Below are 136,094 nucleotides of genomic sequence, written 5' to 3' on the forward strand. Positions count from 1 at the left end.
AACTCTTTAAAAATGCAATTTGGAACCACATTTTAAAATGTCGTTTTTTTTATAAAAGATAACATAACACTGTCTCATACCACCGTATCCGTGACCATTCTGGTCATTGAACGGTTTGGTGAGTATCTTACGGGAATTTTATTTAAATTCCAAAATATTTGCAGTAGAAAAAAACTATGTACAGAATTTAGAAGCATATAAAAAATGATATTGAGATGAAACCGTATACAAAGATTTATTTTCAACTTCGAAAAATTATTTAGAATAATAATATGCATAAAGAGAAAATTGTGAAAATATACATGAATTCTGTGTTTATTTAAGATAAAAAGAAATTTTGAGATTCTGCATTAATTAATTTTAATTGATTAATCTGACATCTTAAATACTGCGAAATTAGGTTTTACAATATAAGTAGTCAGTCCTGCAACTTATCGAATGAGTTCAGTTTTACATTAAAAATCTACCTGATAAAATGTTCCGTTTAAAATAATAAAATTAAAGTCTACAAATTAATGATTATTTCTTAAATGCATAACTATGCCTATTTAAGATCAACATAAAGAACTCATTGCATTTATTTAAAAAATTTCATAATAAAAAATTAGCAATATCGCTGTACAAGTTTGTGTAGATTTTTCAAGATTCACGGTAAGAAAATATCGATGCTTGGTCACACTCACAAAGTAACAGGTTTCAACAGGATAAGTTTATGTGCTCACTGTTTTGGAAAGCTCAGCAATTATCTGTCATTATTCAAAGTCCAGTGTGCAAATCACTACTCTCGAAGGAAAAGCAGTTTCAATGCAACAGACGTGGTACATCCTTCCCAAGTTCCCTAAGGAATGATTTTCGCTTTCCTGGTCCATTTCACAAATTATCCGTGACATTGATTGATTTCAAACACAAAAGGACGAATAAATCAATGAGTAACTCCTGACTTAACACCATGCTTCGCAGACAGTTGAGGAATGTAGGCGAGGATAGTTCAATCTGACCTAAAACAAGACACACATTTTGTTACAAAATATTCTACTTATTCTACTTATTACTAGAAATTTCTTATTATTCTAAAGAATTCTACTTATTACTAGAATTGTATCCTATTTGGTATAATAAAGCCAAAAGTGAAATGAGAATTTCCATCAGCAAGATATGTTTTTGTGATTCATATTTTTTCATGTCTTTTCACTAAATACCTTCATTTCCAATAAATCTAACCGATTTCGAAAACTCAATGGTAGTTATTTCGTCAAAAAAAAGGGTTTTTAAATTGTTTTTAGAACAAATTATTTTGAAAATACATTCTGAGATTTTAATACCCCTCATTATTTTGTAGAGAAATAAAATGTTTAATTCAATTTTCAAAATGAATAAGGCACTATACTTCTTACAAATAGATCTTGCACAACTACTTCTCTCCTCCCACCCCACCTCCCCCAAAACAAGATTAACAAGAAAGTTACTAAAATATTTTATTAACATTATTTAGTTTAAAAATAAGAATTTTGATATTTTTTTCGTTTTCCATGATGGTTTAAATGCGAGTTTAGTTTAGTTATATTAACTTCTCATTTTCAAGCAACACAAGTGCTAGTGTGGGATGGACCTCGTAATTTGAACCATGGTCAGATGACGAGGATGCTAACTGGAGGGACACGCACCCTCTCCAAACTTCCACATCACACCAACGGAATGACGTTTTGGCTCTGATGGATTTAAAGTGCACCAAATCCTCTTACACGACGGTTCTTCGGTCCGTCCAAAGCCAGGACCTTATCGCCAGGCCTCCGCAGCCTCAGGTTTAAATGGGATTAAAATGAATTAGCTATAGTTAAATACATGAAAATTACATTCACAGATTTAATGGTTCTTAAAAAATAAAATGTTACATTCCATCTAAATATCTTTCATAATTTCTATTTTATGCTGGAAGTATCAAAAAATTGTGAAAAGTTTTAGAACAATTTTCAAAAATACTTTCCAAAATTGCTCAAAAAAAATTTCAAACTTTCAAAAAAGTTTGCTGTAACTTTTCAACCTAACACTAAGCAATTATGCTTATTACCACGACTTCCTTTTTTTTTTTTCATTAATATAGAATAATTCTTGAATCCTAAATTAATTTTATTAATTATGTAATTTTCAATTAGAAATACATTTATTTATAAACTTTCTGCATTTATGTTTCCATAAAAGAATTTCCATAACTGCATTTAAACGATAGAAAAGAAATGTGTTATGAAGCTATTTTTCTTTTTATTTCGCACAGAGAATATTATGATATTCAGGGAACTAAAATTTATATAATAAAATATTGACAAATATTATCGAATATTGCTAAAAGCTATATTTATCTTTTGTATTTTTTTTCCAAAGATCAAAAACTTATTGAAGAGTATTTTATCTAATAAAATCGTGTTTGGTGGATTTAATCTCCATTTCATCTAGTATATCTAACAAATTTCAGGGTAATGGTCTTATAATAAAACTGAAATGTGATATTTTCTATCAGCCAAAGTAATCTTGGATAAGTGGAACTATAAACTTTTCCTCCTTTTCATATTTTTTATTAATTCCACATTTTGACTCATTTAACCACTTGCGAGCTAAACTGAAATCATCCCAAATGCTTTCAAACTATCCTACTTTACAGCGCAACTGACTAATACACTTTTTCTGCTGTTGTAAAGTACAATTCAGACTTTGATGTGGTAAGAAAATTCCTAAGATTAAAAAACGATTCCGACATTTTATTATATCTATTTACAGATATTAAGCTATTTTTTAATTATTTTCCATAGAAATTGAGGTAATTTAATCTAAAATTTGATATTGAGTTTTTATGTTCCTAAACAATGGAAAGAGATTCTATTTAAGATCCTACAGGAAAATACTGGAATCCAAAATGTTCTTACAGCAGCTTTTAAAATTTGTAAGTAAGAATTATTGAAAAAGTCATTACAAAATGTTCATTTGAAAGTTATTATAACAAAAATAAATTCTTAAGTATTTATTGCTTATCAATAATTAATTATTCATTAATAATTAATCGTTTGCTTATCAATAATTAATCATTTGCTTATCAATAATTAATCATTTTGATCTTGGAAAACTGGAAAAATGTTCTCAAGCAAAAATAAAAACTCTCTGAACTGAGATCTCTGAAATTCAAACAAGAAGTAACCATTACTTATTATTTGAATCCATGTCATGCGTGCAAGCTGTGCTTAATGCATGACATGAATTGAATTAAGAACATCATGTGTTCAATTTCGTGCCATACGTTGCAACGCATGTTAGCATGAAAGGAAGAATACTACAGTGCCAACTGTTCTATTTCTTTTTTTTTCCCTTCGGCAATGAAAAGAGCGATTTTTATTTATTATTTTCAGTTAAAAGCAATAGAAAGAAAATTGCATTACAAAACGGAGGTCAGAAATTCAAAATATGATTTTAAAAAAAAAAGAGTAAGTATCGCATTGTGATAATTGAAGCAGAATCATTTTGTGCAATTTCAAGTATGAAATACAATTCGAATTATGTATCTTTATTCCGGAAATGAAAAAATTTTCTGCCAATGAATGCTTGTCATTTGAATACTGAATGTTTTCGATGCCAATTGTAAAATATTGGCAAAAAAAATTGTTCCGATGTTTTTTTAGGATAACCTGTAGCAGAAGCAAAAAATTTGTGCAATTTCTAATAATCTCTTTTCAAATTTATGGGAAGGAATTAAGATAGTTTCCAGCTTTCCGTAATTTGTCAAGGATATCACCTTTTTCAATTCTAGTTTCCTGGCCTACTTATTGAAAACTAGCATCTACATTATTTGAGAATCTACTACTGATACGTATCTATTGATCTACTGATTAAAATGTGTCTTAACTTAAATTAAAATGTATCTGAATCTTAAAATGTCTTAAAATGTGTCTGAATATGTCTGATTAACTTAAATTAGAAATGTGTCAGAATGTTGTGTTTGAATTAGAAATGTGTCTGTGTGAAAATGTGTCTGCGAAGAATATTAGAAATGTGTTATATAGAATATTAGAATATTAGTTAATTATATGTTATTAGAATATTAGAATATTAGTTAGTTATATGTTATTAGAATATTAGAAATGTGTCTGTGTATAAATCTGCCGAAATGTGAATTAGAAATTGTGCCTGAATGTTGTGTCTGAATTAGAATGTTGTGACTGAATTAGAAGGTTGTGTCTGAATTAGAATGTTGTGAATGAATTAGAAGGTTGTGTCTGAATTAGAAGGTTGTGTCTGAATTAGAAATGTGTCTGAATGTGTCTGATTAACTTAAATTAGAAATGTGTCTGAATGTGTCTGATTCACATAAATTAGAAATGTGTCTGAATATGTCTGATTAACTTAAATTAGAAATGTATCTGAATGTTGTGTTTGAATTAGAAATGTGTCTGTGTGAAAATGTGTCTGCGAAGAATATTAGAAATGTGTTATATAGAATATTAGAAATGTGCCTGTGTAGAAATCTGCCGAAATGTGAATTAGAAATTGTGCCTGAATGTTGTGTCTGAATTAGAATGTTGTGACTGAATTAGAAGATTGTGTCTGAATTAGAAATGTGTCTGAATGTGTCTGATTAACTTAAATTAGAAATGTGTCTGAATGTGTCTGATTAACTTAAATTAGAAATGTGTCTGATTCACATAAATTAGAAATGTGTCTGAATGTGTCTGATTAACTTAAATTAGAAATGTGTCTGAATGTGTCTGATTAACTTAAATTAGAAATGTGTCTGATTCACATAAATTAGAAATGTGTCTCAATGTGTCTGATTAACTTAAATTAGAAATGTGTCTGAATGTGTCTGATTAACTTAAATTAGAAATGTGTCTGAATGTGTCGGATTAACATAAATTAGAAATGTGTCTGAATGTGTCTGATTAACTTAAATTAGAAATGTTTCTGAAATCTTAAAATGTGTCTGATTAACTTAAATTAAAATGTGTCTAAATCTACTGATCTACTAATTAAAAACTATCATCTGAGATTATTTGAGAATCTACTATATTATTTGCTAAAATAAATGATTTGATCATTAAATATATAAACTGAGAAATATAATGTTAAAGGTAAATGTACCTGGTTGATAATATTTATTTACAACTTACCAGAATAATTCTTTTGTTATAAGGACTCGAATCTTGTTTCAAATTATTTCCTCTGAGTAGTTTAAATATTCGTTGCCGGGATTCATACTTGATTGGTACCACTATCTAGCTAACTACTTCTTTGCTATCTCTTAATTGTAGCAAAGAAGATAATATTTGATTAGATAGTGGTTTGATTCACAGAAGATTCACATGGTGAACAATGTGTCAAAACAAAGAGATATAAACTAAATATAAGCGTGTTCTACTGGCATTAAATTATACACTGAATGAAAATTTTTGCTGTCCCCTGAACTAGGTGATCCAACATTCAACTTATTAATCCAACAATAGAAATCTCCACTATTATGACAGGTGATATCGCAAACTAAAGAAGACCCGCTCTGCTTTCAGTATCTAGGAGTCACGTATCTTTCCTTCTCTTCCTACCCTCGGCCTTTTTCGCTGACAGCAACAATTTATAGGGCAGAAAAATATTTTTTTTCACCTTTCTCATAAACAATTTCTTACAGTAAATACGAACTGTAGCACATAATTATAATCGCACAATTGAGTATTTGATGTCTACATTTTCGTAACTCCATTTTTCATTTGTGCACCTAATTAATTATGTCGAATATAGGAAACATTTCCCTAATGAGGTATTTCTGCACTGTTCGTGCGCACATACCCCGTGCTTCCTGTTTGCAAACATTAGAAACAATAGATTCTACGCAAGAAAAATCAGGAAACAGTTTTCTTGACTTGTAATCCATTTATTCACATCGAGCCGCTCCTTATTTTCATACAATTTCAGATAAACAATTCCATGTCTCGGTTACGAATATTTCTTCAAGACAATGAAAATTATTTTCTTCATAAACTACTTGTTTCACAAGAAACACGCTCGGTTTCCGCTTGATCGTTACAATAAATTTGCTCTACTTTTCCTCGCGAGCTACTCATCGCTCACACTCCACGTGAGCGTTTACTTTTCTTGACTGCTAAGCAAAGAAGAATTTTTTTGCATAACTTTCAAGACAACGGGAATGCGCTGTCGTCTGGGATTAGGAATGGGAACTAATCCCAGCAAGTTAAAAGGTTCAACTTTATAAGTCTCATACAATAAGATTTATAGATGGTACGTTGGCTATGCATCTACTACATTTTTTCCCCACAGATTTAAGACGTTGATCAGTGATTTTTAACACTTTAATGGCTACACTTTTATGAAGCCAAACATCGCCAGAAACCAAGAATGTTTTTGAAGAATTAATTTTTAAAAAACTTGATTAAGGTCCTTTTTCCTCACATAGAGAGTGTGGTACCTGCGAATAACCTTCGACAGTAGCAGCATAAATATACTGTGTGAGCGGACACTGAGAGTTGTTCTGGATATGTGTTGTATGAAGTGTTAATGACTAATGTTTTTAATTTGAAGCACTGATGAGCATTTGATAACCAACCTAGGATATCTTATCGATTTTTATAAAGAGAAAACATATATTATTCTCTCTGAATTGTTTGTGAAAACAAGAAAGTATTTCAAATTAAATCTCTTGCAACGTTAATACCCAGCATCTGCAGTTTCTAAGGGTTAGGTAGAAAGAAATAAGATATAAACTGTTGTTGTCCAAATGACATTAAAGATAACAGTCTTCGAAACTTCTTTGTCTTCTGAGAAACACACAGTTGTAAGGCTCTGGAGATTTGCTGATCCGATATAATTTTCAACATAAACAGGAAGGAATGGAAACGGCTCGTGGCTGGAAATCTCTTTCATGAAAATGTTTTTGTTTTTTTTTTAATAAAGGAAAATAAAAGCATTTCTTCAAATAATATGTTTAAATCGATATTTATTGTCATTTCTTTATGTTCAGGGGAAAAGCAATATTTATTGGCAAGAATTTTTTTCTCATGGGGTAATGAAAATCGGGAAAGAAATTTGGGAATTATGATGGAATTTTCTATTTTCAATTTTCAAATTTTCTTTTCATGAGAAGAATCAAGAAGATACTTGATTTTCTGAAAGTGAAAGATTTAAAGAAGCTAAAACCATTAACAAATCGAACGTAATATTGCAATATTAATTTATTTGTTTAAATGATAAATTAAATCTACACATTATTTTTAAATGATGACTCAGTTATAAAGATTACGAAAACCTGATTTAATCAGACGAAACAAAGATCAGAGCACCAAACTGAAAAAAGGCATTGTTATCAATATTTTTAAATCTAAATTTTCTTTACAATCCCTTATCCAACTGTTAGAGAGTTGTCAAATTATGAAAATATTTTTTTTTTAAATATTCTATTTAAATTCATTAGTCAAATGTACACCTCCTTCAAATATGTACAAAAGCCAAAAGATGGATCTTTCAATGACAGCAATTCTTTCTCATTTGGCAACGATTTCAATCTAACAATTGTTAACAGGGGAATCCGTTAACAGAGAAAGGGGCACTATATCATAGTTCAGAGAAAGAAAACACTAAGATGTATGTTACATTTGTCATGAAGCTGCTGTACATTTTAAAACTTGATGGTACGACAAAGATGGTGTTATGAATTGAAACTAGTGCTCTGCACTTCGAAGATCGTTCTGTTTTATAAATGTTGAGTTTCAGGAGAATAGAAAAAGCAGAATTTTTCCAACTAACTTAAATTTTGTTTCGAGTAGAATTTCTAAAAGAATTAACTTTGACTATGATTGTTTAAACATAAGTATGAACTGTGATTTTGCTCCGATCAACATAAAATAATTGAAAGAAATATTGTAAAATCTGATCATTACAATTTACAGTTTTCTAATCACATAATAACTGATATTTTAAAGTAAAAAAATGACTGCCTATTTAAGTATGTTATGAAGAAATTGAAAAGTGATACCTAAAAAGAATGAATAATTTATTGGCTCAATCAAATTAAATGAATTCACAAAAAAAAATGTTCAGTTAAAAAATAACACTCAGTCATAAGCACAAACATTATTTTATTTCATTCACAAAAATACTCTGATAATGCATACGCGTCAATTCTAATGAGAGAACAAAAGATTTCTTCTCTTTGAATTCGAAGGTTTTTAAAAGCCCTTGGTTATCTACAACTGTTGTTCTTTTTTCTACAACTGTTGTTCTTTTTTCTACAACTGTTGTTTTCTTACTCTATTCATCATCTTCATTTTTTTAATCACTAGTTTATTTAGATTTAAAATCCGATCATCTAAATAAATACTCGTCAATATTTTTTGTTACATTTTAGGAAATAATCTCTCAGTTTACTTAGTATAATAATGAAATATCATAGGTTTAGATAATAAAAGAGAAAAAAAAGAAATATTTCTTATTATACATTTAGTGATCTTTTCAGGTAAATTATATTGACTTTTGATACTTCTTTTTCCAAAATATATTTCAAAAAACTGAAACGGATTATTTAAATAGCGGAAATAATAGCATTTTTAGAAAATCCGTCTTATTGCCTGTTTACAGTTTTTCAAAATAGCTTCTGACTCCAAAACATCGTGTTGATTGAGCAGAAAAATTATTAAATAATGAATAACTCAGATAACGATAAATAGTTTCTAATATGAAAGAAATAATTCTATCTCTTTGATTTAATCCTTTTATTATTCCAGATATTTTTACTACTTCTGTTGAAGAATAGATTCATCATGTGATTTTCATTGCATTTATTTCGCCATTGCTCAAAAATTGTTGTTGTTGTTATTCGTCATTGCATTGAGGTCATAGCAATTTTTTTAAAAATAAATTTTTAATTCTATGACCAACAATTCATTTTCATTTCATATTAATACAGCAACACATGCAACAAATATAAATTTATAACTCTTTGAAAATCGAAAATTTGTTGAAAGGGCATCACGATTAAAGTGATGTATTGTTTTCCAACGGATTCTAAAACCCTCTGCGCTTTTACGAATGCGTTAGAATGAGTTTAATTCGACAAAATAGGGGTGAGAGGAAAGATAAAAGAAGGGATGTTTACAATTAAACAATAAAATAAATTCCGAAATGCCCATATCCTTCGGTATCTCAACCTTTGGGGAGGCAGAATCGTCAAAATGTGGTTGGCTCAAGATACTGAAGCAAATAGTATGGATTTAGATTCTAAGTAATTAGAATATTTTTTTATTTGAAGTTTCAAATCAGTTTAAATTGACATTTATTTACAATAAAAAATAAGACTATATATATATTCTATTATATATTCAAATTTAGATTTAATGTATCATCACTGCGGCAAATATCAAAATAAGTGCAAGTTTGTTCCATCGACATGTCCAAATTATTTAAAAGTCTGAAACTTTGTTGAAAGTCAAAATGAAATTCGTTTTAGATAATCTATGGTTAAATAGTAAAATTTTCATTTTATCTTCCTGGATTTGAGACACAATTTCATTAAGAATTTCGCCGTGCGCATGAGACAACTGTCGGAGTCAAATGTCCCCCAGGAGATGCATTTTGGAAGAAATTTAAAGAGAGCGAGGCTTATTCAGATATCTCTCTTTGTAATCTCATTCAGTTTCAAAATTATGAGGTCGGTAATCAAATAATTGGCGCAATTTCGAAATGCAGCTTTAATTTAACCCATCAGTTCAGTAATTACCTTGCAGTTATAAGGTAACGAGGGCCGACAATCAGCGTGTTAAACCGGGTGTCAAACTTGGCATATAGAGACAAGAAATTCACAAAAAATTATTCAGAAGAAAAATATTGTTACAAACTTGTAATGTTGCTTCCCAGCATGGTTAGTTCAATCACTGAAAAGACAGTTTTATAATCGGCTCTGTTGGATGCTGATTGGATGTCATGCCAGGGTTTGGCGACACAATTTGCTACCATTTGGCGACTTGGCGAAGTATTTGGTGACAAAATAGATAATTCTGGAATCTTTCTGAATTTTGGTGATAGAGCCAATATTAATCGAGATATGCTTGACTATTCGAGAACCTTCTCTGCCGTGTCTCGAAAACTATTAAAGGGCGTGCGACCGAACTGGAGGTAGCGTGTTTTGAGTTCAACTCTGGTTAATACTCGAACGAGTTCTCACCCTGAGCGCTTCAAGTAACTTATAATTGTTTTGCTATTTGCGTACTACTGTTTGCGAGAAATGCTGCTGCGTATTGCTTGTGTGCCTCTCAGCTGTGAATTTGTTGTCTGCGTATCCGTGATTTCGTGTTAATAAAGTCGTCGTTTGTTTCAAAGGCCTGTTGACTGTGAGTCTCCATACACCCACTACAAGCAAACCCGTTAACTTTACCGACTTACAAGAGAACGTTCCATAACAATATAGAATGAAAAATGAAATTTTCATACATATCGTGTATCGTATATTAGTATCTCTACTACGAATAAAGGTGAGTGTATATTTTGATCCATTACAGACAGATCACTTGACTTACAGTTGTCAAATTTGGAACATATATACCTTGGAGGATGCGAATGTGTACTGCAAAAAATTTGAGGGGGGGGGGGATTTTAATTAGAATTTTAAGTAATATATAAGCAAAATTTTGAAGTTATTCTACCATAACCTCCAAAAATATTACAAACCAAAAAAAAAAAGATTTTTGCATCGTAAAAAAATTTAAAGAATGGTACTAATTTAATATTCTAACAATTTTTTTCTGATTGTTGGTGACTTGTTAAAAAATATTTTCTGCCTAATTTTGACATTATTTTCCTGTGATTCATGTCATTTTCATGTTTTGCTCAAATATCTAATCGCACAATTTTTTTCCATTGTTGAAAGTTAAGGAATGAGAATTTTGTTTCAGATCATGCAGTGCATATGAATTTTTAAAAAAAAGTTAAATGAACTGAACAATTACATAATCAATTTCGTCTTTAACCATGCTTATATTAATTATAATCTGTTCATTACTAATTAATACAGCATTAACCATGCTATCGTAGAACTGTTTTCAGTTGTAAATGCTCATATGCATAGTGAATGTATCGTAATTTATAGCACTATGCTGTCATGGGACTATTTTCAGTTTGTAAGATTCATGTATAGTGAATGAAGAGTAATTCATAGCACCATGGTGTCATAGAACTGATATCAGTTAGAAAGGTCCATATGAATAGTGAACAGAACACATATAAATGTATTAAAATAACACGACTTTGATGTCTACAATACAGTAATACTTAAAAACAGTCATTGGACTGTTTTCAGTTAGAATGATCCCTGTGTAATGAATGCATAGTAATTAAGAGCATCATGCTGTCATAGGACTGGCTTCAGTTAGAAAAGTTCATATGCATACTGAACAGAGCATATATAAGTGTATTAAATTAACACAACTTTGATGTCTACGATAATCTAATACTTAAAAAGAATTTGTTGATAGAATCATGTCTTTTGAAGTTAATTGAAGAAGAGCTAAACCCTTTATTAACTGAATTATTTTACCATCAATTTTTCATATTTATTTTTAAACCATTAGTTAAGTTTAGGTTCAGAATATATCCAGGAAGAAGAAACAAAACTTTTTTAATTAATTAAATTAATAATAAAAAAAATTTATTGTTATTTTTATTTGGTATCTACTGCCTTCTAATGGAAATACGTTCTTCGTTTCTTTCAAATACTGTTAAAAAAAATAGTCATATTGTGAAGATATCAGCAGGATTTAAAAGATACTTTTAAGTACCGTCGGTAAACAAAGGGTTAAACTGATAATAAATGCAACCTCGGTGATACAAAAGCAGTTTATACCAGGTCAAGAGGTCTTTTAGAAATTAATAAATTCATAAAATCTGAAAATTTGTCTGAAAAATAGAACGATTTTTTTTTTTCGCTTATATAATTTGTTCATTGCAAGTTTAAAAAAATTTATGTAATGCGTAGAATATACATAGAGTACTAGTAGAAAATGTTGAATATTCTACTGTCTATCCTAGGGTTTTTTTTAATCTAAGATCTGTTATTTCGACTTCTATTGTCTTCCATATTTGCTATTTTGATAGAAACGAAACAGTCTGACAAATTTGTAACTGTCATTCGCTTTTTCTGGTGGATATGTGACTGCCGTGCCAGTATTTTTACGAGCAGTGTTGTTTCTTAACTTATTATCTAGGCCTTCGGTGGCTTAGTTGGTAAGGTCTCGGCTTCGGAAGCGAATTGGGTTCGAGACCCAATTCCACAGAAGAACCGTTGTGAAAGCGGGTCTGATGCACGCCAAATCCACCGGGGCCAGACGTCCTCCCACGTTGTGTGGAAGCTTAGTGAGGGTTGCTAACTCAGGTGTCGTTCTCGTCATCTGACAGTGATTCAAAACTATGAGGTCGGTTCCGAAAAAACCCTAATGTTGCTTTAAAACGGGACTTTAATATAAATAATCGCCATAGCCAACCAAATTCAACAGTACGATGATGTCAGTTTTCGTTTCCAGCTGCCTTTCAGTTTGATAATTCCTTCTTCAGTTGGGTGACTAGAGTGCATACATTTGAAAAATCGATTTTATTTCTGAATTTCCTTTTTGTGTCACATTTTAAAACGAGTAATATTCGGAGAAAGATGGAAAAAATGAAAAAAAATACGTTGAACTGTCACAAAATACGTACAAAAAATACATCACCAAAAAACTTAATGGAAATATTTAATAAAAAAAACAAAATTAATGCCTTTTTATTAAAACCTTTTGACTTCTATATCAACTGAATAAGCTTCCAAAAGAAGATTATTAGTAAATGCTAAAATTACTTTTTGTCATTTTCTCAAAGAAAATATAAACAAATAACATGCCTGATTATTGGTAATTTGACCTCGTTCAAAATCGGCCATTCGATCTATTCCAAAATGGGTTTCCCCCCCCCCCTTCAAACTCTTTTTTTTTTCTTAAAGTTAAACCGGATAAAACTGTTTCATCTTCCATTTTCACAAATAGTTCCCCAATGACCTGTGCTTTAGAAACATGAGCTTTATCCCTAGACTAAAGGGAATTACTGAAATAATGTCATTTGTATCCATGTTAAATGCCAAGCATCGTTGGAAACCATTCTAGGGCAGAGAGCCAAATCGGAAAAAATCTGGAAATCTACTTTGATCCGCTGTATAGGGGAAAATCGACTTTAAATTTGCAGTGAAGCCATCGCATCCAGAAAAATGATAGATTGAACATTGGGAAAGGTTAAGGAGGTTCATACAAGATAACATCATACATATCCAATGTAGCGAAATTTTAAATCCACTGCACATCTGCTATTTGTTGATGGCGATATTACGACACGGCCCAGTACAATACATAAGCGAGTGAATTTATCATATGCGTCACGTGACTCACGAGTAATTGTTTTTATTTTATTGCTCTATTAGCTAAGAGGAGGAATGCTAACCAAGCAATGCTAAATGTAGATAATATTTTATTGATAAATTTATTTAGCATCAGTTTTTATTTATTCATTCATTAGCCAAAATATGTAAGCCTACAGATAAATCTATGAACAGTGAAAAATCAGATTTTTTTTAACCAATAATTGCTAATTCATACAAAATAAATAATAATTAAAACAAAATCTTAATGAAATATATGACGATCACACATTGACTAAATCCGACCAGCTCTCAGGCACACGGATAGAATCTAAAGGACCAGGCATCTGTGACAGCATTGGCGGGAATTAAGGGTGAGTCCTAAGAGCCATCACCGACCACGGTACAATCTTTCCCTGGAGAATCACGTCCCGTCATCGGTAGGGGGGGGGGGGTAGTCCAACCCATACCTAAGCACATACCTGAGTCCTAAGAGCCATTACCGACCAAGGTACAATCTTTCCCTGGAGAATAACGTCCCGTCATCGGTAGGGGGTAGTCCAACCCATACCTAAGCACATATCTGAGTCCTAAGAGCCATTACCGACCACGGTACAATCTTTCCCTGGAGAATAACGTCCCGTCATCGGTAGGGGGTAGTCCAACCCATACCACTGCTGTACCCACGGGGGTGGCTATATCTAACCACCATGCCGGAAGCTTCTCATCCGCGGATCTGAGGTATCCTCTCTCAGTAGAATGAAATTAAAAGAATTCGTGATTATTACAATTCAGAAAAAAAAACAGTTTTATATTCAATTTTATATTCAAAAGACAAATCAGAATAAATCTAATTAAAACAATTAGAGATTAAAAAAACTTTTTAAAGTCCTGTACAAAAAGTACAGAGGATGAATAGGGATTAGTGAAGTATTAAACCTTGTATTTATAACATTAACGAAAAAAAAAATAAAAACAACTAATAAAAAAGTTATAACAACAATTATAACTGTACACTACAGAATGCTATAAAATTAACATCAAACTTATTTAACTAAAACCAACTTTCTAGTAACAAATGTACTATTTATAAATGGTTTACAGTAATAAAATGCAAATTAATTATGAAAACAGATACGTAGTATATTTAGAGTCATTATTATGTTTACACATTACTCATGAAATATCAAAAGCTACAATTTATAACTTTCCAAAAAAAAACATTTACAAATCATTTTTAGCTGTATTAGAATTCAATCAAACAGTTATTTTTCTATTTTTCTCAATCTTAAGTCTGAGCAAGAAATATAAAAATACCAAAAAATAACAATCATTTTTGTCCCTTCATTTCTTTAATAATATTAGAATCGCTGATCTTCCCAGTGATCTGGGCTCCCGGGTTTGAGTCCCGGTTTGGACATGTTTGCTCTTCCGTTGTTCTATATGTGATATGTGTGAACTTGCCCTCCTGTAAAAAGGGGTTTTGCAAGCGAATGAGCAAAGTCGTCCTCTTGGCCCTAGTTGGCGCTACTATAAAAACAAGAGACACTCCCCCTCCGGCTTAAATCGCTGTCTTCGTAACAGCGGGCTTGTCCATGGCAAGTGCCATAAGAAACAACAACAGAATTGCTGAAAATTATCTTGTAAAATTACAGAATGCTTCAATTTACAATATACATATTCTATTTACTTATTCTATATGTTATAAAGCATCCACCAATTATGCAGATCTGTAAAAAAATTTGTTTCCTTATAACTGTTTTAATTGCGATAGCTTATATGTATTTTTCAAGGCAAATTGCAAGTGTAAAATCCACTTTTTTATGTCACATAAAGATTTTTCAGGAAACAATTACATGGTTTTAAAAAAATAAATCGTTCTTTTTAATACTTTTTTTTACTTTATCACTACATAAATGCATAATTAGCATTTATGTTTCTGCTATTTGATGATTTCAAGGCTAAATTAATTTACGGACACAGCTTTTCTTAGAAGATAGTTTCTTGTCAATATCCAGCATTAGATAGCAAAAAAAAAATCTCCAAAATAAAATTACGCACTGTATGATTTATTCTTCAATTTCCTTCATGTTTTGGTAAAGTCTTTCACCTTGTTCTTTTCTGATTGTACCAAAGTTTTTTTTTTTTAATATGGCTGAAAGGGTAAAGGGCATTTTTATCTTGAAATTTGCAAGTATATCATTTGATTCTTGATTCGGATTTTGAAATATTGATGAGAAAATGCAAAAATTTGCAAAAAACAATGCACGTAACAGAAGGAAAATGAAATCATTTTCGGTTTTAGCACTTCAACAAACCTGATGATCGTCCAAATTCTCCCAAGCAGATAGAAAAAAACAATTGAAAACCTAATTGAAGATGAAAGTTATTTCAACTAACTCGTTTAATGGGGATTTTTTCAGAAGATGGAAGCATTATTCGTTTACTGATATAACTTTTTAAATTCCTCATCATTTCATTTCCATTATTTTTTCGAAAACATCAAATTAAGTGATCTCATCTTTCATTTTCCCTGGAGAATGAAATCCATCATTCGGTCATCGGTCACGTTAATTGTGCATCGCTTTTTATTTCTTTCCCGAAATTTGTGTAAAATTTTATTTTAACGTTTTTCCAATACCTAAAAGAGTTTATACTGTCAGGATGCCCTATAAAATAATGTAATTCCCTTTATTTTTATTTATTATACATAAGAAGAGAATTTGTTTCCGGCGTCCTGGCATAAGGGTAGCGCATCCTCCCCGTGATCTAGGCGTCCCGGGTTCGAATCCCGGTTCGGGCATGGTTGTTCTTCATCTGTGTTCTATCTGTGAGGTGTGTGAATGTTCCCCCCTGTAAAAAGGGGTTGTGCAAGCGAATGTGTATGTGTCATCTTCATATGAGCTAAAAGTCAGACTTCTGCCCTCGGGTGCTCAAGGGTCTTTACCCTCAGAAGCTACTGCACCCCCTTTCCTTGAAAGCGGACACGACATCATTATCATCAAGAGATTTTGTTTCTTAAATTTATACTTAAAAAGAATTGCTTTTGAATATTTATGATGCAATGATTTAACAATTAATTTTGCATCTTATATATTCGCATATTTGTATTGTATTTTATATCATAGCTTGTAATATTTCCTTTTATGAATGCAACATTTTATTGAAGTTGAACAGTTATGGGTTCAGCAGTGTGTTTCCTCAAAGCTCTATTATCAAAAAATGTACACATCTTATCTTATCTATACATTTTCAGTACCTTTTTTTCTTTGACAATCATTTGATACTATTCTTTACGAACGCATTTCATTGGATTTTCAGAGACGAATCAACAAATAGCCAGTTGTATTTCCTCTATTCAGTTTCTTTACAGGATTCTGGGGTCTTAGCGCAAGTGCTTAGTCATGTCACTAAATTCCATTTTCGCTATAATCTTTCCTCGGCTAGAAAATATTTATCTAAATGCCGATTGATTTTTGTGATATTTCTCTTGAAAAGCAGTTTCCTAAAAATTCTTTGTCAGTAAAGACAGCAAATAAATATTGTCAAATGACTTTTAAGGCCTCTTAAAAAAGGCTGTTTGCTAAAATAACATTCGTTTAATTTTCTAACAAATAGAAACATACACTTCTTTTGAAAAGAAGGACTGATAAAAGAAAGTTTGAGTTTGTGATAAAATTGTTTGAAGCTCTACATGGTTGACTTTAGAAATTGTATTCAAACTCTGACTTTTATGTATTTGATATTCAAACGTTATGCTACTTAAAAATACTAAGCATTTATATCCATAATTTTTTTAAAAAAAAAAACATAATTCATTTGAATTTATCGAGATTAGTTCCACTTCCTAACTCCAGGTGGCAGTGCATTCCCGTTGTCTTGAAAGTTATGCTGAAAAAAATTTCTTGTTTGCTTGGCAGTCAAAAAAAAGTAGACGTTCTCTCGGAGTGTGAGCGATCAGTAGCTCGCGAGGAAAAGCAGAGCAAATTTATTTTAACGATCACGCGGAAACACAATGAGTTTGTTGTGAAATTAGTAGTTTCTGAAGAAAATAATGTTTATTGTCTTTTTAAAAAAATCGTATCCGTAGTATAGAATTTCTTATGAAAATTGTATAAAAATAAAGAATGGATCGATGAAAATAAAGGGATGACTAGTCAAGATAACTGTTTCCTGGTTTTTTTTTTTTTTGCGTAGAATCTTCTATTTTTTGCAACAAGAACACAGGGTATGTACTCACGAACAGTGCAGAAATACTTCGTTGGGGAAAAGTTCCCTATATTCGACAGAATTCAAAACATAATATATTAGATTTTTTCATCCATCCCTCTTAAACTGAAGTCAATATCAGTCACCTTATTCCGTTGAAAATAACGGAAACGAATGATTATCGATAGAAGCCACTATATATAATCGATAAATAATAGATTTAGATAGAAGATATCGATTATCTCCAGATTATCAATGAACTCCACTATTAGATTAACTCTATCCAATAGTGGATATTATATATAATCTCTACTACTAGATTACCGATAAACTTCACTGTCTTCCAAAATTTAATGGAAATTCAGAAAAATCCTGATTGAAATATTGGGTGTCTTTGGAGTTGAATAAAATTTTAAAATGGATGAAAATTAAACATTACTTACTAAATTAGGCAAAACTGAGAAAAAAATTTATTTCTTGTGTTAAAAATACACAAAACGAATCACAATGAAAAAATAAAGTATATCAGTTTAGCTTCAAAGCAGCGCATTAGTCCTAGCAGCTACTGAATCAAAACAGTGATGACTTTATCTATTAACTGAAATAGTTGCAAAAAAACATTATAATGTCAAAGTGCTTCGACCTCGAAATGTTACACATATAGTCTCCCTATAAAATCTCAAATATGCTTAATAGGACTCGCGTCTAGAAAATGAGCTGACCAACCCAAATTCACAATAATCTTCTTGAAACTTTCCTCATAACCGAGGCTGGTGTATAGTATCATGGATTTTTAGGTATGGATTTTTAGGTTTAAAGTCAACCTAAAACCAACCAGTGATAAAATCACTCATTGTCTACGGTTACACGAAATCCTCATTTAGGAAGCCCTTTGTACCCTAGATCTCCAAGGTCTGCTACAAGAGAAGATCAGAAGTGAATGAATGCTCATTTCTGTATTTCTTTTCGATTATCTAGCACTAAAATTCATCTCCCTAATTTACATCTTTTATTCTTCTTATAATAATTCTTTTGATTTTGAAGAACCATACTATCAGTCTTCCGGGTCACTTTCATCTTCAACACTTCATCATGTTCATCAGTAAAAAGTAAAGGATGGAAGAAACAAATCCTTACGAAGTATACCTCTGCATTCAATCAATTAGGGCATTGCATTCATTCAATCAATCAATTTACTTATACTTATTACTTTTACTTATACTTATTACTCGAAAAAGTAAAGGATGGAAGAAACCAATCCTTACGAAGTATACCTCTACATTCAATCAGTTAGGGAATTGCATTCATTCAATCAATCAATTTACTTATACTTATTACTTTTACTTATATTTATTACTTTTTATTGAAACTAAATGAAAAGCTATATTCATCTATACTGTGAGGCTTAAAGCTCAGTTTTTGCTTCTACCATTTACAGTCCTCTACCCCTAATTGATTGAATGAAGAGGAACTTGGTAAAGATTGATTTCTTCCATCAATTGTAAAATTCTAGAATCTGCTTTTCCAGAGAATCTAAGAAATCTTTCATGAAAAGCATCAAGAGGCATTCCCCGGTTTTAGAGAGTAAGAACTTGTTTGGAGATCTCATCTTCTTTTTTACTCTTCACTAAAGATTGATGTTTTGTATTCTCCGGATAGAGACAAATGATTTTTATTCTCAATGATTATTCGAAGGATATTTTAGGTAATAGGATCCTTAGAAGTGGAGAATTAAAGTAGTCAGATTTTATTGAGCAGTAATTCTTTTTCATTCATGATTACCTTATTAATTGCTATAGAGACGGTAAAGTGAAACGCTGCATCATTGTAATTTTGATATATTGCGGTATTGTACAATTTTTTTATACTTTCCTACCTATTCTTAATATGTCTATGCGTCTGAAATACGCATGAAACAAACACCCAAATTACGTAATTTGAAAACCAATATACAGAAATTTGAACAACCAAATACACACTAGGAAGGGTGTATTTTCTGCACATCAAAGCTGTTTATTTGGCAAAAGTTAGACTTATCAGTGTGGCACAGAAGAAGGCTCTATAAATCACCTGATAAAAATCTGTGCACTATTTCGAGAACTTAGACTCAGATGGCCAAAAAATTGGATGTCTTTTGACGACTAACAACTCTTAAAAATGTCAGTCATTAAATCTTCTACTAAGAACACTTTGTCTAAGCTCTTGTCTTTAGTTCCAATGTAAAAAAGTTAACTTATGAATAATATATTTAATGCATTTTAAATGTTTCACAATTTAATATATATTGTAAAATGTTATGTTTGTTTTCTGTTCTTTTTTTTCTGGATCAATATGTGTTTTCTCTAGAGGGTCATTTGTTGTTTCCAAGTGTCCAATATCATAAAGTGTCGTTGGTGGGATTTGCTGTTCGGCGGTCCCCTCAAGTTTCCCGCATGGACATTGGCTAGGTCGGGGAATTTCTTGCATGTAAGAATTTGAAGGGAGGGGGGAGACAGAATTCTAAGTTGGCAAAGTTTTCTCATTTTTGCAATTTTGCCCTTATTATTAAACCAAAGAACATAAAATTTAAAGATTTAATTTTTTTAATGGAATTATATGCTTATTCTAACAAAACAAATAGTTTTTACCTCTCTTTGATTGAAAAGGGGGCTCTAATCATTTTATATGACTATGAAAAATTCTGTTGAAGAAGTTGAAAACAAAAGCGCTAATTAAAATTTTTAAACTACTTATAAGGGTTAAAACATGCTAAAAGGCAATCATTAAAAGCTTGCTCTGTTCACTAAAATCATTATTATTTGATTCAGGATCATAATAGGGAATCCAGCATCATTTTTTCCAAAAAACTGAAGAAGTTTACGGTGCACAATACTATAAAATTATTAAAACATTTTTTCTAACCCGATTCTATCTCTCAAATTACTATCTTATTTATTTTTTCAAAAGGCTGAGAAAATATATGCCAAATGAAAAGTATGGAAATCATTTCTATTATATTTTTAAGTATATAAAAAAGTTATATTCAAAAGATTTTTCGAGTAAAGAACAAACCACACACACAAAAAAAAAGAAACTTTATTAGTTCTGAGATTTGAAATTCGATAAGGCTCTTTCAGAAACTGAAAAATAAAACAAAAGGATAACAATATGTATTTCATACCAGATCAAAAACTTCTGCTCAGAAAACCTAAAAACAGATGTTACGGATAATTCTTTTAAAGTTCTTTTAAATGGAACTTTCTGTTGTTAAAAATCTTTCACCCTCTTTCCCATTAAGAAATCTGCTTCTTTAAAAGAAACAGAAATCATAAAATATGGATCATCCTGGAATCATCACCTGTGTTCTCTAGAATAAATTTAATAGAAGACATACATCCATTACTCAAAAATAAACGTTCATGTTAAATGATTTACATATTAAACTTCAGAAAATGTAAGCATCAAAGAAAAAGCATTAAAAAAATTATTTCTGAAGTAATGTTTCAGCTCACGCACATATTGTGGCTGAATTGTATCAACAATGTTTTGGAACTAAGAAGAAAAAAAAGACGTATAAGGAACTATTCTATTCTTGGGTATTTTCAAGCAACAAGATGAAGCGGAGATAGCGCCATCTATCTTCTATTGTAGAAATGAAAAATAACATTTTATTTTTCATGAATGGACAAATTCAAGATTTCCGTTTTTAATTTTATTCTTTGCGATATCATAGAATATTATATTTTTCACATATTTTCATGAAATTTTAAAGCGTTAATAAACTTATTAACTCGTTTTTTGAAATATATAATTTCATCTAAAAGAAAATAGAATTTAGCTTTGAAAATAAAAATTTAGGTTGAAATGTATACATTTAAGGAAAAAAAATCGATAGATAAATTGATTAATTAATTAGTAGTCTTTTTCATTAAAAGCATTTATATTTTCAATATTTTTGATAGAAAATGTATTGCCGGATACTTTTTCAAATTAAACGAGGCAAATTTAAAATATAAAATGATTAATAGTGAAAGTAATGTTTAGTAAAAAAAATTCACATATTTAACGAAAAAAATACTACGTATCCCAAAATGAGACTAATAACAATAATACCTTCTATGGTTATTATTAAATCCTGCACACTGTTCAAAGAGATATCATGCTTTTTAGATTAAATCTACAAGATAAGGAGAAATTATTTACTGATATGCGCTTCATGAGTGGTGAAACCATTATAAAAGAAATTTAAGCTAGAGGGGGAAAATAATTAAATTTATTTCTTATTTTTATATATAAAAAAAAGGCTAAACACTATTAATACATAAAAATGAATTTAAGAAATGTTATTTTCTAATATAAAAAAATATCAGAAAAAATATTTTCTACTATGCAAAATTGTGCAACGACAAATGTATGAAACATATTAAGAATAGGATTATTGAAATTATATCAACGCAAAAACAAAGGTTTTATCCCACTGCTATAGAGCAGAGGTATCTGAACTATGTCTCAAGTTGATAAATGATAAGCAATCCTTCTTTTGGAAAGAAATGAAACATTTTCTACTGGACTTAAGTCTGTAAAATACAGTGGCAAATAAATTAGAAAAAGTTGCACATCAAATAGAAAATCACTATTCAGCCGAGCACGATGTGATTATTTTTTCAAAATGTGTAGAATGAAATCATCAACGATCATAACAACAATATAAAGAGCCATAGAAGAATCCACTAATGACAGATCTGATGATTTCTTTTATATAATACTGAGCAGTATGCACCCTTGATCCCTTAGCACAGACCCATAATATGTATACATAGATATACACATAGTTATAGACACAGATATAAACACTGATATAGATATAGACATAGACATAAATATAGCATAGACATAAAATATAGATATAGATATAGACATAGACATAAATATAGCATAGACATAAAATACACACATAGATATAGATATAGATATAGACATAGACATAAATATAGCAGACATAAAATACAGACATAGATATAGATATATCTATACATTTTTCTTCTATATCTATTCATTTTTTCTATTTTTTTTTCTATATCTATATATTATTTCATTCCGTAATCTATTCGTGTATCTATGTCTATATTCGTACTTATATTCGTAATTCGCATATCTATGTCTCTAGACATAGACATAGATACAGATACAAATACAGATAAATATATAGATACAGTTATATATACACATACAAATACAAATACAAATACATATATATATATACAAACAAAAATACAGATATAGACAAAGATATGACATAGGTATATACATAGACAAAGATATAGACATATATATAGATATAAATATAGATATAGATATAGACATTTTTTTTATCTATAGCTATTTATTTTTTTCTATATTTGTAAATTACTTCATTCCATAATCCATTACCCTGAAATTACAAAATTTCTTAAAACCTCAATTTTGGAACTGTGCAAATATTCTTTCCATTTCCGCTATATAATCTGCAACAATCTGAAAGGATGTACGAGCCTTTGATGTTATAGAGTTTTACTGAGAATTCGTGAGAATTGCTTGATCATTTTGGGTATAGAGCTCTAACAACAAATTGATATTCTCACTATGGGAACGCAGGCGGAATTATAATGAGATTCTCTTCATCATGGCCTCAAAAACAATGCTTTACTGATACCGTGACTGTTTATTAAAAAATGTTTCATGAATCTCGAATCCAATTTAACAGTTTTCACTTTCATTAGTTGACTACTTAGAAATATTCACCTGCAAGCACGTCTCAATAACATTATAATTTTTAATTTAAGATATAAATTACAACTCTACTGTGATCTTATTGAAACTAAAATAACATATTTCACAAATTCATTTTTGAATGATTATTTACTTTATTTTAACAAAATTATGAATTCTCTTCAAAAATTCACTTTTTTTTTCCCTGTGGGAAAAATTTTTCATTGGCTCTTCAAATTCAATTTTCTGCAAAAGATTTCGTTCATTTGACATGATTGATAAGTCAACCAGTCGCTTCTGAGAAATGGTGGTGGATTGCAAATATGTAAATATCAAAATATTTATAAACATTAAATATAGGATAAATACCCTCTCCAATATCCCCCGCGGGGCACCTCATAATTGAGGATGAGTAGCTTCCGGCATGGTGGTTGGTTCTCACGACCCCTGTGGATACCCGAAAAGGTGGGAATATGGCTCCTCTCAATAATGAAGGGACATACTTCCTTAGGGAAGGGTTGTACCGTGGCCGGTGATGGCCCTTAGTACTCAACCACAGTTCCCGCAAGTGTTGCTGTAGTGTCGGTCCGGTCATTCAGGTTTTTTCTGCGTGCCTTCGGACGGGTCGAAGTGTCAGTCTATGACATACCCTCTCCAGTAGCAGCAGTTTGGCGTTTGGAAAGTACTCGGTAAAAGAATACGGGATGATATAAACTGTTTTACCGGAGTTTTATTGTTTCTAAAAAAACTTCCGTCCTCTGATTCCGTTTTGCAGCAACTGAAATTCGGTATTACAGGCACTTAAATTGTTGTCGAATTTCGTTATGATTCAACCAAAATTTTGTGTTGTGGTCGTTGTGTCATCTGTATACAGTTTTAATTTCTCATTTTTAACATTTCGATGTATTTGTAAGACATACAATATTCGTAAAATAATTCAGTAATCGCCAGATTCGTTACACCAGGATTGTTAATCGATTAGAGAGCTGTAATATAGAGCTTATAAAATTTTACTTATGGAAATTAAACTTATAAAAGAGTCTTTAATAATCTTCTTCCACACATTGCGTTTTCATATACCCGATAAATTCTCTGTGAATATCCAAGAGATAAATCATGCTAAACAACATAGTAGTTGTTCATATACTTTCGCATTCCCTATGAAAATTCCCATTTGCCCTAGAAGTGAGGCTATACTATTAGCATAAATTTTGCCCATTACCCATTAGCCCATTGCCTTCAGACTTCAAGATAACACAGCGGAAATAATTGTTCACGAATGAATACTGTTTAAAGCAAGTGGAGTTTAAATTCTCTGATGTCAGAAACTGCAATTTTTTAATCAAAATAGGAAGAGCCATTTCTTGCTGATTAAAATATTTTAAAATTAAATGTCAGAATTTTAATGAGAAATATTAATGACAGAAAGATTTAAAATTTTAACCCGATTTAATATCTCTTCATAAATTTAATTTCTGTCATTAAAATTTTCGTTGTGTGTGTGTGTGTGTGTGTGTGTGTGTGTGTGTGTGTGTGTGTGTGTGTGTGTGTGTGTGTGTGTGTGTGTGTGTGTGTGTGTGTGTGTGTGTGTGTTCAAATTAAGTATAAATTTGATGTTTTCAATGATAACTGCTAAAGACATTATTGAAAAAAAAATTATTTTTATATTGTTATAAAATAATTTTTCTGTAATACTTATTTATTCCTTTGTGTTTTTCCTCTAATTTCAATGAATCTTTAATATCTTCTGATGCGTGTGCAATAAATAAAGTTCAAATATCTGGATAATGGAAAACGACTTTTTATTCAATGAAGATTCTAGTAAACATTCCAGAAACAAAAATGCAACAAATACAAACAAAACAAAAAACACAGCGTAAATGTTTAATACTAATTTTCAATTTCTCAGATAGAAACAAAGCATATTCTAAAACATGTGTGTGATAACTGTTCCAAAAAAATCTCTTTGTGTTTTTATCAGATATTTGTTTATAATCAACTTTCTAAAACATTACACACTGTATAAACATCATCCTTTAGCGATTTGCCTTCATCTATATCTAAAACAAAAGGTAAAAAAACTTAAAAAACTACCCCAACCCAAAGCTCTACAGATTTCCCCAATTTTTATTTCAAATGAAATTAAAGACATTAATTGTCATTTGGATATCAAATCAAATCAAGCTTAGTTTAGTTCAGTTATATTAGCGTCTCATTTTTGAAGCAACACTTGGGCTATTTTAAGATGGACCTCGTAATTTTGAACCGCAGTCAGATGACAAGGATGGCACCTGCGCTGATACCCTCCTCTCCAGGCTTCCACACAGGCAGGAGGGCGTTTGGCCCGACGGATTTAGCGTGTGCCAGGCCTGCGTACAGGGCGGTTCTACGGTGGAATCAGGTTTAGAATCTGAAACCCTCCGGTTTGAAAGCCGAGACCTTACCACCAGACCACTGCGACCCCTCATATCAAATCATAGTGTCTGTTTCTAACTACAGTCTATCTCCGAAAGATATTTCAAAAGTTTACTTCTCTGTACATTTTCAGGTGGTGAGGGGGGGGAGCTGACAGATCTCGTCTGTTACAACCGCTAAAGAAAATAACTAATGTATCGATTTAGCAAATTTTTACACATCTAGGGATTATGAAGTTTCATATGAAACAAATTCCTTCGAAATCAGTCCTGTGGTTTTGCTGATGAAACTCTCTCGCAAGATTTCACCACGGAGAATGCATTAAAAAGTCTTGTTTTTTTTTTTTTTGTTTTTTGTTTTTTTTTTTTTTTTTTTTTTCGATTTCTCTCAAAATTGACGAAATCCTTCGAGCCATATAGCCTATTTAAATGTCAGGTATTTATTTTCATATGAACCAGAATTGGTACTATCCGTTCAAGAGTTAACTCTTGAACGGATAGTTGGGCGATTGTTCTTCGGCTCTCCTCATTTTTGAATTATATAAATTTTTATTTCAGGGTGAAACTCTCAGGAGGCAAATAGAGATTTGCATTAATTTCCACTATCTGTTAATCTCAAATAGGAACGTTGTTCAGTTTTGCTAATTCGATATAATGTTAATCTCAACTAAAAATTCATTCAATGTTACCATAATTCTATTCATTTTTTGAAGAATAATATCTATAAAAAAATCTAAACGCGATTCGTTGCTATCGTGAAAACGAACCAGCAAAAACGTGTTACGAAAAATATCTATATATAATTCGGCTTCGGCAAATTGGATATAGTAATCCAATCCTTACGGCAAATTGGATATAGTAATCTTCGAAGATTACAGTTTATATCAGAGTAGTCAAAGAAAAATGTTGAAAGAACATTGAGGCCAAGTATTACCAACAATCATTTTGCGCAAGCTGGTCATTTCTGAGTCCATTTAACTTTTTTTTCTTTATATTAGATCTCATAGGAAATCTATTTGGAAACTTCGTCACTAAAAAAGCTAGTCGAGAAAATCCTTACACAGTTTTAATGGAAATGTACTACCATTTGTGTGGAATGCCATTACCATTCGGAAAAAATTCCAGAGAGACTCTCTAATCTTGATTTTCGTAGTCTGAGAGTTGCGAAAGCTTTACATTATTCTTTATTTTCTTTTTTTATAAATACACAGAGAATGAAAGAATGTGATGTATTCCAAAACAAATTTGCAAAATGATTAATTTTCAGAGTTTCAGAATAGATTTCACCCTAAGAAGATTGTAGAGATAAATTTTAACATAGCTTCATCTATAATTAAAAATGTGACAAGTAGATGGTAAAGTGGTGGAATGTGACAAGTAGATGGTAAAGTTTGAGAAACTAGCCATTAATGATTTAGATACTATAGCTGATACGCTTCATGGACATTTTGTATTGCTACATTTTAATTTAAGTAAACGGTATAAAAAAAACTATAATTGAATTTTGAGATGCGGTTTTTAATAAAATAAAAAGTATGTGCCGGGATTAGTTCCTCTTCTTAAACCCAGATGGCAGCACTTCCCCGTTGTCTTGAAAGTTATTCAGAAAATATTTCTTATTTACTTGGCAATCGAGAAAAGTAGACGTCCAAGTGGAGTGTGAGCGATCAGTAGCTCGTGAGGAAAAGCAGAGCTAATTTATTTTAACGATCACATGGAAACTCAGCGAGTTTCTGTTAAAATTAATAGTTTATGAAGAAAATAATTTTTAATTTTAAAATAATTTAAGAAATATTTGTAACCGTGATATGTAATTGCTTATCGAATATTGTATAAAAATAAGGAGTGGCTAGATGTGAATAAATGGATGAGTACTTAAGAAAACTGTCTCCTGATTTTTCTTGCGTAGAATCTTCTATTTTTTGTACACAGGAGCATAGGGCTCGTGAACAGTTCAGAAATCCTTCATTAGAGAAATATACCCTATATTCAGCAGTATGGCAAATACTGCTTTCCTGTGTTTTATTCAAAAAGAAAAAAATTTTCATAAATACTGAAGTCTGTTATTCGATTTATGAATATAAAATATTAAATTGCCTTAAATATGAATATCAAAATAAACAAATAATAATTTTGTACAACTGAGATGTAATTTTTTTAAATAATATATTAAAGTGTGAGTGTTAGCCATCCTCAGGAACCATGGTTCGCTATTAACACCAATAACGTTTATTCTCGAATAATTATCATTCATAACTTGTTCATGATATCCTCAATAAAGTATTTTAAAGTATCAAATAGTGATAGACATAAAGTTATGCTGTTTTAATAGCTTTACACCTATTTCTTCCATTGTGCGCATGAATCTTACTAATGGAGAAGAGTCCCATGACATTATAATGTCATCAAAAGCATAACTGTCCCGGAATCTATTTCCACTTGTACGATATGTATATATACAGAGAGAGATAGACACTGCGCTGCGTTTTAACTCTATTTGCTCATCATACATTTTACTCAAATAAACAAAGTCTTTCTACCTTAGCTTTCAGCAATGTAAAAAGATCATTTGAACTATATTTTGATGAAACAATGGAGAATTTTTTGACATATTTTTACTATATTTTGATGAAACAATGGCAAATTTTTTGTATATTTTTTTACTACATTTTAATGAAACAATGGCAATTTTTTTATATATTTTTGGCTTTATTTTGATGAAACAATCTTGACAATCAATGCTTTATGTTTCATTTAAAGATCATGCAAAAGAATTTTTTTTTTAATTTTAGAAGTTGAAGAAAAATGATAAAGCAACTGAATTGGTACCATTAAAAATGCATATTTTTCTGTATTAATATTTTTTAAGCTATTGTGAAAATTTTAACTTTTATCTCTTTAATTTCATGCTTTGCCCAAAATCTCATTTAATTTTTAATTTCTCAAAAGTTTACAAAAATTTATCAGAGAGGCACATTCCTGTCCTCCATAACAAATATGTACCAGATTTGGTAGCTTTAGATATAATGACCTTTACCTTTAAATGCACCAATGCATCTCCTATATTATTAGTAAAGTTATTTAAAATTTATGTTAGTCATAAGTATTTAACTTTTTTTGCACTCTTCATTTAATATAAATTCAAATGACAAAAAATAATATAAAAAAGGGCTTATATTTTAATTAAAAGCATAGATTCCATTCTAAAAGAAAACATGAATTGAACTAGTTTAAATTAAAACTTAGCATAATTTTAATTCCAATTTTTTGTTATAGCCTTACAACTTTTGATTAATTTAGATCAGTATGAGAAATAAATTTTAGTTTGAAAAGGGTAGGATAATGAAAGATTAGAATTTGTGAACTTGAATTTTTCGCTTCCTTTACAATTCAACGCAATTTTAACGATTCTGTATTAGAACTGGTGAAAGTCACAAACTTATCTAATAAGAGAATAAAGTTATATTTTCTTAGTTAAAAAGAATTTTTGATATTTTGAATAATCGAACTTCATCGAGTTCTTTTCATCTTCTTCTTTTCAAAACATGCTTTACTGTTAATAAAAAGAACATATTATTATTTCGATAGAAATAACTTTGGAATTAGGAAGGAATTTTACATGCTATATTCGATAGGGATTTACATGATTTATATAATTTTATAATAACATTAATAAGATTTCAACCACAGTAGCAGTTACAGCATATAAATACAAGAAAGTTCATTTTTCCACTTGCCAAATTAATAAATACCCTACAGCTAAAAAAAATTGTCCTTTTTATTAGCAATTATGCTTAATATTGATTATTTTATTTAACCTTTTTTAAAGTAGTCTTTTGACTAATCAATAATATATTTTTAAAAATAAAAATTTACCTTCATCTATGCACGAAACTGGAATATAGCGTGGTTTTCTCTATTATAATAATCATTGGAAGTTTTAGCAGCCATTATTTACAAGTTTGAACAATTATTCACATCAATTTCAGAATTATTGTTCAGTCATATCACTGACTCTCCGACCCGCCTCGAAGGCACACTGATAAAAAAACTGAATGACCGGACCGCCGCAACAGCAACACTGGCGGGAACTGTGGTTGAGTCCTAAGAGCCATCACCGGCCACGGTACAATCTTTGCGACTACGTCCCGTCATCGATCCACAGCTGGGCCGCGGGGAGCTGGTGGTAAGGTCTCTGCTCTTGATCCGTATGGTTTCCGGTTCGAGGCCCGATTCCTCCGAAGAACCGTCGTGTAAGGGGTCTGTTGCACGTTAAATCTGTCAAGGCCAAACGTCCAAGGCCGCTGGTGTGGCGTGGTGTGGAAAGGAGGGTGCCAACTCAAGTGTCGTCCTCGTCATCTGACTGCGGTTCAAAATTACGAGGTCCGTCCCAAAATAGCCCTAATGTTGCTTAAAACGAGACGTTAATATAACTAACTAACGACCCACAGCTTTTTCGCTCTGCAATTAAATAAATATAACTGGAAACATTATTTTTTTTTAATTTTAAAATTGTGTTAAAATCAGTTTTATGCAATAGAATTTTCTAGAGATATCACGTAAAAAGCACAAATCTAACTTCATCCTTAACTAATTTTTTTTGTTATTTCTTTAAAATCCCACCGATATGCACATTCATCATTTTGTGATATATATAGAAACTTTGGTAGATTTAGGTCACATGGTTTGTCCTGCTGAGTGCCGACACATATATTTTCCTTTATTTTAGTCGAGAATAAATATATCGTAATAATAAAGTAAAAAATAGGATATAAGTCATATCACTGACTCTCCAATCCTCCCGAAGGCACACGGATAATAAATACTGAATGACTGGACCGCAGCAACATTGGAACTGTGGTTGAGTAACATTGGCGTGAACTGTGGTTGAGTCCTATGAGCCCTCACCGGCCACGGTACAACCCTTCCCTAAGGAAGTGCGTTCAGTCACCATTGAGAGGAACCAGACCCCCACCTTTTCGTGTACCCTCCAGGGTGACGAGAACCAACCACCATGGCGGAAGCTTCTCATCCTCAATTACGAGGTGCCCCCGGGGGGGGATATAATTATTGGTAAATTATTACACTTCAAGATATACCAAATAATCTTGTCTCTGAACCTCAATCTAATACATATTATATTTAAATATAAGATCTTTCGATCCTTTTAATAATTTTAAAAGTAAACCCAAAGAAGTTTAAAGTAGAATCAAAATTTCTTCTCAGAAAAATCTTCTATACAGATTTTTCTGAGGAGAGATTCTTCAAAAGTGCATATCAGAAAAGAGTAAGTGAATTTAAATTGATTAAGCTTCTCTTGGTAATTAAAAAGAAATCATCTTAAGAGGATGCATAATTTTTAGAATTTCTGTTTCATTAAAATCTGTACATCAGAATGAGCTTTTCTTCTTCAACAAATTCACCTAAATTTGCTCTTTTCGCTTTAATTAACTCCAAAATGAACCATGCGGATAATTGAACTTCTGTTTATTAAATAAAGTGAATATTCGTAATAAATCACTATTCTATTTGCAGTTTTACGAATTTTTCAAATAATTTTCCGAAAGCAAGGAAAAAAAATTTAACATACTAATTCTTCTTCATGGCTATTTATAAACTTTTTTTCAAAAACAAATTAATGTGAAGTTATGCTTAATCTTTTATTCCTTGTATAAGCAAAACATTTTGAAAAATTGTTTAAATTTAATCGGTCTATTAAGCAGCATGTTTAGGTAAATGAAAATAACTCTTTTGTTTCCTTATCTTAGAGAGATAATGAATGATAATTAACTTTGAAAGTTTCATTTACTTATCACGTAAAAGTAAAGTCTTGGTGAGAATAAGAATTTCCATCATTAACTCTTTTCAAATTATGCAATTTATTCAATAAAGTAAAAAGATTGATTTAAAAATGGAATCAACATTTTTTTTTAATAAACTGCTTTGATTTCAGGGCATTAAAATTGAATTAGTTACTAATATTGTATATAACGTCATAAAAAATGACACATTTTATTAATTAACTGAAAAATTCTAAGTTAAAAGTTAAATAAGGCTTAGATATAAAAAGTAACATTTTTTTCTGATACATGAATCAAGACTTCTGAGTTCAATAGAATTTTTCATAATAAATTCAAATATGTAAGGCCTTTTAAACCCACAATTACTTTTGTGCAACCTAGATTACATGGGAAAGAAATATATACATTTATATAAACATGTAACACTGTTCAACTTTCTTAAAATATTTGAGATATTAATTTTCTTCCGTGTTTTGCATCTGTGACATCCTACTCCAATAACCAATGATAATTAGCTAGCATTCCTTCATTCAGATGGTACTTCTTTTCCACAGTAAATAATCTCGATGGAAGCCCTTTGTCTGTTCGTCACTGACAGAACAATGATTGTCGGGAATAAAATATATGTGAAAGTCCAAAAAAAGTATATTGAGATATATTACAGATTATAATTTCAGTAAAGAAATCATGATCTCCCGTCATTCGGTACTTTATAATTTTTTTATATTAAAATGAAGAAAATTTCAAGATACTGTGACGGATTTGCGATGAGCGAGGATAGAACCTGGGACCTTGTGGTTCGCAGGCGAGTAACATGACCACAATACAAAAGCAATTGCTCGTGTAGCTTAGCTGTTAACTGGCTTATAAGTTTTCACCACAATACTTATCCCGCTGACCATTCGATTTCCTTTAATCAAGAGTTCTCTAAGGCTTACATTTAATTAAGAGTCATATCAGCAAGGGTCATTCGATTTTTTTAATCAAGGGTCGTCTTTATTATATTTGGAAACTTACAAAAATATACATTATATATTTGTGCTCGCTTTAAACTGAATAATTAAATCCATCATTATTTTTATTTTTCAACTCAAAATCTCAAAAAGTGGTTTGAAAAACTTCAAAAACAATAACTTCAAATTGAACAAAGTTTTTGAGAAATACTTTCATTGTGATAAGGAAAGAGAAAAATCTTGTCAGAATTGACTAATGGAGAGTGTAGAGTACTTTTCTCTCTAAGCATAAATTCTTTGATAAAATTAAATCACGTTTAGGCCATCCTTTCTTGATATGAGGATTCTTGTTGTTCCTGATGTTTCATTCGTATACAAAACAACAAAATTCAAAACAGCCAAGATGTGAACCTACTGATGATACAACGCCCATCCAGTCTCTTTGCTTAATCTACAGCAGGGGTGAGCAGACTTTTTCATGATACGGGCTACTTCTGATTTTTTCAAGGTGCTGTGGTCCACCCAATGGCGTAGATGTGATGAGATAAAAAAAAATTACAATCTTTATTACAACAATAATAAATACGAAATATGTACTTATCTACATAACTACACACATATTAATAATAGCCACAAATATAATAATATCAAATGATGCATTTAATATAAAACAATTCAAAATACATTTAAAAAATCATTTTCATTGAAAGTTAGTTCTCGTAGTTATGGTTAGTAGAAGACTTAGTCTGCATACTGTCCGCCAATCTTGAATATATCGGTATATAATTACTAACTGCTAAGCTTGGACTAGATTCTAAGTGGTCGTCTGTGAGAAAGGAACGATATGTTGTCTTAACTATATTCACCGTTGAAAATGCAGATTCACACAAATAGTTAAACACAAAGAACAATGTTAAATGATATGCAACTTTTTTTTAAATTAAAATACTTCATTTCATACATTTGATTCCAAAAGTTATTTTTAGATTCTGAACAACGTGCTTTTAAAATTATGTCATTTTGAAAAAGAAAAACTTCATTTTCCTCAAGAGATAAAAAGAATATATAATTTATATTTCTGGTTATTTCTTCCACATCAACATTGTCAAATAGGCAACACGTGAATGTAACAATTTGTTTCGTTTAGTATGCGCGACATAGGTCTTAGTAAAGGCAGTCACCCCTAAATGTTTTGGTGGTCCACCGGTCGATCGCGATGGACTTAATGCCCACCCCTGATTTACAGCATTCTCAATCCTCAAATGACAACCCGAAATTGCAGATTAATTAAGTATTAACGAAGAATATGAAAAAAAAAATAACCTTCCTTCTATAACTTTCAACAATAGCAGAAATGCACGCAGTTCAATATATGCAGACACAATGAAAAATTTTATAAAAACTGCAACAGTTGTTATAAAAAAGAATTTTAAAAACTCCAAAATTAAGGAAAAAAACTATATATTTAAATTATTTCATTAGAAAGAAAATAGTGCCCAAATCCTTCGTATTCTGTAATTTTTTCAGGAGCTATCAGAACGGAACATTAAAATTTCGCTTATTTTTATAATTATGCTAAATTCCGAATAAAGTATCAACCAAATTTCTTCAAAATACGCATTTCCTTCCTCCAAAATATATTTGGCCTGAATTCGGAGGTTACAGGACATCAAAAACAAACACACAGAGACTTTCGCTCTTATTTATTAATAGAGATATATCTTTTTCTTTGTAAAATTCTAAAAAACGATGGAAGAACATTATGAAATGGAATTATTTAATTAGAAAATCCCATTCTGAAGGTCAATAATATGGAATTCATTATCTGGGGAATAAAACTATAATTTTCTCATTTAGAAAAAAATTTATTCAATAATAATGATGCAATTCCTTTCAAATCCAGAATAATGCCACAAATATTTTTAATCATTCAATTTAACATTGTCCTAATATCAATCATATCTAACGGAAAGCTTTTACAACATTTAAATATAAATGTATCTAAAGATAAAACATGCTCACTTTTATTAATATTAAATAGAAACTCTTGAAAGCCTCCACTGAGAATTGTTTTCCAATAAACTGAAATAAACTTTTATTTTGTGAATGAATTGAATTGGTGGAAAAGAAAGAATTGAAAAAATTATCGTTATGTTCTGTAATTACGAAATGTGTCACAAGAGTATTCGAACGAACAAAAGACCAGCATACTCCATTTGCAGATATTTATGTCATCTTAATAGAAGAAACAAATAGGGAGTGAATAATAACTGTGATGATGGGCAATTATGCAGTAATTGAGCTCAGGCAATTCCCATTAGGATAATGCATTTGAAATTAGTTTTATCTTTTTAATTCCAGTTAATTCAAACTTTTTTTTTCATAAATGCGTTTTGTTAACAGAAATATTAAATAAAGCATTGCAATTGTTTTTTTAAGGAAATCTGGGAATAACGAACACTGAAATTGAAAATGAATAAAACTGCAGATATTCCATGTTGTTGTTAACATCCATTTTTTTTTTTTCAAAAAACACAAAAGATTCAGCAATAAATAAAATATCACTCGACGAATTTTTTTTTCTTTTTTGGAAACTTTTATAATACCATACTCTGTATGCATTAAATCACAATGTAAACCTTAAACGTAGTTTAAAAGAAAAATTCTTAATTATATTTTATTAAAAATTTTTAACTGTATTTTATTGGCAATGCCAAAAACGCCAATTAAATTGTATCCAAAATATAACAGCTTTATCAATACAGTCATTTTAACCTATGCCAGGGATGGTGCTGGCCTGGTGGTAAGGTCTCGGCTTTGGAACTGCAGGTTTCAGGTTCGAGACCCAGTTTCACTGAAGAACCATCGTGCAAGCTGGCCTGGTGCAGGCTAAATCCGTCGGGGGCGAACCTCCTCCAGCTGTTGTGGTGTACAATTTTCAAGAGAAAATGCCAGCCCTGGTGTCGTCCTCGTTATCTGATCGCGGCTCAAAATTACGAGGTCTGCCCCAAAATAGACTTAGAGGTGCATTAAAGAGACTTAGAGTAACATAACCAAACTAAACTATCATATAAAAATCTATGTTATTTCTGTTGCCCTTTAGTATCTATTATGTAATTAATATAAAAGAGTGATAGGAAACAATATAAATAAATGTTGTTGTTACTTAGGTATAGCACACTTAGTTTACATTTAAATACATCATGGATAATATTGTGCATTCATAATCTTGTGATGCGCACCCTAAGGATTCTAGAGTATATTGTGAAAGACTACTCTCCAGTTACAACCCTGCTCTCGTTTCCTAGAACATTTTGCCATAAAAGAGTTTAAAAAATCAGTGGGAAACTGTCACAAATGAAGATTTATTATTGACAAAAGACAGCAATGTATTACTACAAAATAAAATTGTATTAAACAATGACTCTCCGAAAATTCTTTTTGCCACATAGTCATTCGAATTCGAAGTCAAACAGAGAAAATTTTAGATAATATAAAAAGCTCGAATTAGTCTTTTTTTTTTTTTTTTTTTTTTTTCATTCAGAAACCTTCATTTCTAATTCCCTTACAGCCAATGGGCTTAAATTTTCAATTTCTACTTGATCAATGGAATCAAATTCGAAATCTTCATTCTTGACAAATCTTGACATTTATAAACCTAAGTGCTATGCTCTTATAACCATATATTCATTTACCAGTTAAACCTAAGCACCAAATGGTACAGAACATTTTAATTTTAGAATATATTTGCAGAAATAACAAACATCTTAACTAATAAATATTACATTCTTATTCTCTAGCCCAGAGCTCATAACCTTATAAACTCATAATATGCAGAAATAACATGCAATTAAGCATGAGAATTAAAAATCAAACTTACTTGTTAATAGGAATATTACATTTGTTTATCTAAAAAATAAGTAATCAGAAGAGTGGAAGTTTGAGGATTTCAACATTATTCCAAAACAGAAAATTTTTAAATGATTCAAAACCTAAATATAAACTGGAAAATAATAAGACAACAATTAAAATTCAATCAAAATAATATTATGTAATAAAATTTTTCTCGTTCCCTAACAATTTCTAAGTATGTATATTTACACGGCATGATTTTGTAAAAACACAGTCGCATAAATCTTTAGAAACGAAAGCAATGAATGTGGAAAATATAACTGCAAAAATTCCTTTTGAAGTCCAATTTTTAATTATAAAGAATTTTAGCAATAAGTTATTTAACATCTTTTTATTAAAAGTTTTTCTATAAAAAGGCAAAAAATTTATTTATCTTCATGAGATTAATTAACTAATTATCAAATCAAATAATTTAAAAATATAACTTAGTTTAATTATATCAACGTTTCATTTTAAAGCAACACTAGGGCTATTTTGGGACGGATCTCGTAACCTTGAACCGCGGTCAGATGACGAGGATGACAACTGAGCTGGCATCCACTCGCCAAACTTCCATAGCACACCCGAGTTAGAAAGTTTTGTCTCGACAGATTTAACGAACACCATCCGGCTTACACGGTGGTTCTTCTGTGGAATTGGATCTCGAACCTGAAACCCTCCGGTTCCGAAGCCGAGACCTTACCACTAGGTCACCAAATAGTATGAGGAAATTAAGCCATAATTGAATGTTATTGAATTTAGAAGCATTGAATTAAGAAATTGTACTATATTTACGATTAAAATTACATTTAGTAGGAATACTATAATTACATCAAAAAATGAAGGTATCTGAAACTGTCGATAGATAAAATAGCATATAATCGTATTAGAAATTAAAATTTGTATTCTTCACGATGTAACTAAAATTGAATTCTTTTTATTACAAATACAGCAATAAAAACATAGAAAGGCTTATTCTGAATTTAAAAATGATTAAATGAGAAAATTAGTTGTTATGTATTTTTAAAATTTGTATCATAAAAGGAATTATTATTATTAGTCGATATCCTCTTCAGTACACAAAATGTACGAAAAAAGTCGTCGTAATCCTAGAAAAATTCGCTCTCTAGAAAGTAGGTTTTGGTGAAGCACCTCATTTTAATCTTCCTGAAATCTGAGAAGTGTTCATCTGTATAAATGCATAAATCACAACTCAAACAAGTGGCAAACTAAAGTATAAAAAAATACAAGGATCTTCATAAGTGGGCTCTGTTAATGAATCAACAAACTCAAAAAGGAGAATAGTAAACAATGAAAGAACAAAAATTGCAGATAAACACAATGTCACAAACCATAATGAGAAATTGAAAATCGTGGAAAAATTAAAATCATATGAAGGATTTGAATCACACTTTTCTTTGAAAAGTATTGATCACTGGTATTTGTGACTTTTTGATAGTGGTTACATAAAAGCAATTCGTAAAATATTCATCATCCCTAATATTACGTATACAGGAAAGTAATAAAAAGAAAGATATGCAATTCAATTTTCTTGAAAAAAATTGGCTTAAGTTAACCGAACCTTAATTTTGAACTTTAAATTTTATCAGAGCTATAATTTGATATTTCCATTATTGCTGTACAGTAAATTTTGATAGAGAGAGAGAGAAAGAGAGAGAAGGATGACGAATATTTTAGGAGCGGTTATTACGTAACCAATGTTATAAAGTCAGAAATACCAGTGATCAATACTTTTCAAAGATTTGTGTGATTCAAATCCTTGATACCATCTTACTGGTGATATTTCGATTACAGGTTTTGCATCACAATAGAAAGTAACAATTGATACGATCTGTCAAATAGAAGCTCTCGAAAAAAACAGAAAAGGAGAAATCTGTGAATGGGTTGAAAAGTGAACGGACCGGTTATTCTTGGAATTATCGTATCATTGAATTGCATATCACTGAAATTTATAGGAGCGGTGACTTCACTGGAAAGTAACAATGGATACGATCTGTCCAATGGAAACTCTCGAACAAAACAGAAATCTGTGAATGGGTTGAAAGGTGAACGGAGTGGTTATTGGAATTATCGTATCATTGAATTGCATATCGCTGAAGTTTATTGAAGCGGTGACTTCATTGGGAAGTGCGAAGTCGCCGCTCCATTTCATGAGAGTAACCTTGACTTTCCGATATTCGCATTTGATGATGCATTATTCCATACAAATCATTTTTTATTGCTTGTGTCATGACTTTGAATATCTTCTGCTTACTGCTGGCGCCATCTATTGGTAGAATATAGAAATTAAATAAATAGTTTTGAAAAAAAATCAAATTTAAGAAGTAAGCTGAAATAGATAAATTAATTCAATCATATGTTACTTAAATTAGTAAATTAAGTATTAATTGCAATTAATAAATTTTATATTTAATACTAAGCAATAATTTTTAATTAATAATATGATTGAAATATTTGGAACAAATATTTAAAAATAACAGTAGTAAAATTATTTGTTATTCAAAAAATCGTGGATTATATATATATATATATATATATATATATATATTAATTTGATTATATTTTTTCTACGGTTAACATATTTTCTTGACGGTATTTGTAACTGCATAAACTATCAGAATTTCTTCTGTCTGTTTACATTTCATTTCGAGAATCAAGATAAGGAGGTTTTGCCATTGATAGGAATTTTTGTCGCCCGGCACAACCGGCGGAGAGAAAACAATCATGTCTCTAATGTCTTTAGCTAGATTTTGTTCCTCAGTTAGCAAATATGCTGCACAACCAATTCTGAGGAACTACGAAACTTCTTTCCTCCATGTCAGAGGTCTTGCTTCAGGTTAGTTTTCTTTAAGTTTTCTTCAAATTTTGTGCAACATTTTTTCGTTATCTGAATTAAAATATATAGAATTAAATAATTTTAACTATAAATTTATCCGAATTCTTTCACAAAAAAATTCATTTTAATATAATTAGTTTCCCAAATGGATCTTGAAAAGGAACTAAAAGTAAGAGGAATTTATCGGTCATAAAATATAATATTGGTTTTTAAAGCGTTGTCTGAGTAAGCTTTTTTTTTTTTTTTTTCCCTTCGCTTTTTGTTCTTGTTTCGTCAAAACACTTCAGTGCATTATAGCACTTTTTAAAATGAGGTGCAATGATTATAATTTCAAAAATATATTGAAATCGTATCTTATCATTCTTATTCAGTCTATAACAGAATCAATTGCCTATTTATTGCTACCTCATATCAAACCATCATCTTTCATATCTTCTAAACCTAAGAAGAATTGTTTATTAATTCCAGCCGAAATTATATTTTAAAATCTGATTAGACACTGACCTTTGAGGAGAGGGCAGTACCGCTACCGCTGACAGTGAATGATGAGCAGCGTTTCAAGGCGTGCTATTCTTGGGACACATCAGATAATAACTAAAGAAATTTATCAGTAAAGTAAACTTCAATTCGGTAACTTTTTTTATTACGGTTGCCATAAGTTTTTTCAGTTTATTTTATGCAGAAGATATCAGTTTTTAATATTTGTATCAATTTTAAAAAATATATTTCCTTTCTCTTTATTTATTTATTTTTATTTTCACTGATTATTCAAATATTTTTTCTAAATCCTTTTTGCTCATGCTTTCTTTTCTGATACTTTATATAATTAAAAACTGATTTTTCTAAACTTATTGCTTTACTAAAATCCCCAATTAGACATAAAATTAACAATTTTGGCAATTACTATTTCTTTCCTCAACTTCACAATTAGTGCATTTTAGAAAAATATGGTGACTGTTAGTTAAAATTAATTATTGTATAAAATTGAGATATAAAGTAAAATGTGATGCATTCAGTTTCATTTTTGAGGAAACTTCTGAAGAATAATTGAAAAATTAGGAACCAATTGATATGTACATATGTGTGAAAAGTACAGATAATCTTATATTTATTAACTTATTTGGCTAAAACTTCCCAATTTTATACAAATACAAAAATCTTGCTTTTTGGTATAAAATTTATTATGTCCTAATTATAAAATTCAATGAAAAATGTTAATTTTAAGACAGAGACTAATTTGAATTGCTGTAAGAATCCAGAAGATTATGCAATAGAATTCTTTTATGAGAATGAATAAAATGATCATTTGAGCAATTGATAGCATTATTTTTTTTTTCTAATAAAGAACATTTTGTCCCCCTGATTATGTATTTTAACTACTAATATAAAGATTTTTTTTTTTTTTTTTTGAAGAAATAAAAGAAAATAGAATTGTATTAAGATACTCTTTACAATTGTCTTTACTAAGTTAGTTCTTTAGGGAAATAAATGCACAATGCCAAATGGAGGAGATTTTTACAAATTACTTCATATATTATTGCTGATATTTGGAAATTAAAGATATTTTTTAATTTTTTTTTATTGACAAAATAATTTTTCATTATTTTGGCAAAATAATAAATTTTAATGTTACATTTTTTTAAAACTTTTTCAGTGGTTTCCTTTCAGATTTTCCAACCACAAACACTTTATTTAATATTGCAAAAATCTACAAAGTTTGTAAAAATATTATTAATGAGTTTGGAAAAAGAAATAAAATCTTATCCAATTTTACTTTAATAATTAAAACCACGATTTTTATTTTCATTTTCACGATTTTTATTGCTAAAATAGTTTCCTATTCATTGAAGTTTTCACTATAATTTTCATATACTTTATATAAAGGTTTAAAAAACACTAATTATGATAAATGAACTTAAAATAACTTTATTTTTATCATCAAAAGCTTTCATGCTTGATAAATAAGAAAATATACTTTTGGGGGAAAAAAACATCTAAAGAAGATTTGCAGATACTAATATTTTATGTTTAATTAGTTGATCCTTATTTTATTTTTTAAATGTATTCTTAATTCTATAGCAAGAACAAAATACAAACAAAAATGTATCTTAAATCCTTGAAACATGTGCGAGTTACCTACATTACACACGTTGAAACACAACAACAAATTAAGCAAACCCTTCCCTCTAACTATAAAGGACAACCACAGGTGACTAGAAACTGACCATGCATTTCAATTACAATTCAGTAGGTGTCCACCTGTTGAGGTGTAATTGAAATGTGTGGACAATTCCATTCTGTTTCTGTCCATGAAAAATAGCTCAGGATTTTGAGGCACTGGAATTTTCATACCTGCCAGGCTCATAGAGTTAATGAATTCAACAGTCATTGTTAGAGTGATAAAAAAAATCAGCAAAGACAAATTTAGCAAAGGTGGAGAGGAGGATTTTTTCACTTAAATGAAAGGCGTTATTGAGTAGTTTTTATTCTGGTGATTTAACAATTGAAACAGCTCGTCTTAGATACTCAAAATAAAGAATACACTTACTTGAATTCCTTAAATTAATGAACAACTCTGGATGAAGAGGTTATCTAATAATTATTTCCTTCAGCTCTAGAAACTTATTTCAAATTCAATCCATAGATGGAGGAAAAGTTTACTTCAAAAAATAAAACAATCCATGAATACTTGCTGTTATTTTATTTTTTTTCTGTTAATACTATTATCATTTGATTCCTTATTATAAAATGTTTTTATAAGTTTTTAGATTTACTTTTTACTGTTTTAATTTGATTGTGTTTAAGCAAACCATTAGCCTTCTTTTGTAAGCTACTCAACAAAATGCATCACTTTAATTTTTCATGTAAAAGAAACTTTTTCTTTTCTTATATTTTGATTCTAATTTTCTTTAGCTTAATTTCAAAACTAAGGCAAATTGTCTGTTTTTTGTTCAGCTAAATAATTATAATTTTCATATGTGCTGTAATTTATCCTTTTTGTTATTTTAATTGCTTAAAATATTTTTTAATAGTTTCCACAATAATAATGTCTGTGATAAAGACATAATATATTTGTTGTATAATTATTATCTAAATTATGTTTTATATTATGTACTATATGTAAATGGTAATCAGATTTTTATTTTTTATTTTCCTTTCCTTAGCTGCTAACTATGAGTTTATCAAAGTTGAGAAAACTGGTGAGAAGAAAAATATAGGCTTAATTACATTAAATAGAAAAAAAGCATTGAATGCCCTTTGCGATGGATTAATGAAGGAAGTTTCTAATGCTTTGGATGATTTAGAAGCTGATAAAGAAATTGGTGCCATTGTATTGACTGGAAGTGAAAGAGCATTTGCAGGTGAAGTTTCAAAAATTATTTATTTGAACATATTTTTTATATTGTTAAAGTCACACATACAACATAACTGTATCATTTTTGTATGTGATTATTTAAGTCTGGACTTCTTAAAATATAGTTCAAACCCCAGTCCTTTTGTAGGTCAGATAAAAAATGGATCGAGTTTAAAATATTTACATCTCCTTCAGATTTTTCTGTATTTGTAATTATAATAGTTAGGAAAATAATTTTGACTTGCAATATTTCAATGAAATTTGCTAACTAACATTTTACATTAATTTAAAAGTTGTGACTAACAAATATTTACTAATACTGCATTTGTATATTTATAGTCTAAGTCTGCATTCAAAAAATTTTTACTTCATTAATAAAATGAGAGAAAATAATCAAGAAGACTTGTTAAATGTTATATTTTTTTTCTATTGGAGGAACTTCAATTATGGGTGTGGCATAGTAGTGTTTCCTCTTGAATTTAGTCAAGGTTATTACTAATATGTTGGTGTATGACTTAATTCACATTGACATTACTTAAAGTTTCAACATTGACAGAAGTTATGGACACCCAACACCTATAACAATATTTTGCAACTATATTTTCCATTATAGTTCTTTTACTTTTCCTTATCTCCTCATCAAATTTCACATATATGCATTTGACTGATAATACAGATATATATCTAGTATATACATACAGTTTTGTATATCCCTGTCTTCTGTTTATATGACAAATTGTTTCACTAATTTTATTTAACCTTTCATTTTGATTCAGTTCTTTCCATCATTCTCTAGTTCTTTTATTTAAATATCATACTTGTCAAGATTCAAAACAGTTTTTCATGAAGTTTAATTCTATTTATTCATTATTTTTCTGATGTTTCAAAGTACTTTTTGTTATCGAAAGAAAAAGATGATTAACTATGATTGTGCGTACTATTAACAGCAAAATCTGTCCTATCAGAAAATCCTAAATTCTCTAATGTATTATTATAATATCAATACATGTATTAACTGCTTACCAATAATTAATTATCCCAAAAAAAGACCTCTGCTAAGAAATTCTTTCATAACTGATGTTCATCAAAGAATATAGTTAATACTATGTGTCATATCAGAATTTAAATTTTAGACTATTATATGATTGCAGACAAGTGGCATAAAATTTTTTGCTCGTAATTCTGATTATAAGAGAACTATCGAAAGCTGTTTTTGTCTTACTATCTTATTTTTCTCTTAAGCTTATTTTGGCGACTTAATCTTTTCAACTGCAGTCTGATCTAATTGAGCAGTATTACTAAGTATTATGCATATTAAACTTTATAAAATGTTTATTTAGAGAAAGTATGCTGTTAATGAATAGTTTTACTTTAAAACCACAACTATTCTTTCAGTTCTCTTGTTGTATATAAGAAATAGATATTTTTTTATGTTTCTTTATTTGATTTTATTGCTTTGAATTTTAATTTATATATTTATTTTATCTTCATCTGCTTAACTTGTCCAGAAGGGGATAAGATACATAAAAGCTAGCTGAAATGGAGAAATCACAAAAAAAGTAAATATCAATAATAATTGCAAACTAGGGCAAAATAAAAAAATACATATATAAAGGATAATAGAAAACCAAACAACCATGTTACTTCTGAAATCAAAATTATACTAAAAATAAAGTTATACTAAGATACATATGAAAGAATGCCATCAATATCATTTACCTTTTTTTAAAATGATGTTCCGACACTGATTCCATGTATTTTATACCTTTTGTGGCGAGTTAAATCAGCAAGACCAAAAAAAAAAAAAAAAAAAAAATTCTTATTCAAAAGGCATTGAAGAGATTATTTCTGTATACAGTGCAAATGAATTAATTTGAATATAGGCTTCTTGAATATCAAATGAATATTTATTTTATTTTGTAGCTGGAGCTGACATTAAAGAAATGCAAAATAAAGAATTTGCTGACTGCTTTCGTTCAAAGTTTTTATCATCTTGGGATCGACTTGCTAGAACTTCAAAACCCACCATAGCTGCTGTTAATGGATATGCTGTAAGTTTTGTTGCAGTTTTTCTTGTTGGTAAAACTTTTTCAAATTAAATGTAATTTTATCTCTGTGCCTAAAATTGAATGTTTGCTTGCCCTTTATTCAAATATAAAGATTTTATCCGATCTTGATGAAATTTAGTACATGAAAGCTCATCAAGTGAAAGTCACTGACAATGTTTTGGTCCAAAAATTAATTGAATATTTAATAAAATTTTTTGTTTTTCAATTATGTCTTCCAAAAATTTTATCTCACAGGGCGGATATTTACACTGTCTTAAATTACTTTTTAATGATATTTTAATTATGTATTTTGTAATTTTTATAGTTTTTTATACAAATTGTTTACATTTTTTTTTATTGCCCTATATACATTTTTAATTGATACAACAGTAGTTTGTAGAAGTTTGATTCTGTTAAATTCATATCTGTCAGTTTGATCAAATTATAAAATGAAATTTTAAGTAAATTAATTGAGTGCTAATAATTTAACTGTCAAGTGAAAATAATATTCTGTAAAAGCAAGAGGTTGCCAAAGATAGTTAATTTTTATTTATAAATACTGAAATTTATTGTAGATATTGAAATTTATAGTCAAGTGCTTTCGCTCCAACTGATTTTTTTTTTCTGGCTAGTGTTAAGCATAAAAAATAAGATATAAAATATTAGCTAATATGAAATAATATTCTTATGTTATGTTCTAATGTTATTATAATGTTCTTATGGCAAGTAGTTCAGTTAAAAAAACCACTTGTTGCTTAGATATTTTCCTTAATTATTTTTTTATTTTATTTTTATTATTATTTTTATTTTTTTAGTACTGAAAGCAGCTAAATTATTTGAATCGTTGGTGATCACTTTAAGATATATGTTATTTATACATTGCATAATTTTAATTATGAATAAATTTTTCAACTTTTATTTTTATATTTAGTTTTAATTCATATATTGAGTTTAAGTATTATAGAACTTATGCCATTCATATGCTCTTAAGCAATTCAATTTTTAGAATCTTAATTTTTCACTTTTATGTTGAATGGGCATGAATTATTAGAAGACTATTTAACAAGACAGTTAATTAGCATGAAATTTTTATGTCTAATGTATGTATAAAAATGATGCTAAAAATTTTATTTAGCATATAAAAGGTAATGCATAACCAAGCAAAAGAAGAGTTTTACTGTTAATTTATGAGACATTTTTAACAAAATTCTATTAATTTTTTCAAATATGATTATTTCTTTCACTTTATATTAATAAACATTTCATTATTTATGTGATATTGTTCCACTTTTTATCATCCGTAAGAATTTGGTAAGAAAAAAACTGGACAATGCCAGATATTCTGTTAGTTTATTATTATTGTAAAATAAATGTTCTCACTTAACTTAGTATATATATGCATTCATCTAATATACACCTTTTTTTTTAATTTAATATGTATTTTTAAGAATTATATTATTAAATAGCTTGGAGGTGGATGTGAAATGGCCATGATGTGTGACATCATTTATGCTGGGGAAGGTGCAAAATTTGGACAACCAGAAATACTGATTGGCACAATTCCTGGTAAGTTTAGTTAGTGATAAAAGAATAAAGAAATAAATTATAATTTTATATATATTTTTAGCAATGAAAATAGAATTTTAATCTTTTTTATAATATATTTCCTTTTGTGTATAATAATATTTAAAAAGTTAATTTCTTTAAAATAAAATTTTATCTTTATTCATAAAAAAAAATAAATTTTATTATTGGTATGATATAGAAACTTAAATTATCTCATTTGATCTGAAAAATTCAGAATCACATGGACACAAATTTCCCTAATGTTCGCTTTTCTTTCTGTCTTTGTTATCTTTTTATATTTTTTTAAAAATAGAAATGGAATTCTATTTGTCTGCATAATATATTTAATTTTAATATTATAGAAAATGTTAACCTGTTATCCTGTAGAATCTTATTTATTGGACAGAAACATTTCATTTCCGTATTTAAAATAAATGTATTCCATTTTTCCTTTTTTTTTTTTTTTTTTTTTTTTTTTTTTTGCTTTATTTGAAAAGTCAATATGTATTCTTAAATAATTTTCTATTGGCATATTCTACCTATTAGCTATGTTTTAAAATTAAAGTGTGACCATTTTGATCTTTTCTCCTTTGGTATTTTACTAAGGCAATGCAAAAAAATGTTTAAATTTTAATTTTTTGTTATTTTATTATATTTAGAAATATATCTTTAAAAATATTTTTTAAATGATTTTCTGCAGATTTTTGAAAAATAAATTTTTAATTAAAAAAAGAATTGTCACAGTTTCATTTTACTGTACAATTATTTTAATCTTGTTTCTGACATAAAACAATTTTTTTTGAAATGGGTACTTTAAATTAGATTGGGATATTAGTTGGTTAACCAGATAAATTGGCTCTTCCCCCAATCTTGGAATGCCAAGAATTTGCAATTCATTTATCAAAAACTTTTTAGTTTCTGTTTAATGAATTCTCATTTTTTTTACTTAAAACTTTGTAATAAAGAAAATGCGTGAAGGAGAAGTAAAAAATGACACATTATAAAAATTTACCTTAATTATTTTAACGCATATTCTATGCTAGAAGTCTGCAACCTTGCTCTGCACAAACTTATTTAAAGGGACACATTTTTTTCATATAAATGTTCACTCTTTTGTAAAGATTGTTACACATTGATTATGATATGTTATGTGTAACATTTTCTTGGAACTGTTATCCCTTTTATACATTATATCAAATGCTGTTTGCATTTCCTCTTGCGAAGTTTTTTAATAGATTCTTTACTTTTGTAATAAAATTGATCACCATACCGGCTACTTACTTGTGCCAGTGATTCAGCTACAGGGAGAGAGAGCAGAAAAATAATTTCATTTTGATGCTGGCACATTTGAGGTGTGAAAATGAGAGCTCTTAATAAAGTTGTTGATTAAAACTTAAATAAATCCTTTTGTTTTTAAATTTGGAGATGAATATTTTGTAGCTATCCAAATAATAGTAAAACAACCTTCTGCTGACCACAATTATTTCTCCATACTACAATCTTCATTATATTTTTTAAGACTTTACAATATGTCAAGCTTTTGGGGATATTTAGTAATTACAATATCTTCATCAGCAAGAAGAAAATTAGACTACTGTTACATCCTTCAATAGTTCTCATGTCTTTTGATGCTCTACTTTTGAATATAGACTATGTGGTGGATTTCATAAAGCTGACAGATTTAAAGTCACAAAACATTATAAAAAACTTGCTAAAAAAATTTATGTAGAAATTATATAACATGCCAATGTAATTCAAAGTCCTATTGAAAATTTTATTAAATCAAAAATTTCATTCATTAAAAATTCTTTTGATAGAGGATTGACTGGATTTATTCTTGGTTATGCACATATGGCTGACAGGAATAACCTGGACACAGATGAATTATTGATATTATTTCACAATAAATTGTATTCTATCTATGATAAAAAAAAAACCATTGAATATATTCTCTATTGGTATTTTCATAGCAGTTTCTGCACAGACTTAGTTCTGCTCTCATGATATTTACTTGATCCGAATATAAACACTTGACAACCTCAGAACTTCTATCAAACATTCAAGATTATTATAATTCAAAATTATACTGTCCCCTGTGACCTCACATTATCTGGGCAGTCTTTACTATTATATCTTTGAAATTCGAGTCTTTCCTAACCATTTTTAATTCACTTTTTTATTATTATTCTGCCTTCTGATTTCATCTTAGCTTGCTTTTTTTAGAAATGACAGAAAGCTTGTTTCAGTGTATATTGGGTACCCTTCATTTTATACTGGTGCTCTTCCCTCCTTCATTTGATTATATCCAATTGAAACTTACAATGCCTGGGCCCAAAAGAACAACCGGTATTATCCAATGGAACAAGTTTGCATAATTGTGGTTGCATCTTAATTTTTCAATCTGTTCTTGCCAGAAATTTATGTTCTAACTTCAGCACTGTTAGAATTCTGATTTCAGGATTCACCTTATATCCATTGTAAGCACTAGCATCTGAAAACCTCAAAGGCTTACTCACATATATTTATTTTTCTCAGGACATCTTTCAACTTACAATCGTTATGGGGATGTGGGAACATTTTAACTATAAGGCATGTTTTAATACATTTTTCAGCCTTGACTTCACTGTGACTTAAAGCAGTTCTGACAAATATTATTTTTAGTTAGACAAAAGCCAAATATCAATATCTTTGCATTTTTAAGACAAGCAGGTATTTTTCATGCTTTTTGATTTTAATTGCTTATATATTTTCTGTTTCTAACCATTCTTTTAAAATTACTAGTTGCCTTTGGTGACTAGTTTGTTCATCCAATCAAAAAGTATGATTATTAACATTTTAGATTATTAAATGGTTTATGGAATGTATTTTTAAAGTATATAATTCAATTATTATTTGATTTGACTGAAAAACTTGATTTCAATTGAATTAGTTACTGCAAATAAAAAAGTGTACATGTTACGAAATAAAAGCATAAGTGAAAATTGTACTAAGAAATATGCATTTTAAGAATTACAAAGGAGCAATTAAAGGTTTTGATATATAAGTTGAATTCTATCATAGCATATAAAAGTATTATTACTTACAGCATATCTAATTGAATTAAAAATATAAAATTTAAGAGAAATTTTATAGATATGAAATTAATATCATTAAAAAGATAATTTTTTAGTCATAAAATATACAATAATTATTTGTCTAAGATAATTGTTTTGGAAGATATTGTCATCAATTTCTGTAAATAAGTCATAGCGATTACCCATTTGGCAACAGTTAAGTGTATTTTTGTGCCCAATTCAACTTTATGTTTGATGCCTATTTCTTGATTTTTCCTCTTTTCTGGCTGGTGTACTTTTTAGTGATGCAGCAAATCATCCATAACATTTTAAATAATATTTTGCAGCTTCAGTGATTAGCTAAGCAATGTATTGAATTCAGTGAAGCAATTTGAAATTCATATGATGGTTTGTTAACATTTGACCATTTCTATTCAACAATATCTAATAAGAGCGATTTCTGTGTCACATATATTGGCACTATATATATATATATATATAGTAATAAAAACCAAGTTAATAGGGGGGAAATAATGACTATAATATAAACACATTTAAAATGAAGTTTTAGATTTATATAAAGCAAAAATAGTACTTTATTTAATGTTTTTACATTTTAATGAAAACATTTTTTTTAACAATTTATTTTATTTTTGACTCTTTTAGTTTTTTATGCTGTTCACAAACAACTATTTTTTCAAATTTATCTTTCAATTTAAAAATTAAATCTCTAACCAATTTGTTTGTCATTTGCTTCGAAATTACTAATTAAAATATATTTTCCTCAATGTTGCATAAGTTAAAAGTTTAACTGGATTAGGATTACAAATGGTATCGGAAAATTCTGTTTTGAAGACAGAGTCAGTACCTGAAAGGCACAATAAATTAATTTATAAAACACAAAATATTGATTAGGTAATTTAAATCAGCTTTAAAAATTTTAGATTTGATTAAAGGCATGTAAAAAACGTTTACTTTTGATAGACTCATCAACCAAAAAGTGTTCTTCCCAATTGAAACGTGCATCAAAGCACTCCACTGCTGTTTTGTGCTGGAAGGATTCAGAAGTGTACTCTATTCCAGTTAGTTTTGAGAGCTCTGCTAATTGATCTACCGCTGTTGACTCGTCAAATAAACCTAATTATCGCTCGATTTCAGTGCTACTGATTCCACAGCTAGTAAACTATTCAGTGATTATTATTTTTTTTTTTTACTTTTTTTTCCCCATGAGGTTATATTCTCGTAAAAAGCATCACCAACAGACTTTCTTTGAAAGTTCACGAGCACTTTCGCATACATCCATACATGAAATGACATGTTGCAAAGTGCATTGTCTGTATTTCCTCTTGAAGCATTTTATAACACCATGATTCAAGTGCAAAAGTTTTCATGTTGTATATGGTGGTAGAAATAACTGTTTAACATTTGTCAACTTATCTCTGTGTGTTTGGCATGCTTTATCTCTGCTTTTCTTATAGATTTCTTACAGATATGGATTAGATGAATGCAAATTTCTTTTGGTTTACCCATTTTATTTAGTGGTTGTCATACAGTTTGTGCTCCAGCACTGATTTTGTTGTTTCCTTAATTATACTTAACTTATAAATTTCAAATCAAAATGTTTATATTTCATGCTTTATTAAATACTTGCTTCAGAAATCTTATCCTACTCATTACTGTGTCATCTATTGGGGAAGGCACTTTGAATACAATGATAAGTTTTTGTATAAATAATCAAGTTTTTACCTTCCCTGGTCTTCCATAACTAGTTAACAGATAATAGAATATGTTATTCTCATATGGGTGGAAACATTAGATGATAGTGATGTTTCATAGTGATCTTATCAATTAAATCTACCATTTATCAGAAGATAAACTAGGGTATATCATAATGATTATTGCTAAGTTATACATTTTTCTAGACCAGGAGCCATAACTTTAGTCATTTCTGCATAATAAGCTGATATTTTATGATGAAAATGACGTATAGCAGTGATAAAAAATGAAATGGTAATAATATTAAATATATTGAAATTTTTTTGCATAAACTTAAATAGACTATATAAATTATAAGCTGACATATCAAAAGATTAACATGTAGTATATATAAGTAACATGGATATAAAAGGCATTAAAAATTTATCATACAATATAGATTATTATCATATAATCTCTTTCAAAGAGTAATTAAATTTACCTACATGATTAAAAATATTATTTATCTTGCCTACCATAGATATTTAGACTTTCATGGTTTAAAAGCAGGAGGAAAAAATCTGACTTACAAAATCAAAGAATGACTGTTTTCCTTTATATATATTTTTGTATTCTACATGTATTGAGATGGATCAGTATGATGTTGTGGATGATATAAATACAGTCTTAATACTTTTTTTATAATAATTAAATATATTAAAATTATGAAACATTTTATATTCATCGTAATTTTTAACTAGAACTAAACCTTATTTATTATATTTTATTTAAGTAAAGTAAGATGGTCTAATGGAAATATTTTTCATTTCATCAAAACTAACATTTAAAAATTACAATTTGTTGTTTTATTTGAGAAAAATTGAGTTTAGTTTCTGTTTTTAGGGGCTGGAGGCACTCAAAGATTAACAAAAGCCGTTGGAAAATCTAGAGCAATGGAGATTGTTTTGACTGGAGAACAGTTCTCTGCCCAGGATGCTGAAAAATGGGGTAATTCTTTTTATTGTAATTTTTTTTTTTTTTTTTCATTTTTAATGTTTTTCTTCCATTATCCCTTATTTTTTTGATGCATCCTCTCATGCTGATCTAGACCATTCTGATTCCCTTCAGTTATTCCATATGTAAAATGTGGATTACTTATAAGGAAAAATGTGAATAAAAACTTCATGTATGATTCAATCTTTTTGACTAATTATTGAAAAAGAATTAAAATTTTATGCCAAAATATATTTAAAGAAATTTTTGGGATTTCAACTTGTTTAAGGAATCTAAACTGTAATCACAAATCATAGTCATATTTTATTTTTGGTGAGTTATGACAGCATCTTGAATGTATCTGAGATTATATATATAAGTAAACACTCAAATTTGTGCATAATTAACAAACATTTGGGTGAAAACCTGCATATACCAAACAAGTCAAGTAAATATGGTAGGGGCTTTTAAACTTTCTTTATAATTTCTAATAGTTTCAATAAAATATAAAACAAAGTTTACATCTAATAAATTAGAACTTTAAAAACATGAAATCTATTATTATAATAATATTTAGGAAGTATAAAGTACATAAAATTTAAAAACCTTGAATGTATGTGTATTTTTCCACATTTTGCAAAAATCTGATGCAAGCTAAAAATTTTCATCAAGCTGCATGATAACATTAGCAACCTCTTTTCAACATTTGAATGACAAATATAAAGAACTAGTTCTTTGTACTTGATATTGTCACATTTCTGTGTCGCACCAGTTTGTGGCTTCACTTAAGAATGCATTTCCATACAGTACCTCAGGCATTGCCCACCTATCAGAAACTTCTTTTTGCTAAGAGGTTCATTATCATTTGTATAAATATATATATTTTTAAAAATTCAGGAAGGATATGTGGTTTTGATTCTAACAAAATCTATATGATGTTGTCGAAGTGGGTATCTGTAGAATTGTTTTCTAAAAAAAGAATTGTAATGTTTAAAGTTTGTAAACCCCTGCTATGACTGATAAACTTTTATCTTATAAATCACTGCATTTCTCTTCAAATTCACTTTTTTGATTTAGAAATCCATGTGACTATTAATGACTTTCTAAATGCTTAATTCTTTAGTGACTATTCTAATTGCTTAAATATGTTATTGAAAGCTGGTGTAACTCTGTTTATATCAGATTTCACTGATAAAAGCTGATATACATCTTATGAAATCTATGAACCTTCTACAAATTAAGTATTAATCATTTATATATATTTAATAGGTCTAGTCAGTAAAGTATTCCCTGCAGATAAAGTTGTAAGTGAGGCTGTGAAGTTAGGAGAAAAAATCTCTCAAAATTCTAAACTTATTGTTGCTCTTTGCAAAGAATCTGTTAATAACTGTAAGTATAATTTAAAATATGATAAATTCTTTTTGAATATATACTTGTTTCTTTGTTTTTTCTTCTGAATTTACTAGGTTAGATTTATACTTTAGAAAATTGCCTTGATTAGAAAGCTGCATGTATTGTTTCAATTTTTTGTTATTTTATATTGCACTGTAATAATATTCAAAGTTAATATTATTAAAAATCTTATTTTGAAAAGTAAAATTTTTGTTGTTGGTATCTATAAGTAATTAACAATTTCCGATTTCAAATTTTTTTCTTTTTAGTTTAAAGATATGCTTATATTATTTACTTCTTTTATTACTTCAAATTTAAAACAAATTAGATTATTCTAGGGTGCATAGCATCGTGAAAAGTGATTAAATTTGAAAAACATTTTTAAGCACCTTAAAAGTGCTTATTTTTTAGAAAAGTCCTTAAAAAGTGTTTAATTTTCTTGTGATGATGGGGGAAGCTTTTCCTTTTGTTTTGTTTCCCCTCAAATTGAATATAATAATTCGAAATCATGGTCATAAAGGCTTGTTTATCAGATGTATAAAAAACAAAACCAACAAAACGGAAGAATTTGAAGAAGTATTCCTGGATTCCAACTCATATTAAGATTATTTTTAGTGATATTTTCCCCCTCCTTTCTATTTTTTTTTCCCCTTCTCCAATGTACATTGCCAGTCATTAAAATATTGGAATATTTATCTGGATGCTGCAGTGTGAGATGCGTATTATGCTATACTTAGCTTGAACGACCTACTACACGTATTCAACTGTACTATATTGAATTGTAATTCTTTGCAGTATGCAATTAAGTTAATCAATAACCTAAAATCTAGTATGATGAAATTTTAACTTGAAGCCTTGCATTTTCAAGGAACGTGATATCTTTCACAGTATTTTTTGAATGTCCCCATCTATTTGAACATTTTTATTTGTTGGACTAATCTTGCCAAATTTGTTTTGATTAGGAAAAAATAGAACAGCCAAATCTGGTATTTAAATAATTTTTAAAGAAATTAAAAAAAAAAGTGTTTTTGCTTTTTATCGCATATAACATATTATCGTATAAATATTATTTTAAAGTTGTTTAAAAGGTTAAAGAATAGCTTTGCAATAATAAAAATTTTATTTAGTTCAATGTAATTTTTTTTAAAAAAATTGAGAAATTAGTTTTGGTCACAGTTTATAACAGATTTATATTATAATGAAATTCAAAATGATAGTGCTTCTTTGAATCGTGGAATCACATTATTCTGCAGCTTTTGAAACTGTAGTAAAAGAAGAAAAAAAAATGCTTCCTTTGCTTTTATTTAAACTTAAAAAAATGTAAAGCATAAAATTCTTTATTTAATAAGTTCTGTTAAATTTTGAAGCAATGTGATATATTGCCTCATGCTGGCTTTTAGAAAGACTTTTTTTAAAAGTACTTCAATTAGTATTTGTACTTTCTCATATACAAAATTTAGAGAAAATATTACATTCGTCAAAAAATAATCTCCACATTTCATACCTCCTTGATTTCAAAAACACATTTTTGGAAAATGTCTGTCTGTCACAAAGATAACACAAAAACATTAGCTAGATGGGTGAAATTTGGTATATAGTCGTCAACCCTATATGTAGATTTCAATAAAATTTTTAGCAACATTCGTTTTGAGGAAATCTGTTTGTCTGTCTGACTGTTTAAATATAAGTTACCATGATAACTACAAAACGAAGAGAGCTAGACTCTTAAAATTTAGTACACAGATTTAGTATCTATTGTATAACCATCTGTCAAATTTTGAGCCAAATCCAACAAGGGGTTCGCCACATGTCAGTCTGTACTTTCAGAAATACGTAAACGCGATTACTCAAAAATATAGTAACTTAAATAAATCAAATTTGATATGTAACTTTGTGACTATAAGTGAAGTTTTGAGTCAAATTTGTTGTTGTTGTCTAAAACCCAAATTCACTTTCAACTGCTAGCCTGAGATTAATTCCAAAACACTTGCCAACAATACACGTGATAAAATCAATAAAAATATTTAATTCACGCCTGGTTTTAATATTCTGTTATGTACAGAAGAAAAGGCACAAAGCCACAAAAGCCATTTCCCAGCAATATTCAAGAAAGTTTTGGAAAGACGCTATGGCTGATTTATTTTCGTTTTGCTTCTAACTACAGAGCTGATTTTTTTAACTTCATGAATTTGTTTTCGTTATTTATGAAAACTAGGGCTTGTCAAAGCCTTTTCATTTCTTCATAAAATTTATATATAGCTTCTTCTGAAATTTTTGTAAGTAAGAACTTTTGCTTATAGGTTTAAAAGCAGGTTTTCATTAAATTTTAGGAATGTTAAACATTCAAAAAAGACTTTTACTACACTTATTAAATAAGAGGTGATAATTTCTTTTTAATCTGATCATTTGTGAATGCTGCTATTATTTTCTATTCAAAAATTAATTAAAAAACATATTTAGAACATGGCATTGTTCTATCATCAATTTCATGGCTCTTTGGCCAGTTGTATGATGATAACTATAGGAATGCTTTAGTTCTTATCTTTATAAGATAGCAGATAAAATTACATAATAGAATGAATACTACTTAAAATGATTAATTAATGCGCTTTCCATCCCAGCCATGCTGAATCTTAATTGTTGTCACTTATATAAAAATCAAATACAAAATTTGTGGTCATGCTGAGATTCTACATCATTATCGGCATTTTCAGAAATGTTGTATCTATTTGATATTCTAATTTTAAAAAATGTTGAAAAAGCTCTCAGTTCTTTATTGTTAATTTTTTAATGGATTTTTTTATATATTAATAGGATTTTTCTCCTATTTTTATAGTCATTTCTATGCTTTTGTCCAATCCAAAAAGGTATAAATTTACTATAGAAGATGCTGTGCAAATAAAAAAATAATTAAAATTTAAAAAATAAGCATTTAAAATTAATTTTTAAGATTTTTTTTCAATAAAAACTATGCATATTATAAAACAAAAAAAAATACTTTGCTTAGAAAATACAGTTTATGTATACATACTTATACAAAGGTGCTTAAAAGTACTTAATTCTTGCAGCAGTTTATCACTACGCACCCTTGTATTAGTTTTCTTTAATTAATTAAGCTTTTATTTCCAAGACTTTTGAAACTATTTCATACTTTTGCATTTATTCACATTAATATAGTTAAATGTGATTAAAAAATAAAAATTCCCCAAGTTTTAATCATCTAAAATATACTGCATTTGTGTATGATAATATTCAGAAAGATATCTGGCTCTTTTTTTTTAAAGCTTCTTAAAATATTCTTTGTTTTTAATTTGCTATGTGAGAAAATTTAATATGTGCTGCAAAGTTATGTACTATAGAATAGTTTTCAACACATATTTGTTTTTATTAACTGATATTTGATATTGGTCATGTATAATATACTTTTTTGTTTGTTTGTTTGTTTGTTTTTTCCTTTTTTTCGGTTATTGTTTATGAATATTTTTTTGACACTCAAAGAATTTTGTATCTGCTCACTTTGTTGATTAATGTAAATGAAAATACAGTACACTCCAGAGTATCCGGCCTAATGTGACGGAAGAGCAGGCTGGATAGCAAAATAGCTGGATAAGCCGGAGTTCTATGATTTCATTTCTTTGCCCACCAATACCAGAAGACAAAGTTTTCATACCACAACTCACTTAATGTGTTTTTTCTCATTTCTTATTGAGTATTAAGTCCTTCATTTATCTCTATATGAACGCAGCCAAAGCCTGGTGAATCATAGAAGCAATTACTGGTAACATGTTGAATTAAAATAGTAGGCTCTGTACTTTTAGTTTATATACTGCACTGCACATTTCAAGAATTTATTGATGGAAAAATAAGTTAAAGGATGTAAACGGTTTAACATTTTAACAAATTCTGTGCAGGAAACAAAACATTCACATTACTTGTAGGTCTATTTCTTAAGAAAAGGGATGCAAATTGATGTCATTTTTCCCTGATAAATGATTACACAGATATGAAAAACTAATCCTAAGATAAGATAAAACTAGGCCATATGGTATGGAAGCCATTTAGTTGTGAACCAGAAACTTGGGGGGTGTACTGTATTATCCAAGTTCAGTTTAATGTGGAATCATACTAATAACAAAAATCTATTTCAGCTTTTGAAACCACACTTGCTCAAGGCTTGCTTTCAGAGAAGCGATACTTCCATGCTACATTTGCCACTGTACGTTTTTAAAACCTTTCTATTCCATATATTAATTATTTTGTAGAGTTTAATTTTTTTTTTTTTTTTTCCATTACATTTCTGCATTTTTTTTTTTTTTTTTTACATATTTTTTAACTTTTTTCTGTAATATAATTTAAGGTATTGTATCTTTTCTGCTTACTGTGAATGTTTATGATATGAATCTCATTATTTCATCCTGTGTAGTTTTTGATATTTCTGTGCTGTTTCTGAAAACAATATTTTAACTATTTCATGTGCTTAATTTTATTTTATAAGCCATTATTTGAGGAATCATCTTGTTGATGAGTGAAAACGTCAATAAATTTTTTGTGTGTTTTGAAAATTATATTTGTCACTATAGAACATTTAACAAAATAAAATGACCATGTAAATTTAAAGAAAAGGATTTGATGATTTGAATTTAAGGTAGTTTTTCCTTAGTATAAAAATGTTTGATTTTTATTATAATGAAATAAAAATGATAAATGTAAAGCTGCTCCTAATAAAATAAATTTAATAGAATTTTGATAGTGATTAATATATATATATATAATATAAAATATTATCAGCAGAGGTTGTAAATTAAATTAATTGCAACTAAATGTATGTTCCTTAATATAAAAGAAGTCCATGAAATATCAGTTTGTGTTCATATAACATAAAATACGTAAATAATGAAGCAAAAATAAAAACATAATAATGAAGAAATTCTAAAAATATTTCATTTGTGATCTTAATAATCAGTAATGATTCTTTTTCAATGAATTGGAAAATTCAATTTTTGGTGCAACTTTTTACTTTAAATGAGATTATCAGATTATAATATATGAGATTCTATGTAATATTAACTCTTTCAAAAGGAAGCTCTTCTTGAAACCGATTTATAAATATATTTAATGGCAAGTTACTACTTGATTGTGATCTTTTTCATAAAAGTGCCTTTTTTGATATCTAATAAAGAGAACTAATTGCAACCTGATTTCTAACTTTCATTTAATCAATATTGTTTAAATTCTCAAAAATGTGAATAATTATCCAATAAAAACATAGTATATTTTATCTATTACTCTTTTCCTTCCAAAAGTTGAAGAATAACAAAACAAAAAAAAATGTTTAAGGAAATTCTAAGCAAAAATTTCAATTTATTTTGATGGTGTTAGCAATAAGCTACATGTTTAGAGCCAAAATGTATGCACCCGCCTTGCATTAAATCCAGGCATTAAAATCATATATTTATTGATTCATTCATCTATTGTGTTGATTATCTCTATGTAATGTGTATCTTCGGCAGTAGGTTGAAAAACTTTGAAATAGGCTATTGTGTAGCTTAATAAGCTTGTGTAGCTATTTGTCATTCCATCTGACAATGATAAACCTTTTCACAACAACTTTATCTCAAATGTTAATTATTTATTTATTTTTACCAAAAGATTGCAAATATGTTTACCTAATAATAATTAGGTGTTCTTCTTTAGTGTCTTTTGTTAATTTATTAAAAATTTTTGCAAATGATACTTCCTCCAATTAAAGTGAGATTTTAAGGGAAAAAATAGATTGATTGTATTAAATATCAGAACATTTATTTCAAACCTCACACATACCTAAATAAAAGACAAACTTTGTATTTATTTTGAAGAATTGATGGATTGCAGATGGAATCTGATAAAAAAATCCACTGCATCTAATGTGTGAATAAAATGATTTAAATAATACATTGAATTCTGAGATAAAATAGTACACGATTTTTATTTTGTACTCTTTCATGGAATATTTTCACAAATAAGAATATTCTCATGTTAAATAGCTTGTGTGTAGTTAATTATATATAAACCTATCTAAATCAGTGAGAATAAACCAACCCAAAACTCATCTCCTATGAATGGGGAAAAAATTTAATCAAATCTTTCAAAAAGACGTAACATTTTTCTTTAAAAAATGTTAAATCTTTTGAAATATATCCTACACAAGATCACTTCATTTTTTTCCCATATTGTTGATGCAAAGTATTGTAACATTGAATGAAAACTATATCACTATTATTGAATGAAAGTGAATTAATGAATTAGTAACTGAACAAAAGCATTAAATAAAACCATTGCCTAAACTTTGTAATTTGTATTATTTGAAAATATGCATGGAAAATACCAGTATTGTAAATATATTCATATGTACAAAATGTACAATATATACAAGATTTTCAATAAATACTAGGAAATATTCATATTTCAAGTTTGGGCATTTTCATTATTTTTAAAATTCAATAAATTATGTGTCTATAGTAAAATATTTACTTTTGAAAACACTTATTGCTTGTTAAGTTTTTAGTACTAAAAAAAAACTGCTAACGAAATTCTAATATTAGAATTTTTCTTTCAGAATGATCGCAAAGAAGGAATGACTGCATTTTCGGAAAAAAGGAAGCCAAACTTTACTGACAGCTAGAAAGTTCCTATATAAAAAGGTTCAAGAGAGAAATTATTTTTATAACCGTTGTTTGTATCAGAATGAATTAATATTGAAAATATAAGAAACTACCTTTTATTAATAAAAGTTTTTCTGGAATTATTATTAATATTCTTAATTATTTTAAATGGATTCTTTTCTTTTAAAATCTTTCAATAAAAATTTTTAATTAATACCATTTATTTATGTAAACTTTTACCATTTATGTTTTAAATTTTCAAATATTGCTTTGAATTTTAAAGTTTCTATCTAAAAAAATTATCAAAAACTCACTATCACTATCAAAAAATCTCCGTATAATGCATATAATTTATTTTATTCATGAAATTCAGCATCAAAAAGAGAATTATCACATTTAATGTTGGGTCTTTTGCCTTTTTAAGAGCCTTTTTTTTCTACTAATAGTTTATATATTTTTGAGACTGATTTATGACACTTTTTTTAGTCTTATTAGATAAAGTTAATTTGATGAATGTATTAATTTGTTTAATTAATTATTAATGAATAAATCAAAACTTTAGTATTTATTTGAGACAACAAATTGAAACCTCTAGGTTTTTGTTTCATCAGAAGATTTTGGTGAGATTTAACACCAACCTACTTCTCTGTATTAAATATTTCAAAATCATAGATATTATTATCCTAATTCATTTGATTGTCAAAACTTCATTATGTGGCCAAACTGTGTGTTGATATTTTTTGAAGTTATTAAATAAAATTTCTAATCAGGTGGTTCAAAATAACTTACCATGGGTATTTGTGCATGCTATAACAAATTAAGTGGTGATCTATAATCATTTTTTTTAAGTCCAAAAGGGGGAGAAAATGTAGTTTTAAGTATATTTTGCATAACCTTATAAATTAATAAACTGTGTCACAATTATAAATGGAATTGTCAAAGTTTCCACAGTTCCTTATATTTTGAAATTCCTTTGTATTTGTAAATAAATTATGTTTAGAAATCTAAAAGAATTTCATTAAAATCGTTTGAAGGACTGTTAAATTCTCTTTTCCATTTGATAATTATTGTCCATAGCTTTGCTTTCCAAAATTCATTTTTAACTTTAAGGCTTTGTGTTATCAAAGTTGTTTGATTATGTTGTACTTCCCTAGTTAAATTTACATTATTTGAAAAATTATATTATTCATCCTTCGAATTCTACATTATTTGGCAATTTTTCACTTGCACCGCCTAACAGAAAATTGCCCGTTTTTATAGATGCGAGAAAATTTCGAGTGAATTTGGTTTGATATCAAAAATTTATTAATCAAGTCTCAGTTATAAAAATAAATGTCTTTTATTGAAAGCAAATTGTAACAGATAACATTGATTTAAAAAGAAACGATGAAGATATTAAAAAAATAAAGCACAGCATAGATAAAGAAATATGGGATGATCATAAAATAGTGTTCCTTGTTTGGGAGCATGTGCAGCAGAAATTGATACCATAAACATTTTCAAATCAAATGCTGGACGGTGGATAATTTGTAGCATCATATGGCTGTGGGATTTCGACCTTCCGGCAAATGTTAAGAATAAAGGATATTCCCATTAAAAGATTTTCAGATGGCTATTGGTCTTTTACACTTGAGTCAGCTGAATTCCACATCCTTTTACCACCATTAACCAGGTATTTAATTATCTTTTACGTTCTTTTTTTTATTATTATTATTGATTTAAAAAATTGATACCAATACAATAGAATATTATCACTGCGAATTCTAACAATTTCTTCCATTATCAAAATTGGACATTAAATCCATTAAATTGGTTCAAATATTCATTTCACCATGTAGTAAGTAGAAGTACTTGTCACTGCACCTGACTAATCATTTGATTCAAATTTTGGCACATACATGCATTGCCAACTTAAAATTTCTACATATGATACCAAATTTCACACACAGACTGGAAGGTATGGGACTAAAAAGCAAATTACTAAAAAAGCTCTACTAAATATATTTTGACTGTTCTGAACGTGTCAGTTATTACAATAAACGCATAGAAAATAGATTATGCCAATTATTAATGTTTGAGTATTAAAAAAAACCATGTATATAAATAAATAACATATAGTAAGCGACTCTCAAAAAAACAATCTTTTTGTAATCTACTTTAGGGTCTTTTAGAAAACATGAAGTATTTTCAATATATTGTCCTCCCCTGTTCATAAAATATTGTTTGTGCTACTTTTTTTTCTTTGTAAAAGCTTATTTTGCCATACTTTCCATAGCCTGCATATGAAATTTTGTTACATTTCATTCTTTTAGTTACAGATGCCTCCAAATAGGAAATGTTATTGTATGGACTCCCTTTACATTAATTAAAATAATTACATGGACACTAATTACATTCTTTTGTAACTATATTTGTCAACTAAATCTAAGTACTTCATAATTTTTTTAATATCATTTGTAATTTTCAGCAAATTTGATTGTTGCAAAATAATATTATTTATATACTTTAGAAAAGATATTCTGTGATATCTTCTGTAAAATGCATATTCTTTTTCTTATTTTAAATAACAAGTGCTGTTTGAAATGATAACAAAATAATTCTCCGCAACAAATAGTTACTGATGTATTTTGGCACTATATTTACGTATATTTATAGTTCTAGTTATATGGAATTCACTAAGAGCCATAACTATATCCATTTGGATAGATTTTAAATTTACAATACCTGCTGCTAACTTGAATTTTTTCAACCGACAATTACCAAATTTGGTATTAAATTTAACATAGTTAAAACCTAGAAATTGGCGAACATTATAATGAACGGGCGAATTTGGCGACAGGATAATGTCGTTCAGTTCATCCTTGGAGCACATCTTTAGTAATAAACTTTGCATTGATATTTATAAAACTTGATTGTATTTTTAGCAAATGAGACTGATAAAAAATGGCATTATATATCCATGTTGAAAAAAATATTCTGTAATATTGAAAAATGCATCTCTTATTATTATTTTTTTTAATTTAAACTGCAGATGTTGTTTAAAATAGTACCAAAGTAAACTTTCAATATCAAATGGTTAAGTATTATTGAAAGGGCCATAGTTATAGTGTTTAATTAGATAAGAATGTGGAATCCAAACTTGAATTTTTCAATGGACACTTCGCCAAATTCGGTATTAGATCCCAATAGTTGGCGAGCATTTTAACATTGGCAAAAGTGTTGCGCACTTGATGACGGGACCATACCGTGTTCTTAAGAATGACTGGTCGGTTCTCCCATGCAGAATGCGTTTATAAAATTAATCGATATTTCCTTACTAAGCATCCTCAAATATCATGTAATCGATATATGTTGCCAAACAAATGAAATCTCGCCAAAAATGACAGTAAAAAAAAGGGAAAAATGTCATAACGATTGCTAAAAAATATTTTTTTTGGAATCTTGTGAGTGTTATCATTTATTAGCTTGTGAAAATTAAGATTAATAGCTGCAAATCTGACTTAATTATGACAACCTTACGTTATGTTGTCATAGTGTTACAGCTAGTTTGCTTTCCAGCGATTCTCATGGCTTATTTCACGTTTATTATTTGATAAATACTAATTAGAATATAATTGTTACATAAGACACTAAATATTGCTACATAAGATGATAATTCTTGATGAATTAAGAATTTGAAGATACAGAATTTTCTTCCTCAAAAATAGACATTTCAAAAGATTCATGCAATATATCTCGCAACTATTGGTTGTTATGTCATTATGCGTGACGTAATGCAAACAACCAGTCAGTGTACTCGAAATTCCTCCATGGTCCGAAATCAAGTAAAAGTAGTTATTATTATGCACCCATTGGGAATCACTGTAACAAAGAAGTCTGATATGTCTAAACCTTGATTGCTTCTTCTGAATGTGGCGTTTCGGATTTTAAGGAAACATCATCCAGCTGTTTCATTTCAGTTGATCTGTACTTTTCATTCATCGGCAGTGTACTCGCACTTCCTATACTCTTGGCGTCGCCACCTCTTTTTAGATCACTGTTTGACAGAACATTCATGCTCATCCATGGTCTTGGCGCAATAGCTGGTTTATACAGGGGTGGATCAACTTTTTTCTTGAAGTCTTTGATCTGATCGTGAGTGTACAAAATAACTGGAAAAGATTCGACCCTTCTCATGGAAGAAGAACCACTGTCGCGTATAGAAAGGGCTTTAAAAGATCCAGAAACTTCTGTGCCATTTTGATTCTTATCCTGAAAATAGTCATTGGCATCAATATTTGATGGTTTGGAGAATCTCCTTGGCTTGATTACGTAGAGATAAAACACTGCCGCTAAACAGAGAAACAGAAGTATGCCGATGATTGTGCCGCCAACAATTATGCCTGTTGGATCGCTTGGCGCCAACTTTTTGTCATCGTCAGTGATTGGAGCAGTTGTGGTGGATGCTTCTGCTGATATCGATAACAATATTTCAGCTTTGTTTGACTGATAACTCTGCTGACCATTTTCGCCCACAGATTTGATGGCAAAAAACAATCTGAGGTTTTCAATTTTCGGGACTTCTGGGGTTAACAGGAATGCAACCTCTTCTAGTTCTCCATGAGGTCTGGGTTTTGGTTCAGTCTGGTTGAGCTTAAGCCACTTTGGAAGTTTGCCACCGTCGCAGTCTTCTAAATCACAGAATGCGTAGAATTCGTAGCTGGATGCTGAAAATAAAATCGAGTAAAACGCCTTGAACAAAAACAAAATAACACTTGCTAAATTTTTTTTAAATATTTATTGATAACTGGTTTATTACAAAATAATATAGAATTCATCAACAAAATAACAACTCGTAAAAGTAACACTACGTGGCAATGTACTTGTGGAGTATAATATATGTAGAAAAGTAACGCACACATTACTTTTGCTAAGATGTCATTTCTTGCTCAATACGTACTTTTGGAGCAGCAAAACTTCTTGGAATCGATTATATCAAACATGATATTTTATGACTAGGTTATAAGATGAAATAAATATTGAAGAGCTTTCATCTTGTGTCATTTTTTTTTCTTTCAAAATATCAAATAACAGAAGGCTCATTTGTTAGAATTTACTAAAAATAAAGCAATCATATTTTAAAAATAATTATTTTTAAAATTTTCTTTTATTGTATCAGATTGTTTTTATTAAGAAATTCAATATCTTAGCTTTGAATTTCATATTTGATAGGTTATTCGTTTATATAAAAAATAAGATTAAACATTTAAAAAAATGTTTTGTAATTTTCGAGTCTTCAAATTCATTCTTATGAAATTTGAAGCTATTAAGAAATTTGCTTTCCTAAAGGATCACTAAAACATAAGCATAATTATTTTAGGCTACATCGAATAAAAAAAAAAAAGGTTTTACTGCTCCCTCCTAAATATCTGCTATCTAAATTCAAAATTTCTTAAACATCAAAAGAATCATTCGAACAGTTATTGACTTTTAAAACGTAATGATAAAACAAAGAATTGGTAAATGAACGAGGAATGTAACAAAAATAAAACTGCTGACAAAAAAAAATAACCACTACAAGCAACAAGTATACAAAAATCTTTGGCATTTCTTCTGAATTATTATCATTTCACAAAGTGCAGAAACTAGACAAGAAGATGCTTCTTCATTTAAAGTTTATCATCTTATAATGGCATTATTTTCGATGCATGGAAAATCATGGAAATTTAATCCTAAATTTTCATTTTAAGAAAGCGTACAGTATTAAAACAACTTCTAATAAAAGCGATATTATCGCGTTTTGTAACAGCGAAGTTTTGTCCATGAACATAAAAACACGTATTGCACTCGATTTCGTTATTTACACAATCAATCAATAAATCGTTCATAGTTGATTAATTAAACAACAGTCATCCTTTTGGGGGATTTCGAAGGGTCTTGCTGACTAGAATTTGGAGCTGTGCTCTCTGGAGCCTTCTGCACCATGGCGTACTGCGCAACCTTATTATTCCGTCTCGAATTCTCTGGCAGTTCTGGTGAAGAATTGAATGAATCTAAGCTTTCTTCATTGAAGATTGGAGGATCCTTGTGCAGGTTCTTTGCTTCCACGACTTCATTGTGGTGTTTGATGATTACATCTGCTGGAATCGAGTTCAGTCCTGTCGGCCCTGAGGGAGCACCGGAAGTCCTTGAACCTCCGCCATTTTCAGCTTTCTTCTTTGCTCTTGCCCTCTCTTCTTTCTTGGGTTTTTGCACGAAAAAATAGATTACGAGATAGACAAGTATGCAAAGGACAACAATGCCAGCGAGTACACCAACAACAATTTCGATTGTTCTTTTTCTGATTTGGGCTCGTTTTTTGCTTTCATCATCGGTGATGCCTGCAGGAGTGGTAGATATATCATCCTTAGGGGTTTCCTCGGCATGTTTTGGAATAAAGAATTCTGCTACGTTCGAGGTTTTACTTGATATGTTAAACTCGTTCCAGGATCGCAGTGTCACATAGTAGGTTGTATCTTCTTCTAGATCCTGGACGGGAACCTTGAATCCCTCCACTTTGCCAGTGTCTCCAGGAATGATGCTGCTGGTATTAAGTTCGTATCCAGTGGTTTCGAAGTGGGATATGGCATTTTCTCTCTTTTGGAACAATTTAAGTTCATATCTTTCCGCTAGAAAGAAAAGAAAGGATAGCAGGTTTGGTTTACGGCACAAAGAGAGGTCGACATTTAGAATTAGTGTATGCCGAGAGTGATACATATGCACATGCTACATATCTTTAATATGTAACATTAATTTACGCGCGTTAATTTTGTGGTCTTGGAACGATACCACAAATAGTTCTCTTTTATTCCAGTTTTTGTGGTTCGATTCAGATAGTTAGCCACACAATACCGCAAAATACTAAATCGCCTTCGTCACCATATTAACAGTATTAATTTAATCATGTGACAATTTTGATCTAAATCTAAAAGATTTAAGATATAACAACTACATGTTTACAACAAAAATTGATCATTCTGATTGGTTTACTATGCATGCAAGATGGCAAAGTTAATTGCCGAAATCAGTCCAGGTGTCGAAGCTCGGACTCTGCCAAAGTTTGATTTGGTGAAATCTCTTTGAAATAGAGGGCGGTAAAGGATAGGTGATCATGACCTTTCAGATGAAATAAAAATTTATGAAATCGGCTGGGGTCTCTGTTCTTTTCAAAGGGAGGGGGAGATTTCTCTTGAAAATCTAAAATATCTATGATCTATTCTCTTGAATATCTATGGTGGTGGTAAATAAACGACTGTTGATGATTTATCTAGAGTCATGAATTTTAATCTGTACTTATAATAAAGTTCAATGTGTGTGCGTGTGTTTGCATTCTCATTTCACAACGAGGGCATTTAACCTACAACTACCAAATTTGGTACATGTATACCTTGGAGGTTGGGAATATGCACCTGGGGTCCCTTTTTTAATTTTTAATTAGAATTTTAATTATTAATTAAAAACTAACTTTCCCGCCATAAAATCTTCATTTCCCCACCGCCAAATGAGTGGGGCTTCAGTAATTTTTCTCCACGCTAATGAGGTTAGGCTTACATTTTTTGATCGATTATTTCAAACGATTCTGTTTATTTTCTTAATGTTTGATGCATTTAAAATTAAACATTGTTAATTAATAGAGCTTTCAGATTCATTTTAAAATACTTTTGAATTAAAATAAAACGAAATTAAGGAAATTAAAAATTTCTAATCTGCATAGCGTTACCATAACTGGCGTTGAAAATTCATGAATGCGCATTGTGTTCTGATTGTTGACAACTATTTTCAACGGATGCGGACTTGATTTAAATTATTTTTAGGTTAGTTGTATGCTTTTGTAATTAAATTGTATTTATGTTAGTCATATATTTTTTGTATATGCTTATAGTTTTAAGTACATAGTTTTTAAGTAGTTTTTTTTAACCTGTTTTCGACAGATTATTTTAAATGATTCTGTTTATTTTCTCAGTGTTTGATGCATTTAAAATTAAACATTGTTAATTTATCTTTCTGCTCATGATGAATCTGAGAAATGTTTTGTGAACAAATTCTTGAGATATTATATAAATTAAGAAAGATATTCTTTAGTGCCCATATGGTTTAAATGCTCAGTGACTTTGTTTTCAGTAATCATGTTATAAAAAAATGCTTTGTTTCAGTAAAAAATATTATTATATTAATTGCAAATTAATTATTTCCATTTTAATTTAAAGCATAAATTCTACGGGAGCTAATAGAAAATTAGAGATACATATTACGTTATGACTGAAGGCCTTTATAATATTATGAGTGAATTATATGACTAGCAAAATATGAAGTTTTAAAATATTTTGATGAGAAGTTATTAAAGTATGAATTACATAAAATATTTAATTATTAAAATTTTAACGAGCTTTAAGATTGGCGAACCGGCTGATCGCCAAAGGCGGCTAGTATGAAATAAGAATTTACGAGCTCGAGACATAAATTTCTGCCGGAGGACTGGTTAGTTTGGCTCTTCCAAATATTTTTAATATGTAGATGATGAGTAACTCATATGTTTGTTACTGGAAATGGCAAATAAGTGCAAATTAGGTCGACATATTTAAATTTGTTTTGCCCTTCTTCCACCGACACAGCACTTAAAGAACCAATCATATTGCTTATATGTGACAAACTAAATGTATCTGAGGTGCAAAGTGAAATAAGTAGGCAAATTATTAGCATATTTCAGTCACATAAAACAACATTTAAATGAATTAATCATGGGAAAGAAGGGGGGAAAAAACGACCTGCATATTACGATCTTATGGGTTTGAGATGCAAAGTTAAGCAGATGGACAAACTCTCGGCATACCTCAATCTCACAATGTATCCAAACTACTTAAGTGGATCAGTCTTAAAGATCTCTACATTTGTCAATTCTTATCAATCTGAGTTGCAAAGAAAAATAACTACCTTTTCCTCCGCCAGGGGCTGTCCAAGTCAAGAGAACGAAATCAGAAACGTTGAATATATGAACTTCAAGGTCGACAATTCTCGATGGTGGGTAGCCGTTGTCTGGTCGCTTGTTTTTAGCAGTGTACGTTATATACTTCTCCATGTTGAACGCAGGAGCATCTACATAGTTACTGATGACTTTACTACCACAACATGTATCGGATCCTGAAAAATAGGCTAATATTAATAGTGATTATGCATTATATACGGAATTATTTTAATATAGTTGGTAATTTGGAAAAATAAGCTCCATTTACACATATGCATGTAAAACAGACTTCTAACCACAGAATCTGAAAACAAGATGTAGATAATTTACACCGATATATGGAGAAAAGCGGAGAAAACACTTGAGGAGAAATCTGATATAGAGCCACGTAAAACACATTCATGTCCATAAATTAAGGATAATGACAGCTCCGGCAAATAATGATTCAGAAGCAAAACAAAAGGGACTTATTCATAAAGACCATTTATTAAACCAAAAATAAAGAACAAAACAGATGTTGTATGCATGGCAGTATTCATAAAAACTACGATTTTTGCTTCTTGGAGCAATTACAAAAAATATCTCCCTTATAAAAACTTAACTTTCCATGGTTGGTATGGTGGTTAATACATTTTATGTCTTCCAGACGATGAAATACAATCCATAAACACCTATGCATGCTAAGTATCAAATTAGCGAGCTGATCCTGGTCTTGGTCTGCCCCGCGACGACCCGCCTACCCGAAAGGGTGTAGCTAGGGCTGACGAATATTTTCAGAGCGGTTATTACGTAACCAATATCAAAAAGTCACAAATACAAGTGATCAATACTTTTCAAAGAGGGGTGTGATTCAAATCCTTCATACGATCTTACTGATGATATTTCGATTACAAGTTTTGGATCACGATAGAAACTAACAATCGATACGATATCACTGAAATTTGCCGGAGCGGTGACGATACGATCTGTCCAATGGAAGCTCTCGAAAGAAATCTGTGATTGGATTGAAAAGTGAACGGACCGGTTATTGGAATTATCGTATCGTATCGTATCGTATCATTGAATTGCATATCACTGAAATTTATCGCAGCGGTGATTTCACCGGAAAGTGCGAAGTCACCGATATTCGTATTTGATGATGCACTATTCCATACAGATCATTTTTTATTGCTCGTGACATGATTGACTTTGATTACATGTACTCTGTTTACTGCTGGCGCCATCTATTGGTAGAATATAGGACTAAAGTAAACATTTTAAAGAAATGACATATATTTTTAACTCGTCTTTTCCAGAAAATGGTTCACTCTAATAAATAAATTAAATAAATAGTTTTGAGAAAAAAAATTTAAAAAGTAAGTTGAAACAGATAAATTAATTCAATCACACGTTAATTAAATTAGTAAATTAATTATTAATTACAATTAATAAATTTTATATTTAATATTAAGTAATAATTTTTAATTAATAATATGATTAAAATAACAGATATTTGGAACGCATATTTAAAAATGACAATAGCAATATTATTTGTTATTTAAAAAATCGTGGATTATGCATCTCTAGGTGTAGCACCTTGAAGGTCGCCAGGGATGGGCGGTAAATAAGGGTTTACATTATAGTTAATTTGATCAAAATAAATATTTACATTAAATATTTAGCCAATCAATTCTGAGTTCAAGATACTAAGTTGAAAAGTGCATAGAAAAAGCAGTAACATAAATAAGCATAAAAATAATATCACAGTCGAGCTGATCTTGGAGAAGATTACTCCATTCAACACGGAATGCTCTCTGAAGTTCCGGTACCCATGTAGAAGGTCTTTGGCAGGTTGCAACTTGTCAGCCAAGCACATTCTACACATGTTCTATCAGATTCAATTCAGGTGAAAGTGATGATCATTTCATATGGGTGGTACCTCAGATTGCATTCATTTACGATGTTTGCACAGTGAAAACAGGCGTTGCCATCCCTAAATACAAATTCTGCCCCCATGGAAGCCCTAAACAAACGTACATGTTATTCCATAATAATGGTTCGATAAATTTGGCCTGCCATGGTTCCGATTAGAACATGCAGATCTGTTCTTGAGCTCAATATAATTCCACCTCAAACGAGCAATTTTACAATAAAACGTTCTATCTCAACTAATGTTTGAGAGCAAAAATGGATTTTACCATCAACAGATGGATAATCCTTATGACTTGGTTATAAAAATTGATGATCATGTATTCCAAAACAATTATCTCTCGAAAATATTCTTTGTTATCTTAAGACATGAAAAATTACCCTTTTAATTATATCAATATCATTCCTGTAGAATTATTCCCTTAATTCTAATATCTCAATTTGAAACACTATATGCAAAAAAGTTTTAACCCTTAACTGGGGACGTGCGTTCTGTGAGACCGCTAGCGATGGATTATCTATCACCCCTATTCTATTTTTAGCTCATTTGAATGGATTGACCCTGTAGCTTCCTGTTTTGTGACCTTCAATACACGTGCACTTTTTCAACCGATTTCAGCAGATACTTTTTAAAATAAATCAGTTATTTCTTCGAGCGCGGTCTCTAAGACCGCATCTCCCTGTTAGCGTCCCAGTGATAAACAAGGCTTATCAGATGGCGCTAAAACTTGGGGCCTTAAATATCATCCAGTTTACTGATCCTATTATGAAGCAGCTCTCCAGATACTTTTAAATGACGAAGAAAAGGATTTTAGTGATAAGGATAATTGTACAAAAGAGTTTTTCGATGAAAGTTCGCATTGAACTGATTTTGATATGTATGTTCAAACATAATAAATTTTTCTAGTGGTAATGTATTTTGAAAAATTTATAAAATATATTAATATACCAAGAGATATATATACAGAATTTATAGGTTGATTTTTATACTAGCTCTTAACCTGTACGTTTAAAATGCCCTAGAAAACCGTGCTATGAAAGTCACACAAGCCGATAAAAAAAGGGTCAATTTTACCCATTGTCATTTTTTTTATTTTTCGTATAATTGTTGAATTTTACATCATATTGCCTTCTATATACTTTCATATACTGTAAAAATAAATATGATTTAAAAAGTAAAAAATAATATGCTTTTTCAAGAATATTATTTATTGTAACATGCAATTTGAGAAGAAAATGTATGTTCCAACGCATTTACTTTTTTCAATGACAATATATTTTGAAAATTTTCTAAATTATATCTATATATCAAGAAAAATATCTGCAAAGTATATTGGTAGTTTTTCATACTAATACATTCATTAGAAAATTTAATTTGAGTCTAAATGAAATGCGGTCTCGTAGACCTCACCTCTCCAGTTAAGTCCTAAAATTTCACCTCCCCAGTTAAGGGTTAAATGCTAAGATGGAATTCAAATCCATCCATCAAAATATTCAATTGTGTGTTTTTATCAGTAATTAATTCCATCCCAAGATTTTCACTTCCACTTTTATTTCTTAATGTATTTATATTTTAATTTGCAATAAGCTTATTCAGTTGAGTTTATGTTTTCCAGTCGAACTGAAGAACAAATTGAAATGTTGTTTTTTTTTATGCATCCATAAATTATTTAACAGTCTAAAATCTGGACGAACAAACTGGTCGCCAAAGGAGGCTGATTGATAATAATTGAATAATTTTCTGAAAATATCTTACTTAAGGATGGGTTTAATTTTCCAAGCTTTGCTTTCCTATCATTATCATCGATTTTCACTGCTATTTGGTAGGCGCCTTCAGTGATGAAGTCGACGAAGTATCCGCTGTATATACCATCATACTGAGTGACATCTGGATCTGTGAGATAAAAGCAGCATTGATATTAGTTGGAAATGTTATAAAATTAATAGACACTTGCACTCAAAATGTTATAAAATTAATAGACACTTGCACTCAAAATGTTATAAAATTAATAGACACTTGCACTCAAAATGTCATAAAATTAATAGACACTTGCACTCAAAATGTCATAAAATTAATAGACACTTGCACTCAAAATGTTATAAAATTAATAGACACTTGCACTCAAAATGTTATAAAATTAAGACACTTGCACTCAAAATGTCAAAAAATTAATAGACACTTGCACTCAAAATGTTATAAAATTAATAGACACTTGCACTCAAAATGTCATAAAATTAATAGACACTTGCACTCAAAATGTCATAAAATTAATAGACACTTGCACTCAAAATGTCATAAAATTAATAGACACTTGCACTCAAAATGTTATAAAATTAATAGACACTTGCACTCAAAATGTTATAAAATTAATAGACACTTGCACTCAAAATGTTATAAAATTAATAGACACTTGCACTCAAAATGTTATAAAATTAAGACACTTGCACTCAAAATGTCAAAAAATTAATAGACACTTGCACTCAAAATGTTATAAAATTAATAGACACTTGCACTCAAAATGTCATAAAATTAATAGACACTTGCACTCAAAATGTCATAAAATTAATAGACACTTGCACTCAAAATGTTATAAAATTAATAGACACTTGCACTCAAAATGTTATAAAATTAATAGACACTTGTACTCAAAATGTCATAAAATTAATAAAAATTTACATACAAAGTATAAAAATAGTCTCTGGTTTCAAAATGTCATAAATTTAATAGACATTTGCACAAAAACTTTAGAAAAAACTTTTAGAACGAAATAGATTCTGATTCCAAAATAAAATTAATAGACACTGTTTTAAAAAGTTTCTGATTTTAAAATGTCTTAAAATTAGCAGACACATAAATTTTTTTGATAAAATGTATAACCAAAACCAAATTAAATAGAAATATTTTCTTTTCTTGTTGAGATAGTGTGATCTCATTTGTACGGGCAGACAGATCTACAGATCAATAGACTTTTCGCTGACTGAATCATTCCAAAATTTTAAGGACACATACGATTTTTATTTCAAAATCATATGCCTAATTTTCCTTGTCTTATTCTTTCCTCATTTCAATTATAGTTTTCAATGACCATTAGAAAGTTCCAAATATGTTTTTCTTCTTCTTTTTGATTTTGGGAACAGGGAAGAATTAAACTCGATAAACCTTAAGCAATGTGTTTCGGCTTTCTTTTCCTTTCTATATTTTACGTTCCGAAGTCAGAAATTTTTTATCGATTCTGATTTAATATCCCTGTCTACAATATTTTTTAAAAAAAAGAAGTTCGCGATAAATTGGTAAAGCAAACCAATTAATTGAAAGTCACCTTCAAGAGAGAAATGGGGTAATATAATGACAAAAAAAAAAAAAAAAATTATTTCAAAATGTCACAAAATTTCAAGTCATCTGAATATCTGGATAAAATTTATTATCAAATCTCGATTAATTCAGAGCAGTTCCGTATCTCTCTTTTTGAAGTAAAGGAGTGCTCACAGGGACGGAGAGACAGACATATCAATGGAAATCTTATTGACGATTTAGTTCAAAGTTCGAAAGAAACTACGGGGTCCGCGGTAGCCTGGTGGTAAGGCCGAAGAACCGTCGTGTAAGGGGGTCTGTTGCACGTTAAATCCATCATGACCAAACGTCCTCCCGCTGGTGTGGTGTGGTGTGGAGAGGCGGGTGCCAGCTCAGGTGTCGTCCTCGTCATCTGACCGGGGTTCAAAATTACGAGGTCCGTCCCAAAATAGCCCTAGTGTTGCTTTAAACGGGACGTTAATATAACCAAATCGAAAGAAACTACTAAAAATGTTGAAAATAATGAAGACGGGCCAGTGTAAGAGATATACCGTATGGTGATTTTGAAGATGAGCTTTTATTTAAAACTTAATAATTAACATTTTGTGGATAAACTTAATTCCATGATTATAAATATCTGTAATTTTACTGTGCAGATTTAAAATAAGCATTCAAAAAGTAAGTTATATTTGTTCTGCCACAATTGGTAGTCTTGCAAAACAACAGCTGTTTGTGCAAATGATAATTGAATTTCACGGCTGCCAAAGGCAGAAATTTCATCAGATAGTGGCATTCATTGTTGTGTAGTACGAGAAAAAATAACCAGGGGGGGTCACCCTAAAACTTTCACCCATATTCTCTAATAAAAGTGTTATATCAGAGAACTCGTCTCATTGGTTAAACAATAGTTAAGAAATATTAACTTTTGGCGTGTATTTAGCATTTTCACTAAATCTGTTATATGATCATTGGCGAGTTATTTGGCGATTAATCCCTGACATGCGTTAATAGTATCCAAAAATCGAATTTGTGTTTTAGACACGTTTTTCCTACCGATTAAAACAAAGATTTGACAAAGAACTGCACTTGTCACAAAATCAAGTACCAAAATTGATATATTTAAAGCTTTGAATTTTTGAACTATCGTTTGAAAGTACAGACCGACAGACAATCAACCCGTTGTTAGATTTGGCTGAAAATTTGACAGGTATCTACACTATAGATGTTAAATTTGTACGCTGAATTTTATTCATCTAGCTCATTTTGTTTTGTAGTTATCATATTCATTTATATTCAAACAGCCTGACAATCAAACTTCATCTGAACGGATTTTGCTCAGAATTTAACAGAAATATACATATTTAATGTTGAGATCGTACACCAAATTATATCCGTCTAGCTCTAAGCAATTTTTTTTAATTATCTTTGTCGCAAAGAGACAGACAAAATTCCAAAAATGTATTTTTCGAACTCAGATAGGTCTGGTTATGTGGAGATTCTCAAAATCTCGAATTCGAATTTTTTGATGGTTATAATACTTTCTCTATAGGTTCATAGGCGGGAGAGAAAAAATGGTGAGCCAGATGAAAACTTTTTCCAACGTTAAAATGAACACAACAGTATTCTTTGAGTTCCTATTTCAAAGGATCAAGAGTTGCCCAGAGATATTTTCAACGTTATTTAAAAATTACTTGATGACTTCAGTAAAGGATTTTTACCGTTTTTCGGGAAGATTCCTAATTCCCTACAATGATATCTATTCTAAAATATTCAATTATACATCTTTTACAATTTAAACAATATTATAAAGAAAGAAAATTTTGCTTTTATTCATTTTACATTTAAATCATAAAGTGAAATTTCCTTATTTCAGATTCTAAAATACTGACATGCAGTGTTTTTTCTCGTAGGCAAATATTAGAACTTAATTATAATTCTGTGATGAATATGAAGTTTAATTCACATAATTGTCAATGTAGATAACATTGTAATTCAATGTAGTAACAACATAATTGTAATTCAATGTAGATAACATTGAATAGAATATTTAATATTCTGTTCTAAGAATCAATGGCAGATTTCTGACTAAGCAATTCAAACAGCTGCCTTAGGTCTCTTGCTTGAGAGATATCGCAGATAGATCGGTGTCCTAATTTCCAAATAAATAAATTTGTAAGAAATACCAATCTTACGATAACAAATAATAACATTTTGTCAAATGTAATTGATCTGAATTGCAATCTGTTTAATTAAGTTCACTTAATTATTACAATTATTGCAGTATTTCTAAACATCAAGCATCTTCTTAACTCTCAATAATGAAGTGCCCGAAGTGTCTGTTCATGAAAAACACGGCCAACGACCGAATTCATGATTGAATTTACGTCCTCTTTTATTAAATATGATTAATTGGTTATCTCAGACGCATATATCTTTCATTAATATGATTTATTTAGAAGTACAGAAGAGAAGAAATAGGTGGGGTTTTTTTTTCTAGGAATAGTAATGTCTTTATTTGTATATCAGCAGTCTCTTGAGAATATTAATGTGATTGTGGATTTTTCAAGGAGGGATAAGGAATTTATCACATCCTTGAAACAAGAAAACAGTCATTTCAGCATTCTCATTCATCCAGTCTTTAAATAACTCATTTCAATATTCAATATTCATTTTTTTAGAAGTCAGACGGTTATATATAATTTGAATAACACATCATCTACGTGCCGTGCTATTGTTGGTGGCAAAACAGTCCATCAAATATATTGTAAGATCTGTACGTGAAATTTGTGGATATTTGTTTCTTTTGATAAGAATTGCATATGTGGCATCTAGTAATGACATGCCAATGGCACCGTGTTGATGTCACCGGCAAATAACGACCGCCTTGACATTGGCAACCCGTTAGTATCACCTACGTGAAAGGTGTTAAACCGTATAATAAACAAGAGCCAAGAAATAGATAAATTCTCAAATATAAAGAGCTGTAAGGAAAATTTAAAATAATAGCTATAAAGATTTCTAACAAATGAAAACAATTCCTGACCCACCTCCTCGTCCGTTATCAAGCATTTTCACGTTCACATCCGGGTTATTTTCTGAAGTGACGACCATTTCCACATTGGCGTCTTGAACTGGGTAGCCGCCGAAATAAATTTTGGCGTAGACGATAATAGGAAGCTAAAGGAGAAAAAGATACAAAAACAGAGAAATTGGTTTAATTCGATAAGTTTATATACTTATACTAAAGCTACAAATAGTTAAATAAAGAAATCCTCGTAATTAAAACAGAGTTATTCAAAATCAAATCGTATAAAGTAACTAACACACCGCAGTTCAAAGTAGGCGAGAATGGTTTCCTCGATATTTTACTGAATATTCAATAGTAACGATATAATTTCCCCCTCCCCGCCCCTCTAAAATTTGTAGGCCTTGAACTAGGCGGTGAACAACATGAGTGCTCACATTTTTATTTTCAGAGTTCCGCATATGAGATTTGTGTGCTTCGGTAATATAGTAAATATTACCGAATATACATATTCGATGAATTTTTCTGACTGATTAAAAAAATTTGGCACAATGATATAATCATAATGACATGATCGCATACCAAGGACAGACCGACTGACGGCTAAATACTAGAATTTGATTAAATATTTTATAGGGATGCACTTTAGATACTAAATCTGTGTACCAAATTTTATTCATTTAGTTTTTTTTTTATGTTTTCCAATATTCCTGTTTACTTGTACTCGGTCAACAAGACTTCCTATAAATGAATTTCGTTCCAAAATTAATAAAAATTTACAACTGGAGAAAAGGTCATATACCAAATTGCATTTGTCTGTTTAAAAGAGATTTGAGATATTGTGTTCTCATTGTAATACCTTTATCCTGACCGATCAAATAAGAGAGTAGCGTGGAAAACAATTCCAGTTTATTTACAGCCTTAAATGTACACAAGAACAACTTGTTCTCGTCTAGATTACTATTTTTACAAGATGCACACAAAAATTGAAAATTAATCATGAGATAATTCCTCGAACAATTCGGAGAATAGACACACACGCACACACAAACAAAAACTAACAGGCTACTCCATGGGTAGTTCCAGAAATCCGCTGATCTTTACCGATCGGATGGATCTTAACACAGAATCTCGAATCGCACGGACATTCTCACAAAATCAGCAACACCTTCCAACACTCACGTCTCTCTGACTCCTCCTTAAAACCGTTCTCACAGCTCTCTTCTTTCTTTTCAAACAATACCGCATTTTATTTCCGTCAAATCTCCGCCTCTCATTTTCTCATTGATGCACTTGTGCTCCTTATCACCCAATAGCTGCTCAGCAATGCTTCCTCAAGGATCTTCAGTTGACCGTAGGAATGTCCATTAATGATTCCTGTTTGTAGCTTACCCTTCCCAAACACATGTTAATTATAGTCCCTTCATAATGGCAATTTTTTTTTAACATCTAGATGGTTTGACGCTCTTCTTTCTTGAAGATGTGGTGGATCTCTTTGAAACGACGAAACGCACATCTGCAGTTCTTTATCTGGATACAACTAATGACCAGATACATTGATTCTACTGGCGAAGAGGTTCTGCCATCTGGCAGTCCGAAGGCACTTAACAATGTGGAGGGGGATAATAGATGACAGTACATATGGACGGAATGCCAATTATCAGGTGAGGGAAACGGAGAATGTTACAATATAAATATAGAATTAATTTCCAAAGATGTGTTTTCCGAACTCAAAAAAAATGTGAAATAAAAGTTTTTTTTTTTTTTTTTTTTTGTAACGATTACGATAATTTTTGTTTGTATACTTAGTATATGAGAAAATAAAATGGTATTTCGTATGCCAGAAAATAAAAATAAATTTCTAAAATCGAAGCTACCTGTTTTTCAGCTGTAGATACGTCATGAATCCAGATATCGAAAGTGAAATAGTTTCCTTTTTGTGTCGTCATCTGGACCTCTGTCAGAATGGGATCACCTCCAATCAATCTACAGGTAATATCAATCTAGAAAAATAAAAAGGGAATGGAAGGTATGATCAATCTACAGGTAATATCAATCTAGAAACATAAAAAGGGAATGGAAAGTGATGATTAATCTACAGATAATATCAATCTAGAAAAAAAAAAAACAGGGAATGAAAGGTGATGATTTCAGCTTTCATTAAACGAAATGCAAAATAAATTTCAATATATAATTTATAAACTTAATGTCTAGTAAGACACGCACAAAGTTTAGTTTGTTTTTAAGCACTTTTATTTAGTTTAACTTGTTTCATGTGTGTAAATAATTTTCCATTTACTTCCTTGCTGTGCTTTTTCTTTTTTAAAATTTTATATAACTGTGTTTTCTTGATAACAGTACCCAATTTCAGTATTTTCAAACGTTGGTTATCACTTCATAGATTCATACAAACCAATATACGCTATCTGGAAGAAAATTTGAATAATGAAATGATAACAAAACTCCAGTTCATTTATAGTGTTAAATTCTAACTTAAAAATTAAAACTTAAAAAAAAATATTAAAATAAAAAAGTTTCTTCATTTTACTCCACTTTTTATTTGTTTTAGACATAATTTTTATTACATTTTTACAGCATTTTATTAGAAAGATTCATTTTACACAAATGAAATTTTTAAAATTTTTAATATATTTTTGTATATTTATATGATACAAATAATTTTGATAACATACGTTATGTTTGTAGCTAATAGTGAATTTGAAGGCAAAAAATTTTTAAGAAATTATTATTATATTATATTTGTATTTATGAGTTCTGAGCTAAAGATTAAAATTTAGAAAATAATTAAAATAAAAAATATGACAAGGTTTTATTATTATTTTAGGGTCTTTATTTTGCACGTTATGTGAATCACGCGTTAAGCGAGTCACTTTTTTACTTTTTTTTTTCCCCTCGTTATGAGAATCACTTGTTAAGTGAGCAATTTTTTTACATTTTGTTTTGCTCGTTATGCGAATCACTCGCTTTGCAAAGTGCTCGTAAAAAAAGTTTTGAATGTAATTTTTTTTTTTTTTTTTTTTGTACAATTTTGCATGGGATAAATTAATTAAAATGTTTAAAAATTGTTTTTACTAAGCAACCAAACATTACTTACATCCATAGGATTGATGTTAAAAGACGCAATTTGGTTTGCTCCAATGACCTTTGTCAGCATTACGTTTTTTTCATCTGCTTTGCACAATATACTCTTGGGTCTAACATCTTTACCGGTCCACAAAGTGAAACTTGATGCCGTTGGATTTGGAGAAATTGTCACAGGTAAGTCCGCAGACATTAACCCGGATACAATCTAAAGGAAAATAGAAAAAAGAAGGAAAAAAAAAGACATGTAAACCTATAGTCTGTAACATCATTGTACGAAAATATTTAAGCTTGGTTCATTCAGCTTTATTTTATTTTTAATCCTAGATAACTAAACTTAAACTAGTGTTAGTTTCTAAGTAATGATATTAAAACGAATTAGAAACAAGCATATTTTTGAATTTCTCTTACTTATTTGAAACAAATTAGCATCATTTAAAAGACGTAAGACAATATTTCAACTAAAACAGCAACTTGGTCTTCCCGGAACTTTCCCGCGACTTTTTTTTAATAAAATATTTTAATAAATGTGTTTTTTTACTTTATATAAAATAAAGAAAACCGTATATGTTTTTTACGCCATTTTTAAGGCTGATTGAAACTGATATTTAACTTAGAACTATTCATTCCAAATTTCATTCATCTGTCTTGTTTCATTACTGAGTTGAACTTTTGTCGGTTTGTATACAGACTGACAAACGGTCAACCTTTTGATAGAATTCAATTAAAATTTAATAAGGGTCTGTACTTTAGATGCAAATTTTGTACCAAATTTCATTCATGCAAGTCCCTGCGTTTTCGAATTGTCGTGTTTACATACATGTGAAAGTATGGATGGATAGATGGACAAACCGTTAGAGTATTTGCTCAAAATTCGGTAAGCACTGGATTTCATATGGTAAAACTATGGGTCAAATTTTATCCTTTTAGTTTTTTTACGTTTTGTAGTTAGTTTAGTTTTTTTGCATTTTGTTGTTAGTATAATTTTTATCTACACTTGAAAAACCAATAAAAGAAACGGATTTCATTCAAAATTTGAGAGAAACTACAATTTTGAGTAAAAACCAAACAACAAATTTCAATCATCTCTCTCGAAATATTTAGAAATTGTCCTTTTCACCTACAGACAGACATAACTTTGAAAATGCATATTTAGAAGTCAGGAAAATCTTAAACAGGGTCCGATTCGGCAAAAGTAGATTGTTTTGACGATTAAAGTCTCTTTACATATTTCGCAAACGAACCTGTCGGAAAGATTTATCGAAATTATTACCTACAAAAGATCTTAGGTTAATTTTTCGAACTCCACGCATGAACGTTTTGTGCTTTGTAGCATAGTGAAGAGAAGGCATTTTAGATGGCTTATTTTCGAATCAGAGCAACAATTTTTGTCTTAAAATCATATGCCAAATTTTATTTATTTAAACTATTGCGTTTTTTTTATTTATTGTGTTTATATGCATACAAAAATACTGACCAACAAATGGTAAATCATTCGGTTGATTTCGCTCAAAATTTGTTATACAGATTTACACTTCAGATGCTAAATCCGCGTACCAAATTATATTCACCTAGCTTTTTGAGTATTTTATATATAATATTCATTTGCATTCGGACATCGAGACGGACAGCTTTCCTGTGAATGTATTTCATTCAAAATTTAATAGAATTTGGTTTTGAAATAGAATTGAATAGAAAATAGAATAGAATTTTATTTTTCAATACTTACTGTTTTGACTTCAAAATTGTCATTTAATTCTGGTACAGGTTTCTTCAAAAAGTGGGACAGAGAACTGTAAATTTCCAAATTATCCAAACTTATCGATAATGGCTCATACGAATAACAGGGGAAGGAACCTTTTATTGACTCGTAGCTCGTATCTTCAGTTCCTTCATCGAGAAATCTGAGGACATTAAGACAGATACCGGCTTTTTGCACCTCTTCCGGAATCTCAAAATTATCTTCCAGTGGAGAGGCCGTTATTAAAAAAATTGAACCTTCCTCAACTTTACTGTTCTGTAGCAAGACCTAAAAATATAAGTAATGAAAAGGCATTATTATGTGCAAAGAATTGATTTATGAAATTTAGTATAGACCGCAAAACTTCCCTTTTCATGCTTTTTACAAATCGTTGCTTTGTTACAAATCGTTAATATAGCTTCCCTTTTCGATAAGTACCATAGTGGAAGAGAATAATTTTGCCGATTCAAATGAAAGTTCTCGAATATAGATGAATTGTGCGATATCTCTTCTAGAAAATAAGATAAAAGTTTTTTCTGGAGTTTTTACGGAGAGTGAAAACACTATAAAGGGAAATCAAATGAATTCTCTTTCACTTTAGATTGTTAATTTCCAAAGCTTTTTTTTTAGTACTTTATGGGCTCTTTTTCATTATTGCAGTTGATTACTATCGATTTTTGCCAGTTTATGTGCTGTTGAAATTTGCACGTAATATCTTTTTGTACGCTTTGCTGTTCTTTGTTACCTGTGCTTTCCCGTTTTCCCGTACAATCTAACACTAGATTGCTACATGTTTCAGAATTAGTAAGACTTTTACGGTAACATTGTCCTTCTTTTCACCAAGGAATCATGATAATCATCCAAAAGCTCACTGAAAATCTACAAATCAGACAGCCATAAAATTGTCTAAATTACCATATTTGGCAAGAAATCATTTTTTTAAAGAAAAGCTTTGGCAAACAGACCCTATTTTAAAACCAGGCAACAGTAAGTATCTTAATTGATAATTAAACTTTTATGCCAATCATATTCCACCTTAACTGAAACTTTTAATAAGTTCAATGGAATCGAAACGGTTATTTTATAGAATTTTAAATTGGACCACACCCAAAAGTTTAAATTAAAAAGTTAAGAATGAAAGAAAATTCTAAATAAAACTCGAAAAAGATAAGAAAAAAAATAGAGCAGGGTAAATTCTAAAATATCAAAATTTTCATGGATAAATAGGCTCGATTTATGAATAAGACATTCTCATCAAAGGTGGATGTTTTTCATGACTTTTTACCAAATGTCAATTTTTATAGTAATCTAAAAAATGTGTTTGTCGCAATTTTTGTGCCCATGCATAATGGAAGACTTAAGTGAGTTTTTGGGCATTGGTACAATCCAGCTGCGCTTTAAAATCTTATCATTATTATTTTATGAATTTTATAACGACAAAATAAAATAGAAAACACTTTCATTCGTTTGAAAAATCACTTTATAAATATTTTTTTTTGGGGGGGGGAGAGCGGTGGCCTGGTGGTAAGGTCTCGGCTTCGGAACCGGAGGGTTTCAGGTTCGAGACCCGATTCCACCGAAGAACCGTCGTGTAAAGGGGTCTATTGCACGTTAAATCCGTCCTGACCACACGTCCTCCCGCTGGTGTGGTGTGGAGAGGGGGGTGCCAGCTCAGGTTTCGTCCTCGTCATCTGACCGCGGTTCAAAATTATGAGGTCCGTCCCAAAATAGCCCTAGTGTTGCTTCAAACGGGACGTTAATATAACTAAACTAAACTTATAAATATTTTTTGCAGTAAGATCTTTAATTCAGATTTTTTCTGTTAGCCTACAAACAGACAGCTAAAAATCATGCCAAATACATTAATAAGCAGTCCTTACGATAATTCTTTAATCAATTTCAAGGTCAAGAATTTCTGTGCATGATGCTAATAGCAGACTTTTTACACTAGTATTTATGTTGTTGTTGTTTCTTATGGCACTTGTCATGGATAAGCCCGCTCTTCGAGGACAGCCGATTTAAGCCTGAGGGATAGCGCCTCTTGTTTCTATAGTAGCGCCATCTAGGGCCAAGAGAACGACTTTAGCTCTACACACACGTCATAACTCTTTTTACGGGGCGTACTTTCATTCACTCATCCACAGATCGTTATTTAGACCTGAATCAGAAAACGATCACCCCTGATCCAGTACCCCCAGTGGTATTACTCTCGACATGGAGGACTTTGTGACCACGACAGATTTATACGCGCGTCATCCACCAAGCATGCGGGGAATCTTTGGCCGGCAGGGCTCGAATTTCGAGGGACGCGAATCCAACGCTCTACCAACCATGCTATCCCGGCCGTGGCAAATACTGGTAACGGAAAAATACTTGAAATCATCCGTATAACTCAGTAACATGGCATAATGCATTATTCATGGGCCTGATTAATATTCATCCAATAAAGTTGAAATTTCTTCGGGCAATTTTTCGCATTATATAAGACTTTTAATTTTTTATTCAGTCCTAAAAACCATTTGTTATCAGTCATCTAAAATGACAGATTTTTTCTAGAGATTTTTGGAAAGCTGGCACGATTATGTGACATGCTTATCGAAAAGCCAAACACTAATCTGAAGTCTTTCCTTTTCACATTATGCCAAGCTGAAATGTTGGTCAACTCATTAGGTGAGAGTTCGGTTTCTTGACAATCCCGACAAAATCATGCCAACCTACCAAAAACACGCCAAAAGCTCGCCAATTTAGAGATGGCCACAAGAAATGGTAACAAATAATTTTATAAACCCAATTAAAAAAGTTGAGATAACATTTGAAAAAAATCACCCCAAATAATTCAATTTTGATAATCAGACATTAATCCTCAGTTTAGACTTTAAATATTAACCCTTAGGTTTATCAAGGGTCATTTTGACCTCTCTGAGAAAACCTTTCGTTAATTTTCTTCAAGAAAATTATTGCCGTATTTTATGATAATATTTTTATTAATTTTTACTTACATTTATAAGACATATAATCGCAAATCTTATCCTTTTCTTTTTTTCAGTTTCGGAGGAATGTATATAGTATACCTACTTTTACCAAAGGGGTCTTGCTTTTTGACTTTTCGAATAAATATTGCTGAGAATACATACATTTATATTTAAATATGTAACAGCTTGATAAGGACGCTCATAGATATAGGCATAAATATAGAAATAAATATGTGTTAGTAAAATGTGTGTATATAAGAAGCAAGAAGACGAAGACGAAAGTCAGGCAGATAGAAGCTATTATAAGTTGTCAGTAAGAAGATGTGTGAGTCAGTGTTTTGGTAGAATATGATGGCAAAGGAATAGATGGTCTTAAAAACCTAGATTAAGAAATAAACACCCTTTTTAGTAAATAAACACAGAGGAATTGCATTTCATCACACCACACTTCAACAAATATATCGAAAATAATTTTTTTTCTTCTTTAACTTCATAACAGATAGGTCAATTTATATTTTTTCTAATACCGAAACGGATCATTTTGACTGCTTTGGTAGAAATAGGTATATGCCAACTCATGGTAAACCTAGTATTAATGCATTGTCATCACAGTTCGATTGTTTTAGGACGAATACTCGAGAAATGAAATCGTGACAACTTTTTATTGCAAACCTAAGATCCGTGTGTTACCATTTTTGATATTCACCAAGATCGCGAACTTTTGGCGAGTTTGAGGACATTAGCGGTTTCTTGACGTACTTCGTGAGAAATCGTACATTAATCTTAAATCTAGATAAACCTAAGATCCGTGTGTTACCATTTTTGGTATTCACCAAGATGGCGGACTTTTGGCGAGTTTGGGGACATTAGCGGTTTCTTGACGTACTTCGTGAGAAATCGTACATTAATCTTAAATCTATATAAACCTAAGATCCGTGTGTTACCATTTTTGGTATTCACCAAGATGGCGGACTTTTGGCGATTTTGGGGACATTAGCGGTTTCTTGACGTACTTCGTGAGAAATCGTACATTAATCTTAAATCTAGATAAACCTAAGATCCGTGTGTTACCATTTTTGGTATTCACCAAGATGGCGAACTTTTGGCGAGTTTGAGGACATTAGCGGTTTCTTGACGTACTTCGTGAGAAATCGTACATTAATCTTAAATCTAGATAAACCTAAGATCCGTGTGTTACCATTTTTGGTATTCACCAAGATGGCGGACTTTTGGCGAGTTTGGGGACATTAGCGGTTTCTTGACGTACTTCGTGAGAAATCGTACATTAATCTTAAATCTAGATAAACCTAAGATCCGTGTGTTACCATTTTTGGTATTCACCAAGATGGCGGACTTTTGGCGAGTTTGGGGACATTAGCGGTTTCTTGACGTACTTCGTGAGAAATCGTACATTAATCTTAAATCTAGATAAACCTAAGATCCGTGTGTTACCATTTTTGGTATTCACCAAGATGGCGGACTTTTGGCGAGTTTGGGGACATTAGCGGTTTCTTGACGTACTTCGTGAGAAATCGTACATTAATCTTAAATCTAGACAAACTGTTAAAATATTTTAACCTTTATTTATTTATGGATAATTCTGTACATTCGGAATTCTGTGTACCTCTAAATCATATCGCGCCATTGCCGGCGTGTTTCCTACAAGTCATTTTAATGTTTTGGTGATGGAATAGTTTGGCATTCCTGGATGAAGAACGGATATTACAGGATTCCATACGTCTAGTATATTTTTAAGCACTCGATTATTTTGAAGTTTTAACTGTCCACCAAAATACACCAGGTTTTGCTTTTAATCTCTTTTGTTCCTCTTCTTTCTGTAATGTTTTATCAATTTCTTCCTCAAAATAATCCAGTTCATCAAAATACCCTTTAGGATCATGAATTGGTCCGGTTGGAGGCCATTCTTGTTCTACGAAAGATGTGTATTCACGGCGAGTCAGGTATGTCTCAACATGTTCTTGAACAGTTAGGAAAAACTTCTCAGCATAGAGATCTGAGAGCTCCTTTGTGAAAAGCAAAACTCCTACTGGCACCAATTCATTGATCTTTTCTTCGAAGTCTTGAGACGGAACAAATTTCAGAAATGAAGCCAACACAAAAATGGCATCTTCTAACTTTTTAATCATTTGTGCAATTGCAAGGACGCTACTTTCTTTGCCATTTACTTCTATTTTCTCTTCTAATTCTTTGTAGCTTGGAGTCTTTACCCTGCAAGTGTTCCAGCCGTTAAAGAATCGTTGTAGTATACCGCTGTTGCGAATAACCTTGGCTCCAAGGATAGTTTTCTTCGCCATAAGTTCGGCGGTTCCTTCGATAATATCGCCAAGAAAATCATCAGAACTTTCGCAAATATGGTAGAAGAAATTTTCATGAAGGATTAGAATTCCACTAATTTTATTCGAATCATCCAATATGCAATTTTGAATGGACACCAGAAATTGTTCATGCTGTCTCTCAACTGCTTTCTGATTCGAATACAATATATTCCCAATAATGATGAGTCTTCTCAAAGGTTGCTTAAGTTCTTGTTCCTCCAGAATTTCTTTCAGGACATTGCTGCAAGTTCTAAAAAAAACATCATTTATCTCCTTATCTATTTGTTCGGATGATACAGTATCAGTTGATGACATTTTTCTATAATTCAAAATCCCTCTCAATTTACAAGCCGCATTGAAAAAAAAATACAATATTCCAGTTTTAATGAGACGACTTAGCAATCGGCTTTACCTCTAATGATTAGGAAGAAATAAGTTATAAATCAGCAAGAAGAATATTTTATAGTTGTACTTGGACATGGATACAATATCTAACAGCAGTTTTATTGGTTTAAATTAAATTATTCAAAACAGGCCATGGATATGTTACTAGATAAGAATGGGAGGACAGAGAAGTTGAAACTCTGGATTTTCGTGTGTAAATAAAAATCTATTAATCAGAGCCTAAAAACTCAAAATAAAAAGTTTTGGGTATTAAAAATTTATATAAAATGAAATCAAACATAATGCTAGCTTTATTAGATCAGGAGTAATTTTTTAAGAATACAAATTTGGAAAGCATTTTTAATTTATTTTTTTTCTTAAATTTGCACGAAATTTCTAAAATTCTATCAAATGCTTGTTCAATAAAAGAAAAAAAAATTGATCAAATGTTCAGATCACTACCTATATTATTTTTGAAAATGTCAGGAAAAAAAATAGGATCGTCGAAAAATGCCTATATGTACTTATTTTTCCCATGAGAATCCGCGGACTGAAGAAAGTGTCTATTCTAAAAATGTTTCCTACAATTTCAAATGGTATCTTGATGGTCGAGTTTCTAAAAATAAAATGATGAGATTTTGCTCAAGATTTAACAAAAACTGCACTTCAGATACTGAAACTATATATAACAAATTTTATGTAAAACAATGTAACATAATTCAAAAAATGTATTATGCCTCTGAATTTCAAAAAATGCTGTATGAAATCTGAAACATGGATATCTATCAAAATCTCAACGCCTAATTTTTTGAAAATTCCAATATTTCTCTTGGTATACTTGATATACTAGAAATTAAAAATATGAGTCCTACATAACCTTTATTCTTAAAAAGTAACTATTCTTTGCGTTTTGTTTTTGAAATGTTTTTAGATTTTTACCATTTATTTGGCACAGGATATGGTCCTTAACCATACAAATAAATATTAACTCTAACTCAATAATGCCCATCTCAAACCAGATGAAAAATTAGATGAAGTGTTCGATCTATATTTGACTCACAAGGAAGCACCTTACTCTATTTTAGATACATACCTCAAATGCATTGGTCAATCCACATGAATTGCAAACACCTGTCTGAGGATAATCAAAGGTGGCGATGATGCCTAGGTCACTTCTTTTTTGATCAGTAAGTTCCGTATAATTCAGAACCTTCACAATCTCGTCGTTGTAAGCGTAGATGGCCAACCTGCTTTTGGGTGGCAAGTCATAATAAAATCTTCTCAAGGCAAATAGGATTGACTCTTGCTGCAAATACAAGAATTGTTTGAATTTCATGATAAAATAAGGTAAAAAAAAATAGAAGAATCCATTAATCACCTCCAATTGTCGCCAAGTTTAAATGGTGGCGTTATTTTCAGTTCCGTCTAGGCCGGAAGTGCAAAATGTGCATGTACGAAAGTAGTAACCCTCTACAAAAAAGGAGGCATAAGCCGAGAGTTGTCTTTTCCCGTTTTATTATCGAACTTTAACTCGACTTATCGTCCAACAGCCTTGTACTTTGATCGAGAAAAAAAAATAGATAATAGAAATTTTATTGGTTTAAATTGTTTGATTGACCATCTAGAACTGGTCATAGTAATCTCCTGGGTATTGGATAAGGAGTATGTGGTTGACGCCAAGTAAATTACACACCAACTTGGTGATAAAACTTAACTACCATTCGGCAACTCTGATGATAAAAAAGAAAAACATTCTTAGAATTGCGGGAATTATGATCTATCTCTAGAAACCGAGATCAGAAGAATCTTCTGAAGAATTCCATATGACCACATGTGTTGAAGGAAAGATATATTCACGCGAGCTCGTAATCTGTTATACATTGAACTTAAATATAGAACTGATACAGAATATAGATAGATATAGAATTGAGGTACTCAAACGAGTCAGTTCCTATCTGGAGTTTTATTCTTAAAGAAAGAACTGACACTGAATACTGCTGATAATATTGTTAGTGGCTTGCTTCTGCTTATTTGTTAATTTTTACAAGTGATTTTCTTTGTGTATATATTGGTTATATTTTGCTTTTTGTGCTTCAATTCTTCTGTAATATTCGTGGCATCATTAACCAACATATTGGACTACAAACACAATTCATTTCGTAAACAGTATTATAAAGTAAGGAGCGACTGAAATAAAATAGTACAACAATGATTTCGTTTTAAGAATTGGGATTGGATATTTTTTTATTTGAATATTTCAAAGATTTTGGCATATTTTTGCGTGGGCTTCTGTTATCGAGATAGTACCAGACTAAACAGAAATAAACTAACTTACCTTTTTAGATAGCGGCTCTGTGTCCTCTAAAAGCACTACAAACCTAGGTTTACTTTCTTGAATGTAAGAAAATTGTATAGTCTCCAGAACTGGATCAGAGAACTCCTGTTGAGTGTTTCTGCGAAAATAAAAAGAAAAAAAACATTATCAATTCATTTGCGATTTCCTAATCATTTATCCAAAGCATTACAATTAACTTAATCGTTACTTTGAATGCAAATTTTCCTAAAAAAATTACTAAATGGCTTTTCTCCACAGCCAGTCATCCAGGAGATCAGAAGGTCTTATTGACCTCTTTTTAGTGTCAAATTGTAACATTCTATAACACTTCTCTCACACATTTGGGAACTATTACACTATTAAGTTAATTAATTTTTTTAAAGCATGTTTGCAGGCCGACCTTTTCTCATTGTGGCCAAAGCTCTAAAAACGATGGATGGAAAATTTTCTTTTCAATTTTGACTATGTGTATCAAATCTACTTCCAAAAGATATGTGGCCTATGCTAAAAGCATCATCCAACATGAAATGAGCACATTTAAATATTTTAATAAATAAAATTTTATTAAATGTGTTTAGAAATTTTTTGAATTTTCTTATTTTTGTCTGCGAAAAAATATTTTAAGGTCCCTATTTTTTTTTTTTTTTTTTTTTCACTTGAGCCTCTATTTAGAAGTGATCGGCTCAGCATTTACCCTCACAAAATCGATAAAAAATAAGTTAAAGAGAAATGTGATTCCGTTATAGCAAAAACTAGCTCATCAAATAAATATAAATTGTAGACATATTCAGTATCTTATTTTACAAATATTAAAACGCATTGAGTTTTAATTCAAAAATTAAAATTTTTGACTTTTGTGGATATTTGGCATGTATCCCAAACAATAGGATATTATATTAGGTGTTCACTAAAGTCCTGCTATCTTGCATTAACTGGAAAACGGCGATAAATATTGCCACAAATTTGGTATCTAGGTATAATAAAGGAGTTATGAGCTATGTAGAGAAATCAGTTACAGCACCACCAGACGGAAAACAAAGAATTAAGAATCACCGCTCTGAACTTGTAGATGGTACAAGATACGGATAAAAAAGCCAGTTACAAAATTGTAAAGCGTTTTCTATTTAATAAGAAAATTTACTTTCTACACAATAATTCTAAAAATAAAACGTGCAAACGCACATTTATTTGGCAATGATTTCAATTAATTCTATGCTTGAAAAATATTAAAAATAAAACAGTTCAATTAGTTATTAGGAAATGCCTTTTATTTTAGATGTTCAAAAGGCAGTTCCTCACCTCTTTCATTGAGTCGACGCATGTTGCTCAAAATATGATCATTTCTTTCTTATTGTCGTGAATTGTTACGTCCCAGCTCTGAAAATTCGCGAGCAGCGAATGCACGTTTTTACATATTTTGTTCTTACCATTATTGCGTTCAAAATATCTTCTTGTTTTGAATTGAAAACGCACTTCAATTTTATGATTGACTTTTTTTTTCATATCTTATAACCATTTTTGAAAGAGGAATGATAACTCCTTTGTTATATAACGCTGTAACCGATCTCACCATGTAAAGCATGACCGCCAATATATTGTTACGAATCTGTAATGCTGCTTCCCAGCATAGTTGGTTGAACCATCGGAAAGAATGTTTTACAATCATCGGTACTGGACGGAGTCCGGTGTCGCGTCGGAGGTTCCAGAGCTTGGCGACCATTTGGCGACTTGGCAATGAATTTGGCGACTTTGGCGCCAAAATAGGTTATACCCGAAACATCGAGAATTTTCCCGATCTGCCCAGTTGGAACCGAGATACGCCTCAAACGTTCCTGATTGGTTGAGAGGCGTCTAGCCCCGCCTCCTGAGACCTATAAAAGGAAGCGGCCGCAGCTGCTAGGGCAGAGTAGTCGAAATCGACAGAAAGAACTGGCCTTCCAGAGATTAGCGGAGCAGCGACGGAGTGAAGTGAGTGCTGAATTAAGTTGTGCGCTACGGTCTGCATTAGAGTCTGTTGTCTGCACGTCTCCGCTGAAGATAATTGTGTGCTGTATATAGTGTCATCTTTGTGTTGTCCTGTGTATTTTCGTTTAAATAAACGTCGTTGTTTCATTTTCTACTGCCGCCTGCTGATTGAGTGTTCTCCACACCATATAACTCCCACTATCCAAACGAAACCCGGAAATTTCGTAACAATATCTGAACACCAAGTGTGTGGAAATAATCGCTACCGTTCTCAAGTTAATGTGGGTTTGAAGGACATAAGAAGACACACTATATAACAATGATAGAATTATTTACTGTCCACTGATAAAGTTACGTATGACTATTTAGCTCCGAAATTATCACTCCACAAACAGGGTCCTGTGTTGACACTTAAAATTAGAACATTCTATAAGAATAAATATGATAACCACAAGATTCTGACATTAGATAAAGACCCCAACAAACCATTGTGAATGGTCTCCTCGAATTTTTATCATTTACTTCCCTTTTATGACATATTTTGTCAAGAAGCGAAAAGAATATACATCAACATATATTATTCATATATAAACATATGCCATCCATTTCTCTTTAACATGTATCATCCATAATTTGAAGTATTTTTACAATCGTAGTGCAGAGACCACATATCAAATTTCTTTCCTCAATTGGTGTGGTGTGGAAGTTTGGAGAAGGGGTTGCCAGCTCAGGTGTCGTCCTTGTCGTTTGAACGCGTTTCAAAATTACGAGGTCCGTCCCAAAATAGCCCTAGTGTCGTTTTAAAAACGGGACGTTAATATAACTAAATTTGCCTCAATTTTGCTGTAGTCAGTTGCGTAAATTTGATTCGTCTTGTTCCTTGATTATAAGATAGGTATGATTCCTAAAATGATTCCATGGACTGAAAGCTGCTTAAAATGGAAAGATTCTTCTAATCTTGGGATATACTTTTTGGAGGCTATAGAATTTTATCTTTATATATGGGAAAGTCAAACCAGTAGGAGTATCCATCCGAAATTTTCTCATAAATTCTCTAATAATCCGCTCTCCCCCACCCCCGCATAATAATTCTGGACCTCGCGCAAGACCGTGAACGTCATGAATCATTAGATATTATTTTCATATTCTCGTGTTTGAGCATTTTATACTTTGTAGTGTGATGAGAAATCCGAGTATGCATTTTAGACGCCTTTTCGTCTTCCGCTTTAAACCAAAATTTGGCACAGAATTGTAATCTTTGTAAAGAGATCACATTCTCAATTTTATTCATGTACATTTTTGGAGACGATTTAACTGATAAGATAATATTTTTCAGATGTTAAAACTGCAAAACTAATTTTATTTTTCTAGCTCTTTTTGTAGTGGTTATTTTCACTCGGCGAGACAAACAAATTCAGTTTGTTCAATTCAAACAAATTCAACCCGTGAAAATTTTAATTTAAAGACTATTTAACAAATCTCATCACTCTAGCTCTTTGCATTTTCTAAATTATCATGATCTCAAATATATTTTATTGCAAAATACACTTTTCGGGCTCAACTAGGTATAAGACGTAAAGATATGTTAAAACCACGAATTTGAATTTTTCGAAGAGTACAGTAGTTTCTTATTGCATACTTTGTGTACGAGAAGATAAAAAGTTTGTAGATATGAACACTCATAGGTTTGCATAACAAAGCGAGACACTTACTCAAGATCTTTCGATAGCTTGATGACGTCCCAGATGCTTTGACCGTTACACAGGGCATTCTGCTTATTTCGAGCGGTGCTGTGGTGTGGGTGGCCATCTTTTCCGCAAATATGTTCCATCTATCACAAATAAAATAATATTTTTTGAAATATCATTATATAAAAGTAGATTAACCGCTTTTCTCGACCAGCTTGTTTGCCAGGAAGCATATTTTCAAATGCACAATCATCTTACAACAGGGGGCGGTATCCTAAATTCCAACCAATCACAGTTCTGTTTTCATATGGTGGAGAAGTAAGAATGTAAAAAAATATTCGTTTCAAGACCAAATTCAAGAGGTATTTGTTTCATCTTATTTTATTTATAAAGATTTAGAAATTACATTAACAATAAAGAAAATATTTTGATTTGATTTTTTGACAAAAACATTGAGACTTAAGAATATTGTCTGGTTTTCTGCCAAGCACCCAAAATCAAGTCAGTCGGTCAAAAACGCACAGCATGTCCAACATATTAGATAGGCATATTACATTAATATAATTTATGAGGCCATTTTTAGGACAACAGTATAATTTAGTGATTAATTCGACATATTTGGTGAAAAGTCGCTCCCATAAATTTGAATTTGGTGACCGGACACTATTCCTAAGTCTACTCATAACGGTTTTGTTTTTAGAAATCTTGTCTATACAATAATTTTAAATGTTTTTTCGTGATAATGTATCAAAATTTAAGAACAATGATCAGTTTCTCGCCAAGCACGCCAAATTTGATCCAACCATCCAAAACCAGATATCAATCGTCTTGGATGGTTACAATATAAAAAAAATAAGCCCTTTATAGGAACACGTTTAGATTTGTAATAATATTTAACAAAAGACAGTACATTTAGCAATAGATCGCCCTCAAAATTTAGACTATGGCCCACATGAAAGTGTGGGGTAGTTTTAAGATGATACGGGCATTATTTTGAAGTCGGGTCATACTGGTTAGAACTTTTCTTTTGGAATAAACAAAATTCGACCTCTTTGACTTTGAAATGAGATTGCAAATATTATTCATATTTGATTAAAGTGTTTGTCTAGTATTGAGTTTTCGACATCTGCATTCCTTAAATTGCTGGATTTTAAAACCACGGCTATTTATGCCCCAGGACATGGAATGTTTCGATCTGTTCTTGGGCACATTGACTTCAAGACTTCGCCAGTCGAATACTCGTTGAAACTGCGTCTTTCAGGTAAATGTCAGGTATCTTTGAAAATATATAGCAATCAATAAATCAATCGGCATCAATGAGTACGATTGGTCAAGACCGTCTTGACCAACATATATGATTTTTTATTGTAATTTTTTTTATTTAATTTTCTTAATGTTTAAGCAGGTTTCTTTATAAAGCCGTTAGAATTTTATTTCTAAGTCTATTTTTTGAGAAGTTGCACTGATTATTATATTTTCATTTACATATGTTTTAATGCTTTTTTATATCTTAAGATACTATTGTCTCGCAATCTGATCTTAGGTAAAATTTTCTTATGGAAAGCATCATAAATTAAAATCTAATGCATATTTTTTGTTCAGATTTGGTTTAATAAATTCTCAATATATTTAACAAGAAAATAATCAACGTATTCAATTAGAAATATTTTGTAATAATTTCAGTGCTTCTTAACTTGAAAAAAATTGGAAATTTCGTGTTATTAAATTTTACAGAATTAATAAAAATACAGCTTACTTTTATTCTTTCAGGAACTAGATAATATATTTCTTAAGCTATCTATAAAGTTTTAAAGATATCATTTCATAAGCCTCTATATTTTACAAATTTCGCCTTATACCTCCTTTTAGCCAAAAAAGGAGGCATAAAGCCTGCTTTAGCCCTTTCTCCATTTTTTTAAAAAAGTTTTGCTTCTTAACTGGGATTATGGTTCCATAAATGTCAATTCTTTTAATGCAAATATTCAAAAATATAACGAATTTCGAATATTTTTTCAAAAAATTCATCCCGAATGTAGTCACATGCTTTAATGGCACTATGATATCATGGGCTTCAGCTCCATTAGAAAGCTTCATTCACATAACAAAGAAGCCTTACACAATAGATATTTAAATCCCTTATGCTGCAAGCAGAAGGCTATTCAAATAACAAATACCGGGAAATCATATCACTGACTCTCCGACCCACCCCGAAGGCACACGGATAAAGAAAACTGAATGACCGGACCGCCACAACACTAACATTGGTGGGAATTGTGGTTGATTCCTAAGGCCCATCACCGGCCACGGTACAACCCTTCCCTAAGGAAGAATGCGCCGTCATCGATAGGAGGAGACAGACCCTCCACCCTTTCGTATACCCTCAAGGGTGGCAAGAACCAACCACCATGCCAGAAGCTTCTTATCCTCATTTCGAGATGCTCCCGGGGGATAACAATACCGGGAAAGTTAGATGATAGATAACTAGATAGTTATATTTTTATTGAAACTAGGATAACACGAGATTTGACTCACTTATGAAAGTTCATTTACATAATAAATAAAACAAATGTAAAGCCATTAAAATAATAATCTATACATCTTTCTCAGTTTGATATTTAGAAATATTTTTAATGGTATTATCTACAAAATTAAAATTATGTATAAAAAATTCAAATTAAACATTACCAATATTCTTGGCGAACTAGCTAGTCGTTAAAGGCGGCTGGTTAGTAAATACTTGTTTTTCTTAGTCAATAATGAAAAAATAACTTTCGAACCTCAATTTTTAAATGCAGTTCTTTGTATCATATTAAAAATTTGATTGGTCAATTTAAAATACTTACATTTAGTAAATCTTTGTGGTAGTACATCAAGGAGGATGTAACGTTGATGGCCAATTCTGCGTCAGGATGTGCTCTGCAATGACCGAAGTCACCTGCTGAATCCATATCGCATTCGTCGCCTGAAATTGGCTTCCTGTGTTAATAAACAGTTCAATGTATTATTGTCAGAATGTGACGGCATTGAAAATTTGATTTTCAGAGAGAATATCGAATATTTTTCATTCAGTAATCATACTGTCAATGTACAATTTAATGCGTTACTGTAAGAATATGACTATGTTGAAAAGTTGTAGGTGTGGTTGTAGTTGTGATGATATATACAAAAATATTAAACATATGAGACAATTTTGTTTAATATTGATTATCTCAATCAATATTAAACAAAAATTGCAATAAATAAGTATCTCGAATATTGTCCCGTACGCTTATAATAGGAAAAAAAATCCGAAAATTATGAAGATCATTAAAATTACAATAATTCAATTCTATTTTTACTGTTTTGCATAGGAAAAAAAAAGTATCGTCCAAAAACTTGAAATTTTGATTCATTTACAAGTTTTTGGATCTCATGAACGCTTGTTTTTGAATTAATTCTATCTCTCTATAAACTCAAGAACTCAAATAGCATAAGTGGTCTGCTCAAAACTTTTTTTTCGTATACTGTTAATAAAGATATTATCTCTTCTTCATCCGCATAAAAATTGCGAACATAGGCTTGACTGATAACGCCATGAGTACTCAGATTTTTATTTTCAGTCCCTGCACATGGATGCTTTGTGCTTCGTAGTATAGAGAAGAAATAGAATATTTTTGGTGTAGTTTTATAAACTGATTGAAAATAAGATTCAAAACAGAACAACAATTTTAGTAACAAGATTCATAAACATATATGATATAACTTTGGAAGAAAAGCAAAAGTAGATTGAACTTCATCAAGTAATGAAATGTGCCAAATAATTAAAACATATATAATGAAAAGTATATTTAGGTTGATTGATTGAACAATAAAATAAATAAATTTTTATAAAAAGTGCTTGAAATAATAAAAAATATATATATTGTAGGATTATTACATAAAAAAGGATTCATCAATCGATCTCAAAAATAATGAAATTCAATTATGAAAATACTGCAATTCACGTTTTCGGGGATATGTGTAATGTTGTGATGACAAATTTCTTTTATTTCATCATTGTATTTTTAACTATCGTACTTAGATGCATGTGAATATATAGAGAGAGACAGACGGTCAACCCATTCAAATATTTGATATGAATAGTGAAAACACATCTATTTTCCTAGTGATAAAACTCTAATTCCCATCCATCTAGCTCTCTGTGCTTATTACATCTACATGCCCGCGGATAGGCTTTATTTGATCAGATTTTATTTATAATTTGGCAGAAATCTACAAATGTAGTATTAGAATCCCGTACAAAGTTTCTATTCTCTAGCTCCAAAGATTTTAAAGCCATAGAGTTCATAAACAGGCAGATAGATGCAATTCCAAACATGTTTTATAGGACTCATGAGGTATGAAACATTCAAATAAACAAACAAAATTTCAAGGTGGAATTTGTTTGACGATTACAATACTTCTATTTTGTATACTTCATATATAGAAAATAAAAAATACCGTTTTACAATTATATAGAAAAAAGTGTCAATAAACTTACTTGAAATTGTACGTGACATTTGAGTTCGTGCATTCTGCGATTCTAATTTCAGAGCTTCCGGGAATTCTGTAGTAATCGGGGTACAAATTGTCGTTTGCGAATCCATTTTCATCAAAAACTCCATACCGGTATTTTAACCATTCTCTGGCTAATAGTTTGTCTGAAAAAAAAAATTGTTTTAATAAGTTTGTATTTATCCAAAGATTTTAACTCTTTCTTACATAGGGAAGATTGCTTAACTTTTAATCATTAATTTTTAACTCGCTAAGAAGGTTCAGATATTTATATTGAAAGTTCTGTATATGAGCATTTTATGCTTTTTAGTTATATTGAAGAATACCAAATATGCATTTTGGTTGCCTTTTTTTCCCATTGATTGAAATCAAAATTTGACATAGAATTACAATTTTTGTAGAAAAGATCACATATCAAATTTAATTAGTCTAAGTCACAGAACGACTTAAGGTCTTGATAATAGTATGAATTAATTATACAGTATCAAAATTTGAAGCTATGGAGATATCGGATTACATATAATATTTAATTGAAAAATTTAACGAGCATTAACACTGGCGAACAGGCCAATTGTCAAAGATGGCTAGTTAATAATAAGGATAAATATAATGTGCCTATGCGTGCGTGTGTACTTGCACTCTAGATCATTTGACCAGAACTACCAAACATGGCTCACATATAATATTTAATTGAAAGTTTTAGCGAGCATTAACACTGGCGAACAGGCCAGTCGTCAAAGATGGTTAGTTAATAATAAGGATAAATATAATGTGCCGATGCGTGCGTGTGTGGATGGAAATGTGCATAAGAGAGAATATTTTTTTTTAAATTCTGCTTAAAAATTAAGCGAAAATTTGGTGTTATCACTAAATTCTTACAGTTCAAAAATAATTTTTATATCAACTTAAAATACAAAAAAAAAGTATTTTTTCATTGATAAAAATGTCTATATCATACAATTTTTTTTCTATATTTAATCAATTTTAAAAAATATTTATATATTGTAAGATATTGCTCAACAAATATGCAAAGACACTTGAAAATTTTGAACGAAAATTGAACCTAAGATTGACCATAATACAAAAGCATAAGAATTCTGGAAGAATACCAAAGTTATTGATAAAAGTTATTAGTAAATCGTTGATATTTTTTTAGTGTTTGTTTTTGTTTTACAATCCGAATTATCGTTGGTAAATCAATAGAAAAATACTGAAACGTATAAAGTAGTGCAAATGAACTTTTGGTTTTAAAATAAATTGTTTCTAACAAGCAAATTTCGGGACCGTAATCGATGTATCTATTTAATTATGAGAAAGATCTGTTAAAAATTTAAATTTAATATGCGATTAACACGAAAAAAAATACCAACCTTTACGTTCTTTTACTTTAGAAATCAAGATGCATTTTAAAAAGACTAGAAATAGCAGAGTATATAAATGTTTCACGAATTTTATAGGAGCTGACAGAAAATAAGGGGAAATGCTTAGTACAATGAATAGAAAAGAGTAAGGCTTCTAAAATAGTATGTAATAGCAGAAACCGCACTAAACTAAAACCTTTCTCAATAAATGCCTTAAAAAAATGGTACAAATAGCTCCAATATCAGTTAAGTATTTCTGGAGTTTTTCTCTTTCAAACATACAGACACTTTCAAGAGACATTTTATACTATATATTTATCAAAATTTGAAACAAAAATATTTTACTGAAGAAGCTATTATATTTTTAACTATATATTACTAAGACCAAGCGATATAAAATATTTAATTGAAAATATTTAGTGACCATTCATTCCGGCAAACAAACTGGTCGCCGAAGGCGTATGGTGTTCTATACACTGCTTAAGAAAAAAGATATAAATCTTCTCCATTTGTCTCTTTTCCCCACCCTCTTTTTTATGGAATCATAATATGTTGAGGCATGTGTAAAAGCACAGTAAATTTGGTTGTCTGCAAACAGATAACTAATGCGTTCACATCCATAAACTGTCTTTGCTATTTGTCTATAAATCAATAAAAGACTAAATCATTTTGAAGAAGGAGAGGAGCAGAAGATTGGACATGGGAAAATACCGCATGGCTTTAGTGGTATTTGATTATTAGAACTAATATACTTTATTATACTAATGAGTTCAGTTTTGAATGTTCCCATACATTCAGAAAGAGATAAATGATTAATTCTTTGATTTTTTTTGAAAATCTGGCAACAACTTTGTTGTTACGGCTGCTTATCCCCCTTGGATGGAACACCAATTCAAACCAAGCCCAAGAGAGATTGGGAAAAGAGGGGTGCAGTAGCTTCTGAAGGCAAAGACTCCTGAACACCCGAGGACAGAAGTCTGACTTAAGCTTATATGAAGATGACGCTCACACACTCACTTGCATAACCCTTTTTCACATGGGGGTGAGGGGGCTCTTGTACACACCTCACAAATAGAACACAGGATAAAGAACAACCATACCCGAACTCGAACCCGGGACGCCCATATCACGGGGAAAGACTCCTTGCCTCTAGGCCAGGACGTCGGCGGCAACAACTTAGTACAAAAAGCATAGCAGATCGGACAATTAAATTTACATGGAGGAGTCATGCGCTCTCGAAATCCTCTATCAAAACAAACTTTTAAAAAATTCAAATTATTGATTTGAAAGAAAATAGTAAAACCATTCTTAATGAAACAAGCCTCAGATTTTACGAGTTTAATCATTCAAAATCATATAAACAAATCATCACAGGCTAATTTATTAATATTGTATGAAAATAAGCTATATGAATCTATATCTTTGTCTCCACTAATAAACGGAAAAAATGTATGCATGTTGGCGCTCTACATATAAAACCCTTCGATTCAGAGCTAGGAATCATGCGCTTCCGAAATCATCTATCAAAATAAACTTTTAAAAAGTTCAAATTATTGATTTAAAAGAAAATAGTAAAACCATTCTTAATGAAACAAGCCTCAGATTTTACGAGTTTAATCATTCAAAATCATATAAACAAATCATCACAGGCTAATTTATTAATATTGAATGAAAATAAGCTATATGAATCTCTATCTTTGTCTCTACTAATAAACCCTCTGATGCGGAGCTACTAAATTTGACAAATCTATACTTTGAAATGTGTGAATCTACATACAATCTTTAAGAATTTTAATGGTAGAACCAATAGGAACCAAGAATGCCTGATTGGTCCAGAACCTTTTCCGCCCGGCTTCGGGAACTATAAAAGGCCCGCAGTCTAATCTGAAGACAGTCGTGTATTGAATCGTCGAAAGAGTCAACGGTGAATAATTAGATCAGTCCAAGCGTTGTGTGGCAAGCGATTTCTGAATTGAGCTGTGTGCCGAGTCCTGGTGTTTATTGTAGAAGCAGCATCGAGTCGTGTAAGGAGTAGCCAGCCGAGTAGTAGTGAGTCGACAATTGGATACAGCTAAAGCGAAGAACAGTGGAGAATTTAAGGTGTTTAGAGAGACTGTAGAGTGTAGCTACATAGATTCCCTCCTCCAGCTGAAGTCTGTCTGGCCACTTTGTGGGTTGTGGTTTATTACTACCGATTACTACTAGTGGGCTACTATTTGTTGTAGTGTGTTGATGTGTGTTTCTGTGTTAGTTTCGGCTGTGTATTTGCTGTCTGCGTATTCTTATCTTCGTGTTTAATAAAAGTCGTCGATCGTTATTGAAGCCTGCTAATTGTTTTCACACCATACACTCACTACAAGCGAACCCAATGACTTTACGGACTTAGTGGAATTGAAGTTCCGTAACAATACAATGCATGTATAGCATGGATAACTAACTGCCAACATTACCTTTGGGATACCCATCAGTACTGCTGAGGAAATCTAAGGGCAGGATAATTTGGTGACCACCCACTCCACATCCTCCGTGTTGCAGAGTGACAGGCTTCGTTCCGAAGGGGCTCAATTCAGTGGCATCTACACTTATGTCCGGCTTCCTCTTTGTTTGCTCTGAAGATGCGGGGGTGATGGTGATATTCTCCCACGTTTCGACGGGCCAAGACAGTGGCAAGACGAAAGTGACAGCTGCGATTCGAATGCCAACTGCTGTGCGCAAAACGTTCGATGTATTCTGAACAAGATCCTGCAGGAAGGAGAAAAGAAGATTAATTTCAATAATTTTTTTGAAAAATAAAATTTGAAAAAAAATCTTACTATTTAATGTTATTTTAACAATTTATATCTTAAATTAGTTTACCAGCAATTTTTTTAAAAATCTAATTTTTGTATCGTGAGAAAAGTTTTGCTGTAGAATAATTCCATGGAAAAGGGAGGAAAAAGTTTCTATTTCAATAATACAACTTCATTATTTTTATTAACAATGAAAAAATTAATTTCTGCCTTCTGCTGCCATCTATTGGTTGCTTTCTAAAGTGAACTCTTATTCTAATTAATACAATTGGAAGTCAGCGAGAGTAGTCTTCCCGAATAATTCTAGACCTTGGGCACGGCCATGAATACCTTGCATGATATTGGTGAACTATAGTTGCAAAATAATGATTTTTGGCGTGAATATAGCACATTTTCGTTTATCTACAGAGCGAATGTGCATCTTGAACGAGTCCTTTCCGACAGATTGACACCAAAATTTGGCATGAAACTACAGTTGTAGACACAAGATTACATGCCAATTCATTGACTTTATGAATTAATACGTTTATATGCCTGCAAAAGTTCAGACCAACAGACGATTTACCATTTGACAATTTGTTTCAAAATTCGTTAAGAATCTATAACTATGCTAAACCTCTCTACCAAATTTTATCTACATAGCTATTTGCGTCTTCTAGTTATGGAATACAAGTGAATTCGATAAGACTTTTTCTGCATGGATTTCATTCATCATTTGACAGATATCTACTAATCTGGCAATGTGCCGAATTTCATCCATCCAGCTCAAAGCGTTTTTGTGTTATCGTGCTCACAGACATAACATCGCTTCATGCACCTGCGATTATAACCTACTGGTTATTTAAACGGTATAATGGACATAAAGTGGGAGAGTCATCGGGAGACGCTCCTGCACTATTGCCCAAATCGCCCAACGTCTGATATTTATTAAATAAAATTTGGTAAGGGGATTGTAACCTTAGAGAAATAAAACAGAGAGAAATGAGCTGGTTGAGATTCAATTAAGAAATGGCAATGCCTTAGTAAGCAAACTATCAAAGAGGAATTGAAAACCTATGATATTCTATATAAACATACAGTCTGTGATAGCAAAATTCATGAAATAATAAGAAAAAATAAAAAAAAATTATTAACAAAGTAAGGCTGTTAAAAATGAGGACAAATAAAAAAAAAGACAGGCAGACATAATGCCAAAAATAACGACGATTACAATACTTTCCCTTTGTTTCGTACACAAGAAACTAAAAATTGATATAATTCAGAAATATCCACACCATTTATACTCTCGAACCCAAAATTAAGGGCACAAACGTGTTTTTCAAAATAGTTCTAAACTACTACCAGTAAAATTGATAAAATTTTTATTTTATAAATTTTGAAGAACAGATAATACAATTTCGACCTTCGGTTTAGCAAAACAAGTTGTTTCTGCAGAACTACTGGAATTATATTGTAAGCATCTGGAACTTAGCCAATCTCAAGCGGAGGTGGCACTATAATGGATAGATTAAAATCTGATCAGAGGAAGTTTATCTGTCCGGCTTTTCGAATGCAAATTAATTTGATAATTATGAAACAAAGCGAGCTAGATACATAATCGGTGCATAGATTTAATATCTATAGACACCTGTCAAATTTTTAGCAAAATCCTACAAGGGGCTGATTGTCTGCCAGTTTATACTTTCAGGAATATGCAAACGCGATAATTCAATAACGCAGTGATTGAAATATATCAAATTTGTAACTACAAGTGCAGTTTTGTATGAAATTTTTGTTTCAATCGGTTGAGAAAAGCGTGTCTAATTCAGTTTAGTTTTGTTATATTAACGTCCCATTTTAAAGCAACACTAGGACTATTTGGGGACGTGGTAATTTTAAACCACGGTCAGAACACGACACTCTAACGAGGACGACACCTGAACTGGCACAACCTCTCCATACTTCCATACCATACCAGCGGAAAAACGAAAAACGCATCTAAAACACAAAATTTCGATTTTCGGTTACTATTAATGCCTGCCAGGGATTAATCGCCAAATAACTCGCCAAGGATGGCACAATAGTTTTAGTAAAAGTGCTAAACTCAAGCCAAAAGTTAATATTTCTTAACTATTGTATGTCAGTGCCATGCCAACCGTTCTTTGGCATGACAAGAATTCATAACACATTTCTCGCATATTCATTAGAGAATATGAGGGAAAGACTATTTTTGTCGATTATTACCTGCTGTGACCAGATGATCTAATTGTCATGAAGAAAATTAAGGTACAAAATCACTATTATCTTTTACTTCGTTTTTATATCCTTATATTATGTTATTTAGGTTTTGATTTCTCTACCATTCAATATGTCACGAGCAACGAAGTGCGGGAAAAATATAAAATTTCTATTACAGATGTGTTTTTAAGAGCTCATTTTATTTCACTTATCTACTTTCACATTCCTTATAAGTATCAAAGTCCTACTGATAGCTTATGACAATGAATGTAAGATAATATTCAAAACTGATAAGTGTTAGGAAATATCTTCAATCGTGAAAGTAGAGAATGCAAATGATTGATCTGAAAGACTTTTATCTATTTATTTCCAATGTTTCTAATCTTAATGTTTCACTCAAAGACAAATTTGCCATCCATCTTTTAACTCAATTGCAAAAGGCTTATGAAGAGGGGGGGGGATGGAAATTTTCACTAAGATAATGATTGATCTTATCAAGTATTTTTGCAAATTATTGACTTCGAGTTATGAAATTTTTATAATATTAATATTTACATATTAATATTTGACAATAATTTTTCTATAACTTTTTTATTATTATCATCTAAAAATGTATTTCGATCAAAACTAGATACTGTCTGGTAATAAATACCACCTAAAAGTTAAACTTTTTCTAAATATTTTTAAGTGCACAAGCTGAATTTTCAAAATAATGTTTTGTTTTTCTTTCAATAATTAAAATATGTTTTTAATTATCGAAAGAACAAAAGCTTTGAACAAAATTTACATACTATTGAGAATCTGTGAACATTTCTTTCCCGCGTTGTTAATTTCTTTACGGAAGAGAGTTTTACAAACATTTTAATGGCAACTGAGAGGATGCCATGTTAAAGACCCCCGATTATTTGAATGACTTAGAAAATTAAAATGAAAAATTGGCATATTTGAGAATCTTGGCGATATCTCCATTCGGACTCGAGTTCTAGAATTTGTTCTAAAACATTTGATGCTCTGCTACGGAAGCTATAATAATACGGGCACACAGAGAGGAACAGTTAATCAAGAGAAGGAGCAATTGAGAACTTTGGAATGCTGATCTCCTGCGAATTCTCTAGGAACGCATTTGATTATTGCAGTTGTTTAGTAGCAATTTGCTGGTATGTGCTGTCTTTTTGTGCACTTTGCCTACGTTTTGCTACCTGTGTTTCGTATATTCTTCCAGAATAAAAGGTCGTCATCCGTTATTGCATCTGTCGAACTTTTCGGTAATAAAACCGAACTTTCTTTTAATATTTAATAGGAATTTCATTGTACATTTTATAGAATACCTTCAAAGAGTAAGACACCTGTTGTTGTTCCTTATGGCACTTGTCATAGACAAGCCCTCTGACGAAGTCAGCGATTTTAAGCCGAGTGAGCGACTCTTGTTTCAGTAGCGCCATCTAGGGCAAAGAGTACGACTTAGCTACTCATGCGTCACAATCCCTTTTTTACGGGCCGGACTTCATTCATAAATTTCCTTCATTCAACCACAGATCGTAATTTAGACCTGAATCAGAGAACGATCACCTCTGATCCAATACCCCCAGTGGTATTGTCTGGACTTGGAGGACTTTGTGGCCACAATAGATTTATACGTGAACCATCCACCATACACACGTGGAGTCTTCGGTCGGCGAGGTTCAAACTCATAATCCAAAAGATGCGAATTCAACGCCCTACCAACCAAGAACACTCAAAATACATTTAAATCTGATAATGGAATAGTTTTGATAAAAAGACTTTTAAAATATTTTTACTTCTCAGAACCCGTATTATTTAACATTCTTTCAATTTAGTCGCATAAATAATTATTTTGGAAATGAAACATTAAAAAAAAAATTTATATTTTGATCGATTTTTGCTTATGTCTAAATCTACCGTCTTCTTAAAGAAAATTCTTGTTTGTTTCGACAACCAGCCCGACAGAATAATACATAATAATAGACATAATTATATAGCCATAACATCTATATAATTTGAACACTTTATTTTGAGAGAGATAAAACTTTAACATATCCATCCTTTTACCTTCTATAATGTTAATCGTAATTCGTTTGTTTTTTTAAATTAATAAATAAGAATTATTTATAAAAAAAATTTGAGTAATTTATTAAAGTGAGTAAAATTGAGTAATTCATTCTGAGTTCATTCATTTTGGAGTACAGAAGAGTTTTTCCTCTCTAATTTTCACAATCTTTATGAATTTTTCATTAACAAATTCGTAAAAATTTTTTACTTATATCAATTTATTTTAATTACCAGATTTGCATAAATCCACATTCTATTTAACTTCACATGTACTATGTTTGTAAAGATGGAATCCAAGTTTCAATTTTTCTTTTTTTTTTAATGCTAGAGTTTTTAACCTTTATTCACTTGTGTATATTCTCTATTGCAATATACGGTTTTCAGAGTTTAATTATTAGTGAATCAATAATTTTGCTTTTAATTAAAAACCATCAAAGAATACGAGAAAAATTTGTTTTAAAGATTCTTTAATTTTTATAATAATGAATAATAATAAATGGCAAAAAAGGCAGGCAATAATTAAAATTTTAATTTAAAAAATGTTTTGTCTTTTTTTTTCATTCCGTTTTTTTTTTTTTTTTTTCGTAAATATCTTTTTTATGAAAGGGAATATAAAAAAAAATATTCATTATTACATTAATATCATACTAATTTTTTTTATTTGTAAATTGAATCAAGTATTCATTTTGTAAACCACGTTGCATTTTGTTATTTCAAAATGTAACAGTTGCCTTACTCTGTCTTCTCTTTTGGATAACAGATGGCGATACCTGATTAGGTACGCATCCCACAGTTCATTGCGATTGTTATAATGGTGAAATCAGATGCTGGTTTGTAAAGAGGTGCGTGCGTTGATGTCTTGTCTTTTCGTATTTTCTGTGAAATGTAATCATTAAAGAAATGTTTCCGAAAACATACGTCCTCTTGCTTCCACTGCATGTATCATAATGATCTTAATTCCACCACATTGCCACCCAACGAAAAAGAATTTCTGATGCAAATGACGAAACGAAATCAAAAACAATTATTTCTGCAAATTGAAATTAATTTTTTATAAATAGAAAAAAAATGGATTAATTTACTTCTTTTCTGGTGTTATTTGTTTCAAAATTTTGATATCGTTTTCTTATATTCACCGAACACAGGTGTAGACAATACAACAATTGCCTATTGGCCCACAACTTTGGAGGATCATCGAGGCTTCGAAATATTTTTGAAATATTATCAGGATTATTTAACTTTACACTTTCGTTTGATTTGTATAGTAATGTATTCAAATCCGTTTAAATTTTAAAATATTATTCCTATTATTTATATTTATTTATTTATTTTAAAGGTGGCGCTGATTGACCAGGGCTAGATTTAAAAATAGGCAAAGCAGGCATCTAACTAGGGGCCGTACAACTCGAAGTGGAAGCAAGGCTCCCAGATTTTTTGTAGTGTTTGCAGATTTAATTCGATTTTTTTTTAACAAATTTAATCAAATAAAATAAGAAATTGTTTCCTTTGATAACATTATTCTAATAACATTCCTATTTCATTATCTTTCGCAAATTTTGCTCTACATTGTTTTATAATTCTAAGAATAAAAATAGCTTTGTAATTTTTTTAAAAAAATGTCCGCTCATATAAGTAATTAATATTTAGATTATATTAAAATAATATATTTTTTACAATTCTCTTTAACATTGCTTTTAAATTTTAAAGTCGATTTTTTTATAGGTGAGATATAAAAACCAATTCTGTTGGAAGTGATTTTTTTATATTTATAAATTTTATCAAAAAACGAAATGAAATTATTATTGTAATGTTTAAATGAAACATTTCAAAATGTTTTGTTATGTTTAAGTTTGCTAAGCCTGGATATTTAAAGCACTACTTATGTAGAAATAAAAAATTTAAATCAGTGAAATCGGAGACGAGTAAAGAAAGTCTCCGAGCCTTATTAAAATTTAAACTCTCTAAAAGTCAAAGGATTCCTTGAAGGCTTAATCTGGACCTTTAACTGTGCTGGTAAGTCAAAACCCTGCCAAACTTTATGATAAAATACACACAAAAAAATTGTAATTTCTTCGAGAATTTTATACAGCTAATGAAATTTTAGAAAAAAATTAATTTAAATTACTTCTTATATGTGAGATACTGAAATCAAAATATTCTTGAAAGGACCCAAAAGAAAATATTTTGTTATTTCAATTTGTATCAATATATGGTACGTAGAGCTCCTTACATAGAGGTTAAACTAAAATCAATAAAAAAAAATATTTGGTTTTTCGAAATTTGGATAGAGAAAAGAGCAACCAAATTTCTATTTTTACTGAGCATAACATGGTCTTGACTATATGCTGAAGTTTTACTATTTCGTTACGTAGAGAAATATGAAGTACACTGACTACACTGGACTCGCATTTTGCATACAATAGGCAATTCTTTATTTTTTACAGGTGTTTTAATGCATTCATTTTGTTTTCAGAACCTCATATAGATGGCACCACATGTCTCCTTTTCATTTGTTAATCGGATGATAATTCTACACAAGCTTATGCCGGTTCATGGTTCAGTGCATATTGTATCCTGAGTTCTAGCATCTGAAAATGCTACGAATAATGTTTGTTACCATTGGATAGATTCTAATTAAAATTTGTGTGCATCATGGAATTAGTTCATGAAAATGATCGTATACAATTCATATATTGTATATATTATTACCATTCTACATAATTGAAACTAATGAATAAAATTCGGATCATAATTTTATTTTATTTTTTTCTTTAAATATTTGACAATTATGACTTGAAAAATGTAAGGTTCTCAAAGCATAGCATTATTTTTTGGTCAAAACATTATATTTCGCTTTCAAAAAAAAAAGACAAAAGAATTAACATTGTTGTCTCCATGGCGCCCAGGACACCTAAATCTCTCTAGCCCGCCTTGTCTTTATCCAATTATATTTTATTATATATATCGTAAATGTGTAATTTTTTAAAAAACGCTCTTTGGCGGCCAAAGTTTGAACTTTTTTATTTATTTATTTCTCCACACAAATTGCCATTCCTTCATTATGTCTTACACAAAATTTCATAGCTTTAAGAACAACTTTTTCATCAATAAATAACTTTAAATTAGAGTGTTTCGATTATGGTTACCTTGTGCTTATAGCTACTTATTTTGACATTATTTTAATAAGACAATCGTAGATTTGAAAGCAGTATGCTCCAGATTTCTTCGATACTACACTTAATAGCATTTCATAAATTTATTTAATGAAAAAAATTATTTAAATCCCACAGTGGGAAATTAAATGCCGCTAATTATAGTTGTTATATATGCTCTGTATATTATAATAAGCACGTGTTTTCAAGCACAATCCATTCTTAGTAGTAACTACTGAAATCTAATGGGAATGTAGAGATAAAACACGATTTCATCACAGAAACTGGCAGAAGAATACAATGTCATTGTGATATCATTTCTTGCAAAATATCCATAAACTCGGAGAATTCTAAAACTCTGAGTAATGCCAAAAAATGACTCAGATGGTGAAATAGATGCTGTATGATTTATGACGTCGTTAGACGAAAACGCTTACGCTGAGTTAATAGTCATTACCTTGACAGGCAGATAGTTAAAAAATAGAATTAATTACAATAAAGATAAATGGTTTTTTTACTCTTTCATATCTGGGAATGAAGTTTCCATATCAGTTTTATTCCTTAATCAGAATCAATATTAATACTCAAAAATATTTCATAACGCAAAAAATATTTGCCAATCGGAAAGAATCAAACAAATTCTATTAAAAGAGAAAAACGAAAGACAAGAAAAAAAATTCATAGATAATTTATACGCTTTAGAAATCTGAACTGCTTAGTAGATATACTTTGCTCACGAATCTTATGATGTATATGGAATGGAATAAGAAAGATTTAAAAGAAAATTTCATTCAAATTTATTCAAATTAATTTTTATGTATTAAACTATTGCAATAAATAGAACTTATTATTTTCTATTTAGTATTATCATTTTTATAAAAAGAAATCATGCAGACATTTTAAATATTTTTTCCTTCAAGTTGTCACTAACAATGTTTAATTAAGTTGTGTCACTTTTTAAATATAATTAATAATTTAGAGGGGAAAAGTTAGCTATCGGCGGTTTTTGAAAATCGTTTGGTACAGTCTACAATTTTTCAAGGAATTTTGAGAATTGTTGATGCAAACGATACTCTCATTTTAATTAAACATAAAGTTTCAGACGATAAAAAGATTTATGCAGTGTAAATATTAGTTAATATAAAATTATCATCATTTTATATAAAAAGCAACTTTATAATAACTTTTTATTCGTACTTTTTACTCGTTTTTTTTTCTTTAATTGAATGAATATGAAAATTAAATATTTGTATTGTTCTGAAAAGAATTTAAAATGACGATCGTTAATGACAAAATGTTATATTAGAGATCAGTATAATGTTATTTCTACACCGTTTGCGAAAACATTTATTGCTAAGAAAGCATAATTAAGCAAGTTGTTTCTTTAATTTTCCCCCCTAAAGGAAAAATATCTGAGATTGGTATAAAAAAAATAATTAAAAATGATATTATTGTTGATTTTGAAATTATTCTTCGTTCTTTGTGAAAACGATGGGAAAATTATATTATTGTATGGGCATTTTTACTGTTAATATGAAAAATTTAATTGTATCATGTAAATTGATATATCAAATTAAACATCGGTTTAGTATCTATGATTTGTTGTTGTTAAAGCCATGAAAATAAAAAATAATTTTTTTTATTCAAAATTCGGACTCAGATTCGACAGAATAATTTGTAAAATACAATATTTTTTACGATTCAAATCAAAATAACAAATGCTCAACATATGAAACATTTCTATTCCGGGAAGTACAAAGTGTATTTTTCAATTTTTCCTTCCCCCCCCCCCCTTTATTCAGCGAATTAAATGAAACTGTAAATGACATTAAAACAAACATGTTTACAACATTATATATTATAATACAACCTTTTTTTAATATAAACATTCATAAAAGATTAAAAATATTATTTTAAATTTATATTTATGATAATTTAAATTCATGAGCAATAATTTTAAAATCTTTATCGTCAGATACTCTGTGTTAATAAACTGAAACTTGCAATTCCTAAAGTAGGGATTAGTAGAAGTCTCCATTTTCTAAATTAGTATCTTTCATTTCAGTTCTTTGAAAAAGTAAAAGAAACGACTAATCTTTTGTGCTTTGAGTTTTATACAGTAAGTCCATTAATGTTGGTTTCTGTATCCGGCAAAAAATATCTACTGCATCAAACGCTCTTTATTTTTTTTTCAACCTTACACTCCCAACAAGCTCCAAAAACCACAAAATGACCTCAGAGATTGAAGACGGCTATATTCGGATTCAATATTTCTAGGCATTTCTTGGCTTAAATATTAACCTTTCAAAATAAATTTGAATTTTCACATTTTCCTCTAAAGCAGGTAGCTTATTTTATTCACCATAAAATAAAATAATAAACTCGATTCGAGCCTCTAGTCCAGAACATTTAATTTAAAAATGCTTTGGCATGATTTGCATATATTTATATTAATTTTAACAATTAGTTCTTAATTATAGTAATGATTAAGTAGAACCTGTAATCTGAAAGATAAAAGAGCAGGAAAATTTGTTGCTTCGTCTATCTTAATGTTAATTTTAAAAATTAATTCTCTATTATAAAAACGATAGCATGCATACACAGACACAGACAAAAAAAAATGTATGAAACCCACGAATGTATAAACCCAATAACCGAAAGTGTGAAATGTACAATTGCAAAATGTACTCTAAAACATTTATAAATCAAGAAAAATTGAAATTAAAGAAAAGAAATTGTATGAAAATAAAATTGGTACTCTTTAAAGTTTATATTTTGGATACTAAAGTGAAGGTAAAAAAAAAGTTTATCTGGTATATTATGTTTTGATGCCATTCAAGAAACAAGTTAAAATTTCCATTAATTTTTTATTAAAAAATCTACTTACATTTTTGAATAACCTTTTCAATGGCCTGCCTTGTAGAATGCTCAGAACAATTTTTTATTATACATTTCGCAATTTTGAAATAATATTCAGTCAATAAACATAATGCTAATTCAAAAAAATAGGCTTGCTTAAATACTGTTAGTATCTTCACACTGAATTTTATTATATTAATGGTTATATCCGGGATTGCTTAGGGTGGAAATATTTCCCTTATCTAAGCACTGGCGTATGTTAGTTTGTATTAATAAAACTTTAATTATTTAGGTAAAAAATAAGAGTGGTATGACGTATATGGCAAATTTTTTTCTTTAATGACGTAATTTTTTTAATAATAAAATTAATTAATTAAATAATTTTTATGAACATTTCTCTAAAGCTTTCCTTATGTTTAAGTGTTTGTAAACAGAATTTGAAAATTAATAAAACAGAGATTATAGTTACAGTTCTCACAGCAGATCATCTGAAATTGATTACGCGGTGCAAACGTTATACACAAGTAAAAATGTATTAATTATTAACACGTCGGAATATGAGCGTGAACAAAATAAATAATAATACAAATAAAAGTTTTTATTACAAAATCTTTATTATTTTAATATATAATGCATAAAATGTATTATTTTTTAAAGCGTTATAAACACAGAGTGTACACTCTTATTGTGGTTTAATAGCTTAGTTCTAAACTGCTGAAAATAGACATATACTTGCAATTAGAAAAATACTTTAAATGACGGAAAGAACTATATATTATGTTGTTTGAGTTAGTAAATATATTTTTCAAAAAGATACAAGATCTAATCTTTTACATATAGAAATATTCTAAAAGGCAACTTGGAGAAAACGAAAGTTACAAATTCAGCCAATTTCAATTACTCGGATAGTTAAATCTTAATGAAAAACTTTCAACCGTTAGGATTTTATATTAGGTTTCCATTATAACAACAGTTAAATTCTAATAGAAATAATCTTAATAAGAAATATTTTTTCTATCAGGAATTTGAGTCAAATAAAGTTGAAAGATTATAAATAAATTGTGTAATCTTTATTTAAAATTATATAATAATTTGATTCCAATAAAATTTTGAGCCCAATTGCAACAATTACCAATTTAGTTACGTAGTATATACAATTATTACCTATATCCCAGCATATATCAACTTATTAAGAAAATAAAATCAATTTTGGTAACTTTAATGCATAAAATTTATTATTTTATTTAAAGCGTTGTTAAACAGAGTGTCCGCATTCTAAACTGTTAAAAATAGTCAGAAGAATACTCTAAATTACTGTAAGAATAATATTTTATATTTTTTAATTAATAAATATATTGATTATATATATATATAATAAATATATAGATTGTTAAACCTGCAGCAAACATGATCGATACTTTTCTGAACTACAATTTGACTTTCAAAAAAATCGAATAGATTTTTTATGAATACTGAAGAACAAATTACTTTTTCAAATACTACAGGAATATTGCATGCGCTTCCTCAGTACAAGAATATTCATTAATGATTTTTTTTAAAATCTGCAAGTTCTTCAAATTCAAAAATTTTTTATAACATTTTTGAAAAAATTAATTCCGTCAAAGTAATGGTAAAAAAAAAAAGCATAAAATCGTATAAACAAAATTTTCATGTAATAAAATTGTTTTACATACATGTGAGTAGTCTTTATGCAAAGTATCGATATAGCCTGCGAATAGCCATTTTTCACTTCTTTAATGAATTATTATTATTTAAAAATTGTAAAAATTTTCTTTAAAATTGTCAATTGTGTAAAGAAATCGCGAAAAAATAAACATAAATAATTGCACTTAATGAATAAAATAATAATTTTTATCCAACCCCCAAAAAAATCCAAATATAAGTTTACTTAAATCTAAAAAAAGTAAAGACCCTTTTAGAGTAATTTGTTACGATAAAAATGAATGATTTAAAATGTTGCACTGAATAAAGATAAGACTTACTTGTATAGCGAGGATAAATTCTTTCCCATTTTCGCTTGGAACATTCGGCGCAAATGAAATCAACACATTCTGGTAACCTTGGTCATCAACTTGTACTTCAGCTTTTACTATTGGCAGAAGAACGAGGCACATAAAAATACTCCAAACAACGTACCGTAGAATCATTTTTCAGTTCTTAGAATTGCAAATGATTATTTCTGAAAACATATGCGGAACAGAATCAAGTCCGCTTCGAATGATGTTCTATTGCAAAAAGAAATGGCGTCTAGCTATGATAAATTTTTATGAAGATTTCTTTGTGCGATGATATCAGGTAGTAACCAAAGATAAATAGGTGTACTCTCTTTATCAGCATAAATGACTAAAAAAAGGAAAGGAAAAAGTTTGAAGTGGATGTATCCCATTTTTGAGTTAAAGTGCGCTGTGGGAAGCATTGGTTATTCGTTGAGAAATATTTTGACGACCGCAGCCGGAAGAAAATGGTGAAACGTATACACGGATGAAAGTCATTCGATCGTCTAGCGAAACATAACAGTTTAGTTTCGTTGTCAAAACTTGAATGATTAATAACAATAAATGGCGAAGTCAGCGGTAAACACACAACGTTTTATTATGAGTATGAACGTTACGTTTTTAAAAAGCCACAGAAAGGAGGCATGAAATTTAACACTGAAATAAAAATTTATACAAGAATATTTTATTTTTTAGTTTAATTCTTTTCCCTTTTATAAGCAAAAAAAGTTCCTGCATGATGTTTTCTTATTCGTACGAACGGGAAGAAGAATGTTAAGAACGCGTTGTTCTTGTGAACAATGAACTATTATTCTTTTGGGTGAAATTTGATAGTATTTGAGAAGGGTGCCTTAAAGAAGGCCTCTGCTTGTTCTCGAAAGCAAAAGGGTTGCTGAACTAGAATAGAATAGCTGAAATTCCCATTTTTAAAGTTAATTACACATCCTGTAGAAAGAAACGAGCTACAAAGAACACAGTCCACAAAAATTTCTTCTAAGATTTTAAACAAATAATAAGAATTCGATATTGTTAACGTTTATTTATTTTATATTCGCAAATGTATTCTTATTAAAAGAGCTATAAAAATATAAAAAATTCTAGAAATAGAAATTTATTTATTTATTTTATTTATTATGACAAATGTTATTGTCTGTAAAGAAAGTGTTATTTTTTTCTTCCATAAAAGTATTTGGAACATCAAAACCTGCGCAGATCAACATAATTTAAATTTTTGCCAGACTTTTCCTTTCAGAAAAGTTAAGTAAATTATTCTTGTAAAATAAGTAGATGAAAATTATTTCAGCTCTTCAGGTTGTTTATGAAATGAAACAATATTTCAATTTCTTAAACTTTCTTTTCCTTTTAGGTTTCGAATCTGGTTATGTCGAGTTTTTTTTTACTAACAAAAGAAAAAAAACTAAAAGGAAAGGGGATCTTTCTTTGAGTATAAAAGGATTATTTATTTCTTCATTGAATAATATTATTGAAAACTGCCTCATTGGCTTCCTCAATAAAATATTTGTAAATTTCAAATTTGATAGACATTACTATATCAGAAGCCTTATATAACTTTGCTTATTATTTCAAAAGTCTTCCTAAATTTTTATCATTTCATCTGAAAGTTGAGCCTTAATTTGAAACGGAAATGAATTTCAACTCATACAACAATTGTTTTGTTGTTGAAATTAAACATTTTCATAGAAATGCAAATACAGAAAAAGAATCATTCATCATTATTGTGTCTTATATGGTTTCTTATATACACTGTGAGTTTTAATTAACCTACAACTTAGAACTGAAATCATTTTCCAGAGTCATACTAGATGTCATTATAAAAACGTGCTGTGAGAGAGGACATACAAAAAAATTGTTTAACATCATATCTATTTTTTTTCAAAATATTTTCAAAGCCATCATATTCAACTAAAGATTATGTTTTTTGTATTAAAAATTGGATTTTATGAGGTAAAAAAATCCTACACTGTTTCTACAGAAATGGACTTAACATTCAAACACAACTCTAAGCCGTTAACAGTGATAGGGCCGGCTCGAAACAAAGCAGGGACTAGTGAAAAGTTAATTTGCAAAGCCTTAAAACAATTAAAGTGATTTTTTTTCATTTTGCTATTTATTACATATGAAGAAGATGGTGCAATAAAAACTTAATGAAAGCATAAAAATAATGAATACTTAAATTATTTTTTATAGATTTAGTATAGCATTCATAAAAATAATAGTTAATAAATCAAAAAAAGAAAGAGGATTGCTTCATAAATTTATAAAATGAAATTTGATATGCAAATTATTAATATATGTTATTTTTGTTTCGTTTTCTTGAATGCTAAATCGTAAATTAAGGACAATATCATGAGGATTTATTTTATTTTATTGTTTTCCGTTGTATTTATTTTTTATTCTCTAATTCGGTTCCGACAAGTAAAACAAAAATCTAAATCTTTCTTGATTAATGCTGATTCTGGAGTAATTTTTTATTATTATTATTTCAGTCTTTTTAGAAGAATGAAATGGATATTTGAATACTGCGACGTATTCATAGACATAATTCTAAAAATGTGTTTTCCAAACTCAGAAAGATGTGAAACGGTGAAATTCGTCAATATATATCAATGATATCGGTATATAAAGTTTCGATAGAGCCCCCAGTTTCAATAACTGGATCGAATTTTCCAGTTCCCAATCAGAATTTTTCATGTTTATTATATAACATTAATTTACAATGGAACTTCCATTTAACGCGATAAAATTGTGTTTGTCAAAGTTGCTTGCCATTATTAAATGAATTTTATTGAATTGTGGAACAGTTGGACACTGAAGGCGGCTTATTCAAAAAAATTGTAACCTCTAAAATACAAATAACTGTATTAGAGAAGTATTTAAATCGTATATAGTATCATGTTTAATCGTAAAATGATTACTTTCTTGGGTTGCTTTATAGAAGCAATTGTATAGTTACGGGAGGGGAAAAAAATATATACGTTTATTTTGCAATCGATCATCCTATGTGAAAACTAAACGTACCATTTTTAAAGTAATAATGAATACAAAAAGATGACGCGTTTAAAATTTTTATAGGGGGTTGTCTACATATTTAAAATTGTACAAATTATAAAATTTTCTATAGCAATTTTATATATATATATACAGTGGTGGCCAAAAGTGTGGACATTTTTTGAAAGTTTCATGTTTTTCAACTTTGCGTGCTTGTAGAATATATTAATTTTCACTTAAATACGAATGTTTATATATCAAATTGAAGGTAATTTAATGTAAAATTTAATAACAAAAACAGTATTACAATATCTGTATTACAAAAAAAAAGTTACGCTCATTTTAGTAAGATCTATCTTAGATTTGCATTTTTTTAAAGTGATACTTACACAATCTATACTTAGTAGGATAACCCTTATTTTTTAAGACAGCTTCACAGCGTCTTTTCATCGAGTGAACGAGTGTTTGGAGTTCATCTTTCGTAATCACATGGTGTCAAGAATCAATTATAGATTCAATAAGTTGTCTTTTATTGGAGGGACGTTTTTTTCGTACAAGAATTTTCAAACGTTGCCGCAAATTTTCAATTGGATTGAGATTAGGACTGTATCCTGGCCATGGTAATACATCTATGCCTTTATTTTGAAACCATGCTTTGCATACTTTTGCTGTGTGGCATGGAGCTGAATTCTGCTGAAAAATAAATGGTGATTTGTTGGGGAAGAAATCCCTGATGGAAAGTATCAATTTTGGTTCCAGGACAGTTTCGATGAATTTTTTGGCATTCAGGATGCCATCAATCACTTGAATTCGGCCCACATTATCTGCAGAAATACATGCCCAAATCATGGCATTTGTTGTAGTTTTTATAGTTGCTTCAATGCAATCAGGATGAAGTCCTTCACCTACTCTACGTCTCACATATTTTCTACCATCACTACCAAAGAGCGATATTTTAGTCTCATCGCTCCAGATTACTTGCTTTTATTGATTTTCTGACCATTTAATGTGTTCTTTTCACTTAACTCGTTTTTCGCGTTGCTTTTGATTTAAATATGGTTTTTTTCTTGGAATTCTAGCTTGTAGTCTAAATCATGATAACCTTCTTCTTATTGTTCTTGAACTTACTGCAATACCCGCTGCATTCATTTAACATCTAATGGCATCTGATGAAATTTTTCTATCTTGTAGGCATAGCCGTTTAATTTTTCTATCGGCAGTAGCACTTGTGCACTTTTTTCGGCCTGATTTGGCCTTATTTTCCACTGATTTCGTTTTTTCATAACGTAAACAGAACTTTCGTACACCAGAACAAGTCACTGAACCACCAACTTGTCTTGCAATTTCAGCATAAGAGAGGACAATTTCTCTCAATATGACAATTCGGCTTCTTTTTGTAGATGTCCAATCAGTTCTTCTTGTTGGTGACATTGTTTAAAATTAGTTTAATTAGAAAAAAGGACTTAAAATATTCAAAAACAGCAATACTCTATTTAATTGTACTTGTATGCATCATTCCGCAAAATATTTCCACAACAATAACTATTTTACATACCAAATAACCTAAACTATAGTTACAGACATTTGATGGGGTCCTCAGAACAGTGTTTGTGATTGGCTAGTACGCTTTTATTGCAAAACACGTCATTATTCAAAACGATTTGTGTTTGTTTGTTCTACTAAAATGAGCGTAACTTTTTTTGTAATACAGATATTATAATACTGGGTTTTTTTATTAAATTCTACAATAAATTACCTTCAATTTGATATATAAACATTTGTATTTAAGTGAAAATTAATATATTCTACAAGCACGCAAAGTTGAAAAACATGAAACTTTCAAAAAATGTCCACACTTTTGGCCACCACTGTATATATATATCATAAACAGATTTCTCATGGGAAAAAAAATAATTTTTTGGAATCCGATATACAACTTTTGGTTAACATACTATGATTACATCGGAGATATTTGACATTCTCTGTTAAGGAGTTTTTTCCATATTTAGATGTGCAAGATTTAGATATTTTCTGGAAATCGGCAATAATATTTTTTTTGTCATACTTTTAAAGCATCATTAAAGCTTCAGTTCACATGGCAAAATATTTGAAGCTATGAAAATGCTTTTTGTTTGTCAAAGATTTCACGTATATAGGATAATACGTGTTACAGAAGTGAAAAGCGAATTGCATAACATCACTCTAAATATTCATTCATATCTTTAACTTTTATTATTGCAGCACTTTTTTAAGCTATAATTCATCACTTATCTTGCTGCTTCTTATATGAATAAGAAATAGAAAGGAGACATAATCATGAGAATTATTATATATAATTCTGAGAATAATTCTATATAACTTTAAGCATAATAATTATATAGAGATAATTATAAGAATAATTATTCTTTTCGATGTCTTTAAGAAGTAACCAATTTAATAATCAAAAATTTATATTAGAGTATATTTGCTTAAACAGAACAAAGTTAATTCAATTAACCAGGCATTAAAAAATGTTGTATTTATTAATCAACAGTATAAAATGGATTAATGAAATTAATAAAAAAAATCAAAAAAACCTAACAATAACATATTATTACAATAATATATGTGTGTGTTTATATATATAATGATATCTCTAAATCTAAATTAAGTCGTAATTAATTTATTAATTTTTATCTTAATTTAGCCCACATTAAATTCATTCTAATTTTTTTTCTTCTTATTTCCTGATCCAATTCCACCTTTTTTATTTAATTAATGCAACAGAAGCTCTGTAAAATTGCTGAAATCGACAAGTTTCCCACACTCTGAGCGAAGGGATAAAAATTTTTCGATCTAAACACATTCTTTTAGAAGATAACTGTAATTCCCTTATCTAAATCGACACGTGTAAAGAAATCCTTATCAGAATCTCACAGTATATAATCATGGAATAAATATTTCCTTCGCTTTTTCTCTCTCTTCTGCTCTTGTATCGCTTGTGAACGGACGTGAGTTCGTCATCGCTTCTTGTACATAAATTGTGCCTTCCGGGATGAAATAAAGCTAAGTTTTAAAATTTTCAAATGTGTCTACTCTCTCTTCGGGGACGACTCTGCTTTAAAAATATATGTTTACATTATATATAATAATACAAAATATCAATATTAAATACTTAATAAACAATGTTTTGATGCCTGGATTTTTTATTCCATTTCTGAATATGTACAAGAATACAATAATTAAAACTACGGCAGATTAATCTTATTAAATGTGAGACTTTTGTAACAATAAATTTTAACAAACACAAATGGTCCTTTTTTTTTTTCTTTTTTTTTTTTTTTTTTTTGTTAAAAAATGCGGAGTTTGTTATCCTCAAATTATTAAAAGAAATAATTTATCAGAATGTTTCAAAAATTAAACAGTTAAATCCTATGAAGTAATAATCATGAAATGCTGTTAGCATTTTTCTGAAATTTCTTATATTCTGTTAAGTGATATTAAATGTCAGCTAAACATTTAAAAAGTAGCAGCTGTTAATAAAATATTATTGTAATGGATTTTTTTTTTTACTTTGATTTCATAATTTTTGTTGTTGATGATTTTTTAAAAATATATTTTCATATTACAATAATGCAGAAAACGATATTTTTTCCGAAGAATACATGATCAAAAGCAATTCAATGCCACATAAAAAGCTGTCGATATTTTGAAATTAGTGAAATCGTCCTTAAATGCATTGTTTCAGGAGCGACACAGAAAACTTAATGTAACGGGAAAATTACTCTTAGGAATGAGCTGAAATTTAGCTGTCTCCATAAAATGATCTTCTTCCTCGATGCATGTTAAAATATAAGTATGCTGCAATGTAAAAATTTTTGAACTCTAATTTTGTAATTTTTTGGCATGTTAAAAATTGCTTTTTCATGTTAAATATGTATGCAAAATGTGTAAAATACGTTATATTTTCATAGCAAAAAAGAGTCAATAATTGTATAAGTTTTTAAGATTCGAATGAAAGCTCAAAATTTAATTTTAACATTAGTAAATCAAAATTTTGTTGGTTCATAATTTCGAAACATGTAGGCCTAAACTAATGAAATTTGTTTTCTGGGAATAATTTTTGGATTAGTTTTAAAATTTGTTTGGAAAAAAGGTTGTTGCCGTAAGAAATTTTGAATTTTGTTTTAATTTTACTATATAGATGACATCTAAGGAAATTCTTAATTTAAAAACTTAAAGTGCGTTAAGCGCTTTCAAATGACATCTTTTTAATTATTGTACGATGAACGATGCCAAATAAAGTTGGATGGCACTTTTTTTTTCTCGCAACTGTGCATCATGCATGAAAAACAACTGCGATAAGCATAACATCTGAAAGACAACTGTAAGAGATGAACTTCATTTCTTTTAATATAGATATACAAAAATAAAAGCAGAAAAGTAATTTTGAATAAATAGATTATAGAAAAGTAGGAAAAATACATAAATAATTCATAGATTTCACTACTGAATTGCTGAACATTGCACTTCATTGTTTACATAACATTGCGATCAGTTTGCTCGTCTCTACTAATAATAAAGGTGTGTGTGTGTGTGTGTGAGTGTGTGTGAGTGAGAGTGTGTGTGTGTGCGTGTGTGAGAGAGAGTGTGTGTGAGTGAGAGTGTGTGTGAGTGAGAGTGTGTGTGAGTGAGAGTGTGTGTGTGTGCGTGTGTGTGAGAGAGAGAGAGAGAGAGAGAGTGTGTGTGTGTGTGTGTGTGTGTGTGTGTGTGTGTGCGTGCGTGTGTGTGTTGGCACTCTACAGACAAAATAATTAAATGTAGAGATACCCAGTTTGGCACAGATATACTTTGGAAAATGGATGCATGGAATTCAGAGATTTTTTTTTTTTTTTAATCAGAATTTTTGGTGAGATTTCGGCTTTTTTACGTTAGCATTTCCGAAAATGTTATTGCACAAAATTGATTGAAATTTTAAAAAATAGTTCCTTTAATAATACCAATTTAATTTTCGCACAAATTGTCCTTGAATTTTGATAATCTTAATATATATAAATTACGTGTCACGTTGTTTGTCCGCGATGGACTCCTAAACTACTTAACCGATTTTAATCAAATTTGCACACTGTGTGCAGTTTGATCTAACTTAAAAGATAGGATAGCCCTTTTTTCGAATTTTTAAATTAGAATTTTAATTATTAATTAAAAACTAACTTTCCCGTCAAAAAAATCTTTTCATTTTCACCACCGCCAAATGAGTACTGCTTCAGTTTTTTTTCCCAACAGTCACGAGGCTAGGCTTAAGATTTTTCGGCTGATTATTTGAAACGATTCTATTTATTTTCTTAATGTTTCATGCATTTAAAATTAAACATTTTTGATCTTTCAGATTCATTCTGAAGTACTTTTGAATTAAAATAAAACAGAATAAAGGAAATTAAAAATTTCTAAACTGCATAGCGTTACCCCAACTGGCGTAGAAAAACTCACGCATTTGCGTTACTGTAACTGGCGTTGAAAATTCACGCATGCGCATTGTGTTCTGATTGTTGACATGACAACCATTATCAACGGATGATTTAAATTATTTTTTGGTTAGTTGCATGTTTTTGTAATTAAATTGTATTTATGTTAGTTATATATTTTTTGTATACGCTTATAGTTTTAAGTACATCGTTTTTATTAGTTTCTTTTAACCTGTTTTCAACCGATTATTTTAAACGATTCGTTTTATTTTCTTAGTGTTTGATGCATTTAAAATTAAACATTGTTAATTAATCGTTCTGGTCATAATGAATCTGAGAATATTTTGTTGACAAATTGTTGAAATATTACATAAATTAGGAAACATATTCCTTGGTGCCCATAAAGTTTAAACGCTCAGTGACTGTTTTCAGTAATCATATTACAAAAAAATACTTTGTTTCAGTAAAAAATATTATTATATTAATTGCAGATTAATCCTTTCCACTTTAATGTATAGTATAAATTCTATGGGAACTAACAGAAAATTAGAGAGATACATATCACGTTATGACTGAAGGCGTTTATAATATTATGGGTGAATTATATATCAAAATTTGAAGTTTTAAAATATTTTGAGTTTTGATGAAGAAGCTATTAAAGTAGGAATTGCATAAAATATTAAAATTTTAACGAACATTAAGATTGGCGAACCGGCTGGTCGCCACAGGCGGCTAGTTTTATATATGTATGTATATATTTTGGATAATTCTCAACAATAGATTGTATTGTCAAATTGATATTCAAACTGTTTTCATTGTTTTGCTAAACATTTTAACGCGTGATTTTCTAACATTGTTCAAAGTTAAAGAAAAAGGCATTTTGCTTAATATCTGTATTGTTTAGACAATGAATAAGAAAGTTAAGCTGGAAAAATAGATATCTGGGCTCTTATATTTTTATAAACATTACACACTATTGATTCTTTTCAGAAGGTTCATATACACCATGAGTAGAACAGGTGTAAACTATGGCTTCAGTATCCATCATAAATTTTAATGATGTAACGTTCGAGAGGAAGGAAGATGTCCCTGGCACCAATCTTTGGAAACAAAATGTTAGTGCTTTTATGCAACTTTTTGAAGATGAAAGAACATATTCCAGGCGCCATTTTCATTTTTTGAATAGTTAATAACAATTGGGAGGGAGCTAAAAAATTATGTTCAGCCCCGGGTGCCACTTGATTACTCTATACCACTGATAATTTGATATATTCTCAGTGGAATCATGGACAACAATTTATGCATGAGAAATTTAATTGAAAGTAAATACAGTCAATATTCCTGGCCGGTTACCAAGGGTAGCTAATTTACAAAATGTGTTCTGAGTGAAAATGTGAAAGAATTTAAGACATGCATATTTCTTAGTGAAGTTTGTCCCATGAGTATCGGTTACTATTATTGTATAAACAGCTTTATCTTTAATCCCCCAAGAGTCTCCCTTCTTCTCACAAACACATTTCATTTGTTTTCTGCAATCGACCCTTGGGCAAATAATACCAGCTAACAGTACAGGGGGAGGTCGCACGTTTTATTTACCGTCTCGAAAAAGAGGGTCAGTGAACCGGTGTTGAGGAAATTCATGAGTCGGAAGATATTGGGAAGAGAAATCGATAACTTTCTTTCAGCAGCAGAATTCGAGAAAATATCGTCAGGAAATGGAATTGCTGTTAGTGCCAGATCAAGTTGACAACGCACATAAATATATGAGTTATTCTATAGCATGTGAATAATGTAACTTCTATCTGTTTCTACGTGTCTTCAGAGTGAATATTTCACAAAACAACAGTTTTTTTAAAAGTAGGAAAGGAATTGTTTGTCTGTATACCGAGACTCTACAAGATATTTGAACATCGATCTGCTTAATTCCGCGCAAATATATACTTTGAAAGTAAAAGACTTGCATCTCGAAACGGTTTTCACTTTCTCGCATATGAAATATAGACGGAAATAGTAATGTAATCGTCAAAAACTAGAACTCGAGAGTTAAAGAATCTCCAAGTACCAGATCACCCTGAGTTTGAAAAATACATTTTTAAATTATATCTGTCTGTCTGTCTGTAAACATGGTGACTCAAAATCTCTTTTGACTATGCGAATGAAATTTGATATAATATATGGTTTTTACTCTAAATTTGTAGATTTCTGTCAAATTTCATAGTTTTTTCATTTCTGTCAAACAAGATTCATTTAGAGGAATTATCTGCCCAGTTGTCCGAGTACAAATGAGCATAGCTAGAAGCACATAAAGAGTTAGATGAATAAAATTTAGTACATAGGTTTAGCCTTTAAAAATTAGTATCGTAGTGTTACAGGCCTGTGAAATTGCTTCCCAGCACGGTTGATTCTATCACCGGAAAGACCGAGCCAGTGATCTCAGAGCTTGGCGACCATTTGCGACTTGGTGACGAATTTGACGACTTTGGAGTCGAAACAGATAATGCTGGAAATTTCTAGAATTTTAACGATCCGTCCATTAGGAACCGAAATACGCCTGATTGGCCTAGAAAGTTCTTGGCCCGCCTTCCAGGAACTATAAAAGGACGGCAGTCTCAAGCTGTAAGTCGTCGGAGTCGTAGACAAGTAACGAGTCTTCGAGAGGATAGCGAAGCAACGGCGGAGTCCCAACGTTGTGTGGAGCGCAAGCTACTGCTGACCGAGCTATGTGCCGAGTCCTGTTATCCATTGTGAAAGCAGCATCGAGTCTTGTGAGGAATAGCCATTCGAGTGGTACTGAATCGGCAGTCGGATACAGCTAAAGACAGTGGAGTGTTTCAGCCGTCTGGAGAGAACTTAGAGCGAAGCTCCGAAGATTCCCTCTCCTACTAAATTCTGTATGGCCGCTATGTGGTCAAATACAACTTGTGGGCTACTGTGTGTTCGTCTAGGCTGTTTATAATTGTCTTTACTAGACAAATGTCTCCAGAAATAATTCATAGCATTCCATCTTCGGCTCTGAAAATGCACACTGATAGCAGTAAAGGAGATGGTGACGTTTCTGGTAGTGGCGTGCACATTGAAATCCTGAAGGAGCTACTGATATTTTGATTAGAAATCCTATCAACAGTTCTGTATGCAGGTCCAAACTTATTGCAATCTATAAGGGACTTCAATATATCGACACTTCTCTGAAATTGTCTTCGAGGACATTTGGATTTTAACGGACAGTCGAGCCTCTTTACAGCACCTTTCTCATTGGACGAAAGTGGGTTGTAAGATTAGCATGAATATCTTAGACCTTATTGCCAAGCTCTCCGCTGAAAACTCTATTCACTTTCAGTGGGTTCCCTCACATGTCGGTTTAAATGGTAATGAGATAGCGGATAACTAGCTAAGACTGCCTCAGCTGACATATTTCATGGTGATGCAATGCTAACTTATTTTGAAATCCCCTCTATCAAAAAGATGGAATCGAGTGCATTTTGGAGAGTCCTACCTGCTCACCCTTGGTACTTCGATAAGAGTCCCGGTTGGTGTCACCGTCTGAATATCTCTAGAAAACAGCAATCTCTCTCTCTCTCTCTCGTTGTTTGAGTGGAGACACCAAATCCCTCACCTTCGAAGACGGAGGATCTTTGCTGAATGTCCTTGGTGCTAGGCAGATCATGCCTCCCTCAATCATATTCTTAAATGTTTAAATTTTACTATTTTTGAGATTTTAAGCGATCCTCTATTGTTTTTGGACTTTTTAGAGATCTTTGGTTTCATGGAGGTGATATAGCGCAACTATACCACCTGGAATCAGAAACAACAACATCATAATTGTCGTCTTTGCATTTGTCTCGTCTGTGTATTCGTGTTCTTCGTGTAAATAAACGTCGTCGTTTTTTTATACTGAGGCCTGCTGATTGTGTTTTCACACCATACACACACTATCTAAACGAGCCCGGTAATCCGTCACAGTATTAAGCTTGGAACTATATCAGTTGAAAGATCGACTGTATTTCGGTCTGTACTTTCAGAAGCGTGTAAATGTAACAACACAATAACTTCAATAGATGAAATTTATTGTGACTAAAATTGTGGCTCTGTCTCAAATTTAGTTTCAATTAAACGAAAAAATACGTCCAATATATATTTTAAGTTTTCTGGTACTTCTGTTTTAACCAAATGCTGGCAATTAATTGCCAAAAATTATCCATCAAAGATCGCACGCTAGAATTCTCTTTCGGAACTACTCACTGTGGCAATTAAATGCAGGTACTTGCACATCAATTGCTCACCCATAACAAGCAATTAATGTACAAGTGCCTGCTTTTTTTTAAATACTACAAATTCAATCATACAACTTTTATGTGCAGGACTCTAAAATCTGAGAACGCGTAGCTTCCACAGCCTTATATATCAAATAATAATAATAATATATGCAATGATATTTTAAAATCTTAATTTTATCCAAATTATTCTCTTTCTTTATATTAATTTAGCCCATACTAATTTCATTCTCTTATTTCCTGGTCGAATTCCACTTTTTCTACTTAATTAATTCAAGAGAAACTTTGTAAAAATGCTTACATTTGCACTTTCACTCGCTCCGTGTGACGCGATAGAAAAATGTCCACTAAGCATATTCTTTTTAAAAGATCCCTGTGTTTCCCTTACTTGTGATTGACATGCGTCAGAAATCCCTATCAGAATCTTAATAATATATTAGCACTTTTGCGTATTTTTGATAACAAAGTAGTATATGAGTGACTTAGACAACCTATTGCTAGCTGGAAATATTGGGTTCGCATACTTTCAATTAAATCTCTTGTCCAAAACTTAATGTTTCATGATTCTTTTAAGAAAAAAGGTATTTAAGTATCAAACTGTGATAGTCTTATTTTAATGCATTTGCATATGTTCTTTTCATTATATATGTATATTATGCTCAAGTCCATCATAAATGGTATTAAAAACTTAACTACCTTATAATCCACCTTTTAATTTTCACGGTACCGTCAATTCGCTTTTTTATTCTTTATGTGAGCTAAACAGATTCCTAAGCTACAGATTCTGCATTAAACAAAATATATCTTAATTTGTGGCTATAGGAACAGAGGCGGCTGTAGGTTTGTTGACGGGGGAGGGGGGAGACAAATCTGGCAAGGGGACAAGCACAATTTCTCTAATTGGCTTCAAAATATTTTATAATGATTCAGTTTACGTTTAATTAAAGAAAATGAAGAATTATTAAGCTTTGGTTTTTTAAATATAGAGACTAACTTTTTCTGCTGAAAATCTGAACTTAACTTCGTCGACATCCATTGTATTGAGTTCTTTGAGGGCCGATCAAAAATTATCGGCAAATTAAATAACTATCTCCTTGGCGGTTACATTGCCAAATGCATTCAAACCGCTTAAACCTTATTTGGATATTTCGATTGTTTATTGTACATTAATTTAGTTTTTAAACTATCAAATTCATTAGAGCTCAGCTCTCCACAAACACGTGAAAATTTTTGCCGATGAAACTTTCAATCTCTCGCCAACAGGGGAGGGGGAACAAGCTATACTGCCAACAGGAGGTTCTATTGCCCTCTCCGTGCTACTCTGCTAACACCACCTTTCTATATGAGAAAAAGTTGCGGGATTAAAGATTTGTAGAAACAGTTAAAATAATTTGAATTTCTTTATAACAATAAAATCTATTATTGAAAATTGCACAATATATATTATATATATGTGTGTGTGTGTGTGTGTGTGTGTGTGTGTGTGTGTGTGTGTGTGTGTGTGTGTGTGTGTGTGTGTGTGTGTGTGTGTGTGTGTATGTGTGTGTGTGTGTGTGTGTGTGTGTGTGTGTGTGTGTGTGTGTGTGTGTGTGTGTGTGTGTGTGTGTGTGTGTGTTCATTTTTGAAGAGGCAGGCATATGTACAAGCGATGAGCACACAGAACGACACAGAGAGGAATGTGGAAAAGGCTCTTGAACATTTTTTCCCTGGTCTTATAAAACCAGAGAAATTGATAGGGAAAATATTTCTTCATAGTGATAATATGTAATGAGATTTCGATAGGGATTTTCGTTACACGCGTCGAAGAGGTAGGGGAAACATGGAGATCTTTTGAAAAAGAATGCGTCTCGTCAGCGATATTTGTCCCTTTACGCGGAGTGTGGGAAAGTTAGGCTTTTAGCCGATTCAGCAATTTTACAAAGCTACTCTAGAATTAATTAAGTAGAGAAAGTGGAATTGGATCACGAACTAAGAGAATATTTTTAGAATGAAGCTACTATGGGCTAACTTAAGATAAGATCTTGGAAATTAATTAAATTGAAATTAGAATTAAAATAACATTACACACACACATACACACACACACACACTATATATATATATATATTTAATTTCAAAATTGAGAAAAAGAATTGGAAGGAAGCTTAATTGATATCATTAGAAATATTTTTTTTTAAAAAAATGGTGCAAAGATCAGTTTTGTGCAGTCTTATTTTTGTGAGTTATCATAGAAAATCATCAAAACGTCTCTAAATTTTTAATCATTGACAATTCTAGCTAAAAAAAAATTTGGTAAAATGGTCTACCCAGCAGAGAGCTAACACATATACATACAGAGAAGACAGAAAGAAAAACACATTTCCTTTTATTATTAGTAAAAATTGATTCGATTAAATTTTGGTTCCAACAGCGCAACCTGGTGGTGAATTTGAGAAAATAACTAAAGAATAAAATGAATATTTAGTATTTAATAATTTATTTATTAGTATTTAAGAATTACAATACAAATTTTCTGCTTCTAAAACATCAATTAATGTGTATGTTTTTTTTAATTAACGTTATGAATTATTCAAATATAAAATAATTATGTTTAAAAAAAACAGATAATTATCAACAGAAATTCAGTCTACTAAAATACATTCATAAAATCTCTTTTTAGTGAAATTCTTTCCCGTCTCGATTTCTTATCTTTTGTATTCACGCGCATGAGCAGTAGTATGATGTCAGCCAACCACTACGAATTGCGCATTTACCGACGCACCACTTTCACGCTTCGTGGAGAAATAACACAAAAACAAACAATTTATAGAAAGAAGAGTTTATAGAAAGATCAAGGTAAACATACTTTCCTTTTCATTAATTTATTTATTTCTTTTTTCCATCATATTTTCTCTTCTTTGAGTTTATTTATTTATTTTTTTTAAATAAGTCATTTCCGTTGACATTGAACCTGCTTATCGTGATTCAACTACGGTCGCCCATTTTTTAAAAATATTATTTGAAGAATTATTTTTGTATTTTTAAATTTCATTCCTTTTAAAATCTAAAATAGCATTTTAAAAAAAGGGACTTATGTCTTATGAAATCCTGTACTAAAGAATTGGAACAAGTAATATATTTTTATACAGCCCTCATTATGTATAAGTGACAATTAATAAAATGTTTTTCTTACATTCATATGCAGCCATTGTTGATGTATCTAGGTGTCAAGCTTTCATATGAAACAGAAATTAGCGAATTGGGGATCATGATTGTGGCTGAAATATTCTGTCAGGATATTCTCCTATACAGTATGTGTAGTGAAATTGTGTGTTTTAACATCGTTTTTCCAAAATAAAACATGATAATGGACAGGCAACCATTTATGATTGACGTATCTAAGGATTACAAGTTTTCGTACAGATTAAAAACTTGCAAAATCGGTAAAGAATTGCATCTGGGGGACTCCGCAATTATATTTTCCCAATAGAGAGTATGCAGAGAAATACAGTTTTTGATATTTCTCTAGAAAAGACAAAGGGTTGTTACAAGAGACCATTAGTAACTTTCTCAAAATCTTGTATTTTCATACGAAACAGTAATTACTATATTATTTAGATACTTAAAAAAAGGCCTCGATTGTGTGACGAAAAAGCTGTTTAATATCTTGATCCTGACCAACCAAATTAGAGAGTAGTGCAACAAACAATTCCTTCATTTGCAGCCTTATATATGTACATAAAAACAACTTGTTCTCATCTAGGTTAACATTATTTACAAAATTTACACAACAGTTGAAAGTTAGTCATGAAAAATTTCCTCGATTAATTCGAAGAATAAACGCCACAAAAAACGCTAACAAGCTGTTATCTCAAACGGCTATTCCAGGGGTAGCTCCAAAAATCCGCCGATCTTTATCGGGTGGATTGTAACACAGAAGCCCGAATTACACGACGCTTCTCACAAAATCAGGAACACCTTCGAACACTCATGACTCCTCCTTAAACGGCTGTCACTCTTTTTCTCTTCAAAAATACCACACTTTATTTCCGTCAAATCTCCGCCTCTCATTTTCTCATAGGCGTATTTGAGCTCCTTATCACCCAACAGCTTCTCAACAATGCTTCCTCAATGGTCTGCAGTCGATCGTGAGAATGTCCATTAATGATTCATCTTTGTAGCTGACGCTTCCCGAACACTTGTTAATTATATATTCAATTCAATGCTAACACTGACTAATGTCCATCGGACTTCGACACTTAATGACAACGGTTGCTGGTGATTGATCGTTCCTCGAAGGTATGAGGAATCCATTCATAATAGAAATAAAAGTTTAACATCTGGATGTTTCGACGTTCTTCATCCTTGAAGATATGATGAATCTCTTTGAAACGGCGAAACATATATTGCTCTTTATCTGGATACAAAAATGACCAAACACAATGATTCCACTGGCGAAAAAGATCCAAATCTGGCAGTCCGTAGGCATTTAACGATGTGTGGGAAAATAGGTGACGTTACATCTGGCCAGAATGCCAATTACCATGTAAGGGAAGCGGGGAAACGTTACAGCTGCAAATTTCCGACTCCTATTTTAAGGATTAAAAATTTCATTTATATGTTCTCCATGTTTTACCGTCGAAAAGGATAATATCAGCAGCAAATCAAGATTCTGGAATGATTAATATTTACATTTGCTATATTCTCGTGAGTATTAACTATGAAAGTGTTCCAAAAAAATAACAACTCGAACATGGGAAATGGAATAAAACAATAAATGAAAAAACGTTAGATTTTTCATTATTTAAATTAAAACAATGATTGTTTAATATAGAGTGGCCATCAAATAACATTTCCCATTTGAGGGATTTTTAGCAAAAGCTAATTACCGAAATGAAACCAAATTTCATATACAAGCTATGAAATACCTAGAAAGATAAATTAAGGGGAAAAGAACGAAAAAAAATAAGTACCAAAAGCCGTCGATAGTTGAGATTTTGGCTCTATCGTCAACTACCAACAGGAAAATTAGCACAGTCTAGATAGATTATGCAAACTTCCTATGCGTAAGTGACAATCATGCCACATTTCAGTATATATAATCGTCTACCGCCGTCTGTAACGCTAGACAGAGTTAAACATATTTCCATCATTATCGGATGCGGAATCCTAGCTTCTGTTTTGACATCTAGCTACTGTGGAATGTTTTTTTTCCCCTCCTTTTCTGTTTAAATTAATTTATTTATCTATGCACGAATAAATTTAAATATGAAAAATAGATCAAGGAGCTGAGACCAATAATTTCTATTATATTATGTTTTTATTTATGCATTCAATTTTTTCAAATTGAAGATTATTGCTGATATCTTCTTTCGATATTTTTACTATCACTTTTATTTTTTATTCTGCATTGCATTTTTCCCCCTATTAGTGGATCATTACTTGTTCCAATCCGATTCTGATTATAGTTTTATTTTTCAGTTTTCGTGAATACTATAGGTCGAGAAAATCCCATTTAGAGGGTGCAAAATCTCGAATATTATATATATTTCAATCTAAAGTGCATGTAAATATTGTTCGTTTTGGTATCCAGAGATGACCACTTTTCGACGATTCTATCACACTAAGGGATGACACGTTGAAGGATATGCGCATTTCCGGAATTTACTTTATTGTTAAATATAAACATCTCCTCCTTTCCTCTTTCCTTCCGCCCCTATTTTGCCGAATTAAACCCATCCCAACGCATGCGCAAAAGTGCGGAGGGTTTTAGAATCCGTTGACAAACAATAATAATATTTTTATTTCTTAGGCAGTTTGCCAATGTGCAGGAGTTTTTCACAACTTTCGTTAATCAATCTGTGACAATTACATCTGAGAAAATCTTAACAGATTCACAGCTTGCCTGTGCAGAAACATTTAGTTCTTTTAGAAAAAAAAAGAAAAAGAGAATTCATATTCATTTTGCATTACCTTTTTTTTTACTGTTCATTTGTGTTTAATAGTGCCCTATTTTTAAGCGTGCTTCATTCGTAAAGTTGTAATTATTTTTTTTAAATCAAAATGTAATGAAGGGATTTAAAAGGCTCCATTGCTTAAGCAAATGTTCAGTATCCTTAATAGCATTGGGAACTATGATTTAAAAAATATTAATAATATTTTTAGAAACTAGATCGCTAAGGGTTTGCCGTCAAAGAACGGAAAGCAATATTAACGATGGACAGAAGAATTAAACAGAAATTGTAATAAATATCCTGAGTGATAATTCAAGGGCAGTAATACAGAGCATCTTACACCGAATTTTTTTTTTTTTTTTTTTTTTTTTACATACTGAAAATGTTATACGTTTCCAGTGGTCGTTAATGTTGATAAATAAAAGATTATATTGGTGAATTTCATACATTATGCCATTTAGTTTGGTATGCGCATTTTTTTATTATTATTTAAAATTGTGTATAATCCATTTTCCAATTTTTATATTTCCAATTATTGACCCATTTTTGGTTTTCGCAACTCTAAAATCTCTCTTATAAGCAATTATTTATTTATTAATTGCGGAATGTATTATTTTCAGTACCTTTTATAGATTCAGTAAGAAATTGGTTTTTATTCATTTTATTGGTTTTAGTTGCTTTTAACATTAAAATATTTTATGACCAACTTGTATTTCACTTTCATTACTAGGTCCAATCAAAATATTTCCTATTTTTTTCTAGTTGTCGTTCAAGTAAAATAAAAATAAAAAAACTTAGAGGAATATACGCTTTGAGATTAAGACAATAAAAAAAATGTTATGAATTTCGTTAGAAAATTGATTTAGAACATAAGAAAATGCCTACATAACGCGCAATATCAAAAGAAAGGAAGAAAAAAATTTAAAAAACAAAACATAAGGGAGTTTTCTTCTCAATATCGGACATTTTCTAATAAATACGTTATCACACCTCCTCAGCACGTAAAATTATAAACCTTATCAAGACTATGAACACCACGACTGATCAGATTTTTATTTTCAGATTCCCACACATGAGAGCTGTGCTCTTCATTGTATAGCAAAGAATATTGGTACATGGCATTGGTGAATAATAGTTACAAAATGTCGATCATTGGCATTGGTGAATAATAGTTACAAAATGTCGATCATTGGCATTGGTGAATAATAGTTACGAAATGTCGATCATTGGCAAGAATCTAACTTGCGAATGTTGGCAGTTTTTTTACTTTAATCATTGGCATGCGGTTACAATTACTAGAAAATAGTTTATGTAATTTTGACGCTTTTTTTCTGACCAATTGAAACCAAAATTTCACAAAGAGCTACAACTATATTCGCAAGATTACATATTAAATTTCATTAAGATATTGCGTATTGAGTTATTGAATTTATATGCATCTGAATGTACAGACCGATAAACGCTCAACCCCATGAATAATTTTATTCTAAATTTAATATCGATATACCTTTTAAATGCTAAGTATGTATAACAAATTTCATTTATTTAGCTTTTTTGCGTTTAGCCATTATTGTATTCACTCGAAAAGCTGAACAAACAAACTTCCTCTGAATAGATTTCGTTCAAAATTTCATAAAAATCTACAAATTTGGCGTAAAAATTATATCGCCAAATCGATCGATCTCAAAGCGTTTTTCAATTTTTATGCTCACAGATACAGAACAGAACGCCGTCCCATGCCCCCCGTATCCGAGACCATTCTGGTCACTGAACGGTTTGGTGGGCATGTTACGAGAATGTTATTTAATTAACAAAACATTTACAGTAGGAAAACGAAACAAAAATAACTATTTACAGAATTTACAATTATATAAGAAATTATATCATGATGAGACCGTTTACATACTTTTTCAACTTAGAAATATAATTTGTAGTAATAAACTTAGAAATATAGTGCTGAGAGATAAAATGTGTAAAAATATACATATAATCTGTGTTCACTTATTTTTTATGATATAGTAGATCAGGATGCAGTTAAAAAAAATCAGATGGAAAATAATTTGAGAAATGGAAATGAAGACAATCTCTGATTGATTGAAATGTGTGACAGGAGACTGCGGTGCTTGTTTTTTCCCTTAGTAATACTTTTTTCGTATGAGACTTGATGTTGAGAGCTATGGAGGCAAGAATAAGTTTATTCTTACTCTATTTTCTCTATTTTCACTTATAAATACTCTATTTTCACTTATAAATTTGATTATACTGTGGATTTTTTGCCTGGAAAGGAAGTTGGCGACTCTTTTCAGCCATTCCTATTCTATGTTCACAGATACAGAGAGCGATAGAATGGAATATTTCTATTTTTTCCAGACTCAGAGCGATCTGAAATGTTGAGATTGGTCGAAATCTAGCGGTCGAATTTTTGACAAATAAAACAGGAGCTTTTCTTTATATATTTCATGCATGACAGGGTAAAAATGAAAAAAAAAATGGCAGTGTAAAATAATACAGTTTAAGATTAAGACAGTATGAGAAATATGATTTTCGGCCGGAAATATGTTTAGAAAATAAACAGATGTCTAAAAAAGGAAGTGAAAAACTGAAAGAAAAATTAAATGAAATAGGCATTTTTTTTAACCGGAAAGTGATGCGTCATTCTTAAAAATAAGGGAAAACACTTAAGTCTCATAAAATGTGTTTTGAT

General features: G+C 30.3%; 2 protein-coding genes across 3 annotated transcripts; one reads left to right on the forward strand and one right to left on the reverse strand.

The window, feature by feature from the left end:
- The first annotated feature begins 39,047 nt into the window (after positions 1-39,047).
- LOC129962056 (enoyl-CoA hydratase, mitochondrial-like) lies at positions 39,048-60,155 on the forward strand. Its single transcript, XM_056075765.1, has 8 exons — positions 39,048-39,266; positions 42,431-42,628; positions 44,545-44,672; positions 46,136-46,235; positions 51,887-51,991; positions 53,246-53,365; positions 57,517-57,584; positions 59,964-60,155. The coding sequence occupies exons 1-8, from the start codon at positions 39,155-39,157 to the stop codon at positions 60,027-60,029; spliced, it is 897 nt and encodes a 298-aa protein (XP_055931740.1). The 5' UTR covers positions 39,048-39,154; the 3' UTR covers positions 60,030-60,155.
- A 1,174-nt stretch (positions 60,156-61,329) lies between these two features.
- On the reverse strand, positions 61,330-115,077 carry LOC129962093 (calcium-activated chloride channel regulator 2-like). 2 transcript variants are annotated; one of them, XM_056075814.1, is made up of 14 exons: positions 114,722-115,077; positions 102,082-102,373; positions 98,257-98,416; positions 96,581-96,713; positions 93,762-93,880; positions 90,085-90,202; positions 88,843-89,055; positions 82,046-82,345; positions 80,330-80,524; positions 79,092-79,217; positions 77,237-77,366; positions 72,654-72,791; positions 68,959-69,165; positions 61,330-64,715 (listed from the first exon to the last, which is right to left on the reverse strand). In XM_056075814.1, exons 1-14 carry the CDS (start codon positions 114,884-114,886, stop codon positions 63,895-63,897), a joined length of 3,117 nt encoding a protein of 1,038 aa, XP_055931789.1. In that variant the 5' UTR covers positions 114,887-115,077; the 3' UTR covers positions 61,330-63,894. The 2 variants fall into 2 exon arrangements, with proteins under 2 accessions (XP_055931789.1, XP_055931790.1); XM_056075815.1 differs by lacking the exon at positions 61,330-64,715 and adding an exon at positions 64,768-66,656 and having other exon boundaries at positions 114,722-115,013.
- Positions 115,078-136,094: the final 21,017 nt, after the last annotated feature.

The sequence above is a fragment of the Argiope bruennichi genome, chromosome 2 (genome assembly GCF_947563725.1).
Source record: "Argiope bruennichi chromosome 2, qqArgBrue1.1, whole genome shotgun sequence".
In the NCBI taxonomy this organism is placed as follows: domain Eukaryota; kingdom Metazoa; phylum Arthropoda; class Arachnida; order Araneae; family Araneidae; genus Argiope; species Argiope bruennichi.

Coding starts and splice junctions, on each gene's coding strand:
- LOC129962056 (XM_056075765.1), top strand. CDS start 39,155: ATGTCTCTAATGTCTTTAGCTAGATTTTGTTCCTCAGTTAGCAAATAT. Junction 39,267..42,430: donor TGTCAGAGGTCTTGCTTCAG/GTTAGTTTTCTT, acceptor TCCTTTCCTTAG/CTGCTAACTATGAGTTTATC. Junction 57,585..59,963: donor TCCATGCTACATTTGCCACT/GTACGTTTTTAA, acceptor TTTTTCTTTCAG/AATGATCGCAAAGAAGGAAT.
- LOC129962093 (XM_056075814.1), bottom strand. CDS start 114,886: ATGATTCTACGGTACGTTGTTTGGAGTATTTTTATGTGCCTCGTTCTT. Junction 90,203..93,761: donor AAGCTATCGAAAGATCTTGA/GTAAGTGTCTCG, acceptor TTATTTTCGCAG/AAACACTCAACAGGAGTTCT. Junction 69,166..72,653: donor AAAATTAAACCCATCCTTAA/GTAAGATATTTT, acceptor CCTATTTTTCAG/GATCCGATACATGTTGTGGT.